The 144,179-nt window shown below is 43.0% G+C and overlaps 2 protein-coding genes across 5 annotated transcripts in view; both read left to right on the forward strand.

The window, feature by feature from the left end:
* Positions 1-10,598: 10,598 nt before the first annotated feature.
* Positions 10,599-69,117, forward strand: FAM107B (family with sequence similarity 107 member B). 4 transcript variants are annotated; one of them, XR_015743727.1, is made up of 5 exons: positions 25,816-25,991; positions 60,541-60,715; positions 64,500-64,650; positions 65,384-66,541; positions 66,818-69,117. XR_015743727.1 is itself a non-coding variant. In XM_087933923.1 (4 exons), the coding sequence occupies exons 2-4, from the start codon at positions 60,588-60,590 to the stop codon at positions 65,498-65,500; spliced, it is 396 nt and encodes a 131-aa protein (XP_087790049.1). In that variant the 5' UTR covers positions 10,599-10,681; positions 60,541-60,587; the 3' UTR covers positions 65,501-69,117. The 4 variants fall into 4 exon arrangements, 3 of the variants coding, with proteins under 3 accessions (XP_087790049.1, XP_026568889.1, XP_026568888.1); XM_087933923.1 differs by lacking the exon at positions 25,816-25,991 and adding an exon at positions 10,599-10,681 and having other exon boundaries at positions 65,384-69,117; XM_026713104.2 differs by having other exon boundaries at positions 25,805-25,991; positions 65,384-69,117.
* Positions 69,118-100,750: 31,633 nt separating this feature from the next.
* Positions 100,751-144,179, forward strand: part of FRMD4A (FERM domain containing 4A) — a 346,975-nt gene continuing 303,546 nt past the window's right edge. Inside the window, exon 1 of the mRNA XM_087933907.1 lies at positions 100,751-100,980. Within this exon, the coding sequence (XP_087790033.1) occupies positions 100,927-100,980 (54 nt within the window). The 5' untranslated portion in view covers positions 100,751-100,926. The remainder of the gene's footprint in view (positions 100,981-144,179) is intronic.

Genomic DNA, 144,179 nt, shown 5'->3' on the forward strand with positions numbered 1-144,179 from the left:
CGCCGCTGGAGTGCCTCAAGCTGGCTGGTTTCAGGGCTAAGCCACCCCGTAGAGGTGGTGAAGAGGGGGGAGACTGCCAGCAGGGTTGAGGAGAGCCGCATCTCTCCTCATCAGCTGGCCATTACTCCCTTTCCCGAAGGCGGTTGCAGTGGTGGTCAGAAATGGCCACCACAAAGAAGAACTCGACTGGAAAAGAATGTGCAGGAGGAAGATAAGAAGTGAAAGTTTTGGCTGACTGGGTTAAATTGTAAAAGCAATAACCAAGGTACCCTGGAATTTAAACTTACAAAAAATAACATCGCTCCCAAAGAAGAGTCGGAAGCAGCGAAGGAAAGTGAAAAGGGAAAGGTTTGCCTTTTTTCTTCTTCTCTCTCCTTCCCTATACTGACAACTAAGAGACTTAAATCAGAAATCAGAAAAATCCGCTTTGATATCAATAGGCAATTAAGCTGAAAATAAAACAAAATGCCAAAGGGATAATAAATATTTCTGGACATTAAAAAAAATTTTTTTTCCTAAGCAGGAAGGGAGAGAAAAAGAATAAGGGCAGGATCTGGAAGAGGGAGGAGACTGCCAGGAATTAAAAAGAATCTACAGTAAAACTTCAACAAGACTTCTAAAAGATACATTTTAAGTGAAACTTTGCAACTAAATAGTAACCCCAGGAAGAGAAAGTGAAAAAAAGAGCAAAAAAGAAACGGCTTGCGTGCATTTGGATTATTTGGTGATCTTTGGATTCTTGGTTATTATATTTGAATGACTAAAATCAATTGCACCACTTCTGGATGAATTGAAAATGGAACTTAAAAAGTACAAAGAAGATGCACAAGAAGGGAAGGGTTCTTTTGGCTTCGTCTTTCAATTCTTAGAAATGGAGATTTGGAACTATCAGAAACAACAAGACTGCAAAACAAGAAGACTGGGACAAAGAAGAAGCCATCTTTAATGAACAAGCAATTTTATGTGGGGAAGAAAAAGGAAAGAGGGGAAAGAGAATGGAGAATTTAAGACTTAAAAAAACAACCAAAGAAAAGAAAAATAATTCAAAAAATAAGTATAATACTGGAAAGCAACAGAAGAGGGGAATACAGAAGAGAGAAATAGAGGTAGAGAGACAAGGGGGTAAAAGGGAGAGAGAGAAGAAGAGAGGGAAGAAGGAAAGGAAAAGAAGTTACAAAGGACTGGAGCAAGATATAGAGAAACATGACCTATTTAGAGATAATGGGTGAAAATCTAACTGAAAAGGGGATTCTGTAAAGGTACATAAGATTGTATTGTTATATTAGTAATAGAAATAACTTTAGAAAATTGGAAACAACGTATGATTAAAATGAGGGATAAAATAGTTAGTGTAATTTAGTGAAATGTTTGTGAATAAGTGAAATAAAATAAATGAGAAAATTGAATTAGGAAGGAACGGGAACATTTTAATTAGTTAACGTTTTATAAAATATAAGTGAAGGGGGGGAATTAACTATGGAAAGCTTATAATTGTTTCCATAGAAGTATGATATTTAATTGAAAAGTAATGTTAAAGATGTTAAGACTTTAATGAATATTAATATTAATGATAGAATTGAATTGGAATGGAATGTTGTTTTAATTATATACATTTATAAAAAAAATTTTTAAGAATACAGTGTGTATTTTAAGAATGTACCAAGCAGAATCCGAATGGAAGTTATGTATTATATTGAATGTTACAACTTTAGGGAAAAGGTATAAAGACGTCATACTCCAATCAGTAACTACAGGAGAAATTTTGTTTAATGAGAAAAGATAATAGATAATTGAAACAGGACAGACAAAAAATATAAATACAATGATTTGAATCGGTAGTACATTTTTTTGACTCCCACCACTGGACGGGTCTCCCAGGGTCACATCATCCCCTTTTGCGTCCTTCTGACAAGCGAAATCAATGGGGGAAACCAGGTTCACTTAACAAAACCATGTGACTAACTTAACCACTGCAGGGACTCGCTGGCTACTCCCATTCCAAACAGCAGGTGGGATAGAATTCACCCCCATTCCAGCACTACAATGCAACGTACATGAGCCTGCCAGCCTGCAAACTGTATGGCAAGAGTGGGGTTCTGACCCAGCTCCCCCAAAACACGACAAACCCTCTGATGTGAACTCAGATCATTCCTTTATTAGGAATCCCGGCAACCCCGGCAAAAAACTTCTCTCTCACCGCAGGCTAACAAGTCCGTCCGGCCAGAAGATGAATAGTTGTCTGCCACATCTATTCATCTCCACCCCCTGCCTTTTATCCCCAGAGCTAGGGTGGGGCTCCTATAGCAGCAGTGGCTCTTCCGTCCCAAGGACCGACCCATAGATCTCCACTGCTCTCCTCTCCTCTGCCTTCTGTGCATCCGTGCATCAGGAACTGGACATGGCTGTTCCTCCTCTTCCTCATCAGCCACCTCCAGACCTGGGGGCTGTTGACTCTTCATCTGAGGGCTGACAGACGGCTCAGGCTCCGCCCCCCCTCTCTTTGCCAGTTCCATACCCTCTTCCCCCTTGGAGCTCCCAGGTTGCCCTGATGCTGGCCCTGACTCCCACGCCTTCCTCCTCCTCCTCCTCCTCCTCCTCCTCCTCCTCCTCCTCCTCCTCCTCCTCCTCCTCTGATTCACTGCTAAAGGTGCCAGAGGCCAACAGGCCACAACAAGAGGTTGCAAAATGGGACCAAGCTCATTGAACAAACGTGTCACTTAGCAACAGATATTTGGGGCTTAATTGTGGTTGTAAGTCAAGGACCGTCTGATTTCACCTCCAAGGAAAACCTGGAAGAAAGGGAGCTCAGGAACTGGGACACATTTCAGGAGGAGGAGACAACCTCTGGTTTGCATTTTCCAAAGTAGCTCTCCACTGGGATCTGGTTCTCTTAGTGAATTCCAGGCCTCCCTGTCTATAACCAGCCCCAGGCTGGAGGAATCTTCCATTTGTGGAGGTTCAAAATCAGAAAAACCTGGGTTTGGGTTTCAATTGTGTTGGGAATACTTTGCAGATGGGGCAGGAGCAGAGGCCGGCTCGTTCCTTCTTGACAAAGAGTTGAACAAAAGAATGGTCTCCCAGCAGAAAAAATATATAGAGGGGAGACGGGCTCGGCATATTGTTAGTGGGGAAACTATAACGCAAAACCCAGAGAAAATGTTTTTTGAAAAAGGAAAAAAAAAGTCCTCACAAACCACTCACAGATGGTAACAATAAGTAAGGAATATGGTAATCTCAGTGCGTTAAACAAACAAGATGAGTTTGTGTCACGTCCGTGTTGATCCAATATTTCCTTCTTTCTTTATTTGATTTGTCAATCGCTTACAAAATAATAGGTATAAGCATAAACATGAGTAAGAATACGGGAAATAGGTACGAATAAATGGGGACAATAGGACAGGGATGGTAGGCACGATGGTGCACTTATGCACGCCCCTTACAGACCTCTTAGGAATGGGGTGAGGTCCATAGTGGATAATTTAAGGTTAAAGGAGTGGGGGGGTTAGAGGATGTGACAACAGAGTCAGGGAGTGCATTCCAGGCCTTGACCACTCTGTGGCTGAAGTCGTACTTTCTGCAATCGAGTTTGGAGTGATTAACATTGAGTTTGTGTCTGTTGTGTGCTCTTGTATTGTTATGGTTGAAGCTGAAGTATTCGTTGACTGGTAGGACATTGTAGCAGATAATTTTGTGTACTATGCTTAAGTCCAACTGTAGGATAATAATTACCGCTGAGTCTTTTAGAAGCCATTTTGATGGGCAAATAGGTAGCGACAACTCCTTAAATCTCATCTTCCTCTTTCTTTCTCCTTCTTTATGCAATGCGATTGGCTAAAACATCAATATTTGGGGGCTACCACTCCAGGAGAAGACAACGCAACCTACCTGTTGAATTAATTTAGTTGACTAGTTAATTCAACAGGCCTGTAACTTCCAGCTGCTTAGTTTAGTTTGTACTTTGTTTTCCATGCAGAGGTATTATCTGGAGAGTTTGGAAGAGTAGATATCCTGGAAAAGAATTGTGTGAACTGAGACAGGAACAAACTTACGAACTCATTTCAGGACAGATTTATTTGTATATTTTGACAAGTATAAAAGATGTTCACAGCATTGTACAACTCCCGAAGTCAGAACTCAGTAAGTATCTTTCTAGTTACTGACAAGTTGGGAGATTAATTACAGCTGCATCCAACTTGAAAAACACTCCACGCGCATCCTGATGAAGAATCCAGGCAGATGTGCCCCTTATGGAAATTGTCATGCGCCTGTCGGAGTCTGAATCCGAGGAGGAAGATGAACAGCTGACAGGGGGTGGAAGTGTGACTCTCTTGGCTGTGGAGGAAACTAGGGAAGGGCAAAGTCCAGCTGGGCAGAGCGGGGGAGAGGTAGAACAAGGAGAGGGAATTCAGAGGGAAACCCAGGCCCACCCACTCTTCATCCTAGGGCATGCAGGGAAGAACAGAGAAGGGAGCAATGTGGCTTGCATAGCTTATGGAGGAGGAAAGGGCCCTGATTCCCTTCATTAGCCACACTTGAAAAGAGAGTTTAAAAGAGTTGCAAGTTGAGTGCTGCATCTGCTGGGATCAAACATGAATTTATCTTGTGTTGACTGTGGTTATCTGTGTTCCTGGCGTCTTTCTAACTGTGTTGAGTTACTACAATTCCTTCACGTCTGGAATTCTTGCTCCTGCCCTGCCAAACTAATCACCTCAGCTTGCCTTGATTGGACTTTTAGTTACAGTTTTTGTTGACCATGTTTTGGACTTGATTCTCTGCAGCCCAAGGCTGTTCCTGGGAGAGTTTTTCTCCGGCCAGAAGGTAACCAGGGCATTGGGGGCAAAGTGGAAGATAATAAAGGGACTTCTACTGATTATCTGATTGTGTTGCCTTTGTGCCACGCCCATCATCACAGGAAATGCTGTACTATATTTTCTAGAGCAGTTTTGTGAGTTCGTGTTTGTTTTTCCCAGACCAAGAACCATAAAAAGACAACAGTCTCTGGGTAGAGTATCCAAATATCAAAAGAAAATACCCTCTCTGTATCGTATGCGGCCCTGAAGCAATATTCCAAGGAGCAGGAATTTCCATTCCACAATCTGTTCTAATTTAATCCATCCCAAGTTTATTTCTGTTCCAGGCAGAAAAAAAATCATTGATAAAAGTCTGATTAAATGTCACTATTTTCTGAGGCTTTTCTGGGAATCCGATCTGCTGGGATTCCTTTTGAATAAATGGAAAAGGGAAGCATGTTGAATCTGTCAAGGGTGGTGTGACTTCAAATGATACTTGGGAGGAAATTAAGTGGACACCCAGTTGTGTTGTGAGAGTGCATTCGTTGGAGGACAAGTAGTCCTCCACTTACAACCACAACTGACTCCAAAATTTGTACTGCTAAGCGAGAAATTCATTACGTACCAGCCAAACTTCCCTGCACTACGCATGCGTGCACCTCCCAGCTGATTTTTGGCCCGTTTGAGGCCTTTGTCAGCCTCCCGGAGGCTCGAGGGAAGCCTCTGCAGCCTTTGGAGGACAAAAAATGGGTTTTGTCACATCCGGTATTTTCGGAAGGCCCGTTTTTCAGCCTCCTGAGTTTGCAGAGGCTTCCCCTGAGCCTCTGGGAGGCTGAAAAAGGCCTCAAATGGGCTGAAAATCAGCTGGGAGGCTCACACATGCACAAGGCAGGTCAGAGGGCAGGGGGTGTTGCACAGGTATGCATGGGGGTGGCTGGGCGCATTGCATTGTGGGTGCTGGCATGTGCGTGCACGCTTTTAGCCCATCACAACAACAGGGTTCGCCCTCACTGGTGCAATGCTTGGAGCACGGCTACCCTGAAGTGACCCGGCTGTCTCCCTTCCAAGGTGGCCATCCTGACTCGGATCCAGAGCAGGCCCGTCGATTGGCTGCAATCCAGTCCGAAGCGCTGCTTTGATGCAGATCATCCAAGCAGACCTTGGGAAGAAGATCCCGTCCCGCCTCTTCCATTTAGACAGCTGTTTTGTACATTTGTGCTTTTTCTTTTTTTTTTCTTTTTTAACTCATCAAGCGTTAACGAGCTCTTTGCATTTCCGGAACCGAATGCGAGGCTTCAATCTCCACTTTCTACTGATTCAGCAGTTTCTTTTCAACCTAAACTCCGAGCAAAGCTTTGTGAGATGAAAGGCCTCTCTGAAATACTGCACAACCCTCACAGTGTGAGGTGTTGTTTTGTTTGTCCAGAACTGTTGCCCTGATGACACTGAACGGACTGGATTTTAAAAGTTGTTTTGCTCAGGAAATAATTTTGCAAGCTAGTGTAGGTACAGAATTATACATGGACTCTCTTGCACTCTCTCTCTCTCTCTCTCTTTAGCATGGCTGGCTGTGGGATTCTGGGAGCTGAAGTCCACAAGTCTTAAAGTTGCCAAGTTTGGATACCCCTGGCTTGGAACATTCTCCAGTTAAAAAGAAAAAAAGAAATAGGAATCCAGCAAGCTTTTAAAAATTCTATCCGACTTCAGTTTGATATTTCTTTTCTTCAGCCATATCAAGATTTCCACTGACGTCACATTTCCCGTGAAGGCAGGAAATGAATGACATGGGAAAAAGACTTGAAAAATGCTAAATATACAAAGATGTTGCCTTGTGCTGGAAGATGGAGTTCTTTCTTTCTTTTCCTGTACTGGTGACTTGAACTAAAAACAGCAGTGCTAGCTCCGTTTCTCTTTTTGTCAATCTCTGGTATTAATTTTGCTTCACTACTGAACTGTTGCAAGGGAATTTAAATGGTTAGGGATATACAAGAATGCTATTTGGTTACTCTTCAAGCTGTAGAATAATTTTTTTCACCCCTTTTGGGCCAATTTTCTGCAGTTGCCTGCAACTTCCAGCTGGTTTGGGATGCTAACAATGTTTATGCAGATATCTAGAGACTAGCCGGCTAAAAAATGGCTCCAGGGATTAAGGTTTAGTCATCAGGCTAAATATTTCATGATATGTTTGTCCCTAGTTGACAATGAACAACTGTAGACCAGAATGTACTACAAATAAAATGCAATGTGTAGGAGAAGAGCAGGAGAGCTGGGGTGAGTGGAGTTAAGCATGCCATCAGTTTGGAATCCTTACATTGCCATAAACGATCTAAATCCAACCCATCTGGAATTCCGTTGCCCCTTATCTGGCATCAATGTAATTGTCATGCCCCTGTTAGAATCTGACTCCGAGGGAGAGGAGGAACAGCTGACAGGGAGTGGGAGTGTGGCTCCAGAGGTTGTGGAGGATACTGGGGAAGGGCACAGGCCACCGGGGCATTCAGAGGAAGACCCAGGCCCACACCCTCTTCATCCTAGGGCATGCAGGGAGGAGCAGATAAGGGAGAAATGTGAGTGGCATGGTCTATGGGGGAGGAAAGGGCCCTGATCCCCTTTATGGACTGCAGCTGTGAGGACTGTTTGAAAGGACAAACTGCGCATGGCCCAGTGCTGGAAGCAAAGCATGAATATTCTAGTCTGTCCGCTCTTATCTGAGCTCTGGCGTCCTTCCCAGTGTGTGTATTTTGATATCTGTGGATGTCTTCAAGCCCTTATCATGACTTGTCTCATTAATTGCTTCAGTGTGGTTTGTGTTGTTTTTTTTCTATTTATAATTTATATGTATTTTGAGTTTGAACGGAAATTCTTCCTTTTTGCAGCTGTGTGTGTGGGAGCGTTTTTTCTCCAGTCAATGATAATTGGACCTTGGAGGCCAAGGAAAATAAAGGGACTTTGCCTATTTTTGTGACTTTGCTGCTTTTGTATCCCACCCGGGGTCATCACATTAATATTGAATTTTACTTGACTAGATTCTTGTGTATAGGCTCGATCGATAAATCTTTTGAATTGCAACTTAATACCTGGCCTTGATCCTTGGCTCCGGACACATGGGATGGCTTTTCACAGAACACCGAAAACTAAAATAAATGAACCCTCGTACGTGGCTTGTTGCAAGTCAGAATGGAGCTTTGGTCCTGTAGTGACAGCTGCCATCTTGGCCAGCATCAGTAGTGGGATTCCAAATTTTTTTCCCACCAGTTCTACGATAGAGCGCTTCGCTTTGCACATGCGCCCAGCAATGAAAAAAACGCCCTTTGCCGGCGCTGGTGAGGTAAGCTGCTTTTTAGCTCAGCTGAGGCGCGGCCACCCGAATCAGCTGATCTAAAAAACAGGGGAATATAGGACAGGATAAGGCAGGGGTGGGTGGGTGGGCAGGGCCAGTCAGAAGTGGTATTTGCCGGTTCTCCAAACTACTCAAACTTGCCGCTACAGGAATGCGAGAACCGGTCTGAACCGGCTGAATACTACTTCTGATCAGCCTGTGGATGGATATCTATCCTCGGAGCCCTGATCAAACTTGAAATAATTTTTAGAAGTGGTTAGCATTTTCCCAATAGTACCGCTGGGAATAACACTATGTAATTGTGATGAAGCATCATTCCAATATCAGGAGTTGATTAGGAGATCCCACCTCCATCCTATTTTCGTATCTAGTCCCTTTTTGTTCTAGTTCTTGGTTAATTTTAAGGCTGGAGGTTTTTCAGGTTTTTAATATTTATCATTCAGAAGGTATATAACAAGCAGATATCAATCCAGAAGGTAAATAATGACACATTGAGGTCTGAAAGTCTGAATGAACTCAAGTCAGAGTTCACAGAATTCTACTTTATTTTATTATTGGTATTTTATTTACTGTTCAAGACCCAGTCGGTGTTCATGTTAAATTTGCCACCAATAAAGTGATTCCCCAAGGGAAGGGGGCGAACCGACCCAGATCCGAGAGGGAGCAGGTCAAACTCCCGTGTCACAGTATCCACATTATAATCTTACTCATAAATATAAATGGCATGGTAAAATAGATCATTCTGGACAGCAAACCCATGCTTAATCACATCCAAAATGTCTTATTGATTCCGTGGGCTCTTGCCTATGGGACTTCACATAGAATTTACTAGCTCTGTACCCATGCTTCGCTACAAAACTATGTGATCAGGCTTAGTTTTTAGGGAGGAAAATAAGAAAAAGAAAATTCCTGCCTCTGCCTACCAGCATCCACCTGGATGTATTCACCTGGCTAGCATCCTGTCAGTGTGTGAGAGAGTTGAGGGCTGTTTGGAAACTGAAATAGTATTTGCTGTGTGAGCAAGAAGGAGACAGCAAGGAGCCTGGGCATGGCTTAGCTCAACTATTCTGTAGTAAAGCTGCTTGGTGCTGCTGTGAAACTAAAACTGAACCTCCTCTCCTCTGCTTGTGTTTTGCCTTTGGAAGAGATTTCTTTTCAGGTGGGGAGGGGGAGTCGAACTCCTTAGCATCAGAGTGTGTTAATAATAATAATAATAATAATAATAATAATAATAATAATAATAATAATAATAATAATAATAATATAGGAAATACTCTAAATGCTCTGATGGTCATTTAGAAAAACCCTTTCTTAGTGAGCCCCTAGAAGCCAAGAGGAACCTATGGGCCAAATTTCAAGTTTGCAGGCTTGATGGTTCTGGAGATTTTGTGATGATGCCTGAGTGGTCTTTCGCTTTTATTTATATACATTCCTTGTATTGGCTCTTGTGATTTTTATACACTTGTGCAAAACAAGAGCCTGGCATATAAGCAGATATTCTGGTATTGGGCAGGTGGCAAAACTAAGCGAAACCTTTGTACAGGAGCAAGATATGTCACAATTCTTTTAAGGACAAGGAACAATTAAATGATGCAAGCTAAATTTTCCATTTTCCTATTGAAACAAAATAAATTGTTTTGTCCATTTTCCCCTGTTACGTTCATGGAACATTAAGGTAGTTCCTGACTTATGACCATTTGTTTATAGCAACCCTTTGTAGTTGCAATGACTATAAAATGACTTACAGTCTGTCCTCACACTTAAAGACCATCAGAGCTGGGGGGTGTCACATGATCAAATTTTGGATGCAACTCATGTGTATTTACAATGGCTGCAGCATCCTGAGGTCAATGATGGTTTTTTGCGATCTCCCCACCGCAAAGCTTTCCCATAACCAAAGTCAATTGGGGAGGCCAGATTCGCTTAATGACCTCGGGATTCACTTAAGAACAACAGGGATTTGCTCGACCAGCATGGCAAAAAAGAAAAGGTCATAAAATCAGGTGTGTCTCACTGAGCAACCGCCTTGCTTAGCAACGGAAATCCTGATTCCGTTTCCAGGTGAAAGTTGAAGGCTGCCTGTATCAAGTTGTCTTCTAAATTGGAATTGTAAAATTATAGAAGTGGGTTTTCCCCAGTTATTCTCTTCACGTTGAACTCGGAGCATTCCTGCCCTCTGTAGATTGCTGTTGAAGATATTCAGCTCAGAGACACAAGGGGGGGGAAAGGATACACGCCCCCTGGTTCTAAAACTTTAAAAAGTTCAATACTTTTATTATCTTCTACCAGCTTAAAAGGAGAAAAGGCGTTAAAAGGCCATCTTGAAAGTATATTAATTCCTGAATAATATTGATTCTTAATTGATCAACAATTTTATTAATATGTTGCTTTTATTTTCTCTCTCTCTCTCTCTCTCTCTCTCTCTCTCTCTCTCTCTCCTTTTTTCCCTTGTTACCATTGGTAACTACACGAGAGGAGAAGCAAGACAGAAAACAAGTGGAATTATTCAAGCTTTCAGGTTTCCCACCCTCCGACGATGATCAGTTTGCAGGTATGATCCATTAAATATTTATTGCTTGGCAATTATATCATGCACAAAAACGGATCTCTGGCAAGGAAGAAGGCCTGTTTGTCAGGCCTCAAAATCCTTGCCAAGGCGGCTGGCTAAGATCAGCCAGGGAATTGCACTGCATTAAGAGCGGGTCCGGATGCAAAGGGAGAAAGCTATATATCGCCCCACCTAAGTTTTCTTTAACATCACACAACATATTGTTTTCTGTATGTGAAGCTTCAGGGGAACAAACGACTCTTAGGGAGCATTTTCATTAAAGAAATCAGCGGCATCAGGTCCCCAAATAATCAAATTACAAACATCCTCTGTGTGTGCATGTGTGTGTGCGTGTGAGAGAGAGACAGAGACACAGAGAGACAGACAGAGAGGCAGACAGAGAGTGACAGAGAGACACAGAGAGACAGGGGGACACAGAGAGAGAGAGAGAGAGAGAGACAGACAGACAGACAGAGACAGGGGGACACAGAGACCCAGAGACAGAGAGAGACAGAGACACACAGAGAGTGACAGAGAGAGAGAGAGATAGAGACACAGAGAGAGAGACAGAGACCGAAAGACAGAGAGACAGACACAAAAAGATAGACGGGGACAGAGAGACAGGGACAGAGAGAGCCCTTTTGATTTTTAACTCCCTAACTGAGCAAAGGGACACTTTGATGATCGACATCAGTCTTTTTTCAAATCTGGCAACTTTAAGACGGTGAACTTCAACTCCCACAGATTCCCCAACCAGGGGGATTTCTGAGAGTTGAAGTCCACACATCTTAAAGCGTGGATTGGCTGACAACACCGTGTTAGTGAATTCTAGCTACTAACTACTTAGGAGTTTCCCATTTCTTTAAAACAAACCCCCACGGCCATGGATGTAACTTTCTCAGTCCAGGTTGTTTTTCTCTGTAAAAACAAACTTAAAAAAAAAAGTTTAGACCACTAGATGGAATCTTCCTGGCACAAATAATTCTGGGCATAGTTCACTACTCCTCAAATACTACAATTCTGATGGGTTGTTGTTCTGCTGAGTTGCTGTTTTTTCCAGAAGTAAAATAGAGCTGTGACATTTTGTCGATTTGGGTTCCCTAGTTCAACAAAACACAAAGTGGCTTAACATATACGGTAGTTTTCCAGAAATGAATTCAGGGCCCAGCAAAGATGAGCCTGCAATTTACTTGGTCACACGGAAAAGTCCACTCTGTTATTTTAAGAGAAGGGAAATGATTTATGGAGGTGCTCAACGAATGAGAATAACGGTTGATTTCCTTTATCCAAAAAATTCCACAGCGTGTCAAAGCCAAGGGCACCCTCTGTGGAATAATTTAAGATCCCGGAGTTTGCTTTTCACAACATTCTGCTGTAGCTTCCAAACCATAATCACATCAAATGGGAGTACAAGTATTTTCTCTAAGATAGTGAAGAGTCCCTGGATTTTTTACATAAGTCTGCGCATTTCCAAATCTTGCCTCAATGCCCAGCCTTCTCCCTCAAAAAGAGGGGATTTTCTCAGGCATCAATCCTGCTGTTGTGTGGTCTTTCTGTAGAACATTCTCTCTAGGATTCTTCAATGTCATCTTTTAGGCATCTGGTTATAATAGATTACTTATTAAAAGGTATGCTGGGGTAGTTTTTTTAACTACTTCCTGTAATAGCTAATTGTCCCTTCCTTCCTTCACTTCCCTCCCTCTCTTCTTCCTTTCCTTTCTTCCTTCCTTCCCACCATCCCATCTCCTCCTTACCCCTTCCTTCCTTTCATTTTTCCTTCCTTCCATCCTTCCTTCCTCTACTTCCCTCCCTCTCTTTCTTTCCTTCCTTCTTTTCCTTCCTCCATCCTTCCTTCCTTCTTGCCCTCTCTTTTTACCTTCTTTCCTTCCCTCTCTTCCTTCTCATCCTCTCCTCCCCTTTCTTCCTCTGATGTCTTTGGAATAAGCACTTGTAAGAAATGTGGACTTGGGCATTTGTATAAATAAAAAGAGAGATCTAAATATTTTACATAAAATAACCCCCATAATATTCCACAGAAACTGGAAAAGTTTATCTTCCAGATGTTGCTAAGCTACAGATCTTAGCACCTTGCACAGCGGTGGGCAGTGCTGGCAGCTTTTGTGCACGAAAACGGTGCACAAAATGGGTGGTATGTTCCCTACGCCCCTTTGGAAGAAAGGTGCACTGGTTGTGTGTATCTGATGGAAGTTGGGTCAAAGCTGAAGGACACAGGAGTTGGAGTCTTCCTCTGCACCCCATTCAAGCTGCTGCCACCAAAACCACAAGTGTCCCTTTTGCAGGTGTGGTTGCTGAGCACCTTCTGGACTTTTTGAGGTCATGTTATGGGCACACTCTCCCACAGGCGATTGCCAGGCTCACAAAATACCGGTTTACCGCCCAAATATCCTGCAAATCCTCATTTGTATTTCACGTTGTGTTTCCTGGGCAAGTAGAAACAACTCGCAGGGAAAACGCCGCCCTGCCCTGCAGCCCTCTTGCCTTCATCCAGGGGAAAGAGAGCGCTCGGAGCAGTTCTGGCAATACATTTCTATTCATTTAGTTTTAATGAAAGAAATTAAATGCTGATGGGTGCCAAGGAAAACGGTTGAGGAAGAATCCGTGCCCAGAAGGACCCATCACCTGCCAGTAGCTCTCACCTTGGAGTCCGGCCTCTTCCTGTACAATGACACCCACGGTCCCTGGTTAGAACAGAACGGAACAGAACACTTCATTTGGCCACGTGTGATCGGACACACAAGGAATTTGTCTCAGTGTTGACAGGGACTGCCAGAAGCCCCATGCTGCGGTTACATGATGTTCAATTCCATTCGGAATAAAACTGGAAGGGACCCTGAAGGTCTCCTAGTCCAGCCCCCTGCTCAAGCAGGAGACCAGATACCATTCCAGACAAATGGCTGCCCAGTCTCTTCTTAAAAAGCTCCTACAACTTCTGCAGGCAAGTCCTTCCACTGGTTAATTGTCCTCACTGTTATGAAGTTTCTTCTTAATTCCGAGTTGCTTCTCTCCTTGGTGAGTTTCTATCTGTTGCTTCTTGTCTCGCTTTTTGGTGTTTTAGAAAATAGGTTGATCTCCTCTTCTTTGTGGCAGCCCCACCAAATATTTGAAGTCTCTCTTATCAAGTCACCGTAGTCCTTCTTTTCACTAAACTACCCATACCCAATTCCTGCAACCCTTCTTCGTATGTTTTAGCCTCCGAGCCTTCAATCATCTCAGTTGCTCTTCTCAGCACTTTCCCCCAAATCTTAACCTCCTTTTTGTAATGTGGTAGCCAAAACTGGTTGCAGGATTCCAGGTACGGCCTTACTAAGGCTTCAGGCCACGTTTTATAACTGCACCGCTTGGCATCAGAAATTCCAGTAAGCTGAGATGATTACTGGTAATGGGTGCTAATGACAGGCTGAGCAGCAAATGGCAAGATTTTCAAAACAATGCCATTATTTTTCTGTCATTGATCCTATGTAAAGCATCTCTCCATGTAGTAAGAATTCAACTCACTTCTCTTTCATCTTCTTACTTTTCTTTTTCATTTGAATCCAAATGACTTGTTTGTTTTCTGTGGTCAGTGAACCTTTGCGGAAAACAGATCTTCAGAATTGACGGAGAGCCGGTTTGGTTATTTTAACCACATCTCCTCCACAGCCCCCAATAAACCCAAAACATGTAAGGGAAGAGGGAAATGACAAAAACAACACTTTGGCACTAAGTGAAAACTCTGCCCCCACTTTTTAAAAAAATCATGTTTTATTTGCAGTTTTCCTTTCACACCATGCATATTTTATGGACAATGTATTGACTGGATCAATGTCCCTTTTAAACAATGCTAACAATAATAATACAAATAAGTATACACAATCCTAATCTTCCAACTACAACAATACTATTCTCTCTTTATGATTATTTATGATTTTTCTCCATTAATTCATTTAAACATAAGCATTTCTTTGCGCCATGTATTTGCTATCCCCCAAGTCACTAATATTTTAATATTTTAAAAATTACTCATTATTCCACCACAATTTCAATACCCCAAATATCTAGGACTACTAATAAGGCCAAATATTAACTAAATTTAATTAAACTCTGCCCCCTCTTGTGTATGTGGGTGCAACATTACAACGAGCACCATGTCATGATGGCATCTCTCTGCTTTGGACGTTGGACCTCAGGAGGGATAACTCTTTAAATCGATCTGCCTCGTGCCTGTGGGATCCAGCGATCCTGAATCTGGCAGGCGCAGCCGATTTTTAATCCGTTGCAGCCACCAGCTCTGAAAAATTTGCAGCCTTTTCTATTCCTCCCACCTTCATCCGTGGGAGGGTTGTTTTTTTTTTTGCACATAATGAGCAGCTCCAGCCAGATGTGGCAGGATGTTCTCTCTCTTTTTTTTTTAATCTTGATTGCTCTCTGGATCTGGGAAAGCAAAATCTACAAGCTTCTCTGTGAGGTCCTTTCCAGTAGGAGGTATTGTGTTGGAAAAAAGAGGCGTTGCTGGATGGTTCCTCTTAAACGGTTTAAATAATGTGGAGTTTACAAGAGGCATCGAGCTCCCTTTCCTGTAATTGCAAAGAATTCTGTGCAATCAGAGCCTTTTTAATTATTTGGCACATGCCTGTGGGAGACCACTTCGAATTTTATTGCAAGGGGAGTTTTTCCCCCCCAGATGTTTTTTATTTCAGTTTCCAGCAATATTTATCTCTCTTTTTCCCCTACCTCCCACATGCTGGAAGTTCTCTCTCTCTCTCTCTCTCTCTCTCTCTGGGAAGGGAAGGATTTACACTCCTTGCAGACAGCTGGTCATTTGCATCCTTTTTCGAGGGTCGTTGGGGCCGCTTGGAGATTTATCCCTTCAGGCTCAGGCTGTTGGGGATGAGTCTGTGTTCACACACGTGTGTCCCTTCAAAGGGTGTTCAGAGCTTAATGGCCATGGAGATTTTCAGTCATCCACGTGTGATGGTGGTCCCAAAGGTGCTTTCTCAAGAGGCACCTCGACTTTCCGGTTTTTTCAAAAAGCAGACAAAGCGGCCTCAACGTCTCTCTAAAAGGAAGCAAATGACTAGTTTTCTGCAATGAGTATAAATCCTTCCATTTCCCATCATCCAGTCAGAGCTGAAGAAGCTCCTTGGGTGAGAAGCAAAACGTCTTCAAAAATAACCAAGGAAGTCCACTACAAATCTCGTGTCCAGTTTTCTTACACTGAATCTGTAAGAACCTGCACATAAACAGCCACAATAGATGCAAATACAGTGATGCTCTGATTAAGGAAAAGAGAAAACAAGTTATTTCCTCTAATTCCTGTATCTAGGAATTGCTGAGTTGAAGAGGCTGTCTTCGTCCATTTGCAGAGATTTGTATAATCTTTTCTTTCATGTATACTGAGGGTATTTACACCAAGACAGATTCCTTGTGTGTCCAACCACACTTGGCCAATAAAGAATTCTATTCCTGTCCTGTTCTATTCTAATCATTGATCTAGGATGAACTTATGGTGTAAATATTTCAAAGAATACGTATCCCTCTTATTCCAGGCCATGGTCTACGTTTAGTTTGGAAGTCCCCAAATGGGAAGAAAGTCAAGTGATCCCCACCCCCAAAAATGTAAATCTAGCTTTATATACATTTATACAGTTGATACTTCAACAAACTTGTGTTTAATTGTGTCTGAGGACTGAGAAATATATCAGTGGTTATTTCCCAAATCTTTGTATTTGACTTTCCTCTGCTTGTCCAATATTTATTTATTTGTTAGAGTTTCTCTGAGTGAATCTATGCCAGCCTGGCCTTTGAACAAGGAAGGACAATATTTTCAGAATGGTGAATAAGCTTGAGGGATACTGGACTAAAACATAGAATGATAGGGCTAAAAGGGACCAGGGAGGTTATCTAGTCTAACCACCTGATGAAGTAGGAGATTATTCTTTAAGAGATATGTACTTTGTTAGGACAGAACTGGAACATTTTATGGCACGAGATATTGTGGAAGACTGTGGAATTCTCTCTCTGTCATGACCCTGTCGGAGTCTGAATCCAAGGAGGAAGACGAACAGCTGACAGGGAGTGGGAGTGTGGCTCCGTTGGCTGTGGAGAGAACTGGAGGAGGGCAAAGTCTGGCTGGGCAGAGCAGGGGAGAGGTAGAACAAGGAAGAGGGAGTTCAGAGGAAGACCCAGGCCCACACCCTTGTCATCCTAGGGCACACAGGGAATGGATAAGAGAGCAATGCGGAATGCATGGCCTACGGGGGAGCAAAGGGCCCTGATTCCCTTCATTAGCTGGGAAGAAACTTTAAAAGAAATGCATGCCGAGTGCAGCAGCTGCTGGGAGCAAACTTGAGTTTATCTTATGTTGACTTTGCCTATCTTTGCTCTTAGTGTCTTCCCAACTGTGTTGAGTTATTGCCATGCCTTCATGTCTAGAATTCCTTCTCATTCCGTGCCAGACTAATGACCTCATTTTGCCTTAATTGGACTTATAGTTACAGTTTTTGTTGACCATGTTTTGGACTTGATTCTCTGCAGCCCAAGGCTGTTCCTGGGAGAGTTTTTCTCCAGCCCAGAAGGCAACCAGGACATTGGGGGCAAAGTTGGAGCTAATAAAGGGACTCCTACTGATTATCTGACTGGGTTGTCTTTGTGCCACGCCCCTTTGGGTCAACTCACTCTCCTTGGACTGGATTCAAATCTTTTTTTGAAGCCCATCAAAAAAAACCTTGAGTAAGACCTTGTCTTTCGAGGCAGGGGGTTCGACTAGAAGACCTCCAAGGTCCCTTCCAACTCTGTTATTCTCGATTCTGACCCAAACCACTTTGTGGAGAAGCTTAAATGCTGTGCTAACTCTCCAGAGAACAGAAGCTAAAAGCTTCACCAAACCCAATCTCATTGCAATGAGGTATAAGTGAGGGTGATCATATTGGCCTCCAGTGTTATCCATACCCTTTCCCATGCGCACATTTGCTCTGCAACATCTCAAGAACATCAGTAGACCCGGTACTTCAACCCCCAGGAAGCATTCCTCGCGGCTGTTTTCCTTGCTAGCAATTCCTGGAAAATATAAAATCTCTTTGCAGAATGTTGTTTCTAGTGTAAGCGCATATAGAGAATATTAAGCCATAAAAGAGTAATAAAAGGGTGTGGTCCTGATTTATTTTTGTCTGTTGAGGCAATTGGTCCTCCACCTCCTCCTCTGAAAGGGAAAAATAGGGCATAAACCCAAGAAAGGGATTTTTAGTTAAATAGGTGAAGGCTTTTTTTTTTATTTACAAGAGGTTGCTGATTATTGGCGGATGCAAAACTGCTTTTGAAATTTTGTTTTGATTTATAGAGAGATATCTAGCCCTGCAAAATGATAGTTCCCCCCCTCCTTCATTTGAGAGATTGAGAGACAGGTGCATCCAATGGTTCTTCCTCTTCAGCTAACACAGGTAGTCCTCGACTTACGACTACAGTCGAGCCCAACATTTCTGTTGCTAAGTGAGGCATCCGTTAAGCGGGTTTTGCCCCATTTTACTATCTTTCCTGCCACAGTTGTTAAGCGAATCCTTGCAATTGTTAAGTTAGTAACACGGCCATTAAGTGAGTTACGGCTTCCCCATTGACTTTGCTTGTCAGGAGGTCGCAAAAGGGGATCACGTGACCCCGGGATGCTGCCACCGTCATAAGTACGAGTCACTTGCCAAGCGTCTGAATGTTGATCACGTGACCACAGGGATCCTGTAACGGTCGCAAGTGTGAAAAACGGTCATAAGTCCCTGTTTTCGGTTGTGTTCTAGAGTCAGTAAACGAACTGTTATTAAGTTGAATATAGAATCGCTTCCTAACACCAACATAATCCATCAATTCCAAAGCTTGAAGTAGGATGATGCTAAGAAGAATAACAGAGTTGGAAGGGACCTTGGAGGTCATCTAGTCCAGCCCCTGCTCAGGCAGGAAACCCCATACCAGTTCAGACAAATCCTTCCCCAGTGTCTTCTTAAAACGTCCACTGTTGGAGTGTGACGGCCCGGAGTGTAACACAAATGTAATAAAATCCAAAACGTAACTAAATGTCCTTTAACGCCTCCAACTTGGCCCCAATGTTTTAATAATTCTCAGTTGGAGATGAAACGTATTCAAAAATGGTCTTCAAAAGAAAGCAATACAGTCCGAACTCAATGAGCAGATTAGAGGTGAAATAAAAAACCAAAACAAACTACAATGAAGGAATTTCCACAATGGACCAGGATAAATAATTACCAACTTCAAGGAGATAACAAAGTATAGTCTGTTGGAAGATTGCCAACTAAGATAACTTCAGCCCAGAATAAAACACGCTTTGCTTCTGGCAACGCTGTGTTGTAACCATCTCTCTTATATACTATTCTCCCCAGCTGCAACCAATGAGGGGGATCATGGCCGCTTCCTCTCTCATAGGCCAAGTTGTTTCCTTCTCCGTTCCTCCCTGCGTGTCCTAGGATGGATAGGGGAAGGGCCTGGGTCCTCCTCTGACTGCCCAGCCGGCCTCTGCCCTTCCCCAGCCTCCTCCACAACCTCAGGAGCCACACCTCCACTCCCTGTTGGCTGTTCCTCCTTTCCCTCAGAGTCCGACTCTAACAGGGGCATGACGTGGAGCTTCCACAACTTCCGGAAGTGATTCAACCACCTGCAAATATTCCTTCTACGCACACGACACACACGTGACCATTTCCACTGCATCTGCCAACCCTTCATGCTTGATTGAGTGACTCTGATGGTCTCCCTTTGAATCCCGAGGGAGGGGAACGTCCTTCATGGACTTCCCTTGGCTTAAATCCACCCATTGATCTATTTTGGGGACACTTGTTCCTTGGCACGGAGAACTCTTTGTGATGTGCTGAGCTTGTAGTAGATTTACAACAAAAAATGAAAGTTAGGTAATCGTGGTTGCAGAGATGAATCATATCTACCAGCAGCGCATGGGTGGCCTCCTGGGCTCGGAGGGGGCTTTTGTGCTGGACCCCCTGAGTGTTTCTCTTTCTTACACTTATAGGAATCTTCCCCAGGCCACTCAGGAGCTGTAGGGGATAATTGCACCAGGCACGAAGGATTAAGTCAGGTTTCAAATGAGGCTACAGCAGCAGCTACTTTCCACTGATGGCTTTCATGCAGGCTGCCAGCTATCTCCACCGAGGCAGGCGAGAACATTTGGTGGGATGCTAAGATTTGAAGGGCTGTCAGAAGAGACACCTAAAGTTCCAGGAAGGCCTTTTTCCTCTGTCAGCAAAGAACATGAACAAAGACAGACAGACAGACAGAGTTAGATAGATAATGTTAAACAGTTGGATGGACGGGTAGGTAGACAGATAGAGGAATATGATATAGTAATAGCGATAGCAGACTTATATACTGTAATGCTTCACAGCTTTTTCTGGGTGGTTTACAAAGTCAACCTATTGCCCCCAATAATTTGGGTCCTCATTTTACCCACCTCGGAAGGACAGGAGGCTGAGTCAACCTGGAGCCTGGTGGGATCTGAACTGCCAAATTGTGGGCAGCTGGCAGTCAGCAGAAGTAGCCTGCAGTACTGCACTCTAACCACTGTGCCACAGAAGCTCCTAATGTACATTAATGATAGAGATGATATAGATGAGAGAGAGAGATACATTGGATAGGTGATAGACAGATAGATATATATAGAGAGAAATAGACAGAGATAGATAAAGTTAGATGGTCGGATGGATGGATAGGTAGACAGATAGATAAAATATAATAGAGACTGATGATAGAGGTAATATAAATAATGATAGATGATGGAGATATATGATAGATAGATAGATAGATAGATAGATAGATAGATAGATAGATAGATAGATAGATAGATAGATAGATAGATAGATAGATAGATAGATAGATAGATAGATAGATAGATAGATAGATAGATAGATAATTTATATTACATCTTAGCTGACAGATTTTACAATTAAAAGATAACTGTGGAGTCCTGGTGCTTTCTGAACTTGGCCATGTGCTTGCAGAAATTCCTTAACATTTTGAAAACATAAAGAAGAAAATCAAGGGATAGACTTTAAAAATAAGGAAGATCAAAATGGTGCATCCCATACATTTATGAATTAAATCTGCGAGATGGTTTGGATTCCATTCCATTTTATGGGCTTTCAGTCCTTGTAAACTTCCCAGAATCGCCTCGAGGCAAGATGGATGGTACCCAAGTCTAGTAAGTAAGTAAGTAAGTAAGTAAGTAAGTAAGTAAGTAAGTAAACCAACCAGCTGGCCAGCCAACCAGCCAGCCAGCCAACCAACCAACCAACCAACCAACCTAGACAGAGACAGTGATCTTTGGTGGGTTGCCCTATGATAGGAGTCTGGACAACCTCTGGGATCTAAGCCTTTGCTTGTTAGTCTGTTAAGACCCTTGTGTGTGTATCTATTTATAGCTGTCCTTCTCTCCTTATTTCAGTTGTGCTAATCAAATGTTTTACAGCTTAATAGAAACATCTCTTGAATAGAAATTAGGTTATGAAGCGCCATATGATATTCTATTAACAGAGTAGAATAAATTGGCCATGTGATATTTTACATCTGCGGGTTGTTGAGGAATTTGTTGGGTATCCACTTGGATTCTATTGGTTCTAGATTTTCTCCTTTCGTACTATATTTTGTAGGGTTTTAAATTGGGATTTAAACACCTGTACTGTTTCTTCCCCCTTTTAAAATGTCATCATAATGAATATAAAAAAAATTAGAAACTGTGTGTGTGTGTGTGTGTGGTCTAATTAGAGGCTTTTGAGTTGCTTTGGAAGTTTAAGGGCCAAATTTGTGGATTTTATCTGAATACTATGGACTGCGAATAGTCTAAAGTCACAAGGGAGGATATAAATTGGGAAGAAAATAAATATAGTCAGATATTTACCCATAAAATGCTCTTGGGCAATCGGCAAGTAAAAAGCAACAACCAACAACTCGGGAATTGCACAATAGCATCTTATGGGTAAATTCTTCTCCAAATAAAAAATAAAATAAATCAACATCTGCTACAGTTGTACTAATAATTTATCTAATGGGATCTTCCAATTCTCCTCTCTTTATTGCTTTATTTACAATGCACCCAAGAAAGAAATCGTCATGCGACTGCAACCACAATAAAGTCTAAAACAACAAGAGCAGAAACCAGTAATTAGATGGGAGAAGTCTTTATCAGTCTGCCTCTGAAATGGGAGAAATGGGCTTCGCGGAGCTCACTCCATAGACCTCCAATGCCACCTGTCATTGTACCTGTGTGCCTGCATGATGATATCACTGCACCCATCAAATAGTTTGCGGACTTTGATATGATACCAGAGGGTGACCGGGTGTTGTTGGTTAAGGCACCGAGTTAGAAACCAGGAGGCTGTGAGTTCTAGTCCCACTTTAGGCCTGGAGGCAGCCGGGTGACCTTAGGCCAGTCAGGCTCTCAGAGCCCTAAGGAGGAGGCAATGGCAAAGCCCTTGGGAAGAACCTTTCCAAGAAAACTGCAGGGACTTTCAAAGGAGTCCAAACCTGGCTCAAAGACATGCACACGCATGCTGCACCGTGCTCATCCTGACTCCTTGCCTCTGCTTACTTGTATCTCACCTTTTATTGTTTTTACAAATAACTCAAGGCGGCGAACATGTCCAACGCATCTTCCGTCTCCTATTTTCCCCACAACCTGTGAGGTGGGTTGGGATGAGAGAGAGAGAGAGAGGAAGAGAGAGGGGGACGGTCCCAAAGTCGTCCAGACAACTTTCAAGCCTAAGGCCGGACTAGAACTCACTGTCCTCTGGTGATTGGTCCAAGCCACCTAGTGGTATTTACGCTTAAAGTGGAACTAGAACTCACTGTCTCCTGGTGACTGGCCCAAAGTCACCCAGTCGCCTTTCATGGCTAAGGAGGGACTAGAACTCACCATTTCTCGCTTTCTCGTCTGGTGCCTTAACCACTCGACTGAGCTAGCAGTTTCTCCCTACCAATGACACCCTCCAAACTGAGCCACTAAGCCTGGGTGCCATCGGAGAAAACGCCCTTACTCCCTGTAGCAGCCAACTCATCTTAATTAAAAAGTCAGCCTATTTTTTTCCCCCTCTGCCCCCATAGATCTGCTAGCTTAAAAAGGACCCTTTTCCACCATCAATCTCACCATCTCAAAGGAAACGTTTACTGATTAGAGAAATCAATATTCTCTCGTGCCCCAAGACCAAACTTCAATTATAAAAGTAGGACTCTCTACTAAAGAGAACGGGGGAAATCAAGCCCTCCAAATAGGGGGCAAAATAGAAGGGGGAAACCTCTCCCCCCCAGAAAGCTAATCATGGTTGTCCCAAAAGTGGAGAAACACAGGTTAAACACTAAGCCTTTCTCCCTGGCAAATCCCAGTGGTTGCCCATCAAAATACAAGCCACCCCTATTCCCTACTTAGCTTTCAAAGGTGCTTTCTGAACAGGCAACTGGACTTTTGTTTTTGTTTTTCCTTGAAGACATTTCCCTTCTTGTCTAAGAAGCTTCTTCCGTTCTGCAGTGAAGAATGGAAGAAGCTCCTTGAACGAGAAGCGAAACGTCTTCAAGGGAAAACCAAAAGTCCATCTGCCTTTTCAAGAAAGCACCTTTGAAAGCTAAGTAGGGAATAGGGGTGGCTTGTATTTTGATGGGCAACGACCGGGATTTGCTAGGGAGAAAGGCTCAGCATTTAATCTATGTTTCTCCACTTTGGCCACTTTAAGGTGGGTAGACTCCAACTCCCAGAATCCTCCAGCCATCTGGATTCTGGGAATTGAAGTCCACCCATCTTAAAAGTGGCCAAAGTGGCGAAACACAGAGCTGTTACTATTCTTTTAGTCCAGGGGTGTCCAACCTTGGCAATTTTAAGACTTGTGGACTTCAACTCCCAGAATTCCTCAGCCAGGGAGTTGAAGTCCACAAGTCTTAAAGTTGCCAAGGTTGGACACCCCTGTTTTAGTCAATAGGAATAAATCGAACCCGAAATGGGGATAAGTTACCCATTGCTAGCCAACCGATCACAGGTAGCCCTTGACTTACTATAGTTCATTTAGTGGCCATTCAAAGTTGCAACAACACTGAAAAAAGGGACTTACGACCCTTGCAGTATCCCAATGGTCCTGTGATTTACATTTGGATGACAACTGACTCACATTTATGGCGGTTGCAGAGTCCTGGGGTGTCTGTCTGTGTGTGTGTGTGTGTGTCACACAATCCTGTTTTGCAAACTTCTGCCCAGCATAGCTCAAGTGTGGTGAGGAAAGGCTAGCTCGCTTAACGAATTTCTCCCTTAGCTACATACATTTGGGGCATCATTACGGTTGCAAGTTGAGGACCACCTGGATTTCAAACCAGTCACCAATGTCCTTCTCATAACCTCATTATCTGATGGGGAAGAAAACAACAGATTAGATCATCAGGATGACTTTGTTTCATGTCACTTGTTTGGAAATAAAATCATCCGGTCATGAGATCATCCAAACCCTCTTTCTTAACGATGGAATAATTTAATAACTTCCCAATAGCCTCTCTGGACTCTTCGACCCAAGATCTCCTCTGATCCATCCTGACTCACATTTGGGGGTGCAAAGCCAACTTCAGGGACTAGGCTGACTTCACCCACCCTGCTAAACCAGGACTAAACCACGGCTTGATTGAACCACCACGCAGAATAGAATAGAATAGCTTTATTATCGCACTGAATTGTTGGAAGAAAAATCCTTCTGGGTTCAGTTCCAAGTGGAGGGAAGAAAGACACTGGAAACATGGAGGCTGTTTGGAAAGATGGTTTAATGGTGGCTTGGAGCTCCAAAGTGAAAGGGACGATCCCAGGCTTCAAGATGTTGGGTGAAAGAAAAAAAACGGGCAAGATGCTGAGAGACCCTTAGTTATATACCCTCTGTTGGGCCCCACCTTACTGTTTCCTGTTCCTGTGCAAGAAATGCATCCCATTGGCTGCCAGACTCCCAGGGGCGGGGATCTTAGCTAACCATGTAGGCTTTGTCTGGACCACATGGCTTCACCTGAGTGCTGGCTGATGCAATTTTCCCAGGCCAGGTGGTGAGATCGGTAGAGGCCTTTGCTATGTAGAATACTGTCTCCCAGGCCTTAATGCCCCCCCCCATTCACAAAGGTGTGGGGTGTGGGGGGGTGAGTTTCTGCTTCTGAGTTTCTACTTCTCTTTTTAGGGAAAATATTCTGCCCTTTTAATATTTCCTAGGATATTTCATTTTCCTAGGAGAGGGGCGGGTGCTAACTTCCAACAGAATGCACGCTAATTGGCATACATTAAAAATGAAATTACCATGCATCCAGCTCTCTGAGGGCCTCCAACTCTAATATAAACATAAACACCTCAAGACAAATAAATAAGGACAAAATTATGCCCGTGCCCACATACACGCAGCCATGTTGCATTAAAGAAGAAAAAAAAAAGAACTCTTTCCAGGTGCTTGCAAGGCAGGAATCCAGCTGCGTTGACTGACATTGAAGTGGGGGGGAAGAGAGATAAAATTGGCTCTTCTCCAGCCCCAATAATTTAAGGGCCCTTATGAATCCACGGGCAAGTGGTTGCCCAAGAAACACGGAGGGTGCGTGGGTGGGAAGAGAAGAAAGCTGGTTTCCTCGGGAGTAAGACAGGCTCCAGCAGAGGCTGGGGAGGGTCCGAATCCCCGGGGTCTGGACGGGGGGGGGGGCGTCTGCCAAGCCTGCCCCCACCGATATAAGCCGGCCTTTGTTTTCCCCGCAAGGTCCCGCTTGCCCGGTTCCGTGCGTTGCACTCAGGTGAGCAGCCCCTCCCTCGGTCGGTGCCCCCGCGTGGGCTTCCCACGCGTTCACCCGGGGGCCGCAGCTAACCGCCCGCCCCCCATTCCCTCCCCCCGCCCGGGAATGAGTCCCCCCCCGGGAGCCCCTCTGCCTCCCCAGCGCCCGCAGAAACAAAGGCGGCCCCCGGCTGAGCCGCAAAGCTCCGGAGCCGCACAAACGAGCGTCGGCGGGCCAGGAGTGGGAGGGAGGGGGGAGACTGCCCGCTTGGGGGAGGTGGGGAGGGGATGGGGGAGAAAAGGGGGAGGTCCCTGCCCCGTGACTCAGCAGGCGGGCGGGGCTGATCCGCCCCGTAGCCCTTACAAGGCGCGTCTCGGCCGGCCAGGAGGAGGAAGGCTTGGCTGGCTGACGGCGCCCGAGAGGAGAGACCCATCCACTCACTCGCCAGGGAGACCCCAGCCGGGCCGCGGAGCAGGAGCAGCGTCTGGCTTCGGGGAGCGGGGGGGCTCCAAGTTTTGCCCTCCCTGCCTCGTCTTCCTTCTGCTTCCCGGTAATTCATGGAGGAGGGGGCTGGAGGGAGGGAGGGAGGGGGCGGCGGCGGCCGGGGGTCTTTCTCCCCCACTTTGCGCACAAAGGCTGGAGCTCGGCTGGAACCGACAGGAGGAGGAGGAGGAGGAGGCGCGTCGCGGGAGGGTCTCCAGCCTGGCCAGCGTTGGGAACGGCCAAGCCTGGACTTGGGGTGGGTGGGTGGGCACCTGGGGGGTTCCCTGCCTTTGCGGCCCCCCTCTCCCTCCGTCTCCCCACCAGGCGTGGGCCGAGCGCACCGGCCGCTCCCCGGCTTTGTGGGCGGCGTGGCTCTGGGCGCGGCGGGCAGGGAGGTTGGGGACGCCTCTTATGGGGGCGGGGGTGGGGTCCCCCTCGATCTATGGCCGGTGGAGACAAAGGGGAGGGGGAGGGTCCCGGCCCGCCAAACCAGGCGACTTTCCGAGCTGGCTTCGGGGCGCCTTTTTGCAAAGCGCTCGGCTTCCTCCATCTCTTTTGGCCAGCCCTCCGCGGCGAAGTTCGCTTCCCACCCCGCCTTTGGCGGCTCCGGCTCCGTCGCCAGTTGAAAGAGCCTTTGGGAGCTCGGATACTTCCCCCCCCCCCCTGCTCCCCAGCCCCAACCCGGTTGCCCCCTTCCTCCTCCCCCACTCTTTTAAAAAACTTTCAAGACAGGAGCTGCGCGTTGGAAAGACCCCAGAACCCTCGGGGGAGATCCAAAGGTGAGGAGCGGATCCTCTGAGGCTCTGGGGTGGGTGAGAGGCTGCTCTCCCCCCTCCCCCCCTCAATGCCCAATTCTCCCAGTCCCTCCCCCAACACACACACACACACACACCCGCGCGCTTTTGTCCGCCAGAAGCTAGCGTTTGTCAAAGACCACCTGTGAGCAGGCTCTTCCCTTTCCCTGGCCGCCCCTCCAGATATTGTCTCACTTCTGGACCTTACATGTTTTTCTGGGGTTTGGGGTCCTTAAGTGAGTGGCTTGGAAGGGGTGTGTGTGTGTGTGTGTGTGTGTGTGTGTGTGTGTGTGTGTGGTGGTGGTTCTGTGATTCAACATAGAAATGAGGAATTTTCGGACAGGGAGGACAATCAACCCATGGAAACAGAAGTTGCCTTCAGAAGTTGTGGGAGCTTCATCCCTGGAAGCTTTCAAGAAGAGACTGGACTCCCGTCTGTCAGAATTGATGTAGGGTCTCCTGCTTGGGCAGGGGGTTGGACTAGATGACCTACAAGGTCCCTTCCAACTCTGTTCATCTGTACCCAAAACATAAATCTTAAACAAACCTGTCTTCCAGACCCGAATCTTAAATTGTCTTCCAAACATAAATCTTAAAGCAGGTATTTCCCGCCCCTTCTCTCCCCTCCTTCCTTTAATCAAAGCCATCCGGACTCCATTTGGACTTTGGATGTGATGAGTTGTGGGTATGGATGGACGGGCTTCAAATATGAAGGGAGGAATTGCTGCTACATGTGTTGAGCATACAGACAGCAGGAGCCAAGCGCAGAGGAACCATCCAGTCGCTTCCTTCCCATCCTGTCGTTTGTTTTCCTCCTTGGTCTCTGGATCGGTTGAGGGTGGGATCGTGCGAATATACTCGTGGTGGCCGTGTCAACTCATCAAACAATCCTCGGCCTGTTTTAGGAGTTGCTGTAAAAAAAAAAAGGGGCGGACGGATGGAAATCTTGAAGAGCAATGCAGCAGTTTGAAAGGAAAAGTACATTCCAACTCTTATCTTTAAAAGATTGTAACTAAAATACCAGAGTTTTTGCCCGAGAATATACTTAATTGGAGAACGTGATTGTTGACAGCCAGCCCGTGAATGGGCTCAGTTGGAGAATCTGATTTATGACACAGCCAGGGGGGGAAACAAGGTCCCAGGGGACTGTAAATGACGTATGCCAGAGTTGGCTTCATCCAGGGCAGGGCCGGCATGTCACTCCTAATAAATCCTTTGAAGTTTTTTGAAGTTTGGCTCGAGAATCACGATTTAATTAGGGTGATTGCTGGAATCCTGACAGGCAGGTTTTTTACCCGTTGGTTCCTCTTTGCAGCCCCAGAAGAGGACTGTGCTTTGAAGGGTCTCCAATGACAGGGAGTCCTCGACTTACAACAGTTCATTTAGTGCCCATTCAAAGTTATGAAAAAAAGGGACTTACGACCGTTTTCCACGCTTATGGCCATTGCTACATCTCCATGGTCACATGTTTAAAATTCAGACGCTTGGCAAATGACTCGTATTTATGACGGTTGCAACCCTCTGACCAGCAAAGTCAAGGGGGAAGCCAGATTCACTTAACGACCATGTTCCTCACATAACAACCGTGGCCAGACAGGTCATAAAATGGGGCAAAACTCACTTCACAAACTCCTCTCTCTCTTAGCAACATATATTTGGGGCTCAATTGTGGCCATAACTTGAGGACTGCCTGTCTTTTGTAACCCCTGGTTTGAAATAACGTGGTTATCTAGAATTTTCAACCTCGTGTCATCAACACCCAAACTCTTGCTGGCTCCGTTTCTGTTCCGGCTGTTTCCCTCTCTCGGTTTGTCCTGCGATGGGTCCCCTCGCTTAAATGGTCCCCGAACTTCTCATCACAGTTTCCTGGGCTGTGGCTCATGGTTATTGTGGTTGCCCAACAGGAGTAGTGGCAATCTAGCCCTAATCTAGGTTTGTTTCCCACCCTGTGGAAGATGTTCTACCTGACTGAAATGTCATTGGCTGGTGGTCAGAAAGCAGGGACAGGCCCAGCTTGATTTTGGAAAGGAGACCACCAGGAAATGCTAGACCAGAGCTCTCCAAACTTGGCAACTTTAAGACTTGTGGACTTCAACTCCCAGAATTCTCCAGCCAGCTATGCTTAAAGTCTTAAAGTTGCCAAGTTTGGGGAGCCCTGTGCTAGATTGTCAGTAAGCTACAATAGAGGTACTCCTCATCTTACAACTACAGGTTTCCATTGATTGCTAAGCAAGGTGTGGGTTAAAGGACTCTTGCCCCAATTTCATGACCCCCTTTTCCCACCGTCATTAGGTGAATCACTGCAGCCACTGAGCAAAGTTGGCTTCCTCCATTGACTTCGTCGTAAACCAGCTGGGAAGGGCCCAGAAGGTGATCACGTGACTCCTGGATGCCACAACAGTCCTATTTACATGCCAGTTGCCAAGCAACCCAAATTTTGATCACGTGACCATGGGGATGCTGCCCCAGTTGGAATTTGCAAGGATGGGCTTGCAAGTTGTTTTTTCCCCAGTGCTCTCACAACGGTGGCCACTAAGCCAAGGCTCTTTAAACTTGGCAAGTTTAAGACTTCCGGACCTTTAACTCCCAGAATTCCTCAGCTAACTTGACTGGAGGAGGAATTCTGGGAGTTGAAGTCCACCAGTCTTTAAAGCTGTCAAGTTTGGAGACTCCTGCACTATGGCTGTAAGTTGAGGATTACCTGCCGTTATAATAAACACCTTTGAGGAAGGAAAAAGGCTGTTTGCATATCACCTAATAGGAGGCCCCAGTTGGTCAAGGTGTGAAGTAGCATTTTGCCATTTTTATCAGGAGCTGGTACAGATTAATCCGAGAAAAACAATTTCTCTTTTTCTCTTTTTCGCTTCTAAACAAGCCCCTTTCACGTTTTTTATCCCTACTCATCTTCCCTTTTTTTCCTCTGCCCAAAGCAAAACAAGCTTAAATTAGCCCAAAGTCAAAAATGACAGTTTGTCCTGACTCCTAAAGCAAGAGCTATAAATTATTCCTCCTCCTTCAGGACAACTTTTTTTTTTTTTATTAATAGTTACAATCATTTTGTTCCAGGCTGTGCCTGTTCCAAGTTTAAAAATTAAAGAAAAAAATGTGGTGGAGGAATATATATTTTTAACCGCTGGAGTTGATTGGAGAGAATGGTTGGAAGTGGGGGCCCCTTTGATTCCATCCAGATACACCCCTCAGTTGGTCTCGATGGGAGAGGACCCGCACTGCAGTTGGAGTAGACCCACAAGAGCCACAGGGAAGGAACGTCTTCGCATTCATACACAGAATACTTCCGCGTGTATTAAAGCCACCCCTGGTTATTATTACCTGTGAAAGAATCAGGACTGTCAGGCGTTGGGTTGCTCATCATTGGGGCCGCTTAAATTGCAAAGGATATTTTAAAGCTGCAAGCATGATTACTTAGAGGAAGCAGATGTGCAGACAGGAAGTGAATTTATATATATATATATATATGTATGTGTGTGTGTGTATGTGTGTGTGTATATTCTTAAGTTTTCATGGGAATTTATATATATAGTATTCAGCTTTGTTCGGGTATTTTCCCACATCATTATAGTTGTGCTTTTAAAGTTGTAGCAACATTTCAGCAGAATCTCATCTGCCACCATCAGGCTTCTGTATTGTGTTCGTCTGTGAATCATTATAGCACAACTATAATGATGTGGGAAAATACCTGAACAAAGCTGAATACTATATCTATATCTATATCTATATCTATATCTATATATGTGTGTGTGTGTGTGTGTGTATGTATGTCTAGGTGTGTTGTGTTCGAGTCTTTTCCTGTGTAAGATTGAGTATCTTAATCTTACATGGGAAAAGACCCAAACACACCGAGACCTACATACCTGTACCCGTGAAAATCTGCGAAAACATACACACACACACACACACACGCACGCACGCACACACACACACAATACATAATACATGCATACATATATATATATACATGCACACACACTAACACAATACCCGTGCTTCACTACAAAACTACGTGGTCGGGCTTAGTTTATGGGGAGGAAAATAAGGAGGGGAAAAATTCTGCCTCCGCCTACCAGCATCCATCGGTATTCACCTGGCTAGCGTCCTGTCAGTGTGTGAGAGAGTAGAGGGCTGTTTGGAAACTGAAAGAATATTTTGCTGGGTGAGCAAGAAGGAGACAGCAAGGAGCCTGGGCATGGCTGCTTGGTGCTGTGAAAGTGAAACTTCTCTCCTTTGCTTGTGTTTTGCATTTGGAAGAGATATCTTTTCAGGTGGGGAGGGGGAGTCGAACTCCTTAGCATCAGAGCATGTTAATAAGAATAATACATGAAATACTAATGCTCTGATGGTCAATTCAAAACATCCTTCCTTAGTGAACATCTAGAAGCCAAGAGGGACATACGTGCCAAATGTCAAGTTTGTAGGCTTGACGGTTCTGGAGATTTTGTGATGATGCGTGAGGGGCATTTCGCTTTTATAGAGAGATCTATGTGTGGTATACAGTGCAAACAGAGAACCAGCCATAACTTCTGAAGCCATAGAGGCTAAACCATCGGATTATACTATGAGCTCCTTTGAATATCTACTTCTTCAATTTGCTGGCAAATTTTCCTTTGTAACAGCTTAAATGTGTTTGGCTAAACTGGGAGCCTTTTGACTGGAGTTCACTCTGGCCGGTTTCATATCATGGCAGCTTCAAGAACTTCTCATTTCTTTTTCAGAGAGAGAGAGAGAGAGAACTGAACTTGCAGAAAAGGTACAGGTGCTTTCCCCACCCCCCCAAGAAAAAATATATTTAAAAAAAAAATCAACCCCACCTGTTGAGAGGTGCAGGGTGGATTGTTTTGGTTATGCCGAGAACTCTGTAAGGAAATTTGGACTGGTTGCCTAATATGGTGTACATGAATTAGATTTTTAATCTAATCCAGTTGTCCCAGCGTAGCAGGCTTGCTTGATGTAAACTTCAGCAAAGTTTTTTATTTTTAGTATCATGCAAATAAGGTATCTGATGTTGGTGAGAGCTGGCATTGCCTTAGAGCTGAGGTTTCTATGGAGAGGATGTTCAAAGGTAGAATGGAGGAAGCATAAAACCCATGGTAGAAAAATCAACAAACGTCTGAGTTTGAATTCAATAGGAGCAGCTTTGGACCTGATGATGAACGGACCTGCTACGCCAGTGGCCTCCAACCCTTTTGGGTACCAGGGACTGGTTTTGTGGAAAGAGGTTCTTCCGTGAGGTTCCACGTGCTGCCTGCATCCCACGGACAGGGCTTCTGTTGTTTGTGTGGCCCAGTTTCTGACATGCCGTGGACCAGGGCATTGGGCACCCCTGATCTAGGCAGAAGGAATGTGCTTCAAGGTTCAGGGCAGGTCTATTGAGCCAGCAGAAGGTCTGCATGGATGGATAACTGGAGCGCACTCTTGCCCGGAGTTGTGTTCTCCAGATGTTCTGGAATTCCAGTTGGGAGGATGGAAACGATTACCACGGTGGGCCAGGAATTATGGAATCTCAGTTGTGGTAAATTTGTGCTGCAGCCCCCTGGGAAGACTCTGCTGGATGGTAGGAAGAAGCTGAGGCTTATGTGAGGGCCTTCGTGGGAAAAAAAAATGAAGATAAACATACCACGCATCCCTAAATGAGAACATGCTACGTGTGTGTGCATCTGTTTTCACGCTGGATCCCTTTGCTCCCACCTCCTTGGTAATGGCTCTCTCCGAGACGTGTTGCACCCATGGCAGGAGCAATATTTAAGTACTGCGGCATTATCCTGCGGACGAGGGTGAGAAGATTAATTATGGTGGGCTCATTAAAGCAGACACACCGTTGTTTCAGGCTCATGGGGAAACATGAAAGGAGGACACAGCTGCTTTTATGAGTAGGAAAGAGAGCGAGACAGAAACAGACGGACAGAGACACACATACACACAGAGAGAGAGACAGAGACAGACAGAGACAAAGAGAGACAGAGACAGACACACAGAGAGAGGTGCTTGTTCATGCAAATACCAAAAAAACTCATTTAAAAGCATTTGCAGCCCCGTTACAATGATACGAAGGTGGAGTAGCAAAGGGCAAGAAATGTACAAAGTCTTTGAAAAGAGGTGAGGAGCCGGGGACTTTTATTCCTCTTCTGAATTCCTAGCCCAAATATTCTTCCCTTAGCCCTTCTCCCTCCTCTCTTAGCTCATCGTGAGCTCCACTCTTTTCAAAACATCTGAGATATTTATTTGGTTTCCTTTATTAAATTTATTTGCCGCTCATTTCACCGCAAAATATTCAGCCTCCTTATTACAACCTAATATGTAGTTGAGGCTCCCTTAAGCAACTAAGAGTCAGAAACTTGCTGATCTTCTCTCTTTGATTTACCTTAACGAGGAGACCCACAACATCTTACTTATTTACAGATTAAGAGTTGGAAGGGACCTTGCAGGTCATCTAGTCCAGCCCCCTGCAGCTTCCTTGGCTCATTTTTTCCTTAGGAAATATTTGACTTTTATGCTAACGCCAAAACTGTACAAATCTAAACAGGATCTTCAAGCCATCTTCTTTTATTTAGTCATCCAGCTCAGGAAAGGGCTCCACATTAAAGCAGACGGTTTTCTACTTTCTGGGGCAAGGTTTAAATAAGAGGAACTCACAATTTCTTTTGGTTTTGGTGCAAAGTGTATTATTTTCCCATGCAAAATGTGTGCAGGCTACATCTAAGCAGCAGCTTCTGGCAGTGTTCGCTGCAAAGGCTGCGTACACAAAAGCAGTGTCACTCCGGATTGTACCAGGAAGGAAAACTAACCCGACTAACATGTTGCAAACAATTTCATGCAATTGCAAATTGCAGCCCAAACGTATCTACGAGAAGATAAATTGTAGAAGCATGGGTGTCCAACAGAGAAGCGGGTAGAAGGAAGAAAAAAAAAATTCAGGATTGCAGTTGGAGATGCCTCTTGTCTTTTTTTGTTGTTTCTTCAGAGGTTTCTGCTAGAGTTGGCATTTTCACAGAGATTTCCTGAAGGCCTCCTTTCCCTAAACTCTCCTAGAAAGAAACGGGATGGGGTCAAAATGAGTTAATTTCCTTAAATCCTTGTAACAATGTAAACAAGAACAAAGCTAGTTTGTAACAGAAGTTAAAAGACAAAAAGACTTTTCAGAAATAATCTGTGCCAGAAGTTACAAATGTGATACAAATGTTCCCAGAGTTCTTGAACTGGGAATCATTTGTTTATTTACAAATAAAACAAAAATGGGATTTCCTTTTTTAAAGTTACCATTCCAGGCTGCTACAAACTTTTTTTTTTTATGCTTTGTAGTTTCACTTTTTGGTTTTCCGAATCAATCTTGGAACAGAACTCGGACGTGAAGTATTACAGTCTAGAAATAAGATACTGTTGGCTTCTAACCTGGTTTATGGTATTAACTGTATTTATTGCAAGTAGCCCACAATCACTCATTTAGTGACCATTGAAAAAAGTCACTTATGACCATTGCAGCATTCCCTGATCAAAATCCAAATGTTTGGCCATTTCCATCTAATTACAGTTGACTGCAGTCTTCTTGGTCACGTGATCGCATTTGCAACCCTCCTGACAGGCAGAGTCCATGGAGAAAACTGGACCTGCACAATAACCACACGATTTACTTAACACTGCAGTGGTTCGCTTAACAACAGTGGGGCAAAACAGTGATAACACTGGGCGCCTAGGGACCTGCTTCCTTGCTTAGCAATGGAAGAAATTCTGCTCCCAGCTGTAGTTGTAAATCGAGGCCTGCTTGTAATGTAGCTGTAAGTCAAGAAAAGTAGAGAGTCCAATTCACTTAGTAGATATTCTGGAAGTCATTCATGAAAACAAGCATTGACTGGCCCAGCTCAATGGGGCATAAAACTATGCGCATGACACAATGTTTTACAATGCTTTTTATATAACAGTACTATCGTGTTTGCTTGCAGTATTGTTTTCATCCTGAAAACAGGACCAGATAGGAGAAGTCTGCACTGTATATGTTGAACAATATCCATCTGTAACCCCAAGCTGGCATGACACTTAAACATTTACCGAAGGCTTTGGGATAAATACACTGATTAAAGTACATGGTGAATAGAATTAGGCAATCAAGCAATGGTTGTCTTACATTAGAAAATTGCATATATATATTTTTTTATCACCACTCAGAATTTCTATGGAGATTCTCAATCCACCAAATCATGGTTGTCCCAAAAGTGCTTTTCAAAAGACAGCTGGATTTTCTTGGGGTTTTTTTCCCCTTGAAGAGGTTTTGCTTTTCATCCAAGAGGCTTCTTCAGTTCTTGAAGAAGAACTGGAAGAACCAAAGAAGCTTCTTGGATGAGAAGCGAAACCTCTTCAAGGAAAAACCCAAGAAAGTCTCGTTGCCTTTTGAAAAAGCAGCTTTGGGACACTCAGAATTTTAAAGGTAGTTTTCCTTTGCCATGGAAGTTCGTTCAGCTTCACCCTTTTTGCCACAGACAAATATCCTTTGGTGCCTACAATGCAGTTTTTAAATTGCATTGCCGTTTTCCAAACATCCTGTTCGGCCAAAACAATGGAATGTTGGCCCAAAGAAGGGGGTTACTTTACGTGCTTGCTAAGTGGCACCTCAGCCGTTAATAGGCCTATTAATTTTGCAAAAGCACTTTTTAAATTTGCTTGTCAGCAGTGCGTAGAGCATTTAATAAGCATACGTAAACAGACTTGCACGAAGTAAAGTACTGTTGTGCTTTAATAGACGACGAGGCTAATAATGGCAGTTTGACCAGAAACCACTGAGATTTCAAAGACAGTTGATTTGGGGAAGGAAATGATGAGATACAGGATGGTAAAAACAATAATCTCTGCTGTGAAAATGAGCAAGAACAGAGAGATTGGCGGATGCCTGAGGAGTTACTCAGAGGCAAGGCAATGTAAATATACGTGGACTATTTTGTGTGTGTGTAAAGTAGGATGGAACTTGGCTATTATGTGTTCTATATAATTAAAGCTTAAATATAATTTTTAGATGCTTTCTGAGAACTTACAAAGTTTTACAGAGAGCTGTAGTCCTCAAACCTGGTTAGATGGGCTTGGTTCCATCTAACCAACTTTGCTTGATTTTGAAAAACTAAGCAGGAATAAACCAGGCTTAGAAAGGACAACATCAACAATAGAAAAAAGAAAATTTGGAAAAAAAAACTCATCAAAGAAGACAGCGTCTAACCAATTCTGCATTTCTGCCCGGCCTATTGTGTGACCATGTCCTTGCCGTCCTTGCACAACCATCTCAAATCAAAAGAGACTTTGCCGTATCTTTTAAAATATGCTCCGTCTCACTTTTTAAAGAACTCATTCAACTTTCAGATATGCAGAGTTATTTATTGCTGGGAGATGAAAAGTGGATTTCTTTTTAGTAGAAGCATGTAGTAGTCTGTCCTTTCCTGACGGATAGCGTTGTTTAAGGATTGCATCCCAAAAGAGAAAGAAACAGGGTACAAAGAATCCCAGATCCCAGCCTAATAAACCCTGGGAACTTGATAACCTCAGATTAGACATCAGTTGTTCCCTATGGGGTGGCGTCTGCCCGTCAAGAAGTCTCATGCCAGCTTCTATTTGGCCAACAGTCTGGGAAAAATGCTTCAGTATGTGATTTTCTATGGGAACTCCCACCCACCCACCCTGTGTGTGTGTGTGTGTGTGTGTGTGTGTGTGTGTGTGTGTGTGTGTGTGGTCTATGGCATGGATCTATATGGATATATTTATAGAGGGGAAGACCAATAAAGGGGATTATTTGTAGCTTAGGGTTGAAATGTGAGGTCCTTGGTGCTTTCTGAGTTTGATTGTTTACTTGCAGACGTTTCATGGCCAAACTAGGGAACAGCATCAGTGCTACGAGGGAGTGGGGCTTGCAGGAGGAGAAGGTAGAGGGTTGAATGTTGAATCCTTGGTGCTCTCTGAGCTTGATAGTTTTCTTGCAGATATTTCATAACTCAAACTAGTCTAGCATTGATGATGTTATCTAGTTCGGGTAATGAAATGTGTGCAAGAAAGCCACCAAGCTCAGAGAGCACCAAGACCCCATAATCTTCCTCCTCTTCCTCCTCCTCCTCCTCCTCCTCCTCCTCCTCCTCCTCCTCCTCCTCCTCCTCCTCCTCCCCCCCCCCCTTCTAGCACTGATGATGGTTAACCTAGTTTGGGTAATGAAACATCTGCAGGAAAACCACCCAGGTCAGAGAGAAATTTCTCTGTGGGGCAACTAAAATGAAACTTTGGCCCGATCTTCCTCATTGTTGATAAGCTTGGCAAGGATATCTTGGCCTGTCTTTCTTAGGTCCCTTTCATCTGTTTTCCGATTCACTGATACTCCTGCCTTCCGTCCCCTCAATCTTTTCTAGCCCTGATAAGAGGAGGACATGGAGACGCCAAGTCACTTTCTCATCTCAGACTTACTTACTGGTTACCTTTATTGTGTTTTGCTACCGGTAGAAGGGCCGCTTGGTCTGAGTAAGATCAGGATTCCTAAAATCTCTTGTTTCTTTTACTCTGAGCAATAGCTGAAAGTGTAGGGGCTTTTCGGAGGGGAAAAACCCCCCAATATTTGTGGGAAATTCTTTAAAAAGCCCCAAATAATTAAATAGTTTTAGTTCTTTGAAATAGAACAAAATCAATCAATCAACACAACTTTTATTATCTAACAAATGTTTCTGTTTTTCTTTTATATGTACTTCTTGCAAAGCTATTATATCTACATTTAGACATCGTAAGTTACTAAAAGTTTTATTTCTTTTCACAAGAAATTTAGTCCATTAATATTAATCGATACCAAACTCAAACTAAAATGAGATAAGGATGTTAAGATAACAGACTAGGAGTATAAAGAACTGTTGATATAGATCTATAAACTATGTAAATATGTATTATTTGCCATCCAAAATAGCTATGTATGACCGCTAGGTGTGTCAGGATGATTACACCACGTTCACTGTTTTTAAATGTTTTCTTTTCGTTCAATAAAAATTTAAAATAAATAAATACATCTTAAAATTAAGTTCAAGTATGCCTTGAAATGAGGAGTCTTTCATCTTTCCCATCCTGTTGGATATAGGAGTATGTTGTGGTAACAGCTTTCCTTTTTGGGCTATCCAGATGGGAAATCAACATCTGCCAGAAACCAGGTCTGGTCTTTCAATGGAAGCCCCACCTCTTCATATATAGGTAGTCCTCAACTTATGACCATAATGGCGTCTGCTCATTATGCCCATTAAACAGGTCACCTATGTGACCAACCTGGTTTTGGGGTGCTCAGCACCCAAAATACATTCACGTGACAGTAGGAGAAGAGCGCAACCATTGGAAGTTAGGACCTGGGTCATAAGTACCTTTATATCTGTCAGAATAGAATGGAATGGAATGGAATAAGGAATGGAATGGAGTGGAATAAGGAATAGATTAGAATAAGGAATAGAAAATAAGAGAAGATGATACAGAACAGAACAGAATCTCTTTATTGGCCAAGTGTGGTTGGACACACAAGGAATTTGTCTTTGGTGCAAATGCTCTCAGTGTACATACAATAAAAGATACATTCATTCATCAAGAGTCAAGAATCATCGGGTACAACACTTTATGATAGTCACAGGGTACAATAAAGCAATCGAATCATACCAGGAAACAGTCAATATAGATCGTACAGATACAAGCAACAAAGTTACAGTCATACAGTCACAAGTGGGAGGAGGTGGGTGATAAGGAGTGATGAGAAGATTAACAGTAATAGTAGTGCAGACTTATTAAATAGTTGGACAGTGTTGAGGGAATTAGTTGTTTAGCAGAGCGATGGCATTGGGAAGAAAACTCGCCTTGTGTCTAGTTGTTCTGGTGTGCAGGGCTCTACAGCATCGTTTTGAGGGTAGGTGTTGAAACAGTTTATGTCCAGGATGTGAGGGGTCTGTAGATATTTTCACAGCCCTCTTTTTGATTTGTGCAGTATACAGGTCGTCCGTGGAAGGCAGGTTGGTAGCAATGGTTTTAATTAAGTAATTGGTAGTAATGGTCATAAGTCAAGGACCTACCTGTTTCCACCAGGCAGTTATGATCTTACATCTCCCCCCCCCACCTTGGAGATTGTGACAATTCTTTGTGGGCGTCCTATCCATGCCCGGATATATGATCATCTGAACTTAACTTTTCCACTATTTTGTTTTTTAAGCTCAAGAGTTTCGTCTGCTTCTGTCATCCATTCTCAGTGGATGAGTTAATTTTTAGATGGTGTCAATTACAGAAATAGTACCACCCAAGCAATCTCAAGCAGAGGAGAAAGTTTCCATAGTGATGTTCTGTAGTATATTGAAGATACAGTAGAGTAAATTTTCCAAGCGGTAGTAAGTTTTTTTTATTTTTTTAATCCAAAATCATTTTCAAGACGAGTGGATCTTTGTCTTTCTTTCCAAATCCAGAGAATGGTGATTCTAGATCTCAGGGATGCTTCACGAGTTGGCACAATTTCATGTTTGTGTTAATATCGTGTCATCAATAAATTATATGAATATTATATGCACAATATTGGAAAAATGAAATTATACCTCCAGATACAGAAATAATAAGAAAAACTATGGCATGTGCGGAATCTGATAGGTCAACTTTAGAAATAAAAGACAAAGGAGAGTCTAAATATTATAAAACATGGAATAAATTTCATAAATGGTGATATAGTAGAAGACAAGGTCAAAATACTAGTAGTTATGATTAGATTAACTAGTAATATATTAAATGAGATTATAAATGAAGTAAAATATATATATGTATAACAAGGATAAGTGGAATGTATTGTGTTGTATTTGCATAATTAAAATTAAAAAGAAATTACAAAAGAAATTCCACAGCCTAGAGAATGAGGATTAGGTGAGCTAGCTGGAAGCTGCTCACATGTTAACTTTCTGCTATCAGTAATATTGTTTAAACAGGAACGTTTCTTCGTGCTATGTCATGGAACATGAAGTGAAATACACCCACGTATTTTTATTTTAAGAGTGATTGTTCCATATATATATATTTTTGGCTGGGCTGCAAAGGTGAACCAGCAGTCCAGAAAAGGAACGAGATTGGACCAACTACTGGTAGAGGCCATGCAAGAGACGGAGCGTGCTTTCATCTGGAAAAGGTTTCTAAAGAAATGTGATTTGTCATTAAATATTTAGTGCCGTACAGCGAGTATCCAAAGAGTATCCAAAGTTGATCTAAGCCTGTGTTGTCTCAAGCGACAACATAGCTTTTGTGATTCCTTGACAATTGTAGCTAGCAGCTGCTCTGGACAGCTGGAATTGTGTGTGTGTGTATGTATGTATGTATGTATATGCACTCTCAAACAAAAAAATCTCCACACCACAAGCCAGGCAAACACCTGGGCACAGACAGATTCCCCCTGATACCTCCAGCTCAAACACACCCCAACCAGGCATCCAGATGAAACCTAGCTTCCTAACAAATGATAGCTGTCCTTTTACTTGGAACCAAGCTGCACTAAAAGCCTCCAATACAGCAAACACAATGTTGCCAGCCAATCAAGACAAAAAAAAAGCCACAAAACAGACAGAAGATATTAGAAACACCAATCAAGCAGAACACAGCAAACTCCAAGACCAATAAACACAGACCAAGACTCCCAACCAATCAGGATGAAGAAAAAGGCATTCTGGCACAGCAGTAGGCTAGCCCCAAATTTAAAACAGAAAGAGCTATGAAAGTCTGACTCACAAACACAATACAGAAGCCTGATGATGGCAGATGAGATATATATATATATAAAATTCAGCTTTGTTCGGGTATTTTCCCATGTCATTATAGTTGTGCTTTTAAAGTGGTAGCAACGTTTTGGCAGAATCTCATCTGCCATCATTAGGCTTCTGTATTGTGTTTGTCTGTGAATCAGAAACGGCTGTGAATGTCTGACTCACAGACGAACCCAATACAGAAGCCTGATGATGGCAGATGAGATTCTGCCGAAACGTTGCTAGAACTTTAAAAGCGCAACTATAATGATGTGGGAAAATACCCAAACAAAGCTGAATACCATCCATCCATCCATCCATCCATCCATCCATATATCCATCCATCCATCCATCCATGCATACAAACATACAAACATACAAACATACATACAAACAAACATACAAACATACATACATACATACATACATACATACATAGATATATTTGGCAAACTGCTGCACTGAGGTGGTTGTTTTCCTCAGTAGGGAAATGTTTTCTCCCGTCTAGAAAAGGAAATGTTGGAAGAAGTCAACCAGCGAGGCAGATAAGTGAGAATTGCCACACCTTGGAGAAATATGTACAGAGGCCTGATCTTTCCTCACATTTCCGGATTGTAATGGCTAAAGTTCAGAGGAACCACTATTTTTTACTGAGCTCGAATAAGTAGATTGGAGGGAGGAAGATCTCTTCAGAGGAGGCCGGCCACATTCCCCACCCCTTCTTGGATTAGTGACAACTATGAAGGTGTGTGTAAAATAACAACAGGTCATTGCGCAAAGAGTGGTTGGCAGCCCACATTCAAAAGTCACCACAATACTTTTAAGGTATTCAGGAGAAGCAAGTTTCACCTCTCTGTGCCTTGAATCCATCCAGGTATGGGTTCCACTTATGGGTGTGTTTATTTTTATAATAATACATTTGTGAATATAACCCAACTCTGTGTTTCTTACACAGGTAGTCCTCGATTTACGTCAACAATTGAGCCCCAAAATTTCAGTTGCTAAGCAAGCCAGTTGTTAGCTGAATTGTGCCTCATTTTATGACTTTGCTTCCCACGATTGTTAAGGGAATAATTGCAGTTGTTGAGTTAGTAACACAGTTGTGAAGTTCCCCGTTAATTTTGCTTATCAGAGGGTCATAAAATCTGATCACGTGACCCCGGGGGGGCACTGCAACCGTCATAAATATGAGTCAGTTGCCAAGCATCTGTGTCAACTCATAAAATATTTCCAGGGTCTTTTGAGAGTTGACAACAAAAAGGGAAGCGGGGAAAGGGATTAGAAAGAGCAGTGCGGCAGCTTGGAAATTGATACTGCATTCCATAAATGTTTTCAAAGATAGTAACTAGGTGACCGAAGTTTCTGCCCTGCAAAATTCTAACTGGAGAGCCTGATTGATGACTCTGGGCTATGGAGGTGTCCCGTTGGAGAATATGAATTAGGATACTCCCAGGGGGTGGAGGGAAACCAGGGTCAAGGATGACAAGGAATGATGTGTCTCAGAGTCGGCTACATCCAGGCAGTGCCGGCATGTTAACGCCCAATAAATCCTTTGAAGTTTTGGAAGTTTGGCTCAAGACTCATGATTTAAATGGGGTAACTGCCGGAATCCTGACAGCCTGGATATAAATCATGTGACCATGGGGATGCGGCAACGGTCATAAGCTTGAAAGGTGGTCATAAGTCACCTTTTTTCAGTGCCGCTGTAACTTCAAATGGTCACGAAATGGACTGTTATAGGCTGAGGACTGCCTGTAATGAGGGAGGCCAGGAATTTGTGTTGCTGTTGGGTTCAGCAACTGATGTTTTCAGCTTGTTACCATTCTTGGCAATCTTCCATCCATCTTTCGAAGCGTTTGCTGTGATAGGAGCAAAATCCTTTTGGAGAGGATTCTGTTGTGGTTCACTGGCGGCCAGTGCAGACGGCAGCGGAATCGGACAAACGGGGGACAAACAGGGACCAGGAGATCTGGAAGAACGAGTGCAGCAGTGTGAAAGCGAAAGTACATTCCAACTCTTATCTTTAAAAGACTGTAACTAAACTACCAGAGCTTTTGCTCAGGAATATATTTAATTGGAGAACGTGATTGATGACACCCAGAACATAATTGGAGAATGTGATTGATGACACCCAGCCTGTGAAGGTGCTCAATTGGAGAATCTGATTTATGACACACCCAGGGGGGAGGGGGGAAACGGGGTCACAGGGTCCTGAGAATGACGTACACCGGAGTTGGCTTCATACAGGGCAGTGCCAGTATGTCGCCTTTAATAAATCCTTTGAAGTTTTTTGAAGTTTGGCTCGAGGATCATGATTTAATTAAGGCGATTGCTGGGATCCTGATACATCTCTCTAATAATGTTGTGGTTGGTTTGTTGGTTGGTTTTCTGAGCTTGTTGTTTAATTTACGAACGTTTCATCGCCAGCCTAGGTAACGTCATCAGCTGAGCTTGGGTTGAAGCATCGTCATTTCAGTTTTCTTCTGCTTTTAGAGGTCTTATGTGTAATTTGATCACATCACCAATTGGTCACGCCGTGTGAGGGTCTCCTGGTGGTGAGGTCACCTTGGATGGTTGATCACAACCGTGTGGGGGTCATCTCATCATTTCTGTATATTTCTGTACATGTTCCACCATTTCTAAACTCGGTGAAAAGTTTGAGGCTTTGCCCTAAGATAAATTGCAGGCCTCCCACCCCACTGCAAAAGTTAGCTTCGTTATTTCATCTCTGCTTTTGAAAACATTTTGACATTTTCCTTGAAGGTCTGGTACCTCGAACTTGGTCTATGCCTTCTATTTAGAGACATTTTTGTTCTATATTGTGATAGATATGGAAATATTTCCCACGTATGGTCATAATTTTGGACACTCTCGGCCTCTAATGATAGGGCAGAGATTCCCTACCAAATATGTAATAGGCTTGAAATAGCTGCCTGGTATAGCTAAAGCAGAACTGTTTTGCAAAGCTAAGCTTTTACTATATTTTGGGTGCTGGATTTGCATCTGATTTGTCAAAAGTCCTACTTTCTGTGGAGTTACGTTTGATAACCATTTTCTGGAATGAATTTATCCCATATTATGGGACAGATAGTCTCAGAAATATCTTGAAGGTAACTTCAATACTGTTCGGTAGAGTTTTCTTTGCCTGTGGTTTTGTAACTTTTTTAGCCTGCTTCCTGCAAAAAAATAAAAAAATAAAACTGAAAGTAGATTTTAACTGGAGAAGAGGAATCCAAAAATGCTAAACTTGTAAAGGGAAATTCTGTTCGTTGCATTTGCACTAGTTTGCTCTGGATGCTTTAGTTCCCTGTCAGCGGAAAAGCAACAGTTAGAAAGAATGTCCTTTTTTTCATAAAGCCCCCGAAGGCCAGAGAAGGAATAATGGATGGAAACTGAACCAGGAGAGATTCAACCTGGAAATAAGGAGAAATTTACTTGACAGTGAGAACAATCAACCCATGGAACAGAAGCTGCCTTCAGAAGTTGTGGGAGCTTCATCCCTGGAGGCTTTTGAGAAGAGGCTGGACTGCCACCTGTCAGAAATGGTGTAGGGTCTCCTGCTTGGGCAGGGGTTGGGCTAGATGACCTACAAGGTCCCTTCCAACTCTGATTATCTGACTCCAAGTAGCCTTGCATGGGCTCACGCCTATCTTTCAGGTTTGTTTTTATTCTGTTTTGAACAAAGCATAAAAGATCCACTGATAAATCTCCGGGTCTAAAGGTTGTTCCGGAGTTGTCTTGTTTTGAAGAAATATGATTTTGTTGTTTCTGAAGGGGCCACTTCCTGGCTCAGAACCTTCTGCTCTGTGTGGGATTAACCTCTAAATCACAATTTGGGTGGAACTGGGAAAAGTTCAGTCTGATTATTTTCTTTACTGGAACTCAGAGCTTTTTTTTTTTTTAAAGGTTTAACTAATTACAAGTACATATACAGTGTGAAGGAAAAGAGCACGATGTGTGAGATAGTAGGACATAGCCTGCCAATAAATAACAACAACAACAACAATAATAACAACAACAACAAATACAGAGACTTACAAATAGAAATAGAATGACTATGGCAAAGGCAAGCAAGAGTAGTACCAATAGTAAGAGGCGCCATGGGAAGCACCACTTGAACACCTTCCGTGGAATTGGCACATTTGCCATCAGTCAATTACAGAAGGCAGCTTCACTTGGAACAGCTTCCATCCTGCGGCGATCCCTGTAACACTATCAAACATCCAGATGTGCCTATCCCAGGTCCTTGGGGATTTTTGTAGCTTGGTGTGGTATCCTCACACCAGGTTTGCTGATAAAACTCAAACCAGCTTAATGGGACAAGGGTTAGGATGAGAAAGATCTTTTTTTTCTGCCATTTTAAGCTCATGAAGATGGACAGATCCGCTCTTTCACGACTGTGGACAGTCCTTAAGGAATGTAGTCCTTAATCTATTAATCACACTCAACCATAGATTAATTCTGGGGGACCTTAATAGGATCTACACTTTCCACATATTTAAACAGTGTCTCCAATGTCACCTTTAGAAATTAAGAAAGGCCGACTTACTGCAGTGTCCTATCTGAAAAGATACACCTCCACCTAACTGAGAAAGGTGGTTTGATCTGCTTTTGAAGTCAGCTAAATGCAGGAAGGAAGGAAGGAATATATTTTGCAACTTTCACCAACTTGGTTCCTCATTTAAGTACCTATGTATAGCATTGCACCAGTCAAAAGTCTTGTAGCACTTCAGTTTTGCTCAGATCTGCTTTTTCCCTTCCTGGGAGAAAGAACGTTCCTTCTTAATTCTTCTTAGAATAGAATAACAGAGTGGGAAGGGACCCTGGAGGTCTTCTAGTCCAACCCCCTGCTTAGGCAGGAAACCCTGCACCAACTTCAGACAAATGGTTATCCAATTTCTTCTTAAAGACTTCCAGTGTTGGAGCATTTACAACTTCTGGAGGCAGGTTGTTCCACCGATTAACTGTTCTAACTGTCAGGAAATTTCTCCTTAGTTTTAGGTTGCTTCTCTCCTTGATGAGTTTCCACCCGTTGCTTCTTGTCCTGCCCTCGGGTGCTTTGGAGAATAGCTTGACTCCCTCTTCTCTGGGGCAGCCCTTGAGATACTGGAAAATCCACTCTCCTTTTCTTATTCAGCTATTGGTATGCTATGGGTTCAATAACTTACGTTAATGACTTAGTTACTAAAATAACTGAAATATAACTCCCAAGTAGATGTCTGGAGATGCAGAGGTTATGAACCAGCGCCTTCCACGCCAAGGTTTCATTGAACACGGTGGAGGTGTGAACCGGCTCTGACGTCTTGCACGGTTTTCTCGTTTGGTACAGTGAGGAGGCAGCTGGAACTTGAGTTTCTGGAATGCGTGTGACCTTGTCTTTGGCAGTCTGTGCAGCTGGCAGAGAAGTCATAGTGTCTTAGCTGTAAATGACTTTTTTTTAGTTTTAATCATAATGTAACGTGTGCAGACCGCTGCTTGAAATGTAATGTTGGATTGTAAAAAAAAGTTGTATTTTTGTAACGGAATTGTCAAAGTCTGGAATGTGCTTATTGCTCCTGTCATGTTTTAGTTTACGCATTTTGTTGGTTCGGATTGGAAATTTTTGTTTGACGAAATGACTGAGTGTATGACTGAGTGAGTGAATGAATGAATGGCTCTGGGGTAGAGGAACATGGTCAGAGGCATCACTGCCAGTCATGCTGTGGCCTGCTTCTTCACTGACTTTCTCCTGAGATGCTGCTTTCTACTTAACAAGGCCAAACATGGGTGATCCATTGGCCCGAGAAATGCGAGCTGGCTTCGTAATTCTTTTGTGCGTTTTCTTTCTTCCCGACTGCTTCTCTGGGTAACAGCACATCCATAAATACTAACCACACAGTTTCCTCTATGTATTATTGAAGGGATTGTCTGCCTCCCTCGCCAGACCAACCTGGGCGATTTGCCTTGAGCGTTGCAATATTGTACATCTTCCAAACCATATGAAATCTGGAGAGCGGATATCTGGCTCTGCTTTTAGACCCCACTTTGAAGTAATGCTCATGCATAATTCAGATTTCTTTGACCAGATACTTGGCTTAAGGGCAGTAGCTGCAAGAGGGATCTTGGAAGTAGACAATTGTAGTGGTAGTTGTAGTAGACAATCCCTTAAATACGACCAGCCCTGTGCGGCACCTGCCCCCAAAAGCCAATGCAATCCTGGGCTGCATTAACAGAGGGATGGAATCAAGACCACGAGAAGTATTAGTACCACCTTATAAAACTTTAGTAAGGCTACACCTGGAATACCGCGTCCAATTTTGGTCACCACATTACCGAAAAAAAGATATTGAGACTTTGGAAAAAATGCAGAGAAGAGCAAAGACCTGGAGACTGAAACATACAAAGAACGGTTGCAGGAACTGAGCATGGCCAGTCTAGGGGAAGGCCGACTCACTTAACGACCATAGGACTAAGTTAACAACTGCAGAGATTCAGTGAACAATTGACCTGCTCAGCGATGGGAAATTCTAGATTCAATTGAGGTCGAAAATCAAGGTGTACGTGAAGATTCCTTCCACACAGTTATTCCCACGGATGCTTCCTCCTTCCTTCTCTTTTACTTCGAGGCATGTTATATTTTCCTGGCCAAGCCAGGAGGGATCTGGCATAACAAGGAATGGATACTTAAATCGGAGTATAAATATTTAAACTTGGAATGTCGATCTTGAAGATCATTCCAAGGCTTTATGCTGGCAAAAAGTCAACGGGATAAAACCCACTTTATGTAACGAAGGGAGCTGTGTAGCTGGTGAAGATTTCTGCCCTTGGGTAGAAGGTGTTGCCTGGAAAAAGGTGCTACTGGATTCCTGCTGGCTTTTTGCCCCGATAGGCTCACCTGGTCTCCTGCTAGGTGCTAACGAGAGTGACCTGGCTTGGGGGATCTATCAGAGCCTGCTTACTTTTGGGTGTTGGGTCAAGCCACAAAGACACCTCTGTTCCAAGTAAGCTCTTAATCATCCTGGGTTATATTGAGATGGATTGCCCTGATCTGCTAGGCATGAGTGTGATTTATTTATAATCCAGCTTGCCTTTGGGGTAAAAAGGTTTCGCAAACCAGACTGGAAAATTGAAAAGCAAAACAACAACAAAAGGACACCTAAGAAGGCAGTAAAAAGGAAGCCATCATAACCCGGGGTTGAAAAGACAAAATAAACACATCTGTGCACTCAGCAAAACTTGAGGAAATTTTAAACTCCACAGGAAGTCCTCAACTTACAACAGTTGGCTCAGTAATGGTTCAGAGTTACAATGGCTCTGAAAAAAGCAATTGATGACCGTTTTTCACACTTATGACATGTTGCAGCATGGGCACAAATGTGAATCCAGTTTCCTCCTGGCTGATGTTTGATTGAAGGTTTAATCAGCGATAGGAACACTTCCTTCTTGAGTGTTGCTCTTTTTTTTAAACCAAAATTAATTTCTTTGAGGAGAAAGCTGGCTTTTCCAAAATCTCCCTTGATGAATTTCTAAATGAAATCCATACCTCCCAGCGATTCCCCTCTTTGCAGAGGTTCACTTTCAGGGTATTCCAGATGTTGAAAGAGTTGGCTTTCAAACCTCTGGAATCCCCCTTGGCCAAGAAATTCTGGCTAAATGTGTTTTTTTTAATCATCCCTGCTTTAATCTCTCTGCAGCCATTTCTTTCTGGAGTTTATAACAAATCCCCAAAACGTATTATTAGTGTGGCAGGATCCATTTTCCAGAATTAATAAGGCTGTGCTTCAAATGTTGCTCCCAGAAATAGTTTTTCAAGCTGTCAACAGCAGTGGGTTCAACCTCTTTTGTTTCCGAAGCCTCACCAATTCCTCTGTTAATATATATATATATATCCTGGAATCTGTAAAGACAGAATGAAAAATCTGATGTTGATCCACAAGGATATTGGGAAATAAAGAGCGCTCAGAAGTTTACGAGCTTTCTGATAAATGTTTTCCTTGCTGCTAGCTTTAGGGATCTGAAAGATACTGTTGGCAGTAGTTTTACTGACTATAAAACCCAAAGCTACAGAATGTTTTCAAGGAAAGAGGTGAAAGTAATCCAAGCTTCATAGGGAGAAGTTTGGGGTTGTCTTTCACCACGTAGAATCTCAGCAAAATAAAAAGGTAATTTTTTGACTATTTTAGAGCAGCTCAGTGCCCTGAAGTGTTTTTCTCAAAAAGAAAATCTCGCTGTACCAGAAGAACATAATTCAGGAAATGTGATTTTTTTTTAAAAAAGTCAAAACTAAATCCTTATAGAGTTCTTACCTAACCACCAGGAATGTGCAGAGTAGGGTATCCTCACTCTTTTAAGATGCACGGAATATTCAACCCAGTTACAAACAGAACAAGTAATTCCCCCGGGATAAATCATTGCAGGGCCCTTTTCATTATTTTGCACGCTCTGCCAACGGCTTCAAAATTGATTCTTGATTTCTCCTTACGTTTTGGTTCTCCTCTTGACCCCCATAATCTCCACGCAAGACCAAGCTGAGCTGAGACAGAGTTTCCTTCCCAATCCAGTGATACTGGTAAAAAGTAATCCACTAATATGGGAGAGAAATAATTTTGTTATGAGTTTATCTCTTATCTTAAGGGACACCGCATGAGTTCTTTATTGAGAGTTCTTACAATAATCTCTACAGTGCAGTTGCTGGTTTTTAATAGAATAACAGAGTTGGAAGGGACCTTGGAGGTCTTCTAGTCCAACCCCCTGCTTAGGCAGGAAACCCTACACCACTTCAGACAAATGGCTGTCTAATCTCTTCTTGAAGACCTCCAGTGCTGGAGCTCCCATAATTTCTGGTGGCAAGCAGTTCCCCTGGTTACTTGTCCTCGCTGTTAGAAAGTTTCTCCTTAATTCCAGGTTGCTTCTCTCCTTGATTAGTTTCCAACTGTTGCTTCTTGTCCTGCCCTCAGGGGCTTTGGAGAATAAGTTGACCCCCCCATCTTTGTGGCAGCCCCTCCAATATTGCAAGACTGATAGCTACACTTAGATTATGCCTCCCATACTTCTCATTGGGCCATTATATTCCCCCCACCAACATCTCCAGATTTTTATTAGAAGGAGAATATGCTGCTAGAAATATAACTAACTTCCCAGCATGAATTTGAATTCCTTCGTTTATAGCAGACTATTTATACCTTCAAGTACCAGCTGGGAAGATACTCATGGAAAATATTGAGGATTTTTCTGGAAAGTTAATCTGTAAACAGATTGCTGGGTCTGGTGTTTTAGCAGGATTTTATCGGGAGTTTTTTCCTTCTTTCTTTCTTTCCCTTCGCCTGCTGGCATTTTTGTGTAAGCCTGGCCATTTATGTAACTCCTGTTGTAAGCTACTTCTTTAAAAGCTCTGTTGACGGGGACACAGAAAAATTGCAAGCGTGCAGGAGGAGACGGACATCAGCTGGTAGTGTGGCTGTTGCATGTAAAATAAAAGACGGGCTGAAAAGGAGAAATATTAAGTCCTTTATGCCCTCGGCCTCGTGGCTCTCATTGTACTTAGCTTGGACGGCCATGGTGGAACAAGTGAGCGATGAAGAGGCTTTCTTATTCAGATGGAAGGGCTCATTATTTCCTCATCATGCTTTGGACTGCATTGTGGTGATACAGAGGACCTTCTGAGGTCTCCTTTGTATGAATCAAGAACTTGACATTCCTCCAGAATGTACAATGTTGGCATGGACTGTGTCTGTCTGTCTTCATTTCTATCTCTCCATCTCTCCATCTGTCTCTCCCTCCCTCTTTTTCTTAATATCTCATCTACCTCTCCCTCTCTCTCCATCTTTCCATCTCTTATCTCTCTCTCTCTATATATCTATATATCTATCTATATATCTTTATATCTGTCTATCTCTTAACAATCTGTTATCTCTCTGTCTATCCATCTCTATTTCTATCTCTGTCTCTAAACAATCTCTCTGGCTATCTCTGTCTCTGTCTGTCTGTCTCTCTCTGCCTCTTGTCTCTCTCTGTCTCTCTGTGTCTCTTATTATCAGAGAAGCCATAGAGATTGAAAAAAGACCTGAAAGCATGAATAGAAGAGATGATTCCATCAGACTGTCAATCATTTGGAAGCCTGCACTCACAAACAAAAAAATCTCCACACCACAAGCCAGGCAAACACCTGGGCACAGACAGATCCCCCCTGATACCTCCAGCTCAAACACACCCCAACCAGGCACCCAGATGAAACCTAGCTTCCTAGCAAATGATAGCCGTCCATTTACTCAGAGCCAAGCCGCACTAAAAGCCTCCAATACAGGAACACAATGTTGCCAGCCAATCAAGACACAAAAAGAGCCACAAAACAGACAGAAGATATTAAAAACACCAATCAAGCAGAACACAGCAAACTCCAAGACCAATAAACACAGACCAAGACTCCCAACCAATCAGGATGAAGAAAAAGGCATTCTGACACAGCAGTAGGCTAGCCCCAAATTTAAAACAGAAACGGCTGTGAAAAGCCTAGTTGTAGCAACGTTTTGGCAGAATCTCATCTGCCATCGTCAGGCTTCTGTATTGTGTTCGTCTGTGAATCAGACTTTCACAGCCATTTCTGTTTTACATTTACATACATATACATACATACATCTATATCTGTCTCTCCCTTAACTATCTCTTCTCTCTCTCTCTCTCTCTCATTATATCTCTTAACTATTTATCTCTGTCTCCGTTTTTGTCTATTTGTCTTTCCCTCTGACTCTGTCTGTCTGTCTGTCCTCTCCCGTGTCTTTGTGCACATGGATAAGCACACACAGTGCTATGAAACCCTTCTGAATTTCAGTCCAAAAGGTGGCCAAAGCCGAGTGGGACCTCTTGGTGCCCAAAAAGTCCTCTGGGTGGCTGTTGCCATGGAATCGAAGCCTCCTGACACATTTTTGGGACACTATGCAATGTCCCAAATGAGGAAGATGAAATATGGAAATCTTTGGGGCCGTTTCCCACAGCTGGGTAGGGTAACAGCATCCCAGCCTGAAGAAAATGTGAGGGGCATAACTATGACCTAAACCCGAATGCTTCTAAATTGGAAGAGATTTCCAAGCCTTGTTGGCTTCGGCTTCGGCCTGCTTTGGACCCGTCTGCACATTAAGGAGGATTACAGTGGTGATTTATTCCCTGGAGTAGGATGAGAATGACAGGGACACCCACTGGGCTATTCAGAGAGCAGCAATAAGGGTTGGCACCGTCGCTCGGGAAGGGACAAGCCTGGACTCTGAGACACACAGGACACAGTGGTGGGAAACTCTTTTGCAGCGCGCTTTAGTCGTGGATGTTGGAAAGCTGCCAACCTATAAAACCTCTTCCCATAATCAGCTGAGTATCCTCTGATTATGGTCCAGGGGAAAAATTCTTCCTAATAAGCGGAGTAAAGAAATTTTTACAAGCAAGTGGTTCATAAAAGTCTGAGGGAATTAGAAATACTCTCTCTCTTGCTCATTATACTTGTCCCCCTTCCGTTGATAAGGCCGTTAAGGATTGTAACCCAGAAGCAAATATGTTCCTATACAAATCAGATTTTGGTCCATCAATAAAGATTATAGAGCGTCTGGATTATTTGAACCTGGTGTTTAGAATGGTCAAGTTACAGGGAGGTTGCAAAAATACAATTTACTTGTTGGGTCCAAAGGAATCCACTGGGATTCCTTTGGACCCAACAATAACGAGCTCATGGCATGCTTAAAACGGAATAAGAAGACAATGGAGTTTCTGATCAAGCATTTATCTGTGGGACAGAAATGTGTTTAAAACATGAAATGGAAACAGAACAAGAGGATGCAAAATCATTTGTAATGCAACGTATGAGCCAAGAAGTGAGGAAACCTAGGGCTTACGAACCATTCTGTGTGTACAAACCACAAAGTTTAAGAAATCCCCAGTGAGCCGTTCCCCCCCCCACCCACACACACACCCTGTATTTACAGGCAAAAGGGGAACTTGGTCCTTTGCCAAGAGACTTATCTTGCTAGTAAGGTCAACCCCACCCTGTCCTTGGACTTCTACATCCAGAACGGGATACACTTCATCCCTCTTTGGCCACGCTTTTCACTAGTCTTTGGACGATGGCATCCTGATTCCCAGACTGTTCTTTCGTACTTCAAGTGCTAGGGAAGGGTTGCAGAATTTTACATCTGGATCAAGCACCATTTATCTCGAGAGAGAGAGAGAGAGAGAGAGAGAAACCAGCCACGTCTAACTCTGAAGACGGCTTCCTCGGGACCTCGGAAAAAGCAGACAGGTTTGTAGCATCCGAGCTTGCAAGATCAAACCAGGTTTTAAGACCTCAGGCTGCGATCCCTGAATTCTCTTGTAGTTTTTATAATAGCAGTGGAGATGATTCGAGCTGTTTGATCCGGTACTGCATACTGCATTTACAGATGTATTTACTTGGGTTGATCTTATGTTTTGGAAACAGGATGGTGCTACGAAGAAAAAAATCAAGATGATAAATGTTTGATGTGGTTATTACACTTTAAAAGGAAATAACGTTTGCTTTTTGAAAATATGTTAGAGAAAACAATTTTTAGCGTGGAAACATATGTGCTCTACTGAATGTTTGAGTTTCAGAACTATAACTTCAGAACTTCAGAGATTAGGTCATGGTGCTTCATATTTGTTTCCATTTGAATTTTCTATTTCCTGTACTACTTCTAGCTACTAAATCCTATCAGGGTTTGGACACCATAATTTAATCTGAGATGCTCACCAGAAGTTTACTGTTCCCTAGCTAGTTCCTCCTGGGCTGATTTTACTTACGCAACCAAGCAAAACCCACCCGCTTCTCTGCCAGCCAGCTTTGATGTTCATAATACATATTATGAATCCCGCTATTAATGAGCTCACGGGGGGCAAAATGTATCTGGTTTCCTTTCATTTGGAGTTTTGGGAAGGAAACTGCGGGCAGGTTTTTAAAGAGGAGCCGGCGAAGCTACGTGTTTTCCAAATGATAGGAGCAAATTCAGTGAAATAATAATAATAATAATAATAATAATAATAATAACGACGACACATTTAATGACTTATTTTTGATTTTAAGAAAATAAACCATGACTTATAGTAAGTACTTTGATAAAAATCTATAAAGCAGGCTGTTTGTTCAGGGTGGGATTTAAAAAGCAAAGACAATTTGGTGTTGGATATAAAAGTTTTGTCCAAACTGGTGTCTTCTGATTCTTAATGAATGTATTTTATTTTTTCTTTATGTACACCAAGAGCATTTGCACCAAAGACAAATTCCTTGGGTGTCCAATCACACTTGGCCAATGAAGAGTTCTACTCTATTCCATTCTATTCCGTTCTGTTCTAGGTGTGCTGGACTTCTACTTCAAGGAAAATTCAGTCAATTTCTCATTTCCAGGTTGCTTCTCTCCTTGATTAGTTTCCATCTATTGCTTCTTGTCCTGCCTTCAGGTACTTTGGAGAATAGCCTGACCCCCTCTCTTCTTTGTGGCAGCCCCTCAAATATTGGAAGATTGCTATCATGTCACCCATAATCCTTTTCATTAAACTAGACATACCCAATTCCAGCAGCCATCCTTTATATGTTTCACCCTCCAGTCCCCCTAATCCTCTTTATTGCTCTTCTCTGCACTCTTTCCAGAGTCTCAACATCTTTTTTACATCATGGCGACCATAACTGGATGCAATGTTCCAAGTGTGGCCTCACCAAGGCCTTATAAATTGGTATTAACACTTCCTGTGGTCTTATTTCTATCCCTCTGTTGATGCTGCCCAGGATTGCGTTGGCTGTTTTGGCAGCTGTAGCACATGGCAGGCTCAGGCTTAAATGATTGTGATGGTGGTTGATGTTGTGTTGCAGAAATTCAGCCTCCAACTCATTAAATCCATATAGAATTCTAATCCTGTTTTGCTTTTGCTTTTCCCTGGCCCCAAGTCCTCCTCCACTGAATGACAGCATGTGACTAAAATATCCTTATGACTGGCAGAAGGGGAGCTAAAACCATAGCCTCTTTATTATCATAATTGTTGTCATAATTGGATTGGGTGTTATAATGTGTTGAGGGCTACTTGGTAGAGTTTTATAACTTTCGGGAACCATCCCCTAGCTAGATTTCTGCAATTTTCAGTCTTTGAAATGCTGAAGTCGTCTGTCACCCACAGATAATTTGGACTCTGTTTGTAACAGATTAAATTTTCAATGGTATATTAATGAACTTTTGTTTTTTTGAGCAGCATTCGTGTAAATTAACTTGTCAAGTTTATTTCCAAATTATAGTAATTTGAGGTTGTGCGTTTCTCATTTTCCACGCCGAAGCCTTCTCTCATTCATGTATGCTGTAGGCTATTTGGTTTGGGGTATATTTTACAATTTATCTATAGCCCAACCTGGTGATTTTAAGAGATGCTGAAATTATTGACTTCTAATAGGAGATCAGCCAATTAGTCTTCCAGCAGTCTTAGAAGGAGTTCTGGTTTCGACTCTCATTGCAACTGGTATGATATGTTGGTTTAATTCTGATTCTTGAGGGCCAAAACATTTTCAAGCTTTTATGAGCTTTAAATCTCATTAAAAGAGCAAAACCGTTTATATGGAGATGATTATTATCTTAATTTTTAGTTGCTGCTGGGACCAGTTGAAATTATCAAAGCTAGGATTGCTTCTCCCTACGATAGATGATTTGGCAAACGTTATAAAACATTTTATGGCGTAAACATGATCATAATAAACATTTTATCACATACTACAAAATGTCATAAAACATTTCCTGTTCAGCTGTGAAATACGGTTCAGTGTGGGTTACTTTGAAGGCAGATACTTCTCTGAATATCTCCTGGAATGTTTAAGAATTTTTTCCAGTACATTAGAAGCTCGATCTTTGTCAAAAGTGTTGAGGGATCTGGTAAGGAAATTACAGGTGGCTCTCCACTGACAACTGTTTAGAGACCAAAGTAACAACAGCACCGAAAAAAGTTTTTCACACTTACAACAATGGTAGCATCCATCCCCCCGGTCACGTGATCTAAATTCGGACACTTGGCAATGGACTCAAATTTACGACTGCTGCAGTGTCCAGGGATCACGTGATCTCCTTTTGTGAGCTTCTGGGAAGCCAAATCAATGGGGAAGAAATGAGAGAGATAGAGATGGAGAGATAGAGGGGATAGGCAGAAAGATAAGAGATAGTTAAGAGATCGACCTGAAGAGCTGTCAGAGCTGAAGAAGCTTCTTGGAGAAGAAGCGAAACGTCTTCAAAGAATAGAACAGTTCAGAATAGAATAGAATAGAAAATTAGAATAGAGTAGAATAGAATAGAATAGAATAGAATAGAATAGAATAGAAAATTGGAATAGAGTAGAGTAGAGTAGAGTAGAACAGAACAGAACAGAACAGAACAGAACAGAATAGAATAGAATAGAATAGAATAGAATAGAAATCAGAGCAGAATAGAGTAGAGTAGAATAGAATGAGAAAGAATAGAGTAGAGTAGAGTAGAGTAGAGTAGAGTAGAGTAGAGTAGAGTAGAATAGAAATCAGAGTAGAATAGAAATCAGAGTAGAATAGAGTAGGGTAGAATAGAATAAGAAAAAATAGAATAGAATTGAATTGAATTCTTTCTTAGCCAAGTGTGATTGGACACTCAAGGAATTTGTCTTTGGTGCAAATGCTCTCAGTGTACGTAAAGGAAAATTAAATACATTCACGAAGAACCATAAGATGCAACACTTAGTGATAGACGTAGGTTACTAATAAGCAATCAAATCATACTAGAAAACCAATAAAACACTATAAATTGTAAAGATGCAAGCAGTACGTTTATAGTCATAAGTGGGAAGAAATGGGTACTAGGAAGTATCATCATAATCTAGCAGTGGAAGAATGATAGCAATACTGCCTTAGTAAATAAGAAAAACTTATTAAATAGGTTTGTCTTATTTATTAATATAATAACTTATTTAAAAACCTAGTAAATAAGAAAAACCAGGAACCCAGTTGCCCCCTGACAAAGCACCCTTGGGACAACCTGTTTCTTAATTCTAACAGGAGGGTCTCCCTTATGGGTTTGCCCCAGTTGGGTTAAGAAGGCCTTCCGAGATATTCCTCGGGGTTTTATGACTTTAGCGTAGCTTGTGCTCTTCCTGGAAAGGATTCTCTTAAGCTTTTGCACAGAGGCTACACCAGAGGGCAGCACCAAACTTAACTTTGGTGCTTTCAAAGGTTTTTGTTTGGAAAAACATAAAATAGATAGACAGATGTCGTTTTTTAAATGGACAGCAGCCCTAAAATCCTGCCTAACTGCGAACCTTAAAAAAAATAAAAATGCCCCGAACACAGTGACAAAATATTGTGTCTCTGGAATCACCACCAACCAAGGAAAGGATTTGCCTTATATGTGTGCTGAGACTTTCAAACGTTTTTAATTTTAAACATTTGGGCTTTTCACCTCTATAATGCCTTGACTCACCTGTTACAGGTACAGCCTCGACCACAGTTGAGCTCCAAATTTATGGCACTAAGTGAAACATTTGTTGAGTGAGCTTTGCTCCGTTTTACGATCTTTCTTGCCACTGTTGTTTAAGTGAGTAACCCGGTCATTAAGTGAATCTAGCTTCCCCATCGACCTTGTTTGTCAGAAGGTCGCAAAAGGTGACCCCGAGACACTGCAACCATCGTAAATAGGAGTCGGTTGCCAAGCAAACTTTGATTATATGGCCATGGGTATACTGCAACAGTCGTAAGCATGAAGCGTAGTCGTAAGTTACTTTTTCCCGTGTCCTTGTAACTTTGAACCATCAGGAAATGAACTTTTGTACATCAAAGACTACCTATATTGATCTTAATGAGTCTTAAGTATCTGGTGGTTAAGCTTAAGACGCCGTGTTTCTCCTGGTTCCTAAATTGATCCATGTTCAAAATTCACTGACTCGTAAGCAAGCTGAGATGCCCCAGTATCCTAGCCTGTCATAGTAGTCCCACCAAAGCTGACTTTAACCGAGTTTGGGATCGCATAATCGATGCGTATCTGGCATGCTTGGATTTCTCGGTGGGGTCAAAAATTTCACGTGTTTTCCTCAAAGCTGGAGGAGGCATCTTCTCCTAATTTCACGAAGGCCAAAGAGAGATCCTTTGGTCCAGAGCTCTTTCCCAGCACCGCTGAATTAACTCAGATTAACAGATTGGGAAGGGACCTTGTAGGTCATCTAGTCCAACCCCCTGCCCAAGCAGGAGACCCTACACCATTTCTGACAAGAGTCCAGTCTCTTCTTGAAAGTCTCAAGTGTTGAAGCTCCCACAACTTTCAAGGGCAACTTCTGTTCCATGGGTTGATTACTCTCCCTATCGGGAAATTCCTCCTTATTTCCAGGTTGAATCTCTTCCTGTTCAGTTTCCATCCATTATTCCTTGTCTGGCCTTTGGGTGCCTTGGAAAATAGCTGGACCCCTTCCTCCCCCTCTGTGGGGCAGCCCCTTAAACTCCAAATTGTTTAGCCAAATCTTGATTATTTGGAAACACCACAGAGCTCCTGTATTTATTTATTTATTCTTTCATTCTTTGTTCTAACAAATGGATGAATAAAGTTGTTGGAAAGTTCCCGGAAGAGGAACCTGTGGAAAACCAAAGCCACTGCTCCATTCTTTAAACAGAACAAAGACTATTAACATCAACCGATGATACTGAATTTTTAAAAAAATATATATTAAAGGGAAGAAGGAAATGATTTATCAGCCATTCAAAAAGAATTCGCTATTTGCTGTGTGATAACGGAATCATAACTTCCGCATTCTTTCATTTCTTTGATGGTAGGCCGTGTGTGTGTGTGTGTGTGTGTGTGTAGAGAGAGAGAGGCAATCTAGCAGCAACGTTTCAGCATAGTAGCACCTGCAGATTGAGAAGATCAAATTCAGAATAAAATATTTGTCTCCGCACCAAGTTTAAATGAGGAAGACTTTTTAAAATGTTTGTAACCGAGGTTCTTGTTGCTACATTGCTTTACTTGGGATATTCTCCTTTATGTTTTAATAAACCAATAAGATCTCCAAGCTACTTTTCATGGGGGGAAAAAATCTCTATTTCCAATGTAATTATTGCAGTGGAGTGATACTTGTCTTCGTGTTCTCTAAATAGCCATAAATGAGATCCCACCTTGGTTTAAAATGTGCGTAGAATCCCTTTGCTCAGAAGAGTAAATTGTTCTGAGTGCTACAACCCTGAATTGTCTGCCAAAATGAAATGTTCTTGTATAGGAAGTAGAAACAAATTTAAGCAAATTTTTACATTTGCATACATCTCGATGCTTAGTTAACTTCCTTTCGGCTGCCTCTCTACCTGGGGAAGACAGGTAACGTTCTCTGTTTGTGACATTTTGACTGAGGCAAGAAATGGAGAGGCAGGAAAAGAGGGGTTTATGGGACCAACTCTACACCCCTCAGCCATGGGTGGGGTCTTCAGAGAGAGCCCAGAGCAACACGACAGAGAAGCGGCACATGAAAAGGATTAAAAGCGACGTATTTCCTATGGTTATTGATTGAAAATGGCAGCTTGATGGAACGTTTCCCTTCAGAGAAGCTGCTCTTAGTTCCTTGTAAACAATAGCCCTGGGAGGAATTTGGGAGTTGCAATTCCCTCTGGGTTGATTCTGTGCAGAAAATTTGAGAGGCGGATTCCGAATGAGTTGGTACAACGGCTACTGAATTGCTCACTGCTCCCCTTCTGTGAGCATTCCCCGCTCCCAAAGTCGTGAGTGCTTCACTTGTAGGGTTAACAATAATTCCCCCAAGGCAGTGTTCTAGGACCAACTCTCTTCATACTCTATATAAATGACCTCTGTGATCATATTAAGAGCAACTGCGTTCTCTTCGCTGATGATGTAAAGCTGTTCAACACCACAGACAATACTGCTACCCTCCAAAAAGACCTTGACTATGTATCAGAATGGTCAAACAAATGGCAACTTCAAATCTCAACAAATAAATGCTCTGGCTTACATATTGGCAAAAAAAATCAGAATACAAAACAGACTTAGAAAACCTTGAATTACACCCTCTTCTGTCTGATCTAAGTATAGTATATAAAATCATATATTGCAATGTCCTACCTGTCAATGAATACTTCAGCTTCAACCATAACAACACAAGAGCAAACAATAGATACAAACTCAAGGTAAACCGCATCAAACTTGATTGCAGGAAATACGACTTCAGCCACAGAGGGGTCAATGTCTGGAATCCTCTACCTGACTCTGTAGTTTCTTCCCCAAACCCCCAAAACTTTAACCTTAGACTGTCTACTACTGAACTCACCCCTTTCCTAAGAGGTCTGTAGGGGGCGTGCATAAGCGCACCAACGTGCCTACCGTCCCTGTCCTATTGTTTCTTTTGTTTTTCTTATATGTACCCATTTCATGTATTCATAACTATGTATATACTTATACCTATTATCTTGTCAAGCGATTGACAAATAAATAAATAAATGTACGGAGAGAGAGAAAACAGTCTTTAGAAGAGAATATTTGTAGCTCAGGTTTGAATTGGGGGAGGGCTCCTTGTTGCTCTCTGGCCTTGGTGGTTTTCTTACAGATGTTTCATGACCCAACTGGGGAACGTCATCAGTGCTAGAAGGGTGTTGGGTTTGCGGAGAGGAGGAAGAGGAGGAGGAGGAGGAAAAAGAGGAGGACTGTGGGGTCCTTGGGGCATTCAGAATTTGGTAGTTTTCTTGCAGGCATTTCATGACCCAACTAGGGAACGTCATCAGTGCTAGAAGGGAAGGGGAGTTTGACACTTTCAAGGTATTAGCACTGAGGATGTTACTTAGTTGGGTAATGAAATGTCTGCATTAAAATCCCCAAGCTCAGAAAGCACCAAAGACCTCAATCTGTGGAAATAACTTTGCCCGCCTTTTCTCAGGGCGAATGATCGGCTCATGGGGTGAAGGGATTACAAATCTAAAAGGCCACCTGATTTTATTTTTGCTCAAGATTTTACTTATGCGAAGGCAATCCTTCTGCCCTTTCCTTTGCTTAACAAAACAGGTTGGCCATAATTTCCTTAATTTATTAAAAGCCAGAACCCTTTCTGTGTCTTCTAGATCCCGTAAGTGAGACCTGGGAGTCACCTCAGCTACCAAGGACTATCATGGCTGAACCAGATTACATAGACGAAGACAATCCTGAACTAATTAAGCCTCAGAAACTCATTAATCCTGTAAAATCATCCCGGAACCATCAAGATCTTCATCGAGAACTCCGCATGAATCAGAAAAGGTAAGAGGCAAAGACCTAAATCCTTTTTCTTTTTAGTTAATAAGGAATAAGGAGTCTGCTTATTAGACTCGCTCCCTTAATCCAACTATCCAATGGCTGGGCTGCAATCCACGGTTAAGTAGATTTTTGCTTACAGTTAGTCCTTGACTTATGACCATTCATTCAGTGTCCATTGGAAGTTACGACGCATTGAAAGAAGTGACTTACAACTGGTCGGTACACTTATGATCAAAATTCAGGTGCTTGGCATGTATTTACAGTGGTTGCACTGTCCCCGAATCATGTGGTCGCCATTTGAAATCTTCTCAGCCACTTCCCACAAGCATGAGCCGCGGTGGCGCAGTGGTTAGAGTGCAGTAATTGCAGGCTACTTCTGCTGCCTGCCGGCTGCCTGCAATTTGTCCGTTCAAATCCCACCAGACTCAAGGTTGACTCAGCCTTCCATCCTTCAGAGGTGGGTAAAATGAGGACCCAAATTGTTGGGGGCAACAGGCTGACTCTGTAAACCACTTAGAGAGGGGCTGCAAAGCCATGTGAAGTGGTATATAAGTCTAAGGGCTATGGCTTTGCTCTTCCTTTCCTTTCCTTTCCTTTCCTTTCCTTTCCTTTCCTTTCCTTTCCTTTCCTTTCCTTTCCTTCCTTTCCTTTCCTTCCTTCCTTTCCTTTCCTTTCCTTCCCTTCCTTCCTTCCTTCCCTTCCTTCCTTCTCAGATTGCTGGGGACAAGAGGCTGACTCTGTAAATCACTTTAGAGAGGGCTGTAAAGCACCATGAAGAGGTATATAAGTCTAAGGTTATTGCTGTGGCTATTGCTAAAATGCATGGGGGAAAGCTGGACTTGCTTACTTAATGGTTGATTTAAATGATTCACTTAATGACCATAGGAAAAAGGTCTCGTGCTGAATGCCTTATTCAGTGGTAAAAGTTCCAGTCGAAATTTTGATCATAAGTCAAGGACTAACTGTATTATTTTCCACAGAGAAAATAATGTCACTTGACTATCTAAGGCTGTTAAAACTCTTACTACAATCCCAGAGTCGAGCAAACCTTAAACCCACAATATTAATCATCTTCACCAAAATCTAATTGTAACCTTCATCTTATGGGATAATTAATTACATCCCAAAGCTGTAAGAAGCTCATTAGTTTTTAAGGCGCCAGTGAATCTTTATTTTCTTAAAAATCTGTCAGACGGCTTCTTCTTCTTCTTCTTCTGCTTAATGTGAGGATTTTATCATTTATGTTAAGAAAGGCAATCTTGGAATAAAAATAGAATATAGGTTTTCCAAGGGGAGGAAGAAAAGAATAGAAATTTGCATCATTTCCCTCTTGTCTTTTTATAACTTAGTCCCACAAGGAGGGGATAGTGTGAACTTGGGTTAGGTGAAGCTCATCTTCAATAAAGTTTTCATCTGTGGAAGCATCCAAAATATCTGACTACCCTTTTCCATGGAGAGAATAACCCTGTAAATAAGACCACCGTGATAAGGAAAACCATGACATAGTGAGAAAAATCAATAACATGATCTTTTGAAGAACTCTCCTTGGTTTATAAAATATCTAATTGTGGATATTACAACATTTTTACTGTGGATTAGAGACCGAACATTATTTTTCTCTTGTTCTTGTGAAGGGAGCAAATCAAAGGCAAACCTTTCTGTACTTGGATCAGGACAAAATTTAATTTTTCTTAGAAGCAACTCGATGTATTTATTCAGTGCAGAGAATTTATAGCTTTTAGCTTGGTTGCTGGTTCTCATTGCTGGAAATGGCAAGACTTTTTTTTTTTTAAAAAAAAAAACCCATCTGCTTGCTTGAAAGCTTCCAATGTCAAGCTGTGAATATTTAATTTCTGTGCAATCAAGTCCCACTTTTTATTCTGCATTTGAATTCTGCCCTCCAGGGTGACAGCTTCCTCTAGTGCCTGCCAAAAATATCTTATCATAGCTGCGTATCAACCCCAGCAATTCATCTTTTTAAAAAATAAACGATAGTGCGGTGTGAGCTGAACGCTAATTTAAACCAGGGTTTCTCAACTTCAGCGAATTTAAACCCCAGGAGCGTCCTCCTTGTCACCGTGGCCACCAATTGAGTCATCTTCTGAGTTGTCCTTCAGCCTTTCCTGCCCTTGAAAATGGATTGATCCCTGCCTTGCACAGAACAAGCTTCCAACTAGGAGAGCTCGAAAAGTCGTGTCTTCCTCTCCTCTACCTGTCCTACCTGCTGGAATGTTTAAGAAGATAATCCTGGGACCTTTTATCCCCTATTTGCAATGATGGGCAACCTTCATTGGCTGGTCCTGTTGCTAACATCTGGATGGTTCATCCTAGACTGCACAACCACTTCATATTTTGTGGGGTGACAGTTCATTAGCATGGGTCAAAATAATCAGTGATACGTGTAGATTGGAGGTCTGGCTAGAGTGTTAAAATTGTATGGTTTTATTTGTTTTAATCACCGCTAAGGAATGCTGAGAGGGCCAAGAATGGTCCCCTATTCAGGAAAAGCATTTGCTGATATTCCATCGCTGTATGTTGCACTCCCGCGCCATCTAGCGAGCTAATCCTGGAGCTACTCCAGTAAGATACACGGTCCTGACCTAAGGGGACTTTTCAAACTTTGGGATCTTATGAAAGTTGCTTTCCGGCTTGCTGTTGTTGTTTTTTGCCTCTCTCTCTGTGCTCAGGGAGAATTTCAGACTAGAAACCATTTGTCATTTGGTAGCCAGGTTATGCCTGGGCAATATTGGCTTTCCAGCAACTGCGTTTAACTTGAAGCTCTCAGCCTCAAAAAAGGCAAAGTCAATGAAATGCATAAGCTGCACACACAGAGGTGACTTTGCAAGGCCTCGTATTTCCTCCAGTTGGAACCAAAAGATGACCCAACACCAAATCCAGAAAGTGAGCTGGCTCTCAGGTTGCTTCCCCTTTGGTTTCACTCTACGGTTTCATCTTTAAAAAAAACAAAAACCCTTTACTCGTCTAATTCCTATTGCATTTCTCTAAATGGGCCTGAAAAGTGGCAGGTCGATTCCTTTCTGTTGTAGCAATGGTATTTCCCCCCGATTTCTTGTCCCCCCAAGCCTCACTGGTGATCCTATTTTATTACGTCTTAAATCCTAATTTAGAAGTAGATTTTTTAGGAGCAGGAGGAGAAAGTGAGCCTTGGTGGGGGAAGGTTTTTCTAAATAATAATCTCTAGAAGACCACAGTCTTGGGATTCGGATACTAGGCTTTGAGATGCTAGAAAACTTCATCTAGTTGAAAACCTTATATCCTAAATTATGAAAGTCATATAGGCTGAAGTAGGAGGGAAAATGTACAAGATAGGTTTAGGAAAAAAACTATATATTGGAAATAAATTTTAATACAATATTGATTTTTTAAAAAAACCTCCATTTTCCTATGGCCATCATCTTTGAAGAACTTTCCCCCTTCTAATATGAAACGTGGAGAAGACTTTCCAAGATCAATGGTAACGGACTGTCATTTGTCAGAAATGATGGAAGGTCTCCTGCTTAGGCAGTGGGTTGGACTAGATGACCTACAAGGTCCCTTCCAACTTTGAGTATCTGAAGATAGGTGCATGAACTAAAAAACTAGAAATCGTTTTTCTTCCCGGAAAACTCTGGTTGGTTTGGTTTTTTAAACTAAATGTCGGAGCCGTTGCATTTGCACCGCTGACTTTTCTTTTGGGTGCATGGCTGTTCTCTGGCAACGTGGGGGCGACTGCCTGGTGTCCATTTTAGCTCACCTTCTCGCCTGTTCCTCTTCTTCTCTTGCCAAGGGGCCTCGCTCCCCAGAACAAGCCAGAGCTTCAGAAAGTGATGGAGAGACGGAAAAGGGACCAGGTTTTCAAGCAGAAGGAAGAGGAGGCCCAGAAGAAGAAGTCAGACTTGGAAATCGAGCTTCTCAAGCGACAACAGAAATTGGAACAAGTAAGAGGGGAGAGAAGGGGTATCATCGGTCAGTGGTGGGATTCAGATTGTTTTACTATCAGTCCTGTGGGCGTAGTTTTGTGGGCGTGGCTTGGTGGGCGTGGCAGGGGAAGGATATACTGCAAAATCCCCCTTCCCTCCTCACCCCACTAACCTGCTTTCCAGCTCCGTTCTCCTGTGCAGGGCAACCAAAGGAGGCCCAGCCGATCAGCTGGGACTCGATGGGAGGCAGAGAAGAGATGGGGTTGGCGGGGCCAGTCAGAGGCGGGATTGGCTGGTTCTCCAAACTACTTAAAATTTCCGCTACCGGTTCTCCAGAACCGGCTCAGTACCACCTCTTTGTAGCTCTTCTCTGCACTCTTTCTAGAGTCTCAACATCTTCCTTACATTGTGACAACCAAAACCGGATGCAGGATTCCAAGGGTGGCCTTATCAAGTGGTATCAACACTTCACGTGATCTTGATCCTATCCCCTCTGTTTATGCAGCCTAGAACTGTGTTGGCTTTTTTGGCAGCCGCTGCACGCAGCTGCCTCCTATTTCAATGGTTGTTCAGTAGGACTCCGAGATCCTTATCGCCGTTACTACTATGTCTTCCCTTTGGGTTTTGAAAGAATTTTGAGCTATTTTGAGGTCTCCGATTCCTCCCTTCCTTATGGGCCCGACTCCTGGAGAGACAGAAAAGATCATCCCTTCCTTTTCTTAAAATCTACCCGTCCGTCTTTTCTTTCTAGCTTGAACTTGAGAAGCAGAAGATCCAGGAGGAACAAGAAAACGCGCCTGAATTTGTCAAGGTCAAAGGCAACTTGAGAAGAACGGCCCAGGAATCCTCAGAGGCTCCCAACTCCTAGAGGACGAAACTTCTTCTAAGACTTGAAGCTGCAGCTCCGGTGGGCCTTGGGGTGGGGGTGGGGGTGGGGTAAAGACTTCTGCAAGGCACCTGTGCCCCGGAGTGGACGCAAAACATGGTCAATACAAGGTCAATTTCTAGATCCTGTTTTGAAAGGACGACTGCTTAGAAGTCCAAACTTGCCAGTAATAATACGAAGATCAGAGGGCAAACAAGCAACATGCTTTTTCCTACCCAAGCTAAGACGGGAAACCTATTTTGAGGGGCTGGGTTGCTTGTTTACTCCTGATCGTGCTTACGTGAGCATCTCAGGCTAGTATGTCTGCATTTTGTTTCCCTTCTCCTTATTCCTACTTTGTGGAATTCTGCTATGCAGAAGAAAAACAAGAACAAAGTGCTTTGAGACCACTTTTTGAGTTCTATTCTGGGTGGGAACTTGGCTTCAGGAATGGAGCTGGCCACTCAGATATTTTGTGTAAATAGAAAGTCCTTTAGACTTGAAGCTGGATTTCCCCCCATCTATCTCTAAGTAGGCAGGACAGACCGCCACAGCTCTGAGGAAGGAAGAAAGAGAGACAAATGCAATATTCCCGGTCATTAGATGGCTAAAATATATTCTCAACCACTTCTGGGGCTGTAAGGAAATGGATATTTTTGCAATTCAACCAATAGTGTGACTAAACTCTCTTTTTTTTGCCCTCTCTCTCCAATCCAACCTTGGTAACAACGCTGTATTCTTTATCATTGATTCCTCTGACAAATGCTGTGGTTGCTAGGTCTACATTGCAGCGGATGTTTACTTGCAACAGGATTTCCAAACTATATATTTGGATTTCTGAGTCTCACCTGTTTTGCTTCTGACCCCGAGTTTGCGAACATTTTATGGGTCAGCCTGAGAACTTAAAAGTCAAAGAAGAAGCAACAAACCCTAAAAATGCATTCTGGTGCATCGTTTCTCATGTAGATTTATTACTTTCTTTTAAGATTAACAAACCCAGGCAAGTTTGGAATAATATTGTCAGAGCTTGACCAGGGAGTAGAAGTTTTTTTTTTTAAATGAAATTTTCTTTATTTTCTTTCTTCTCCATGAAATCCGGTTGCATTTCCACCTGGAGGGAAGCCCATTAATGCCAGAGAAATTTACTTCTCGACAAATGGAAATCAGACTGTAGATTAATTTATCTCGATATATATATATATATACATATCATTTTTAATTGTCCACATCCAATTCTTATCTCATTCCTGTTTTCAACTAGTAAGAATTCCAGTGAGCGGCCGGGACAAAAAAATATGGATTTCCAGGAAAAAATCTCAGGCTGGGACTTTTCTCCAACAGTCCTGAGCTCCAATTTGTCCAGTGGCATCTCTAGTAGAGGAGTCCAAAAAAATTCAAGATGGCAGCCGTGACCGAAGCCCCTCCCTCCTTTTTTGCATGGGACCAAAGGAGCACAGCGCTGATCACATCGTTTCAGCCGCCATTTTGAATTTTTAAAAACTCTTCCCCCCCCGCCCCACCAAACAATCCTGAATTGGCTCCAAGATTTTGTCCAATGTTCCTAATGGATTCAACCATCTTTTAAAATGACCTCTTGATCGTTGATCCTTTGTAAGAATTCAGAGAGCAAGCCATAGTTTCCTATAGATTTTTTTAGTGGGGGGGGGGGGAAACTTCAGGCAATCCAGCTCTTTGCTGGCTGAGTTTTGTGGGGTGTTGATGAGATTTTAATACAGTCCATCAGGAAAACATAATTTGGGAATGCTAAGCCTCTTAGGTCATCCGTGACACTTGATACCAAGGTGGTATTTTATTTTATTTTATTTTTTTAAAAAACCTTCGTTTCAGAAAACCCCTGAACCTTGGACCCAGGCATTGCAGAAACAAAGCGAACCTGGATAGGGAGAACTTCTAACAAGGGTGACCAGGGTAGCCTAACCTTGATTTTAGTTGTCACACGTGTGTGTTGCTTCTTGCACTTGTTCATTGGGGTATATGGATGGCTGGGAACCCTCTACGCTAGCTCTCTTTCGTGATCACAATAGGTAGGTAGAAAATTAGCAGTACAAAAATAACTCCTTTATATAGGACCAGGTCTATTTCATGTTCCTGTTACAGCCAAGCAAAATCCTTTACATCAGTTGATGACGTATTTCATCTTTGCTGAAGGCATTAGAAATATGCAAAACCCTTTCAGCCCCATTTCTTGCAACTGACAGCAAACAATCTTTGGGGTGAAGTTTCCCAAGCTTCCTGCATTCCGGATTTTGCAAATAAAAAAATCACATTATCCATCCCAGCCCATGAGAAAAAAAGGGTTTCTGGGAGATATCACTTACTTCTAATTTAAACCTTGACACAAGTTACTTTTATCACTGACTTGGATTTATAGGGTTGTGTCTTTTTTAGAATGACACATTTAAAGGGCTTGAGAGAATGTGTGTGTGTGTGCGTGCCCTGGTGGATGGCTTTGCCACATGAAGGGGGAATGGGAGAGGTTGACTTTTGAGAAGGTGGGTTTTTCTTGCCACACCGACAGGTGACCAATTCTAGCTTTAATTTCTTCTTTTGGGACCAGAAGGGATGAGATTGTATGCCATTAACCACTAACTTTCCCCTTCTCTACATGAACTTGGGTCACTGCAGCAAGAGTTTGGAGGTGGTGGTAATTCTGCTAGCACTGTGGATTTTCTTCCGGGAAAGGATTACTTGCCTTAATGGATCCACCCACTCCTGTGTCTTTCTCAAGCTGTGCCATTTAATCCACCCCTTCAAGTTCTAGAGATTCCACTTCCATAGCCACCTTCTGGCTCAGTGGGCATCAAGGAATTCACAACATAACCCCCAAGGAGTGTTTGACCCCCCACAGTCCTTTGCATATTGTAGTCTTCTTCAACTTCCTTGAAACCGGACTGTCTGCTGAACGAACGTAAATTTGCTCCTGCTTTAGTGATGAATAAAATAGACTGAATTTTTAAAGAGGTTTCCTAAAACAACGGAAAAATTTGATTTGCAGAACACCAGTCGTAGGGAAAAGGGTAGCAAGCGGTGTTCCTCTAGCAGAATGTAATATTTTGGGGGTCATCGAAGGCCACTGCGAAAATTTATATTTCTGTTTTGCACAGGAATCCAGAATTTTGTTTTGAGTCGCTACGACAACACCCAAACCATCATTAAGCCAGTTTTTGACAAACACTTTTTGGCATTGTTCAGCACTCTTTATTATCCGTCAAGATTGTGATGACGGCTTTCCCATTTTTTTTTTTTCAGAAGCGTCCCTGGATATCTTCCGCTGAGCTATTTTAATTTAAAAGTGACATTGTCTCCTTTTAGAAATGTTGTCTTTCTGAATGTTTTTAAGAGGTGTTAGCTGGTTAACGTGGCAAATTAGCGTTGCCTCCCAATGCTCTAGGTTAGGCGATTATTTCATGTCTTTACTTGTTTCCCAGTGTACATATATAAATATGAAAAAGGGAGCCTTAAGGGGATTTGTTTTCATAATTTAATATTTTTTGTATTTTGCTCTTGCCTACTTGTTTTTAACAAAGTGTTACGAAAATGAGGGTGGAATTCTTAGAACCAAAGTTACTACTTAATAAAAATGTATTACCTGCTTGGAACATGCAGTGGTCTGATGGTGTGGCCTCCATCTCTGTGGTGTCTAATCTTTTGTCACTTTAAACTGTATTATTATTATTATTATTATTTGCTCTTCTAATGGGAAATGATTTCTGAATCTTGTGCACAAGCAAGGAGCCACCGCTAAGCAACGTATTGGTTTTTTTAAATAAAAATTATTTCATTACTTCCAAAACGGTTAAAGCATGGCAACTGGAACAAAGTGTGTTAATCTGAGGTTAACCAACAAGTCATTTCATCAGTCAAAATAAAAATTGCGGGGGGAAAATGCTTTTTGACTGATGAATTTAGACTGGAGAGCTACTTGTCTGAAATGATACAGGGCCGTGATGGCCAACCCAGCTCAGCTCCACTGTGCATGCGCGCACACCTCCTGCCAGCCATGCAACCCACGTTGCTCCCTTCTCCTTTCCTCCCTGCGTGCCCTAGGATGAAGAGGGGTGGGCCTGGGTCTTCCTCCGAATTCCCTCTCCCTTGTTCTACCTCTCCCCTGCTCTGCCCAGATGGATTTTGCCCTCCCCCAGTTTCTTCCACAGCCAACGGAGCCACACTCCCACTCCCTGTCAGCTGAGCGGCCTCCCCCTCCGTATCAGCTTCCAACAGGGGCATGACACCAGTGTTTCATGACCCAACTAGGTAACTTGGTGCTAGAAGGGAGGAGGGTTTGTGGGGTGAGGAGGGTGAGGAGGACTGTGAAGTCTTTAATACTCTCTCTGAGCTTGGTTGTTTTCTTGGAGATATTTCATGACCCAACCAGGTAACATCATCAGTGCTAAAAGGGAGTGGGATTTATTTCTAATTCTGGTCGTAGGTCATGGACTAGCTATATCTGCAACCACCAGGACTAGAAGCATGCATAACTATTAAAAATTAATTGCCGCATCCAAGTATATCTCCTCTGCAACCACGAAGCATGAAATGTTTGTCCTTAAAGCGGCTGAATATTAGTAAGATTTTAAAGGGCTTCGTGAAATTCATTTGAGGCTACAAGTTGTATCCCTTGCAATTTATCTGGCTACAATAGGATGATGATTAGAACATCTTCAAGAATCTGGTTTTGCCTGCCAATCTTGTAAAATTCCATGCTTCCATCCTGGATATTTTTCCTTGTACAGGATGTTGCATTTAATGCTGACCTAAACATTCCTTCAGGTGCTGATTTAAAATTGAACAAAAGGGTTTTGGATGGAGAGACCAATCTAAAAAAAAAAAGGTTGCACCAAGCTTTTTTAAAGTATGTGTGCGAGTATAAAATGTGCAAGACAATCAGAAATTGAAATATGGGACTTGTGTTCTCAGGTTGTCTTCTTAACACTCTCAAGGCTGTTTTCTGTTTCCCTGTTCAAATGACAAGACAGAATAATATGTTCAAAGAGGACAATATTTTGCTTCTGACAACTGTTCTATTAATATGGACAAGTTTTGCACCATGTTTTAAAAATTAGAACAGTTAGGTTCAGTATTCCTCAAATATAGGTCAACTCATGCCAGCATGTAATCCTGTTTTACAGATACAAAATAAAATTAATTCTTCCCCAAACCCCTCTCTCTCTCTCTTTCTCTCTCTCCCCCTCCCTCCCTCCTTCTCTAAAAAAATCTTATCTGACCCTAAATGGTTTTGCTTGTGATGTTGCTTGTACAAAGTCTTCAGATGGCACCCACCAATCTTATTAATATGAACAATTAAAAACACAATCTAAGACAGAATTTCGTGAAAGGGTGCCATTTTCTCAAGATGTCTTGTTCTTGAAGAACGATATGCAGTATGACAAATTGTAATTGTTTAAAAATGTGCAGCAGTAATACTGGGATTTGCTGAGATGCTGTCTGATCCTAGAGGAGATGAATTCAGATCCCACTGTAGGCACGAAAGCCATCTAGGTGACCTTGAGCCAATCACCAGGAAACAGCGACTTCTAGTCCTGCCTTAGGCATGAAAGCTGGCTGTGTGATTTAGGGCCTATCACCAGGAGTCCGTGAGCTCTAGTTCCACCTTGGACATAAAAGCCAGCTATGTGACTTTGGCCTCCTTCCTTTAAGCTCTGTTGTGGTCGTAACTCAGGGACTACCCTGAACAAGCCAGCCAACCAAGCAGAAGAAATAGGCGAACTTTTAGCTAACCAACATATGCAGGAAACACACCACAGTAGTAATGGGGGATTTTTAACTACCCTGACCTCAACTGGGAGACAAATTCTGGATCAAATGGGAGATCAAACAGATTCCTGATCAACCTAGCTAACTTCCATCACCCAAAAGGTAGAGGTGGCAACTAGGATAACTATACTGGACCTTATTCCTACCAACTGAGAAGAAGTGATCGAGGGAATTGAAGTCACAAGAACTTTAGGGGAGAGTGACCAGGTCATATTAGGATTCAGTATAACAAAACATAATCAAACCAGTGTTTTAGATTTTAAAAGAGCTGATTTTAACCAACTCAGAACTTGGGAAGGATCCCATGGATGAAAAATGTTCAAAGGGAAATCATTTCAAGAAGCTTGGCAAACTCTGAAAAAAATATGATGATAAAAGCCCAGCCTAGTTCAGTTTCACTTCTGGAGAAGAGGGGTCATTAACCTAAGTGTGAAGGCTATGGCTGAAAAGTGTAAGATGGCCTTTAAGGTTCTCCCGTAGCAAGAGAAAGGAAGAGGGAATGAGAAACCATTGTGGGATTAGTTTATTAACCATGCCTAGGAAGGTATTTCTCGTAATTCAGACTGAAAGGGCAGGAGAAGAGAGACCGCAAACATTTGCGCTGTGCAACGTAGCTGTATAAAGAGCAGGGATGGGCAAACCAAATTTTATTTCTAGCCCCCGAGGCTTAGATGGAATACAAATCTTTGTAATAAAATGTTTCATAAAGTGAATTGATTTGAATTATGAATGACTCGCATAAGTGTGGAGTTGAAGGTTGATTGCTGAAGGTGATAAGAGCAGAACATGATGAAATGGAAGCAGGCAGCCAAATTAATGGAATGTTTAATAAATGGTTCTACACCTACCAGGGAGAATGTGAAGAATGTTCTCGTGTTGTCTTGATTGAAAATGTTTCTTTCTGCAAAAAGAAATGTGAGAAGTTAGAATAACTAAACAAAAGAAATATATGAATTGGGGGGAAAAGCCAACACAGCCCTAACACTGCATTAATAGAAGGATAGAATCAAGATCATGTGAAATGTTAATACCACTTTATAATGCCTTGGTAAGACCACACTTGGAATATTACATCCAATTTTGGTCACCACACTATAAAAAAAGATGTTGAGACTCTGGAAAGAGGGCAGAGAAGAGCAACCAGGAGGATGAGGCGACTGGAAGCTAAAATATATGAAGAATGGTTGCAGGAATTGGGCCTGGCTAGTGTAGTGAAGAGAAGGACCAGGGGAGACGGGATGGCAGTCTTCCAATGTTTGAGGGGCTGCCACAGAGAGGAGGGGGTCCACTATTCTCCAAAGCCCCAGAAGGCAGGACAAGAAGCAACAGATGGAAACTAATCAAGGAGAGAACCAACCTAGAACTCAGGAGAAATTTCCTAACAGGGAGGACAATTAACCAATGGAACAGAAGTTGCCTTCAGAAGTTGTGTCTGCTCCATCACTGGAGGCTTTTAAGAAGAGTCTGGACAGCCACTTGTCTGAAATGGTATAGGGTCTCCTGTTTGAGCAGGGGGTTGGACTAGAAGACCTCAAATGGTCCCTTCCAACTCTGTTATTCTGATATTGAACACAATTGTAGTTTGCAAGGATCAAAAATATAGGGAGATATAGCGGAGTCTATTCATGTAAAGTCGGTTTGGCTAAATTCTCTTTATCTCACATCTTTAATTTTGTTGTCTGATGGCCTCTGATTTAATATCGGTGCTGTGTATAACATCGTTCGGCCCAAGGGTGAATGGGGTACAAAAACCACAATGAGCCGTTGCAAGGGAACGCTGTTAGCCTTCAGCCCATTTCTGTCGACCGTTTTAATTGCATGCAGTGTCCCAGTTGGGCCCACACTGCTCCAAGTGAGAGTTGCTACAAATTCAAAAGTTAGGAAATGAGGAGAAAGGAGATACCCGGCTTCAGGCAAACCATAGCCTTCGTGCATTTATGGCGCATGGAGTCCTTCGCATTGCTCCTGCCAGAGGAACAGAAGAAGATCGCATAAACCACAAATATTAGAATGTGCAGAAATTGAATAGATTAAACACTTGCAATTAAAGAGAAGGAGCAAACTGGATATCACCAGATATGGGAACTGTTTTATCGATGGCTAGAGAAAAAAATATGAAAGCTAGAAATAACTAATTGGCTAGTGAAATATAGAAAATATGTTAATAGAACCGAACGTGTTAAGAAGAGGAGTGTTATAGTAATAGAAATATGTATATCAACAAGATAAGAATAGAGAATTAATATTAAAACAATGAATACGGTTGTAAAATTTAACTGTTGTCGCACATAATATTTGTACCCATATGACACAACATTAAATGAAAGATAAATCGTATGTATTTTAAATAAACTTAATAAAAAAACCGAAACCATATCCAGAATATTGATTTGCAATCCTATTTCCCCGCAGTAAATTCTTTTGCTGGCAGTTTTGTTCGGGGTGAATCCTCTTAGCTGTTGTTTATCTGCTGAACTTTCCAAGCATGAAAATCTCATGGGATACTTTTGGAGAAATGGGATGGTTTGACATCCAAAGTGAAGACAACGAACGGGGTTAAGGTTGCCTTATTTTCCATAAGTGGCACCCACCAGGACCAAAACCTCACATCTTATATTTGTTTCTCAGACAAAGCTGATGGAAGAGTCCAATGTTTGCCTCCACCGTTGTTTTGGGCCTTGGGGGTTCATTGCTGTAATTATTTTGGTTACGGGTACGAGGCAGGGGTGGGATTCAACCAGTGCAACAACCGGTTCAGTGAGTGTGCACTTTGCGTGCGCACACAGCATTTGCAACTCACCTTCTGCTGCAACCCCTGTGTGTAAAACAGCTGATACGCGGCAATCCACTGTGCCACGCTTAGCAGCTGAGCTGGAAAACCTGGAAATAAAGCACAGATTAGAGGCGGGTCGATGGGCCCAACAGCTGATTGTTGGAGTGAACCAGTTCGCTCACAGCTGATCTTTGGAGCTATCGGTTCAGTCAAACTGACCCAAACTGGTAGTATCCCACCCCTGGTAAAAGGTCCCGCTATGTGGCGGTAGGGCTCTTAAGGGAATGGGGTACCTTGACAGCTGGTTCCATTTGTGGGGAGGGGGCTCGAGAGACTATTTTGTTAAAGAAATTCCCTCCCAGTTACAGCTGCCCATGTGGATATTGAGCAGATGCTAAATAAGGAGCACAATTTAAACACGTTAAAGATCCCTTTTCCCTCAACATCCAGCTGTTCGGGGACCTGTCTCCTCTTCAGAGCATTCTTGCAAATTTCAGTGCAAACAGATTTGATTTTAAATTTCCTGGGCTAATGGCAGATTAGGAAGGAGCTGCTAATCAGATACCAGACATCTCTGAATGGTGTAATGTGGTTCTTTGCTTCAGGAAAGTAACAGGAGAAACATTTTCTATCAAGGCAATAAACTGAATTTTGCATTCTGTTCAGCAAACTTTATTTACAACAAGCCATGTATAACGATCAATCTAACAATTTAGAGCGAGCCAGTGTGATCTAGCAGGGTATAACCAGGAGACTGGGAGTTCGAGTTCTGCCTTAGGAAAGAAAACAAGCAAACAACTGGATGACTTTAGGCCACTCCCTCTCTCAGTCCAACCTGCCTCACAAGGTTGTTGTGGAAAAAATATTGTTTTTCATTTTTATTGTTTTTTTTTTCTATACTGTGTTTTTTTAATTGTTTGCAAGCTGCCTAGAGTCGCTGTGAGCGAGTTGGCGCAGATGTAAAATTTCCAGATAAATAAATAAATAAATCCAATGGGGAGTTTTTTTAACTTTGTTATTTAATTCCGTTCAACAAAATTTAGGAAAAGGATAGGAAAAAAAAAACATTTCATAGTTGTGGCTCTGAAAAATAGCATTTGAGACAGCAGAATCTTGATTGAAAGTACTTCTATTTCTATTTGGAAACGGCTTCTGCACTTTGTGCTTGAGGTGGAAAAAAAAAAACCCAAAACTTTGATTTTAGTTTTTTACCGATGAGATAGATTTGTTGTTAGTTGGCTAGTTTAAACCATTAGGTAAGACTAAAAAGTTGAAAGTTTGATGTTGAGGCCTTAATTCTACCGCACCAAAGGGAGTCAGAAATCAATGCCTTTCCTTTCTTTCTTTTCCCCCTTTTCTTTCCTCCCCTTTTCTCTTCCCTTTTTCCTTCCCTGTTTTTCCTATCATTTACTTTGTTATTTTCTTTGTGTGCAACATTATAAGCTGATAAAATTGTAATATACAAAAGAGAGAGAGAGAGATAGCAGAATCCAGAACGCTCTTTGTCCCTCAGTGCCTTTTCCCCTGGAAAACCCCGTCAGCAGCTACAGAGAAATGATGATTTCTCAAGTGATGGATTGTGGGGGACAGTCCTCAATCTCCATAATCAGAAACATAATTCTGTTTAAATTACCTGACAAATTACCAGTTCACCCCATCCAACCTGCTGTGATAATCTGAAAAGATACGTGGGAGACAAGATGAAAGTTTTAATTGAAAGGAATGGGGGAAACCTAATTACAGAGATAAGAAGAATTTGAAAAGGCTGATTCCTCAGTTTTCATGTTATCAGCCCTGCCAGGACGCATTAAGTTTGAGGGGATCTCAACAATGGTGGAATTCAAAATATCTAAAGGCAGGGCTTGCCAACCTTTTGGACCTCAGGGACCACCAAATTCATAATTTTAAATCCCACAGAGCAGAGACACTGGGAAAATTCCCCACCCCATTTTCCTACTGATTGATAGCTCTTTATTTGGGATCGCAGGATACTGTCTCCATTCTCAGGGGGCAGAGAGAGAGAGAGAGAGAGAGAGAGAGAGAGAGACTTTTGGCTTTGTGCAAGGAAAGCAGCAGAAGCAGCAGAAGTCTTTCTTTCTCTCCCCCAAACTCCTCCAGAAATTTGTCTTTGTGAGACTTGTCATGCTAGCACAGCCTCTTGGAGCAGGAGGCCTTGCAGGGTCCCAAAGACTCATTTCTGGCAGAGTTTGGGGGAGAGAAAGAAAGACTTTCGCTGCTTTCCTTGTGTGCAGAAGAAGAAAGAAAGAAGCGGAAAGAAGCAGCCTGGTGGCCAGGCGAGGTGTATGGGGCGAGTGGGGCAAGTTCTCCCTCCACCCTTTCCCCCCTCCCCTCACTAGCTCATGTTGTTCGCAATGCAAGCGACACAAATCTTGTATTCCTGTGGAACATGTGGGTGGCACAGCCTTGTGTTCCTGTGCAGCCTGGATTAATTGCTTTGGGGGAGACATTTCTCTGTGGACCACCAAAATGTTCTCGTGGACCACCAGTGGTCCCCAGCCCATTGGTTGGGGACCACAGTTTTACGGCACTACCGGTGCTGCCGGTGCATGGAGCGTTCTAGAACGGGGAAATTTTAAGCATGGAAGCTTACCTTACCATCAGCACTGGTGAGTAAAAGACTGAGGCGGGGCAATCCACTCTGCCGCATGCATCAGCTGAGCTGCAAACAAAGGAAATATAGGACACGAACGGGAAGGGCTGGGTGGACGGGGCCAACTGCTGACTGGCACTACCGGATCACTACAACCAGTGCAAACCGGCAGCATCCCACCCCTGGATCTCAACTCCACAGTTTGTCTCTTGGCCAAAAGACATTTTGGGAGATTAATCTGATTGTCGGAATCATCCCTGCTGAACATACAAATTGCATGGTGTGCTGACCTGGAGTGTAACACAAATGTAAAAAAATCCAAAATGTAACTAAATGTCCTTTAATGCCTCCAACTTGGCTCCACTGTTCAATAATTCTTCAAAAGGAAGCAATACAGTCCGAACTCAATGAGCTGATAGAGGTGAAATCAAAAACCAAAATAAACTACAATGAAGGAATTTCCACAACGGACAAGGATAAGTAATTACCAAATTCAAGGAGATAACAAGGTACAGTCTGTTGGAAGAATGCCAACTAGGATAACTTCAGCCCAGAATAAAACACGCTTTGCTTCTGGCAATGCTGTGTTGTAACTCTCTTATATACTATTCTCCCCGGCTGCAACCAATGAGGGGGATTGTGGCCGCTTCCTCTCTCATAAGTCATGTTGTTTCCTTCTCCGTTCTGCCCTGCGTGTCCTAGGATGGATAGGGGATGGGCCTGGTTCTTCCTCTGACTGCCCAGCCGGCCTCTGCCCTTCCCCAGCCTCCTCCACAACCCTCGGAGACACACCTCCACTCCGTCAGCTGTTCCTCCTCTCCCTCAGAGTCCGACTCTACCAAGGGCATGACATGTGGGATCAGTGAGAGAGAATTGGTAGATAGTCCTGGATTCACAACAGTTCATTTAGTGAGTGTTTCCAAGTTACAACAGCACTGGAAAAAATGGATTTATGACTCTTTTCCACACTTGGGACCTTCACAGCAGCGTCCCAGGGTTATGTGATCAAAATTCAGATGTGACTGGTTCACATTTATGATGGCTGCGGCATCCCCCAGGGTCACATGATCCCCTTTTGTGACCTTCTGACCCACAAAGTTCCAATGGGGAACCCAGGCTCACTTAACAACTGAGCTACTAACTTAAGAATTGCAGTGATTCACTTAACAATGGTAGCAAGAAAAAATGGTTATACGTCACTTTTTTCAGTTTCCCTTGTTACTGCAAACTGTCATTAAATAGCTTAAAGTTGAGGAGTGCCTGCATTTTAAACAATTTCCTTGTACTTTTCATGCTTCTTGCAAGTATTTGTGTGTGTATTTTTTTTGGAGTGTTCACTCTGGATTAAGGGTTCATTGATTTTATAAGCCTCAAGAACTTCAGTTTAGTGCAAACCCTTGTTCTTCTAGGTCATTAATGGCGAATCTTTTTCTTGTAGTGTGCCGAAAGCACGCATGTATGTGCGCATGCTGGCACCCACAATGCAATGCTCCCTGCCCCCCTGCACATGTGTGTGCAACACCCCCCTTTACCTGCACTGTGCATGCGTGTGCCTCCCAGCTGATTTTCGGCCCATTTGAGGCCATTTTCGCCATCCCGGAAGTTCGAGGGAAGCCTCTGCAGCCTCAGGAGGCTGAAAAATGGGCCTTCGGGAAATACCGGGAGTGCCCATTTTCAGCCTCCAGAGAGCCTCTGGAGCCTAGGGGAGGCCATTTTTGAGGAAATACTGGAAGTGCTGAAACGGGCCCCATTTTTGGCCTCCTGAGGCTGCAGAGGCTTCCCTCAAGCCCCTGGAAGGCCAAAAACTGACTCAAATGGGCTGAAAATCAGCTGGGAGGTGCGTGCATGCCCAAGGCGGGTAAATTTGGTTGGGGCTCGCATGCCTGCAGAAATGGCTGTGCGTGCCACCTGTGGCGTGCATGCCATAGGTTCACCCTCATGGTTCTAGGTAATACATTTATTTAAATATCTGTTTATTCTTTCAAAAAATGACCTATTTCCTCAACTTTCTCAAAATCAAATGCCTTTACAGCTTGCTTGGAAAACGACAGGCCAGTTGAGAAAGTCCATTGCTTCCAATAGGATCTGGGGTCTTTGAATCTGAGTCGGGGGCCACTCTGGGCTTGTTGATCCCCAAGGAGAAATTCGACCGCTTGATGGATTTTTATTGAGATTTCCTTGATATAAATCACCATGGCAACCAAACAGGTGCCGCGTCTGGCAATCGGCAACAGTTGTCTGCCTTCATGTGACGCAAATAACAGAATCGAGGGCCGGGCAGCTTTGGAGAAATGCAGGCTTAATTACGGCTTATTTCAGCAGGGTAGAAGGAGAGAGAGAGAGAGAGAGACAGAGAGAGAATCTTTGATTTCTTTGTTCTTCTTGTAGTTGTTCTGGAAGATAATTGCTTCTTTCTTTGAGCCACTCAAGGGGAAAATGTTCTTTGTATGTATACAAGAATGGCTGTCCTCTTCAAAGGAGGAATGTGCTCATTTTAATCAAGGTTTCTTGCTTGGTTAAAGAAATCAGCCCTGCGAGACTTTGAAAGATTTGCTCGTCACACATTCGGGATTTTCAAAGCAAAATTAATTTTCAGACTACAAGCAATCCTGGACTTACACCCATATATTCCATTGCTGAGCAAGGCAGGTGTTAAGTCAGAGGTGGGTATTCAGCCAGTTCTGACCAGTTCCGGAGAACCAGTAGCGGAAATTTTGAGTAGTTCGGAGAACCGGCCAATCCCACCTCTGACTGGCCCCGCCAACCCCATCTCTTCTCCGCCTCCCATTGAGTCCCAGCTGATTGGCTGGGTCTCCTTTGGTTACCCTGCACAGGAGAAGGGAGCTGGAAAGCAGGTTAGTGGGGTGGGGAGGGAAGGGGGATTTTATAGTAATCTTCCCCTGCCACGCCCACCAAGCTATGCCACCAAGCCACACCCACAGAACCAGTTCAATTTTTTTGAATCCCACCCCTGTATTAACTTAATTTTGCCCCCTTTTACGACCTTTCTTGCCACCGTCATTAAGTGAATCACCATAGTTGATAAGTTTAGTAAGATGGCTGTTCAATGAATCCGGCTCCCCTGTTGATTTCGCTTGCCAGAAGATTGCAAAAGGGGAATCTCGTGATTCTCTTCAGGACGCTGCGACCGTCATAAATATGAGTCAGTTGCCAAATGCCTGAATTTTGATTGTATGACCATGGGAATTCTGCAATGGTGGTTAAGTGTCAAAACTGGTCCTAAGTCACTTTTGTTCAATGCTGTTGTAACTTTGAATAGTCACTAAATGAAAAAAAAAAAATTCCCCAATTGCACGTGAACAAAAATTCAGGCTGATCACATTGGAGGCTGCAATCCCGTCTGAATTATCAGGTCAGCCAGGAAAGAGGGACAGAAAAGTGATCCATCTCTTGTCCGTCCTCCCGTGTTTCACATTTCCCATCTTTCTTGGCTGCCCATCAACTAATAGCTTTGCTGGATCGAGGCCAAGTGACAGAAATCCAGCGATGTCCATCCAGATGTTTCTTGACAAGTACACCAGTCAGGCCAGATGGAAACGGCTCTGCTTACCTGCCTGCACGCCAGCTGCCAACCCTTCGTCATTTGGTTAGCAAATTTGCACCTTCCAGATTGAAGCCGCCTGTTTTATCTTTCAATTTTGTTCCCTGGTTGTTATCATTTCCACCTAGTGCTGCTGCCTGACTCCAATCAACTCTAAGTGTCAGGAGGCAAAAAAATATATTAATCCTAATCTAAATCTGGTCGTGAACAGATGGCAGAGTTGGTCAACACAATGTAGCCCATATCTATTAAGAGCAGGGTGGGATTCAAACATCCCAACAAATGGTTCTCTGCCCCGTTGCTGGGTGGGTGTGGCCTTGGTAGGCGTGGCCTACCAGAACTTCCGGGAGGGCCTCAGAGTCCGGAGGCTTCCCTCGGGCCTCTGGGAGGGTGAAAACGGCCTTCCCCAGCTCCGGAGGACCGAGGGAAGCTGGAAACAGGCCCATTTCTGGACTTTCAGAACTTCCAGTTCGGCCCATTTTTTGTCGTCCCAGAGCCTCCGCGTGGACCTTGCCCTTACTTACTTGCATCCAAAACAGGCCGTGTGGAGACTCCTGGGAGGGGAGGGGCAGGGTGGGCGGGGCCAGCCAGTCAGCTCAACTACCAGTTCAGCGTACCAGATGCAAATTTAATGTCTGGTTCACCCAAACCGGCCCAAACCGGCTGAATCCCACCCCTGACTAAGAGTCTGCAACCTTCGAAGCCCAAAGTCTGGGAAAGACCTCAGACTTTAAGACTCTCTGGGGTGCTATAAGTGTGAGAACCACCCCAATGTGAGTGGGAACTTCATGTTGGTCCAACATCATTTCCTAAGTCCTGATAATTGATGGTATTTGATCAAAGCAAGTTGGCCCATGCCAATCTTGAAAGAATGAACCATCTGGGCCAACCCTGTGAGAGATTGGTGACTATTTTGAGTAGCTTTTTCTCTGGTAATATTGTACTACTAACTAGACTAATTCTCAAATACAACTCATCTGCCTGAAATCTGTATATCGGACATTAACACAATTGAGAGAGTCCAGAGATATTTCATGAGAAGAGTCCGCCACTCTTCTACTCACAACAGAATAGCTTATGTTTCCAGACTTGAAATTTTAGGCTTAGACAACTTAGAACTACGCAGTCTTCTGTCTGACCTAAGCTTAATACATAAAATTATCCATTGCAATGTCCTACCCATCAATGACTACTTCAGCTTCAACTTCAACATTACACGAGTACACAATAGATACAAACTCAGGGTAAACCACACCAAACTTGATTGCAGGAAATACGACTTCAGCCACAGAGTGGTCAATGCCTGGAATGTCCTACCTGACTCTGTGGTTTCTTCCCCAAACCCCCAAGCACTTCTGTTGAGGTAATTCCCCATTAGGAGAATGAGCGCATACAGGGAGACGTATTTGAGAGAAGTGTTTGAATAATACACACACAGTACACAGATACACTGTACAGTAAATGTAGGTTTTTACTTCCAGAAAGGTTTAAGCCAAGTCCAAAATAAGCAATCTAAAGTCATTCACAAGTAAATCAGTCAGTTTTCAATCCGGGGATAATAAAAATATCAAATTCCAGTATCATAAACAGTTCAGTATCAGACTTATATGAAATCCAGTAGTATCAGTCAATTAGAAGAAATGGAGCAACGGCAATACTTTCCAACAGAAGGAAACAGAGATACACTCACACTCTCTTCTGAGACTCAGACTAAAACAATCTAGGTTTCTGGCTCCATCTTATGGCCCTTTGAAACACCACACCCAATTGCAGTTTTTGCAATCTCTTAAAGACATAGTACAAAAATGTTTATCCTGGTTTATATATTTCTAACCCAAATACCTGTTAGGTGACTTATATTCCTAACATTCTCCCCTTTTGGGTAAGATAATATATACAACCTTACATTCTAAGTCCATAATCTTCACAGCTAGCTTTATGCTTTATGGAGCCTTGGGCCTTTGTAAAATGACCTGCTATATTGTTTTCTGACATACAGTACTCTAGCTTAATCATCTTACTTTGCACACATTGTCTCACATTTAAATATCTTATATGGGTGTGTTTTGTTCTTGTTTTAACAGCAATATTTGAAGCCATTTGTATTGCTGATTGGTTGTCTTCATAAACAACAATAGGATCTTTTACATCAATTCCCATATCAATTAATAATTGATTATACAAAACTAAACCTGTACATAGTAAAGACAAACATGAGAATTCAGCCTCCATTGTTGACAAACTTAGATGTTTCTGTCTAATAGATCTCCATCCAATCAATGCTTTTCCCCATAATACAGCAGTACCCGATGTAGATTTTTGTGTACCAAAAATTGCATCAGCATATGCAGCCAAATTCAGTTCATCTTTTGGCTCCAAATACAATGCATAGTTTCAGATATCTTAACACACGTTTCACAGCTTGCCAGTGCCTTTCAGTTGGCTCAGCGTTAAATCTCGCTAATTGATTAACACAGTATGCGATATTCTGCCTTGTCCAATTACTGAGATAAGATAAACTACCAATCAAAGACTGATAAATGTTCTTATCAAAAATAGGACTTTGTACATCACTATGGCCAAACTCCTGGTTCATTGGTGTCTTAGCCAGCTTACAAAGTTCCATTTTAAAACTTTTTAGTAATTGGTTAATTTTATCTGCCTGTGAGATCTTGTATCCTCCCCTGGTTCTATCTATCTTTAAACCAAGATATTGTTTGATTTCTCCTAACTGTTTTATCTTAAATTTCTGTTCCAACAGTGAGATTATCTCAGTAGCTTCTTGTTCAGTTTTGGTGATTAATGCTATGTCATCAGTAAATAATAACAATAATGACATTACACTATTACTTTCTCTTTTAAACAAACATGGATCAGCCATGCCAGCTACAAAACCTATCTTAGTTAATTCTTTAACTATACATTGGTTCCACTCATATCCTGATTGCTTCAAACCACAAAGACTCTTTTTCAATTTCCAGCAATCATTATCAGTATTATCATTTTTAAGACTTAAAGGTTTCTTTAAATATATAGTGTGTTGCAACGGTGCATGCAGATAAGCTGTCTCTACATCCAAATGATTTACAATATATTTCTCCTTAGCTGCCCACACTAATGCTGCCCTTAATGTAGTAGCCTTCAGACTAGGAGCAAACACCTCATCATAATCATTTGCTGTCTGATTGAACCCTTGTGCTACTAACCTGGCTTTATGGGTAACGGTCCCATCTATACCTGTCTTCAGTTTATATATCCATTTGCATCCTCTGGCATGTTTACCTGGTGGCAACTTAACATGTTCATATACCTCCAGTCTTTTTAATGATTCCAGTTCCTTATCCATTGCTTTCTGCCAAGCAGCCTGATCCTTAGCAGGATACAGTTTTAGTTTACTATAATTAATTAGAACTGTATTCACTTGGCATACAACACTAGCCTGATATCTATCAGGTGGTCGTGTTACTCGGGTTGAACGTCTTGGTAATACAGGGCTTACTGGTGGACTTTCCTGTGCCACCTACTCCTGTTCTTCTACCTCCTCCTGTTCCTGTTCTCCTACTTCCTCCTGTTATTCCTCTTTAATGGCTCTTTGTTGTTTACTGATATCATCTTTAGGGACTATTTGGGTTTCAATAATAATATCATTGCTGGATTCCTGTTCCAGTTTATCCCACCCAACGTGCTTGAGAAATTTTGCACTAGCACTACAATAAACATGAGCTGTGCCTTGATCCCAAAATCTAAACCATCTATGGTTGGCCTCATAACCCACAAAAAACAACTTCCTAGGTCTATGTTGCCCTTTCAGTCTTACTTGTGAGGGAATATGCACCCATGCTGGAACTCCAAATGTGTATAGGTAACTTAAATTTGGTTTTCTGCCATGCCAACAAGTGAATGGCAATTCTCCAGTTGTTGTATTTACTACATTGTTCAAAACATGGTTACGACACATTATGGCCTCCCCCCACAGTGTTTCAGGTAAACCTGAATCAGAAAACATAATGCGAGCCATGGCTTGTAATGTTTGCCCTATTCGTTCTATAAACGAGTTATGTTGTGGTCTGTAAGGTGCAGAACGTTTATGCTCAACACCAGCCAATTTTAACATTGTTTGGAATCTTTTGTTAACAAATTCAGTCCCATTATCAGTAACTAAAGTAATTACTTTACTTTTCATTTTTCTCTCAGCAAACCTTAGCCAGTTAAAGAAATGTTGGAATGTTTCTGTTTTGTTTTTCATAAGATTACAGAAACCGTATCATGAGTAATGGTCCATAATACTCAAAGCATAGCAGGCACTTCCCAAACTGGGTTTCTTAGGATCAATTATGTCAGCAAACACAATCTCTAACCGTTCTTTGGTCTTAAACCCATTAAGTCTGTTTGCAGGAGTAACCTTGCTCTTTTCTTGACTACAAGCATTACAGTGTAAATACTTGCTACAGGGTTTCAATTTTACTCCCTCTGACAATTCAACAGTTTGCTTGAGCATTTTGAAATTAATGTGCCCTAGACGTCTATGTAGTAAATGTATACATTCATCATGTGGCTTAACATTGTTATAAACCGAGTTCACCATCTTCAGCTGATCGTCATGTATTACATATAAATCATTTTTTAAAGTAGCACTTTTACCCTCTTTCTCTATTATACAGTTATCTCCCCTAAAGGTTACTATATAACCAAGATTAATTTCATTTCATACTGTTGGTTGTGTGAAAGAAACATTGACCCTTAAGTCCAATGGATGAACTTGGGTCTTGAATGCAACTGAGTTTTCCCTAATTGGCAATACCTTGTTTTTATTTCTTTTCTCCCCTTCCCACTGGACCTTATATATCAATTGTGGAGTGGGAAAATGCAGGAATTACAATTCTACACTGGAGCAAAAGTGCATGACGCATCCACTAATTAAAAGGACTGTAGGGACAGTTGGAAATTGTATTATTCCGTGCCTGTCTCCATATGTAGGTCAAATGTAGTCATTGGACCATGAAATTTAACAGCTTGAAAGCATATTTCAATTAATAATGAAAACACGGTGGTGCTGGCTGATAATCAGTCATAGACAAACACATGTTAGGCAGGCTGCGGTTTTGATAAACACATATTATTGGTTAGATGGTGTCTTTTGATGCTGTGAATATGTTCGCGTGAATCTTTACATTAAAATTAAGCTCAGGCTTGTTTGGAACATTATCAGTTTTTACCAAGGAATTTCACAAAATACCAGGGAGGGAGGGAGGGAGGGAGGGAGAGGGAGAGGGAGAATAATAGAGTGGGAAGGGACCTTAGAGGTCTTTTAATCCAACCCCGCTGCTCAAGTGGGAGATTTCAGACAAATGGCCTTCCAATCCCTTCTGAAGAGCTTCTAGTGATGGAGCACTCACGACTTGTGGTGGCAAGCTGTTCCACTGGTTGATTGTTCTCATGGTCAGAAAATTCCTCCTTGATGGTTAGAACCCCATAAGACTCTTTTATTCCTTTAATCCTAGCTCATAAAATTTTGCTGAGCTGGTCAGTGAGGTCCAAGGTAACCCCTCTTAAGAACCAAAAAAGCGGTGGTAGTTTACAGCTATGGTTGGGTTTCTTTAGGAATAATTTTTTTTATTAAGACAAGATTTTAGCAAGACTTAAAAAAAAAACTACAAAAGCAAAGAAGGAGGGGGAGGAGGAGGGGGAGAAAGAAGAGGAGGGGGAGGAGGAGAAGCAAGAAGAAGAAGAAGAAGAAGAAGAAGAAGAAGAAGAAGAAGAAGAAGAAGAAGAAGAAGAAGAAGAAGAAGAAGAAGAAGAAGAAGAAGAAGAAGAAGAAGAAGAAGAAGAAATAAAAAATATATGAAAAGGAAAAAGTGAAGAACAACCCAAAAGGCAAGAAAAAAAGAGATATTAAAGAAGTGACTTCCGATCTTTGCAATATTACCAACAGAGCAATGACAATCTGCCTTCCCAGATTGTATATAGTAATTCCCTTTTCCTCATAAACAGACCTTTTTAATCAATAAATCCCCAAATCAGCAGTTCAATTTTCAAAATCAATTTTCAGCAAAAAGTCTGTAAAGGGTTGCCAAGGTTTTTTTTTCCTAATTTTAAAAGTAGCTTAGTTCCCTCCAAGTCAATTTAGCCATTTCTGCAAAGTCAGCCATCTTTGTAGCCCACTCCTCCATTTTTGGTGTCTCCATAGCCTTCTCTCTGTGTGCACAGAATAACCTTGTTGCACGTACCATATATAATATGAATCACTGGGAGCCTTTTTCTAGCTGAATATCCATCAGTCCTAATAAGAAAAGTTCCGTTTTCATCTGAATGCTAATTTTTAAAAACTTTCTGCACCACGTTCTATACTTCTGTCCAGTAGCTTATCGCTTTGACCCAGGTCCACCACGCATGATTAAAATGTCCCTGTTTTTTCATATTTCCAACAGTGATTAGAATACCTTTATACAGTATATCTTAGACAATTCCTCTGGCATCACATACCAACACTGCATTGGTTTTAAAAAGTTTTTTTTAAACTGTAAAGCAAAGTGGGTTCACACCCTTTAATCACATTCTCACTCGTTGATCCATTTGAATATTTTAACCAAAATTCTTGGGGCATAAATACTTTACCTTGTTCTTCCTCCGTTTCAATTAACAATACATCAGTGGAATGGCTCGCCTCCAGAGGTTTCGGATGCTCCAACACTGGAGGTTTTAAAGTAGAGATTAGACAGCCATTCGTCTGAAAAGGTATAGGGTCTCCTGCTTGAGCAAGGGGGTTGGAATGGATGACCTCCAGGGTCCCTTCCAACTCTGTTATTCTGTTATTTAAACCTCAACAAAGGTTTATACATTTTAGCAATCCCATGTTCATCTCAAGTCACTTTCAAATTACATTTTTTCACATTCTATTCCAGATATTTTTATCCAGATTAGATCTTTCTCTTAACTATGTATATGAGAAGCATTGAAAATTAAAACCTTCTGCAGTCAATTATTCTCTTAATTTCATTGTAAGTTCCCCAGTTTCTTACACTAGCAGGTCTTCATAATTTTAACAATTTGTTTCTTTTCAATAAAACACTCCTTGACCTGAGGCCATCAAAGGTTTTTCTGAGCATGTCTGAATTTGTACCTATTCCATATTCATACTGTATAATAAATTCATATTTAGATCCCCAAATATAATGATTTTTAAAAAAACTTGTGTTTATTATACCATACATAACCATGCCACCCAAAACTCCCTGTACTGTTTGTCAAGTCTGAAATTGACATATGCGTTTAACCTAATTTCAGTTTTGTGTGTATTTTATGTCGTTGCAGGGGTTTCTTTTCAAATGAGGGCGGGCAGCCTGTCAAGCCCAAAATTGACATATGTGCAGCCATTTTAGTTAGCCATAATATATATTCTTTTTCTTACTTTCTCTGTGGCGGTTATGGGGGAAGGATTTCAGGCTTGCCACATTCCTAAGGTGGGGAGGAGTGAAGATAGAGGAGAGTTGTTTAGGTGGTTCTTGAGGTGGAGATTTATGACATCAAGCAATGTTGAATTACTTCTATTGGAGAATGTGACTTTTGGGGGTTGTTTCTAACTTTTAATATTGTGGGGTAATTCTGGGTTGTGTCAGATCTGAAATTACCACAGACTTTGCCAATTTGATGCTTGCCTGACACTGTTTCAGACAAACGGTTGTCCAATCTCTTTGTGAAAACCTCTAGTGTTGGAGTATCCACAACTTCTGGAGGCAAATTTTCCACTGATTAATTGTTCTCAGGAAATTTCTCTTTAGTTCTACTTTGCTTCTCTCCTTGGTTAGTTTCTTGCCCTTGTTTCTTATGGTGCTTTCTCTTCCTGGATCTCTCCCTGTCTTCAGTTCAAACCTTCTGATATAAGTGTTGTCCCAATCCTATGAACATTGTCCCTGGGAGACAGTTGAGATAGCAGACAAGAGCCGTGGTGGAGCAGTGGTTAGAACGCTGTATATTGTAGGCTGATTCTGCCCACTGCCAGCAGTTCGATCCTGACAGGCTCAAGGTTGACTCGGCCTTCCATCCTTCCGAGATTGGTAAAATGAGGACCCAGATTGTTGGGGGGCCATAGGCTGACTCTGTTAGAGGGGGCTATAAAGGATTGTGAAGAGATATATAAATGCTATTGTTATTTCATATAGTCACCAGGAATCAGGGCTGACTGACAGCAAACTAATAAACTAACCAACGTTAACAAGGGGTGTACATCTAAGTTAAACGTCCACCATCAATAGAATCCCTCTCTTATTTAACAAAGCTTTTAAATTTATAACCCAGCTTAGGTATTTATGTTCTGAAAATGCTGACCAAGCTGTTAATTTTTAGATTTTCTAACCAAGCCAAGAGCCCAGGAAGAAGATAATGATAGCAAAAGATAATCGGTGTCTTGGGCTTAAGTTCTAAGGGGGTTTGGCTTCCTCTGACCCTTTCCTGCAGATTCTGCAGAAAGAAACCACAAAGAAAATGCTAAAAAAAAACCAACACCGAACATTGCATTCGACCCAAAAATGAATTTAAGATTGGTATATTTTTCTCATTATTTCTCCTTTGATGTGAGACATTATTGGAATTCATAGAGTTGGGGTTTTATTCATGCGTCTCTCCGTAGACCCATGTCCTCCTGTTGCTGCAAAAAAGCCTGTATAATAAACGGTGAAACAGATGCAGCCCAAACCTCAGAACTGCCTTCTGGAGCAGATTATCTTGAACTATAGAATAACTCAAGGCAAATGAAGGTGTGCTTTGTATTCTTAATTGAGTGGCATAGACAATAACATTTTGGCCATACTGATAATTTCTCTTTATAGTGGAATAGAATAGAACAGGACAAGACAGGACAGGACAGAACAGAACAGAACAGAACAGAACAGAATAGAATAGAATAGAATAGAATAGAATAGAATAGAATAGAATAGAATAGACAGAGTTAAAAGGGACATTGGAGGTTCTCCAGTCCAACCCTCTTCTCAAGTAGCAGACCTTATGGAAGGACAAGCAAATCTCCTTGCCCCAATTCATGAGACAGTAGAATATAGAATAACAGGGTTAGAAGGGGCCTTGGAGGTCTTCTAGTCCAACCCCCTGCTCAAGCAGGAAACCCCATATCCATTTCAGTCTTGGGTTTGAATTTTCATTCTTTTTTTTTCCCCTGTCCTGGAGATTCTCCCAGCCCTCGGTTTCCTGGAGGGTAACCATTTTTTTTGTTGGTCTTTTTAAAAATAAAAGTGGAAGCTGAGAACCACAATTAGGAAAAGAAGTGAAGTAACTCTTGAAGTTGGAATAGACAAGAAGCTGGGGGGAAAAATGAAGAAGTGTTTTATATTGGACATCTGTTTCTCTCTAAAGAATAGACAAACATGTCCAGGCACAAAACTAAGTTAGAATTTTAATTTCACTCTCTCTCTCTCTCTCTGTTACTAATTAAGCTTTATTGTCTCTAGTGCTTATTTCTCTATGCAAACTCAGTAACTTATTTGTCTGTTTCAAAGAAGCAGGCCAGGATTATTTGGGGGCTTCCTAAAGATTTATTTATTTGCTTACTTACTTACTTACTTACTTACTTACTTACTTATTTATTTTTCTGTTAGGTTTCTGAAGAGCTTCATATTTCGTCTCCCTTGCTTCTGAATGCTTCGGCCCCTGACCATTTAAACTTTAGACGGGATTGGATGCTGAACTCTGAACAAGAGAACCGCAATCCAGTGATAATTGCAATTTTCTTGAAGCAAGAAAACAATCTGGTGAAGACAATGAAACATCAGGGATTCTGGCAATTGCTTCGACAGGTACTCCCAAATCAAGATCGTCCCCCAGGGTTGCAAGTGAGAGTAATTCACATTTAATTTGGCCCTCTTGAGTAATTTAGCTCATGTAGGATGCTCTCGTGAGCCACGGGGCTAAACACTGACAAAGTAGGAGAGAAATAATGAAAGTACACAAAGAAGTTCATAAACAGCAGTGTTTTTCAAACTTGTGTATTGGGTGTCATACTGGGGGTTGCCACACAACGGACCTTAATGGAGCCAGAATGATGGAAATTATGTTTTAATGGCATCTGTTCACATATTTAGAGCAGATATGAAACAAACAACAGTAAACTTCTTGTAGGAATATTTATTGAGGAGACAGTCAAAAATCAAGATGGGGGCCACGACCAATGATTGAAACCTAGATAGATAGATAGATAGATAGATAGATAGATAGATAGATAGATAGATAGATAGATAGGCAGGCAGGCAGGCAGGCAGACAGACAGACAGACAGACAGACAGATAGATAGATAGATAGATAGATAGATAGATAGATAGATAGATAGATAGATAGATAGATAGATAGATAGATAGATGACAGAGATAGATAGGTAAGTAGGTAGATAGATAGCTATAGATAAATAGATAAATATGGATAGATAGATGATAGATGATAGAGAGATAGATAAATAGACAGAGACAGATAGATAGGTAGATAGATGATAGATATAGATAAATAGATAGATATGGATAGATAGATGATAGAGATAGATAAATAGATAGATATGGATAGATAGATGATGGATGATAGATGACAGAGATAGATAGATATGGATAAATAGATAGATATGGATACATAGATAGATAGATAGATAGATAGATATAGATAGATAGATAGATAGATAAATAGATCGATATGGATAGATAGATGATAGATAGATAAATAGATATGGATTGATAGATGACAGATAAATAGATATAAATATGCAATGCATATAAAAATTGGGGGGGTCAATCAGGCAGTTACAGCTGCCATATTAATTTTTTTAAATTCCTTCTATCGATGTCCTTGAATAGCTGTCACAAGCTATTAGTCCTTAGTTCTCGAATTTCCCTTATTAAAATTGCACCATTTTCTTCATTTGAGAAATTACTGCTACTGATTCAAGATGGCTAAAGAATTTATTGGAAATAATGACTAAATTCATTCAATATATTGGCCTAAAACACGACTTGATAACTAGCTGAATAAACCATAGTTGGTTATGTTCCTATTAAACAGTATATGTTTATGGATACTTTATTGTTGCTTGTTTCCTATCTGCTTTAAATACATGATTTTCCCCCTCAGTTTTAGATTTCTACTGCAGCTATTCATAAAGCTTTTTTTTTTTTAAGGAATAAATAAACCTTTTCTATGCGTGAAATTATGGTTATTCAACCACAACCCACATTTCTGAGACCCGTTATTCCTAAAACATGAGTTTGCTTCCATTGAAATATTTTTAATAAGCGCCATTGGCAATGTGACACCCTTGCTAAAATTACTTTGCTAAATCTATTTATAGCTTCTTCGAGATAGTTAGTCACAGGCACCTGTTTTCCAAAAGCACACCGGTGCACGGTTCTTATTGTTACTTTTTGTGGAAGCAATTTAGGAGTATAAAAATAAATTTTGTAGCAAAGTGGCCATTTTTTTTAGCAAAGCAGTCACAAAACTGCACCTCACTTCCTTTGGCTGTGTCATGCATGGGAATTCATTGGAGAAAGCAATTAGGTTTGTAAACGGTAGAAGGAAACGAGGCCACCAAAGAACAGGGTGGCTGGACACCATCGAAGGTGACACTATCCAGAGCATCAAACCACTCAAAGAAGACGTGCAAGATGGGAAGTTGGACATGACTGAATAGACATCATCATCGTGAAGAAGAGGGGGTCAAGCTATTCTCCAAAGCACCAGCGGGCAGGTCAAGAAGCAAAGGGTGAAAAGCTGTTGAATGATATTTACGATGTTATATATCATATCAACAGACTAATTGGGTGGAACTGTTACCATTCGCTGAAGTAACATACAGTAATACCGTACACAGTAGACAGCAGCAATGGGTACACTCCTTTTCAAAAAGCAGAATTTGTTCCTATGCCTGAGAGGCCCCCATATGTCCCACGAATCTACAACAGTCACCAAAGCCCCTGGAAGAAGGACAAGAAGCAACAGATGGGAACTAACCAAGGAGAGAAGCAACCCGGAATTAAGGAGAAACTTTCCGACAGTGAGAACAATTAATCAGTGGAACAGCTTGCCACCAGAAGTTGTGGTGCTCCATCACTGGAGGTTTTTAGGAAGAGACTGGACAGCCATTGGTCTGGAATAGTATAGGTCCTCCTGCTTGAGCAGGGGGCTGGACTAGAAGACCTCCCGGGTCCCTTCCAACTCTGTTATTCTGTTATTCTGTCATCATCATCATTTATCATCATCTAAAAATGTCTTTCACTGGCAGGATAAATCTACATTTTTTAAAAAAAATCCCTTCTTCTAATCCACCATCAGGACACCTGCAAAATTGTGCTGAATCTTGTTTGTGTCAATCAGCATCAAATGTGCCAAAGGGACCTGTGGCCCAGGTAAATGGAATCCCAATTCCAGTTTATAAACTGATTTAACAGACTTCGACATTTTAGTGGACATCATCATGATTTCCTTCAGAAAGAGCTATTTTAAAGCTGGCCTGAGTGCATGATGTCCATTTCCGTTTTCCTCTGGCAAGTTTTTAGAAAGGTCACGGGGGGCAGGGGATGTGAAAAAAATAGGCTTTTGAATGAGAAATGTATTCACATAAAATTTTGCCCAGTATTATTAGATTCCCTCTAAATTAGGAGAGATAGAATAGGTGTAATCTTGCCTGTTGCCTTTTAATTCTTTCTCTGATTTTGGTACACAACAGAGAAGGTTGTTGTCATGGGTAGGTTGCAATTGATTCATTGTTTCGAGCTGTGATTGTGCAAGGATGAACTCAGCACGAAGATATTTTCCTGGTATGTTACCTTTTGTAAGGATGAGTAATTAGAAAGTATTCATTTTTCTACATTGGGAAGAAACATTTGACCATCAGGTGTCCTGACAAAAAAAATTGGCCTACGTATATTAGTTTCCTCACTGAAACTGCAATTACTCAACAGTACAATGTAATAGGAACATGTGTACATGTGGGTGTAGGATTCAGGGTAGGCTGCTGGGGGCTGGCAGGGGCTCAGGAGAGCCCTTAGCTAAGACTCTGCGGGGTTCGAAGAGCCCCCAATAACCTCAGAAAGACAAGCAGCAAGGGAAAGCTCTTTATTGGCTTAATTGAACTTCTGGGCATTCAGCCAAGAGCATTTCACACCTCGTAACAGTATGGCAAGCTAGATAAACAATCCACTTAGTGCTTGTAAGGGAGAGCCCTTGAGAAAATCAGATAACATAGTCACTAGCCTCCAAGGGGATTAATTCTCAAATAATAAGAATCACGTAACTCACCAGAAACTCCACTAAGACTCCAAGATCCCTCTCACAGTCACTACTGTTAAGCCTGGTTTCACCCAGCCTTTTACTTAAGTATTAAGTGCACGAAATACTAAACAACTTTTTGGTATGTATCTTTTTTTAGGTAGTTAGGGCAAAGAAGGGACGTTGAGTTGGCCACGCTCACCAAGTCACATGACCACATAGCCATGCCCACCCAGCCCCTTGCTAAAAAATTTGAAGCCCACCCCTGGTAGGATTCCTTTTGATGTCTGCATGAGCACTTATTTAACATTTTATATTTTTAAAAAAATCTTTTTCCTTTCCCTTCCCTGTTTTCTTCTCTGCCTATAAAATCGTTCTAAATTAAGCAATCACATTTAGGTGGTTCTCGTTGAATTGGAAAGCACAGGTTATCCTCGACTTACAATGGTTCATTTTAGTGACCATTTGAAGTTACAACAGCACTGGAAAAAAGTGACTTATGACCGTTCTTCACACATATGAGCATTGCAGCATCTCCCGTGGTCACGTGATCAAAATTCGGATGCCTGGCAACTGACTCGTACTTGTGACAGTTGCTGTGTTCTGGGCCAGCTGAAGCCTCAGGATAGTCTTCAACTGCAGCCCCATAGTGAGGGCACTGCAGTAATCCAGCCAAACGGGGACTGAGTTTTATGTGACAGAACGGGACTACTATTAAATAGACAGCCAGAGATGAATGATACAATTTATAGATAATGTCAATTGGGTAAAAACAAAATGAAAAATAAAACAAAATTTTGATTTCACCTATTATTTTCCCAACTAAGTTTACCTCTTCCATCTCACGCGCTGTTTGTCTGTCCAGAAATTCTGCTCTTTTGGTTTCTCAGATTCTACAAAAATGAAAGGCAGCGTGGATAATTAAAAACCCAAAATGGCTCAAAGGATGATCACTGGTACTGTTTTTTTTTTTTTGCAGCAGCAGCAGCAGCAGTTCTGACATAAAATAAAATAAAATGAAGTGTCCCAAAGCTGCTTTCGACAGTGTGATTATTGTTAAAATGCCTTGTAGCCTGATTAAAACTTATCATTGCTTTCCAAATTGTCTGCCGCGCCGAGACAATCGTGGTTAACGTTGCTTCCTTCGTCAGCCTGCTTTTAATAAAGCAGTTTGCAAATTATTATTAACTGCATTTATTTTCTGAATACTAATGCACGCCTCCTGCCTTCTTGATAGGTTGCTATAAGCTTTTTTTTCCCTCTTTTTTTTTCTGCAGTGGATATAAATGGGTGTAAACGTTGCATGCTACTCACTCGCATGATGGCTTATGGTAATTCATTCCTGCCCCCTTCTGTATGGATGGCATCGTGCCCACAAACCACTTTTCCTGCTTTTGAACCAAATTATTACCATTCGACTATATTTAGAAAACAAGAACAGACTGATTGCCTGGTGTACGTTGTGAACTAGCAATGTTGTGCGTGAAAGGCTTGGTGTTTGGCAAACAGTAAGGAGTCTGTTAAAAATAAAAAAAAAATAAAACCCAGCCACCCCCACAATCCAAAAACAATCATTATATTCTTGGTCAGCAATAGCTTTCCGGGGAGCCATTCTGAAGGAGAAGGCGGAATACAGTAAGGCAGCTCTTTGACCGAAAGGACTCCTGTGTGCTCAGGAAGACAGTTTTAGGCTACACAACTTTGTGAAATCTTCTAGGCTAAAGCATCGTTGGATGTTTGGCTGTCCATGGCACACTTAACCGGGTTAGTGAGGGACTTTGCGTTTGTGTTTCGAAGACTCGAAATATGCTGACTCTGTAAACCACTTAGAAAGGGCTGTAAAAGCACTATTAAGTGGAATATAAGTCTTAGTGCTATTGCACCATGCAAAGCTCCAGGGCACAAACCAGAGGTGGTATTGAGCCGGTTCTGACCAGTTCCGGAGAACCAGTAGCGGAAATTTTGAGTAGTTCGGAGAACCAGCCAATCCCACCCTTGACTGGCCCTGCCAACCCCATCTCCTCTCTGCTTCCCATAGAGTCCCAGCTGATTGTCTGGGTCTCCCTTGGTTGCCCTGCACAGGAGAACGGAGCTGGAAAGCAGGTTAGTGGGTGGGGAGGGAAGGGAAGGGGGAATTTGCAGTATATCCTTCCCCTGCCACGCCCAACAATCATGCCCACCAAGCCACACCCACTGGTAGTAAAATAATTTGAATTCCACCACTGGCACAAACCCAATCAGACTGGTTAGTGTATGGCACAAGCAGTTATGCAATGGGAGTTATGCCCCCAACAATCTGGGTCCTCGTTTTACTGACTTCAGAAGGACGGAAGACTGAGTCAACCTTAAGCCAGTCAGGATCGAACTTCTGGCAGTGAGCAGAGTCAGCCTGTAATACTGCACTCTAACCACCAAAGCACCATGGAGAGAGAGAGGGTGGGGCGTGGGGGAGGGAGGGAGAGAGAGAGAGAGAGAGGGAGAGAGAGAGAGATGATAGATAGATAGATAGATAGATAGATAGATAGATAGATAGATAGATAAATAGATAGATAGTAGATAGATCAATATATATTAAAAAACAGATATTAGAAAGATAGACAGATATTAGATAGATAGATAGACAGACAGACAGACAGACAGACAGACAGACAGACAGGTGGTTAGAGGTAGATAGAGATAGATAGATAGATAGATAGATGATAGATAGATAGATAGATAGATAGATAGATAGATAGATAGATATTAGATAGATCGATAGATATTAGAAAGATAGATACTAGATAGATCAATATATATTAAAAAACAGATATTAGAAAGATAGAGATATTAGATAGATAGATAGATAGATAGATAGATAGATAGATAGATAGATAGATAGATAGATAGATAGACAGACAGACAGACAGACAGACAGACAGGTAGGCAGTGAGAGATGATAGATAGATAGATAGATAGATAGATAGATAGATAGATAGATAGATAGATAGATAGATAGATAGATAGATAGATAGACAGATTATAGTAATATCACTTAGATGTATATACAGCTTCATAGTGTTTTTACGTCCCTCTCTCACTGGTTCACAAACTCCAGCATTGGGTTCATTCAGCGCCCCACGGCTGAGAAGCAAGGGTTAATAAGCTGCGGGGACACAATTACTGCCATAAAGTAGATCCAATTTCTTGAGCTGAGCTTGCCTTCCTGGTCATGTTGTGAACCTGTGAGCATCATCGTCAGGAGGGCGGAAGCCGTTGGCCGTGGCTTTATTACGGGGTGCTTTCCCCCAGCCCCCAGTTTTGCTTTTTGTTCCTTGGAGCCGGCCTCTCAACGATGCCATTCCTAGCCAGGCCTGGTTCTTGCTTGGCTTCTGAAACCAGACAAGGCATCCAGATGTTGAGACCAGCTGAGACCTGGTGAACAGCAGCTTCCCCACCCCCACCCCCCCGTCTGGAGAATCTGACTGCTAATCTGCGTACAGAGCAAATCCTGCTTCTTGATTGATTCCCCACAAGGCGCGGAAACACACCGATTCTGTCAACCCCGTGGAGGGGCCATTCGCTGGTATATTGCTGCTCAGAAACCGCGCAGCTGTGATTGATACGGGTGGGTGGGAAACGATGAATAGAATAAAACCCCGGGAGCCCCCAATGCTTTCTACACCCTGTGCATTGTGGTGCATTAATAGGAATTTCCATACCGATGGCTGGGGGGGGGATAATCACCTGTTCTAGCAGCAGCACGACACCACCCCTAGAATCCTGCATCCAGTTTTGGTCACTACACTATAAAAAAGATGTTGAGACTCTAGAAAGAGGGCAGAGAAGAGCAACCAGGATGATGAGGGGACTAAAACAGACAAAGAACGGTTGCAGGACCTGGGCCTGGCCAGTCTGGTGAAGAGAAGGACCAGGGGAGACAGGAGAGCAGTGCTCCAATATTTGAGGAGGGGCTGCCACAGAGTGGAGGGGGCTCAGACTATTCTCCAAAGCGAAAGAAAAAAAGGAAGGAAGGAAGGAAGGAAGGAAGGAAGGAAGGAAGGAAGGAAGAAAGAAAGAAAGAAAGAAAGAAAGAAAGAAAGAAAGAAAGAAAGAAAGAAAGAAAGAAAGAAAGAAAGAAAGAAAGAAAGAACTAATCTGAGCTAATCATGGATGGACAGAAGACATGTCTAGTTTCAGGAAAAGAAGGTTAGTGGGGACACGATAGCAGCCACGATAGCTTGCAACAAAGAAGAGATGTAAAAAAGATGTTGAGACTCTGGAAAGAGTGCAGAGAAGAGCAACCAGGAGGATTAGGGGATGATTGGAGGCTAAAACATACAATGAACGGTTGCAGGACCTGGGCCTGGCTAGTCTAGGGAAAAGAAAGACCAGGGGAGGCAGGAGAACAGCCTTCCAATATTTGAGGGGCTTCCCCAGAGAGGAGGGGGTCAAGCTATTCTCCAAGGCACCTTTGAAGGCCAGACAAGGAATAATGGATGGAAACTGAACAAAGAGAGATTCAACCTGGAACTAAGGAGAAACTTTCTGACAGTGAGAACAATCAACCCATGGAACAGAAGTTGCCCTCGGGAGTTGTGGGAGCGCCATCACTTGAGACTTTCAAGACGAGATTGGACTGCCACCTGTCAGAAACGGTATAGGGTCTCCTGCTTGGTTAGGGGGTTGGACTAGATGAACCTATAAGGTCCCTTCAAACTCTGTTAATCTGTTCAAATGCCCGTGTTTGGAAACAGCCCATCTGATGGACAAGACAGAAGGAGATTGGCAGGGAGTCAAAGAAGGATTGGAGTTGATGGGCGGCATCCTGTGAGTTCTAGAGGGATTAAAACTGCATCTTTCCCATTGGAAGGGAAGTTCAGGGGACAATCTGGTGGATGCGATCAGAAATTCAACGGGTGGCCCAGAAAAATGCAGGACAGATCTTCCACTTGCAAGCAACTCTGGAGATGAGTTTGAAGAATCAGGACAGCTTTTCTTACAACACTTCATTTGGAGACTGTTGGGGTTACGATGGCACTGAAAAAAGTGACTTATGATCATTTTTGGCCCTCTTAGCAACGGTCTCATATTTATGATGGTCACAGCATCCCTGGGGTCATGCGTGATCCCCTGTTGCAAACTTCTGATCACAAGGAAGCCACATAACAACTGGGTGACTAACTTCATTGCAGGGATTCACTTAAGAATGGGGGCAAGAATGGCTGCAAAACGGAGCAAGACTTATTTAGCAAATTTCTCACTTTGCAACGATTGTGGTTGAAAGTCAAGGACTGCCTCTGTTTCCTTCCTAACCATGAAAAATAATAGAATCCGTCTCATGTATGTCATCGTCTGCATCCATATCCTGCAGAAACCTTTTATGCCATTTAAAGATCATACGGCAATTAATTAATGCTTTGAGTGATAAATAATTATGGTTTGTTTAGGACCTGGCTGTAAACCTTCCATAGTATTAATTTCTCCCTCCACCCCTCCGGTTCGCTGCCTTTATAATTCTCTGATTTTATGTTGCAAATTAGTGACTTTGCAGGGATTAAAATATTTTCTCCAGCATACTAATAAACCTTCCATTTTCCTACAGAGACGATATGATGATCTTTTGCAAAGTTGCATATGTATAAATAGATAGATAGATAGATAGATAGATAGATAGATAGATAGATAGATAGATAGATAGATAGACTGACTGACTGACTGACTGACTGACTGACTGACTGACTGACTGACAGGTATAGATAAATAGATAGATATGGATAGATAGATGATAGATAGATAGATAGAAGTTGTAAATGCTCCAACACTGAAAGTTTTTAAGAAGAGATTAGACAAACATTTGTCTGAAATGGTGTAGCGCAGAGGTCTCCAAACCTGGCAACTTTTAAGACTTGTAGACTTCAACTCCCAGAATTCTGGCTGGAGAATTCTGGGAGTTGAAGTCTACAAGTCTTAAAGTTGCCAAGTTTGGAGACTCTGATTTAGGGCTTCCTGCCTGAGCAGGGGGTTGGACTAGAAGACCTCCAAGGTCCCTTCCAACTCTGTTTTCTATTCTATTCTATTCTATTCTATTCTATTGAATTCCTAATTCTAATTCTATTCTTTTCTTATTCCTTATTTGATTCCTTTCCTTTCCTTTCCATTCTATTAATTCTTCTCTTCTCTTCTCTTCTCTTCTCTTCTCTTCTCTTCTCTTCTCTTCTCTTCTCTTCTCTTCTCTTCTCTTCTCTTCCTTCCCTTCCCTTCCCTTCCCTTCCTTCCTCTCCTCTCCTCTCCTCTCTCCACCCCTCCCATTCCATTCCATTCTATTCCTAATTCTAATTCTGTTCTTTCCTTATGCCTTATTCTATTCCTTTCCATTCCATTCTGTTAATTCTTATTCTATTCTATTCTATTCTATTCTATTCTATTCTCTCTGGTCCTCTCGCTTAGCCTTGGAAGATGAATTTTCTGTTTGGAAGCCCAAGCAGAGGACACAAATGCTGCAGCTGTTGTTGTGTGTGTGTTGCAGCCATTGTGATCTGAACGCTAACAAGGGCAGGCTGTGTAATTACATGTTGTCTCCTGAGCATGTTAGCTCCATGGGGAGCTGAATTTCATTTCAAGGAAGCAGAATACTTCTCTCTCTCTCTTCCCCCCCCCCTTCCTTTTTCTTTCTTCAGTTAAGGTCAAAGCAGGTCAACCTGAACCCCAGTTGTGTTATAAAGGGAATTGTTGTCGTTGTGGCTTCTGCGCTTTTTTGCTCTGTCATTGCTCATCCCAGAATTATGCAGATGCTTGCGTTCAAAATAGGGAGGCACCGGTATTTGGGGGTAAGGGGACAGAGGAGACCTTGGTTTTGCAAGCGGTAGGTTCTCATTTTTGGGAAGGGGGGTAGTGGAATCAGCGTCGTTGCACCTTTGCAAAGGAGAAGCCCAGGGGTGGTGCAAGCGTCATCCTCTGCTATTTTTCTGGCCGGGCACAGTGCTTAATTTCACATCCCACACTTGTACGACAACAGTGAAGCTCTGCAGCCTTCCTGTAATTTTCACCTGCTGTATGAGGTAGGTGCTAGGACACCTTGTCATCTCCTCCTTGGCTTGTGTGCAAACCATTTTTTTAAACATCCTGCAGTTGCTGGTCTGAGGTTTTTCTCTCTCGCCCCCCCTCTCTCTCTCTCTCTCTCTCTCTCTCTCTCTGCCTTCCTCTCTTCTGCCAGCCTCCTGTTTTCCTCCCTCCAATGGAAAAACCTGGCCTAGCTCAAAGCTCGCCTCTCTTCTGCAGGATGCCTTTTGGGGCTTTGGGGTTTTTAAAGGTCTCGTAGGCACCTGGCTCTCCTCACCAGACAAGCTTGATTTTCGGATTTTTGCGTTTCCAGACGGCGGAGTGTGTGCTGCTGGACACTTCATCCTTGAGCACCAAAGGCCCAGCGCTGGCTGCCTCTAGGAGAGACGATTTATATGAAAGAAATGGCTATGCAGAAAACATCGGAATCTGCTCTCAGCTTACTCATGGTGAGTGACTTTACAACATGGGGAGCTCTAGAGAGCATCAGGACGGTAGATGGACTGCGGTGGGGTGACATTGTTTTTATTTATCAAGTAAACAAGGATTTGATGATTTTCCCCCCTTCTATTAGAAGCCACTGGCAATAATTGGAAACATTAACCTTTTTTTGTAAATGCACAGGTGTTACATCTTTATTGTTGCTATTTTTTAATCTGTTGAGATCTTGTGTGTGCTGTGGGGAGGGTTTAACCGAGGAGGGGGCAAAACCCAAACAAGAATAACAACACGGGATCACAACAATGGGGTGTTCAATTGCTTATATTGGCTTACTTTCAGGCTCTGAATGTTTGTTATATTCAACAAATATGCACTTTTAAGAGGCTGCGTCCTGGCTTTGCCTACGGAATATAGGTGTCATAGCTACATAAGGGTTACGAGAGTTTTTAACTGCGGTTGGCTTTACGTGAGAGAAGGATTTGGAGGTTATACGCAGATCTTCTCCTGGAAAAAGACCCATGGTCGCACCGATTGCAGTTTCAATCTGCAGGACAAGCATATGTGGATTTCATACCTTTCCTACAAGACGTGGACTGTGCTGTCTCAGATTCCAAAGCTGCCATTTAGAAAGGAGTGACGTTTTGGGCTTTAATTGATGGGAAAACCCTTGAATTCGTCCTGGGATTGTATCCTAAATGATCTATTTCTTTGGCTTTTCTGGTCGGTCCACCTGGAACAGTTTGGGTAATTGGGTTTCCCCGAAGTGGAATCCATTTTCTTAAAAGGTTATAAAAGACAAAATGGCATGTGTGTGTGTGTGTGTGTGTGTGTGTGTGTGTGTGTGCAGTAAAAAAGCTGGAACACACTTCCTCACTAGTCCAACACATGAAAGCCACAGGTCATAGCGTCGACTTCAATGGCACCCAAACCCTAGCCACTATAGAAAACCCCAGCTACAGAATCATCAGAGAAGCCATAGAGATTGAAAAAAGACCTGAAAGCATGAATAGAAAAGATGATTCCACCAGACTGTCAATCATTTGGAAGCCTGCACTCACAAACAAACAAAATCTCCACACTACAAGCCAGGCAAACACGTGGGCACAAACAGATCCCCCCTGACACCTCCAGCTCAAACACACCCCAACCAGGCACCCAGATGAAACCTAGCTTCCTAACAAATGATAGCCGTCCATTTACCCGGAGCCAAGCTGCACTAAAAGCCTCCAATACAGGAACACAATGTTGCCAGCCAATCAAGACACAAAAAAACAGCCACAAAACAGACAGAAGATATTAGAAACACCAATCAAGCAGAACACAGCAAACTCCAAGACCAATAAACACAGACCAAGACTCCCAACCAATCAGGATGAAGAAAAAACCATTCTGGCACAGCAGTAGGCTAGCCCCAAATTTAAAACTGAAACAACTGTAAAAGTCTGACTCACAGACGAACACAATACAGAAGCCTGAGGATGGCAGATGAGATTCTGCCAAAACGTTGCTACAACTTTAAAAGCACAACTACAATGACATGGGAAAATACCCGAACAAAGCTGAATAACATATATATATGTATGTATGTATGTATGTATGTATGTATGTACGTAGGTCTAGGTGTGTTCAGGTCTTTTCCCGTGTAAGATTAAGAGTATCTTGGTGACGTTTCAGTGAGGTCCCACTCGCCATCCTCAGGCTGGTGCTTTCAGCTTCATGCCAGTGCAAGCAGCGTGTGATCGGAGCTGCCGTCTCTCTATAAATACTGGTGGTGGGGGCTGGTGTGCTGGGCTGGGTGGCTGCACTGCTGCCTCTTGATTGGTTGATGGAGTTGATGTTGGTATAATGGGCTGTGTGATGGCCTTGTGAGTTTTCTTGTGGAGATACCCTGGATCTTGTGCTATAATCTCCTGGGTCGTTTTGTAGTGATCTTTTTTCCATTAGCCTCTTGTGTTTTAATGGCTTGGGTAATGGGTTGTGTGATGGGCTTGCAAGTTCTTTTGTTGTGGTATCCTGGGTCCTGAGTTGTAATCTCCTGGGTCATTTGTGTTTTGATCTCTTTTCGATTAGCCTCCTGTGTAGTAATGGCTTGGGTAATGGGTTGTGTGATGACCTTGTGAGACTTATTGCTGTGGTATCCTTGGTCTTGTGCTGGAATATCCTGGGTCATTTGCTGTGTTGCAACTTCTTGAGTTCTTGTGGTGTAATTTCCTGAGTTTTCTGATGTGATATCCTGAGCGGGTGGCTGTGATGTAGCATTCTGGGTTTTAGTCTGGCTTCAAGTTTGGGGTCTGGGTCTGTGTTCTTGGCATGTGTCAGCTTGTTTGGTTTTGGGGACAGGGGGTGCGACAGCTGGCAAAGCAGCCATGGACTGTTTTCTGGATGGTGGTTGTCCTTCGTTTATAGGATGGGTTTGGGCCTGGGTCTGATGAGGGGGATCGGCGGTGGTGTCCCATGTTGTTTTGGGTCTGGTGTTGGTTTTTGTGGCTGGGACTCATTTGTTGGTGAGGGCTATCTTCCAGATGTCTGGTAGGCGGGAGGTATCGTCCCATCTATTCATGTTATGTGGGTCTTTCTCTATCTCGATGGCTTCCCTGATTATTCTCTTGCTGGAGTGTTCAGTGTTGGATATTAATTTGGTTCCTTCAAAATTAATTTCATGTCCTGTGGCTTTAAGGTGCTGGAAGAGGGAGGAAGTGTGTGTGTGTGTGTGTGTGTGTGTGTGTGTTTTCTCTTATGCTTTCGTGGGTATTTATATGCACGGTATTCAGCTTTGTTCGCGTATTTTCCCACGTCTTAACAGTTGTGTTTTTAAAGTTATATATAGAGAGAGCCTGTTTTCCGATCGCGTAAAGAAATGGTCCCTGGGAACATGGCATTTTCAGACCTTCTGAGACTCAATAGGTCATGTTCACGAGTGGGTAGAAAAAGGTCAGAGAAGAGCAGATTTTACATCTACCTCTTAAATGCTCGATTAAATGCACTGATGTATACATTGCAATTATATTTATCATGGGCTGTCACCACAACTGACTTGCAGCCATTTGTTTCTCCGCCCCCCTCAGATGCTTTTAAAGGTTATTTTTCTAGTTTCTACCAATTTTAACCTTATGACAGAAGGTCCCTGGTCTTCTGCTTGCTCCGTCAATATAGAGTATTGTTATGTCCAATAAAGTGAACATAATGCATTGAATTTTTGGTTTGAACAGTAGGTTCCTGGACGTTGGTTTGCATGGTTGTAGATCCTCCTGCATTCTTTCCCCTTCTGCTCACATGGGTGGGGCATTTCTTGGTCTAGGAACAGAAGGTTCTGGAGAACCTGGATCCCACATTATCTGGAATATCATGTCTGGAACTCCTTGACCTGCTTCTGGTTCGGAGGATTTACTTCTAGAAACTTCCAGGCTACTCACAGAATTTCAAGGTCCTGAAGGACATTTCGTAGAGTTCAGAGGAAAATGGAGGGTCGTAGAGTTTGCCAGAATGTTCAACCACAACAAATAACTAGCATTCTCATAGATTCAGAGGGTTGGAAGGAGGCCTCGGAGGCTGTCATGCCCCCATCAGAATCTGATTCAGAGGGGGAGGCCAAGCAGCTGACAGGGAGCAGGAGTGGGGCTCCGTTGGCTGTGGAAGAAACTGGGGAAGGGCAAAGGCCAGCTGAGCAGAGCAGGAGAGAGCTAGAGCAAGGGAGAGGGAATTCGGAGGAAGACCCCGGCCCACCCCTTCTTCATCCTAGGGCACTCAGGGAGGAACGGAGAAGGGAACAACGTGAGTTGCATGGCTTACAGGGGAGGAACGGGCCCTGATTCCCTTCATTAGCTGCAGCTGGGAACAGAGTGTTTAAAAAGGGAAGCTGAGCGCAGCAAGCTGTTGGGAGTAAATCATGAATTATCAGGTATCATCTAGGCTTATCTGGGTTCCTGGTGTCTTCCCAACTGTGTGTGTTTTGTTGGCCTTTCAAGTCTGCAGTTTCTTCTCCTGCCCTGTCAAGTTAATTGTTGCAGCGAGGTTTGTTTGGATTTTTAGTTATAGTTTGTATATACTTTGTTTTCAGACTGAATTTTGTCCACTTAAAGGCTGTCCTTGGGAGAGTTTTTTCTCCAGCAGAAAATAATCTGGACATTGGGGGCAAAGTTCGAGGTATTAAGGGGACTCTTCTTGCTTATTTGACTGTGTTACCCAAGGCAGATGCTCTGTTACTAGAGGGATGAATTTTGCACATCCCTGTTGATATGCTAATAACAAAGCATTGGTGTTTCCCTCTATTTGTCTGCCTTTCCCATATTCTGTTCTACCTATATAAAGAACTAGCTCCAAACCTGTGCTTTGCTATGAAACTATGTGGTGGGGCTTAGTTTTTGGGGAGGAAAATAGGGGGGGAAGGAATTTGTGCCTCTGCCTACCAACATCCGTCAGTATTCATTCAGCCAGGGTCCTGTCAGTGTATGAGAAAGTTGAGGGCTGTTTAGAAACTGAAGCAGTATTTGCTGTGTGAGCAAGGAGAGAGCAAGGAGCCTGGGTGTGGCTTAGCTCAACTGTTCTGTACTAAAGCTGCTTGGTGCTGCTGTGAAACTGAAACTGAAACTCCTCGGCTTGTGTTTTGCATTTGGAAGAGATTTCTTTTCAGGTGGGGAGGGGGAGTAGAACTCCTTAGCATCAGAGCGTGTTAATAATAATAATAATAATAATAATAATAATAATAATAATAATAATAATAATAGTAGTAGTAGTAATGGCAATGATAATAATATAGGAAATACTCTAAATGCTGCGATGGTCATTTTGAAGAATCCTTTCTTAGTGAGCACCTAGAAGCCAAGAGGGACATACATACCAAATTTCAAGTTTGTAGGCTTTATGGTTCTGGAGATTTTGTGATGATGTGTGAGTGGTATTTTGCTTTTATATAGAGAGATGAATTTGAGTTTGATATCAAAGCTGTTTGAATGTGTTAGAAAAAAGATGGAAGGAAGGCTGGCTAAATTTGCAAAGATAACCCAAAACTGGATGGGAATAGCAGAAGACAGAATGGAAAAGGGGTGTGAGATGCCCACAGAAGTTGGCCCAAAACTGATAGAAGGATGTTTATTTTTTTTTCATTTAAGACAAAGGAATCTTATACACATATAGGATGTCTTGGTTACATATGGAAAACAACAAACTGAGTAGGAATCAACATAGTAACCTGTCTTCCAAAAAGAAGCACAAGCTTGTATGAAAAGTATAAGTTCCAGGTCACAAAAGTGAGGTGTGGCTAATGAAGGGAATCAGGGCCCTTTCCTCCCCCGTAAGCCATCCAACTCATGTTGCTCCCTTCTCCGTTCCTCCCTACATGCCCTAGGATGAAGAAGGGGTGCGCCTGGGTCTTCCTCTGAACTCCCTCTTCCTTGTTCTACCTCTTCCCTGCTCTGTCCAGGCGGACTTTGCCCCTCCCCAGTTTCCTCCACAGCCAACGGAGCCACACTCCCACTCCCTGTCAGCTTCCTCCTCGGATTTGGACTCCAACAGGGGCATGACAGATCCCACTTCTATGGTTGCTTTCTTGACTTTTTGGACCAAACCGTGTAGGCCCCTCTGGAACCAGGACTGAGAGTTTGCCTCTATTTGATTAAAAAGCCGTTTCAATTCATACATATGTATTTCCTTCCTTTTGTGAGTATTTAGTCACAATATATGCTACTGGCACCTTTTAGCTAAAGCAGGAGGGAATTTTAATGTTAATACGCATAAAGAATGCATCTCTTGGGATGGTTAAATTGCCAGGACAAGAAATATCAACTGAATAATGTCTATGAATTCCAATGTGCGTGCCTTCAATTATTTCAATTCCACCAGATAGAAACGCATTAATGTAAATGTATACACATTGCTTGATCTCATAACTGTACTTCTTATCTCTCTGCCCAGAAAGTGGGAATAGCCTCTTCTGAGTCCATCTCTGTCCTTAAAAGTAAAAATGTCTTCAGTGACCGGGATTAATTTTGATCAGATTGTTGATAAATCTTCTACCACCTTTTCAGAGTATCAATGTAGATTAGGAAGTGGACACAACATGTGTAATTAATTCCACACAGACAATGTTGAATGTTGTTGAGAAATTCTGGATAGTCCACAAAGATACAAAGTAGGGTTGGCCAATAGACTCATGGGATCAGTTTGTCAAGTAATACCTAATCCACTAGAGGTCACCTTCATCCCAGACAAGGGCCTTCAAACTTGGCAAGTTTAAGACTTGTGGACTTCAACTCCCAGAATTCCTGAGCTAACGTAACTGGAGGAGGAATTCAGGGAGTTGAAGTCTACAAGCTGTCAAGTTTGAAGACCTCCAATCCAAGATCTTGTTGACATCTGAAGTCAAATTCTAGAGCATTCCTGAAGGAATTTCCTCATTTGGTAACCTTCTGAGTTGTATCACTGCCAACAAAGTGTAAGAAAGAGAATGGGACCCTACCTATGAGGCACCTTCTCGGGAAGATGTGCCTGGTGCTTACACAACTGTCCCTTTAGCTGTTGACCTATTTCTCTTCTCTCAGGTCCTTCTGTATCTGTGATGGCAAACCTATGGCACATGTACTACAGGTGGCACGCAGAGCCATTTGTGTGGGCACATGAGCCCGAGGGAAACTTACCTTCACTGCACATGCACACACCTCCCAGCTGTTTTTCAGGCCTTTTTCGGCCTCCCAGAGGCCCGAGGGAAGCCTCTGCAGCCTTTGGAGGTCGAAAAACAGGCCCGTTTCATCACTTCCTGTATTTTTGGAAATAATGGAAATGACAAAATGGGCCCATTTTTCGGCCTCCAAAGACTGCAGAGGCTTCCCTCGAGCCTCTGGGAGGCCAAAAAAGGCCTGAAAATCAGCGGGGAGGTGTGTGCATGTGCAGTGCAGGTAAGGGAGCAGGGGGATCACACGCGCATGCACAGGGGGTTTGTGGGGCCACGCGCATTGCCTTCTGGGTGCTGGCATGTGAGCGAAATGTTCGGCACCGGAGCCCACAACGGTTAGCCACGACTGTTCTATATTCATTTCAAGTTTAGTTGCTCACATCCTACCAGGATAGGACCTTGTATCTCTTTTGTAGTTATTAATTTCTTTTTATTTTCATCATTGGTACTTGTCTTTTAGCCTATAAGGGGTGGGTTCTGTCCTTTCCATATTATGCATAATTTGTCTTTTAATATTTTGGGGAGAACTTCATAATTTTCTTGGACATGCTCAGGATAACTAAGCGCTGTCTTTTCACTTCCGTATGTAAAATGATTCTGTTGAAAAGCATTACATTCTGCAAGGTGTGAAATCTCACAATGTCATGAACGGAGTCCTTGGCCTTCATTCACACATGCCGATTACCAGCAATCAGTGTACAGGTGTGAACCAGTTGCCCGCCTGCTGTACAACATATTTCTTTGGAGATAAAACTCATTAATTTCAGTGAGACATTGTTTTCTGCCAATGCTTTTAGGTGAAGCTGCAGCTGCTGAAATTAGTTGGTAGATGGACTGTATTTTTTATTAGGGTAATAGGAAAAGTGAACTTTTCATTTAAATGGAGATCCTGACTAAGCTGGCCTTGGTCCTAATGCATGAATACAGTCTGTCCATCTGTCTATCCATCCATCTGTCCATCTATCCATCCATCCATCTATCCTATTTCTCTGTCTCTTTCTGTGTCTCTCATCTATCTCATCTATCTCATCTATCTATCCATCCATCCATCTCTCTCTTTCTCTCTCGTCTATCTAATCTATCTATCTGTCCATCTATCCACCCATCCATCCATCCATCTCTCTGTGTCTCTTTCTCTCTCTCTCATCTATCTAATCTATCCCTATCCATTTATCCATCCATCCATATCTCTCTCTGTGTGTGTCTCTCACTCTCATCTATCTAATCTATCTATCTACCTGTCCATTTGTCCATCTATGCATTCTCTTTCTCTCTCATCTACCTACCCCTCTGTCCACTTGTTCATCCATCCCCCTCCCTCCCTCCATCCCTCTCTCTCATCTATTTATCTATATCTATCTTTATCCCAACTGACTATAAATGCTTTTTATATATTTTTCAAGATTCCATCTCATTCAAATTCATCTCTAAATAGTTTCCACTTTATGGTGTTTCTATCATTCATCTCACTGTGGAATCTGCTAATAGAACTTTTTTATCCTGTCACACTCTGGTAACATGAGTGTTGTACCCTGGGCTCAAGGGAGAAGTCTAGGATGGCAGTTTTTGAAATAGCTAAATGGGCTCTTTGTGTCATGGTATGGTAGGTGTTTCCTAGCAACTACCCACATGCTCACTATCATTGTCTGTTAAGTGGGAGAGGTCTGTCTGTCTCAAAGATCTCTGAGACCATCTCTGCAATTTGGGGTCCTTGGTGTTCTCTGAGCTTGGTTGTTTTATTGCGGGCGTTTCATTACCAAACTAGGTAACACCTTCAGTGATAGAAGGAAGGGGGAGTTGCTCTCTGTTTATATACTAGCAATTTGCCCTGTCTGTGATGGTGGAAGTCTTCTTGATTGGGATTTTGGTTAGATTATTGTTTAATATTAGCTTATTTTTCTGAGTTGGCAATTCCTGGATTGGAGTATTATTCATTTCTTGATTGTTGGTCTTGTATTAACCTTGGTGTTAATCTCTGTAAATCTGAGTGTTGATTGTTGTTGAGGAAGTGTTATATATATATTTTTGTTTTCATTTTAGTTTTTTAACAGAATAACAGTGTTGGAAGCGACCTTAGAGGTCTTCTAGTCCAACCCTCTGCTACAGCAGGAAGACCTCTATCATTCCTGTTCAAGCTCTTCTTGAAAACATCCAGTAATGGAGCACCTACTACTTCTGATGTTCCACTCAGTGGTGTGATTCACAACTTTTACTACTGATTCTGTGGGTGTGGCTTGGCGGGCATGGCTTCCTTTTGCTTTTTGCAGCCACTCCCACCTGTTTTGGGGGCCTTCTTTGCCTCAAGCAAGCATCTGGGGGGGGCGTTTTTGCTCCCAGAAGGCTCTCCTGGGGCCCAGGAAGAAAAATATGGAGGATGAAGGGGGCACGCAGCACCCCCTCACTCCATTTTGGGGCCTTCTGGGCCTCAGGGAGCCTCGGGGGCGTTCTTGCTCCCAGAAGGCTCCCTGGGGCTCAGGAAGGCAAAAAATGGAGAGGAGAGCTGCCCTCCCTCCATTTTTACCTTCCTGGGCCTCAGGGAATCCTCCTGGGCAAAGCAGTAAGGCAAGCTAGGGGAATCCCAGCACAGCTGGTTGTAAAAGAAACAAATCCCTTAAGGGGCCAGCATCAGGCGGGTGGAGTGAGTGAACATTGGGTGGGAGGGGCAAGCAAGCCAGTGGCAACCAGGTGACCGGGTCAGGAGCGTGGCCAGCCAGAACTTACGACGGTTCGGCGACTCACGCCGAATCCTTGCTACCAGTTCTCTTGAACCGGTGCGAACCGGCTGAATACCACCCCTGGTTCCACTGGTTAATTGTCCTCACTATTAGGACGCTTCTTCTTAATTCCAGGTTGCTTCTCTTCTTGATTAGTTTCCATCCGCTGCTTCTTGTTCTACCTTCAGGTGTTTTGGAGAATAGATTGATTCCCTCTTCTTTATGGCAGCCCCTCAAATATTGGAACGCTGCTATCATTTCCTAATCAAAGAACCAATCCAACGAGAACTGATAAGCTGTACCAATGTCAACCTTGCTCCTTTTATCCAGGCTACAAAGTTGTAGCTGCAAAGCTTCCATGCTGCCATTCTTCTTACAGGGCCTAAAATTTCCCAAGAGGCAAATGAGATCCCAACAGTGAAATGAAGCCACTGTCTGTCTGTCTGCCAGCTTACTCATGATCCAATGAATGTTGCAAACTTCTCAGTTCTCCAGCTCTGTATGGGAAGCACTATTTCAAAATGTCCTTGAAAAATTTAACATGTGTTTTTGAAAGACTCCTGGAGCCATTTCTGGTTGAATTAATTGGGTTCTGTGCACCGAGAGTACATTTATCTTGGGTATACTTTAATAGCACTTAAGTTTGTTATGACTCAATTACGCCCAACCGTCTTCTATGAATGTGTGCATAGATACCGATAGACACTCATGCATTTGGTTTCCTTTAAGAAAAAAGATTTGGACTTTTTTCACATCTGCCCAGAGTTCAAAGCCAACCAGCTGCTTGATACAAGAGTCTTTAAGTGTGCAGGGGGTACCTGTGATGTTTCGTATTATGATCCATACTGAAGTTTATCATAGGAAGCCTCAATTATGAATAGAATGTTCTTTGCTAAGCCATTAAATACATTTATTTAGGCTGTAAGCTGAGGGCATACACCAGTCCAGTATCTGGTATATTTTTTTTCACGTAAATGATGCTGCACTTCAGCTGGCCTAGATGTTGTTATCTGAATAGAGATCTTTTTAACATTCATATTTTACAGGCTTTTTAATGTAGGTCAAATGTTAGTATATATTGCAAGTCCATGGATGAAACGCCATATGCTTAATAAATAAATAGCCAGGGACCCTCATCAAATAGAGAAACACCAGGGGGGAAAAGAAGTGCCAGATTTATGTCCCAAAGATGCTTTTTTTCCAAGAGGCAACTGGACTTTCTGGGGTTTTTTTTTTTTCCTTGAAGAAGTTTCGCTTCCCATCCCAGAAGCTTCTTCAGCTCTGAATGTCAGAACTGAAGACTTCAGTCAGAAACTGAAGAAGCTTCTTGGATGAGAAGCAAAACGTCCTCAAGGGAAAAAACCCAAGAAAGTCCGATTTCCTCTTATAAAAAATGCCCCTTAGAGACAGCCATGACCCGGATGGTGGAGAACCTCCATAACATTTGCCAGATCTAGGAGAAAAATTGTACAGGAATTGCAAATGCCTCCTTTTTTTGTGAAATGTATTTATTGATGAAATTTTTATGGCCTCCTAACATACACATACACAGGTGACTCCAGGTGGCATACAACATTAAAAATCTACAATGTAAAAATCCATAAAACCTACTCTTTCTTCCAACTGAAATGTTGGAGGCAGACATTCGTGTTTTGAAAAAAACTCAGATACTTACCTAATTTTATTTTATTTATATTTATTTATTTTATTTGTTTGTCAAACATGTACAAGGTAACAAGTATGAACCTAAAAAAGAACAAAGGGAGTAAGTACAGGTAAATGGGGACAGTAAGACGGGGACAGTAGGCACGCTGGTGCGCTTATGCACACCCCCTTTAAGGACCTCTTAGGAATGGGTGAGGAGATCCATGGTAGACAGTTTGAGGTTGAAGCTGTGAGGGGTTGAGGTTGTAACCACGGAGCTGGGTAGGGTGTTCCAGGCGTTGACCACTCTGTGGCTGAAATCATATTTTCCGCCATTGAGTTTGGAGTGGTTTACCTTGAGTTTGTTTTGGTTGTTTGCCCGTGTATTGTTGTGCTTGAGGCTGAAAAAAATCATTGACAGGTCAGACATTATAGCAGACAATTTTGTGTACTACGCTTAGATCAGACCGCAGGCGGCACAGATCCAGATTGTCCAGGCCCAAAATTTAGAGCCTGGAGGCAGAAGGGATTCTATGGTGAGTGGAAAAGTGGAGAACTTTTCTCGAGAAATAGCTCTGGACCCACTCAGTTGTGTTAATGTCCGAGATCTAGTGCGGGTTCCAGGCGGACGAGCTGTATTCGAGAATTGGTCTGGCAAAGGATTTGTATGCCCTAGTTAAAATTTTGGTGTGAAGTTCCATCTATAAGTACACCTACACTTTCAGCCTTAGTTGACTCCCGATGCGGGGAGGGAGAGAGAATTGACAAAACAGTTCCTTTTACAGAATCGAGAACAGCTCAACCTGATTGCTAAATTTAGCAGAAGAGGGGATGACAGTTCCTAATAGCGCCTATCACCTTCCTCGTGCCTTCCGGAACTGTGAAATTATTCTGATTTGAATATTTGGTTTGAAGGCGACGCTATCAAATCAGCCCTCAAAACGGAACTGGGTTGATTTGATGCAAGACCTTCTGAATCGATCAAATGATGTGATGGGGTTTTGGGCATGTTCCCAAAAGCTTCCCCCCTTTTTTTAAAACAAATCAGCGCTTTGAAAGAAAGGCACTTCCATCTGAGTGGAATCGACAAATCAAATCTGATCTTGGCATGACTCATGTAGCTGTCTTCCCAACCACTAAGTCAAGGATGGGGGAAGGATGAAAGTGATCTCACGTGCTGGCATGTGCAAAATTCCTGAAATCTTTTGGGCTGGTTGCAAGAAATGAGTTTGCCTTCTAATTTTCTAAACACGTGCAGTCGACTCAAAAGCTTTCAGGGTAAATTGTTGTTCTGCTCACCACCCATAATTGGTGTGAAATTAGGCTGGTTTTTTTTTCCTCATTCAGGTCGTTTCCCCTGGCGGAAATGCTGTAATAATATTGAAGAACTTAATGCTCAACAAATAATGTTGCATTTTATATACGTAATTTTATTCTGGTCTGCACACAGTGAGTCAAAGAGGAAAGTGAATTGACCTTTTTTGCAAATGCTTTTCAACAAGACATTTAAATGCTGTTTTGGAAAGCTGGATGGTTTAGAATGATATGCATTCTAATAGCATCAGTGCATCAACATTTCAGAGTAAATAAAACAAAAATGAGGTACCCTAATAGGCTGATGGATTGCAAGGCTCAGGTCCATCTCATCTTTCCTCTGAGAAGTAGGATTAGCATGCTGCCCTAATTTTACCTTTCAAGCAATAGTCTTGAGGTGGGGTGGGGTGGAGGAAGAGTAACTGGCCAGGATTAGCAGTGGTTAAAGACGTTGAGCTGGAAAGCTGACGGTGTGTTTTGACCAAGGCTTCCTGAGACCATAATTAAGCACATACTTAGTTAAAACAACTCATGTTTTATTTCAACACTGGGAATTATGTTCATTCCCAGCCTGTAATGAGTCCCAAACAGTCCCTTGAGATAAGCACCCACCTTTCTCTCCTTTGAATTGCTGCCAACAGCTAAAGTGCCAAATTCACTGTAAAAAAAACCAACTGAAGTACAAAGTCCACACATAGTTTCAAGGTTTAATCTGAACAGAGTAAACAACGTTGCTTCCTGCAAAGGCTCCTGTCCCTTTGCTCCTCCTTTATGTCTTATGGGAGGGGCCAATCACCTCCAAGCCTTACTCCTGAGTTGCCCCTTTTGTCTTAGCTGCTCTTACCTTCTGGCAGCTCTGCGCATGCACGCACTGGGAACAGACTCCTGCCGTTCCTCTGCCTCACTGATGTCAGATTCTGGAGGGTCCGGAATCAACACATAATTTCCAGATGGTCCTGGCCCCATCTCTGCATCGGACACAAGACCCTCATCCAAGTCCTCTCCAGACTCCCAGACTGGTCCCCGTTCTTCCCCACTGTCCGATTCTATTGCCCTCTGCAAAGGCTGCTGGCAAACCAAAACCCTGTGCAGGTTTGAGACCTGAGCACCACACAATGGGGTGAGCTCCCAGCTCCTGCCCACATAGCAATTTGAAAGCATGCAAATGCTAGTGGATAAATAGGAACCACTTTGGTGAGGAAGGTAACGGTGTTTTGTGTGTCTTTGGTGTGTAGCCATGCTGGTCACATGATCACAGAAATTGTCTTCAGGCAAGGCTGGCTCCCTTGGCCAAGAAACAGAGATGAGCACCAGAGATGAGTCGGACAAGACTGGACAGGGAAACCTGGATATTTTTATTAGGCTAAGTAAGAATTTCAATCTGAGTGTTCCCTCATCCCAGCCCAATATTTTTGAAGGCATCACGATGTTCCTAGAGATGGTGATGAAGATGATGGTAGTGATGGTGGTGGTGATTTTTATCCATTGTTGTATTCAACTATTGGCGATTCTATGGGCCAGGTCCATGAACTTCTTTGAGTTCTTCTATGGTGAGGAGGAGGAGGAGGAGGAGGAAGAGGAGAAGGATGAAGAGGAGGAGGATGAGAATGAAGAGGAGGCGGTGGTGATGGTTATCCATTAAGTTGTATCCAACTCTTGGTGATTCTATGGACCAGGTCTCTCCACATCTTCTGACCTTGTGTTGCTCCTTCGAGTTGTTCTAAGCTCTGGCGTGTCAGCTTTGATGGTGTCCATCCACCATGTTCTTTGATGGCCTGGTTTCCTTTTACCTCTAACCCAACATAATTGCTTTACCCAGGGAATCCCCCCGCATGAGGTGGCCAAAGTAAGTGACACACAGTTTTGTGGTTTTGCCTCTCAGGGACATGTCTGGCGTTATGCGCTCCAGTGTTTCCTTGTTGGTCACCTTTGCTGTCCAAGGAACCATCTTCTCCAGCACGACAGCTCAAAACAAGTCGATTCTCTTCCTGTCTTGCTTGTTTTTAAAGGTCCCATTCTCACAACCAGGGGGAACACAACACAGCAGACTAACCTACATTGGTTTGCCAGGCGGATGTTTTTGCTTTTCTATATTTGGCTCATGTTTACCATCGATGTCATACATCAACCATTCCATCTTAAGAGTCTACTGGAGTCTTCTCTGCATTTAACTTTAGAGCCTTTTAATTAATGAAATTGAATGAGATGGGAAGTTGGTGTGCTGCAAAGCATCCGCATAACCCTTATTATTTGCATTACCATAATCGTTAGCGTTATTGTTTTCAAAAATGTCTCCAGGCTCCATTAGACTCCCAAGGGAATTTTGTTGGTACAAAAATAACAGAAAGCTTTATTAGGAACGGAGAGAAAAAATAGAGATGTAAAGGGCTGGGGAAGGAGAAAAAAACCCTTTAAAAATCAGAACTTTTTTTTTTTATTGGCAGTTTTTCCTAAGGCCCTTCACACACACACACCCAGCAAATAATAATTAAAATAAACCGGGGGGAAAAGGGAGAGTGACATGTTCCTATTTTTTTTTAAAAGTGCATAAAACGGGAGTTGTCCATCAGCAATGACAGGCATATATATTGTCTGTCACTCATGTCACTTCAGGGAAGAGAAGTTCCAATACAGACAAATGTAGATTTTTGTGAATGCAGGAAAGGATGATTTTTTAAAAAAAAAAAAAAGGATAAGAAGAAGCAGAGATTGTTGGGAGTAGCTGTTCTTCACATGCAGGAAAATGGATCACTTCACACCTTCTCTGCAGCCAAATAGGCATTGGGAGTTTATTTGTTTAGAAAATTTATATTTCTATCTCAGTGTATAACACTGGGCAGCAAATAATCCAAAAAAAAACCCCAATATTTTTGTGTTAACCAATTAAAAGATTCCAGTGCAAAAGGGAAAATATAATCACGGTTTTCATAAAAACAAACATTGGGTTCTAACAGAAAATCAAAGTGGAAGGGACCTTGGAGGTCTTCTAGTCCAGCCCCCTGCTCAAGCAGGAGACAAATGGTTCTCCGATCTCTTCTTAAAAACTTCCGGTGATGGAAGTTCTGGCCACAACTTCTGGAGCCAAGCCAGCTGTTCCACGGGTTAATGGTTCTCACCGATAGGAAATTTCTGCTCAGTTCCAGGTTGCTTTTCTCCTCGATTAGTTTCCATCCATTAGATGTTGCTCTTAACACATGACCCCTTCCAGAAAATTAGGTAGATTGGGGCCAGGTCAATCTTAGGGGTGAGGTTGCTACACGGGGCAGAGAAGACACACTTGCTTGGTCCATCAAGGTGGCATTGCTGGTTTGAGAGGGCTTGGAATATGCTTTGCATGTGGGACCTGGTGGAATGAAAGAAACCCTTGGAGATAAGCAGTCCCACAAGTAACCTGGCCTCATGCCTTGTAGGGATTCACAGGTCTTAAATTGTGCCTGGTACAAAGGTAGCTGGTTGCCACCTTTAAAGACTTTTCAGGTAGTGGTTGCAGCCACTAGGTGGACTTCAACTCCAGGTCTTCAACAGGGAATTCCAAGAGTTGAATTTCAGCACTTCATAAGGTTGCTTAAGATTGAGAAATGGTACCCCAGAGCTGGTGTGAATTGGCTGAAGGCCACCTCTGGTGTTTATGCAGGTTTGACACCTTGGTATCTAATGGTCTACCTTTCCCTGAAAAGATCGACTTGCCTAATCTAGACAACCAGCCAACCCCTAATTAGGTGCCCTACCTATGAGGAGGTCAACAGGAAGCAGCTTGAGGACTCCTTAAGGGTCTCCATCTGGAACTGTATCTCCTTTTGAGGGCAGGATAAATCCCATTTTATAGCTTTCCAGAAAGTTTTAAAGATACGTTTTTTTCTAGAATAGAATAGAATAGAATAGAATAGAATAGAATAGAATAGAATAGAATAGAATAGAATAGAATAGAATAGAATAGAAATTAGAATAGAAATTAAAATAGAATAGAAATTAGAATAGAATAGAATAGAAATTAGAATAGAATAGAAATTAGAATAGAATAGAATAGAATAGAATAGAATAGAATAGAATAGAATAGAATAGAATAGAATAGAATAGAATAGAATAGAATTCCTTATTGGCCAAGTATGATTGGACACACAAGGAATTTGCCTTGGTGCAAATGCTCTCAGTGCACATAAAAGAAAAGATAGAGAGATGGATTTAGGAACTGTGAGTGGAAATGTAGTTGTTATTACAGTTATTATTTATATATAAATATACAATGCTATGATTTGTGATGCCAGATGTTTGGGCTGGATTTGTCAGTTTATCCACCTATCAATTATTACTATTGCTATTATAGCTGTGAGCCCCTTAGAAACCACCTGGATTAATGTGGAGACAGGAGAGGAAGGTTTGAGGTGTCCTAGTCTTCATGAATGGGTTGGTAAAGTCAGTAGAAACCCAAACTGAACAACAACAATGGAATGGATGTGGCTTTTGCAAGTTCTACCCCTTCATTTTTATAATAGCCTTTTCTAACAATTAATCAATTACGAGATTAATCAAATTAAATTAATTAACTACATACTGCCTATAACTGCCCATTAATCTGCAGAACCCTCAGCAAGCATCCATAACACCTGATAGTTGAATAAAACAATAATTTTATATACACAGAGTGAGTGTGTTTGCATACTGTATATATTGCTGAAATCTACCATATCATAGCTTGCGAGAGCTCACATTAAATCGGAAGTCTAGGAAGGTGACTCAGAAAGGTGTCATTTGAGTTGATATTTCTGTGAGTGTTTTTAGCTGGCTCCTGAAATGTATTTTTTTAAATAAATACGATTCTTGCAATGCTTATTTGGGTGTATATTTTGACTTATTAAACTACCCCAACTGCATCTGATAGTCTAGAGAAATGCCAAATTTATCAATGATAAAATTCTAACTGTCCGATATCAATGGAGATTCTCAGTCATCCAGGTCATAGTGGTCTCCAAGGTGGCTTTTTACCACCACCACCCCAAAGACAACTGGATATTCTTTGTTTCTTTTTTCCCTTGAAGACGTTTCACTTCTCCTCCAAGAAGCTTCTTCAATTCCTGAAGAGGAAGCTTCTTGGATGAGAAGCGAAACGTCTCCAAGGAAAAACGAAGTAAATCCAGAAAAACCACTTTTGGGTCCAACTGTCACATTTGTGGAGGCTGAGGGCATTAGATGATTCTATCCAAGGGTTGGTAAAGGATAAGGATCAGTCACATGAAGACCGAGTTCCTCAATAAACAAATAGTACGGAGAGAGTTGTGTAGATTCGAAGTAAACGGCCTCTCCTTCCCCCCCAATGGTAGAACGACGTAAACACACAGGGTCTCCTTCCCCAGAAAAATGGGCGAACCAAACTGCTCACCATAAATCCAACCCTTGGCTTTCTGTGGTTAACAGTCTGAGCCCTTATTTGAGACATCATTTAGATTACAGGAGATAAGTGGTGCATATTTCACCTTTTAGGGTTGGAAAATTGGATTGCTCTGCCTCTTAAAGAACAGTTTGTGTCCTCAGCTGGTTGACACCTAGGTTACAGCTGCCTGTCCATACATTTAAACCGCCTCCTTCATTGCCAAGGGGCTATTGAATTCCTCGTCTGGTTCATAGGCAAAGAAGGATGAAGAATAGCTAGTCTTTTGCTTCGAGCCTTGAGTTTTTTTTCTTCTCCCCACTGGAAGATGCTGAGACCCTAGAAAGACTGTAGAGAAGAGCAACAAAGGTGATAAGTGGGTCTGAAGGCTAAATTGTACACTGAATGGCTAAGGGAAGGAGGCATGTTTAGGCTTAGGGGTGACAGGATAGCAGCCTTCCAACCTCTCAGGGGCTGCCCCAAAGCAGAGGGAGTCAAGCTATTCTCCAAAGCCCCTGAAGGCAGGACAAGAAACGATGGAGGGAAACTAATCAAGCAGAGAAGCAACCCAGAAGTAAGGAGGAATTTCCTGATGGAGAACAATTAATTGGTGAATTAATTTGCTGTCTCCTTCTGAACAATATAGAAATGTTAAGTACACTGGGCAGCAAATGATCAATCCAAAAACCAGTATTTTTTTGTACTAACCGATTAAAAGACTCCACTGCAAAAGGGAAAATGTAACCATGGCCTACATAACTTCACAAAAACCAACATACGTATTGGGCTCTAATAGAAACCCAGAGTTGGAAGGGACCTTGGAGTTCTTCTAGTCCAACCCCCAGCCGAGGCAGGAAACCCATGTCCAGCAGGCGTCCATAAACACACACACAAATTAAATTAGGGGTTACAATAGATTGTAATCACGAGGACACGATTTGTAGACGAGCGAGATGAGTTTGCTGAAAACAAACCCTCCAAGGTGAACCTATTCCTCCTGGGACTGTAGTGCAGCTAAAAGCCCAGCCCATAATAACCTTTCCTCCCCAAAGCTGCATTGTTTCTTCAGCACTTCAGGTTTTGCTTCCTATTAAAAGGCGGGGGGGAAAAAAACCTTAATTAGAAGCGGTTGTGCAACATATGTTTGGATTAGTAGCTGTTCGAAGTGTGTGTTTGCCATTGATAGATGAAAGTGGGTACAAGGACACAGGCCAATGAGGCATGAATCCCCTTCCCTGCTTCTGATTAAGGGGAACAAAATAAAGTCTAAAGGGTCAAAGCCCACCCTCTTTCCTAATGAATCAAACCCCCCACTCAAAATGATGCTGTGGCCCATTACTTCTCCAGCCATTAGTTCCAAAAGGAATCTCCTGTCAAGGATGCTGCCATTGGATGCGGTACGGAAGAGGTTGCCATGGGTACCTGATGTGTCTATTAACACTTCACTTGATTGTGGGGGATTTGTGTGTGTGCGTGTGTGCACGAGAGAGAGAAAGAGAGAGAGCAAGAGAAAATAAGAGAGGGCAAGAAAGAGAAAGAGTGGAAGAGAAAGCAAGAAAGAGAAAGAGAGAGAAAGAGAGTGAGAGAGGCACAGAGAGAGAGAGAGAGAGAGAGAGAGAGAGAAAGAGAGAGAGAGAGAGAGAGAGTGAAAGAGGCACGAGAAAAAGAAAGAGAAGGACAAAGACAGAGAAAAGAAAGAGAGAGAGAGAGAGAGTGAATGAGTGTGTATGTGTGAGAGAGAGATAGTGGGCAGAGATCAAAATGAAGCATTCTTATTTTTTGTTGGGGTCTGTTTTCGAATGGTGGTAGGGCGATTCTTTCCCATTCCTGCAAGGTTCCTACAATACCATCTTTGAAAAGGAGGCCACAGAGAGGTAGTGGGAGAGTGAGATGGGGAAGGAGGAGGAGAAGGAGAGAAAGGGAAGGAGAGGGAGAGAGAAAGAGAGGGAGAAAGAGAGTTAGACAGAGGGAGTGGGAGAGGGAGAAGCAGAAGGAGAAGAAGGAGAGAAGGAGAAGGAGAAAGAGGGAGAAAGAGAAAGGGAGAAAGAGAAAGAGAAAGAGAGGAAGAAAGAGAAGGCTGCAGGCAGTTCATGAAACCATGCCCCATCGGGTCCACACCCCTCCCCGCCCCCAAAAAATCACTCCCCATGGAACGGATCCCTGGTGCCCCTCCTCTGTAAGGGGCAGTCTATCAACATGATTGACACGGATCCTGCCTGGGGCTCAGAACCCAAGCAAAGACAGTCCCATTCAGGGCAGTGGGACGCCCGTCTGCTGCTAGGGGGCATTGAGGCACAGGGCTGCACATTGTGCCAGGGTGAATCTCCTCCTTGGTGGGATATGAAGGTTACCCTGAAGAAGCACATCCAAGCGCCTCATAAAAGAGATGCGAGGACGCCTTTATATATCTTTTCCGTCCAAAGTGCCAAAAGATTTGGAATAGACAATGCAGAATTCGGATCCCTACAGCATACAGCTGGAAGGGTCCGTCTACCAAAATTTCCTCCGACTAAGCGGTGGAATTTTGTACTCGAACGACAACTCTACTCTTTCTCACGCCTATCTAAAATTAGAATGGAGATACGGCAGAGTATTGACACCACATTAGGCCTTGAAAAAGGATGGAGCAGCCATGAATTGCAATCACGCTCTTTGCAGCAAGCACGTTTTATGAAGACAGCTTGCAATTAATTCCTAATCATTCAACTCCTGTGGAGAATCCTGAAAAATCAACATCCAGCAGAGCTCAGGAAGGCTGGTGGGAAGCTGCTTCTGCCGACCTGCAGGAGTGGAAAAAGTCAAGATGGCACCTTCTATGGTGACATCCAAGCTCTTGAATAATAATAACAACAACAATTCATCTCCTTTTTCATCTCCTCCTCCTCTTCATCATCTCCTTCTCCTCATCTTCTTCTTCATCATTTCCTCCTCCTCTTCTTCTTCTTCACCATTATCATCTTCTTCTTCATCATTTCCTCCTCCTCCTCTTCTTCTTCACCATCATCATCTCCTTCTTCTTCATCTCCTCCTCCTCTCCTCCTCCTCCTCCTCCTCTTCTCCCCTCTACAAAGATTACCATAAATGTGCAAGTAGATATTGACAGTAAAAATGTGGATTTCCTTGCGTCTTCTGCCAGGCTGGATCATTCACAGGAGCAAAATACTAAAAAGCTGCCAAATAATTATACGTGGCCCGTATTGGGTTGCTCCTTCTTGCAGTAGCCAAAAGACATAGAAGTCTTCGACGTGATCTGTAGTTCCGTCAACCGCGTGGGATTCCTAGATGATGAGCGTGAACATGCAATTCTGCAGTAATTGGTTTCTCGGTGCAAAGTAGGGACAATTAGCATGCAAAAGGATGCATAAATATACCCGCTTAAACAGATTTGTTTTGATCAAGCAGCTATACTTAACCCATATCATTAGGGCCTGGATTTTCATTTCCGGGAAGAGCACAAACATGATTAGGAAACTGGAGTCTAAGACACTTGAAGGATGGTTGCAGGAATCGAGTATGTCTAGTTTTACGAAAAGAAGGACTAGGAGAGACAGGATAGCAGTCTTCCAATATCTCAGGGGCTGCCCCAAAGAAGAGGGAGTCAAGCTATTCTCCAAAGCACCTGAAGGCAGGACAAGAAACGATGGATAAAAACCAATCAAGGAGAGAAGCAACCTACAACTAAGAGAAACTTCTTAACAGTGACGACAATCCACCATGGCTTGCCTTTAGAAGCTGTAAATGCTCCAACACTGGAGGTTTTTAAGAAGAGGCTGGACAGCCACTTGTCTGAAATGTTATAGGTTTCCTGCTCACGCCGGGGATCAGACTAGAAGACTTCCAAGGTCCTCTCCAGTGGTGGCATGCTACCAGTTTGGACCGGTTTGGCTGAATTGGTAGTAAAAAAAAGCCTCCGACAGTCAGCTGAGAGGAGGCAAAAAAGCCTTGCGCCCCTGCGCTTCTCTCTTCTTTATCCTCTCAGCGGAGAAAAACCTCTGCCGAGGAGTGAATACCGAGGAGGCTTATTGCTTAAATTACAGCCGATGTCAATGAAGCCAACTTGCAGGATGAGAGTTTGTGGGTGGACGGGGGACAAGGGAAGGGCCCAGGGCGATCTGAATTGCAAATTTGAAGTCTTCCCCCTGTGGTTGGCACCAGGGAGTCCAATATGGCCTCTCCCCAGGAACAGCTGTTGAAGCTTCACACCAAAGAGTAGGAGAAGGAGGGGGGAGAATGTCTTTTGGCAGGGAATAAAAGAACATCCACCACTGGGGTGCCATTTTTTTTTTTTGCCGAGCTGAAAAAGCCCCCCCGATTATGGGTCTCCTCCTGGCTCGTGCAATGGAGCGAACGTGTAACCATCTGGCCACGTTCCTTTTTAAGCCTTGGAAAGCCACGGCCTTCTGTTCCTGGGCCCCGTGACCTCTGCTTGTGGGGCCGGAGAGGGAGATCCAAACCGTGGTGAGCGAGAACCGTTAACGATGGAAGGGCCGTGCCGTCTCGTGGCTCCCATCTCTCACAGGCTCCCATTCTGCCAGCCTGAGATGAGAAGGGGGCCTTGGTGGTTCTTATGCTTCCCCGCTTCTTCTTCTTCTTCTTCTTCTTCTTCTTCTTCTTCTTCTTCTTCTTCTTCTTCTTCTTCTTCTTCTTCTTCTTCTTCTTCTTCTTCTTCTTCTTCTTCTCCTTCTCCTTCTCCTTCTCCTTCTCCTTCTCCTTCTCCTTCTCCTTCTTCTTGACAGAATTAGAGTCCAGGACGAGAGTCGATGCAGTTTAGAAGTCGGCTTCTCCATCTTCTGAGTCACCCAAGAAAGAAGGCATGGATGACCCAAATGTCACCTCTTCAAACCTCACCAAGTGACCGTGGGATGCAAATGAACAGTGCTGTCCCCTTCTCATTCTCCCCTCCTCCTCCTCCTCCCTCCCTCCTTCCTCCTCTTTTCTTCTTCCTCCTCCTCCTCTTTCCTTTTTCCTCCTCCCTTCCTCCTCCTCCCTTCCACATCCTCCCTTCCTCCTCCTCTTTCCTCCCTCTTCCTCCCTTCCTCCTCCTTCTCCTTCTGCTCCTCCTCTTTCTTTCCTCATTCTCCCTTTTTATCCTCCTTTCTCATTCATTCTCCCTTTCTCGTTCTCCCATTCTCCTTCCTTCCGTCTTCCCCCTCTCTTTCTCGTTCTCCTCTTTCCTTCCACTTTTCCCCTTTCTCCCTTTCCCTTTCTCATTCTCCCTTCCTTCTTCTCTTCTTAAAAAGGTGCCTAAAAAGGATATACACATATTATCCCCTCTAGTGGAATACTGATTAGTATATTACTACAACATCAGGCAGTTATTAAGTGAACACCACCATCACTAAGTGAAACGGTTGTAGAAATAGCGGCTTCTGACAAAAAGTGTAAAGAAGGACCAGGAGTGACATGATAGCAGTCTTCCAATATTTGAGGAGCTGCCCCAAAGAAATGGGGGATCAAGCTATTCTCCAAAGCACCCAATGGCAGGAGAAGAAGCCATGGGTGGAAACCAATCAAGGAGAGAAGCAACCTGGAATTAAGGAGGAATTTCCTAAAAATGAGAACAATTAACCAGTGGAAAAACTTGCCTCCAGAAGTTGTGGCTGCTCCATCACTGGAGGTTTTCAAGAAGAGAATGGACAGCCACCTGTCTGGAATGGCAGAGGGTCTCCTGCTTGAAGCAGGGGTTGGACTAGAAGACCTCCAAAGCCCCTTCCAACTCTGTTATTCTGACCAAAGCGAGAAAACGTTATGCTTGTTTCAGACTGCAGACTCTTCCTTGATTTTTTTTTTTAAAAAAATTCACGTTGTCTTTCCCTGGCTGGTCAATTGTTTGAATTCTGCGTGCGCAAGCGATTCATTTCAAACCCTAATGGAAATTGACAGGCAAAAGAGGAATACACCCGAGTCTTGATAAACAGCATAATATAAATAAGGTGTAACTAGATAAACTTGTTTAAAAATGTAATTCCACTCCAGGAAGCAATCTTCTTCTTCCACAAATCGGAGGCCCTTCTCTGCCAGAAAGGCCAGCTTCTGTAGAACGGCATGAAAATGTATTTCTGAAGTGAGAACATTGAAATATAGATATTATTTGTTCCATTGCCAGGGAAAAATAATATTTCTGTCACAATTGCATTTATGTTATGTGAGGCTGTCTGAGAGGTGATATCTGTATGGGGTTCAGCAGCTGAAAGAGGCAGAATTGATGGTAATAAAGAGGCCTAAAATACACCGTTTCATTCTTTCAGTTTTGAGATTCCAGACAGAGGGAGGCGTGCAGAATGAAACGGAAGGAAGGGGACAGGAACTATGTCTCCAAAATGCTTCCAATTCTCCACCCCGCCTTTTTTTTCATTTCTGAAAATAGCCATAGTGTCAACTCATAAAATATTTCTATGGTCTTTTTAGAGTTGCCAACAGAAAGGGAGGGGGCAGTGCGGCAGCTTGGAAGCCAAAAGTGCATTCCATAAATAGTTTTTCAAAGATAGTAACTAGGTGACTGAAGTTTCTGCCATGCAAAATTCTAACTGATTGGTGACTCTGGGCTATGGATGTGTCCCATTGGAGAATATGAATTACAATACACCCAGGGGATGGGGGGAAAACCAGGGTCAAAGATGATAATGAATTATGTGTCTCAGAGTCAGCTACACCCAGGTAGTGCCGGCATGTTAACTCCCAAGAAATCCTCAAGTTTGGCTTGAGACTCATGATTTAATTGGGGTAATTGCAGGAATCCTGACAGCTAGCTGACACATATCATTTAGACTTATATACCGCTTCACAGTGCTTCACGGCCCTCTCTTAAGCGGTTTACAGAGCCAGCCTCTTGCCCCCAACAATTTGGATCCTCATTTTACCCACCTCACGAAGACGGAAAGCTGAGACAACCTTGAGCCGGTCAGGATTGAACTGCTGACAGTGGGCCTGCAATGTGTCAGCTTTGAAATTCAGCTGCCACATTTTTTTTTTTTTAGAGAGTTAGAGGAGTTGAAAAGTTCAGTTATTCTGTGTGACGTATTAAGGATTTCCATTTGCAGTTAATTGGTTCTCGTGACTTATGAAGGGTAGAAGTGGGAGGAGCGAAGGTGGGTTCTGTGTAACACGCCAAAAAGCTTTCACTTGGGAAATTGCTTTTGAACATTCCAGATCTGTTCCTAATAAATCAATTGGAGAGATAATGTCTCGGAATGATTGATATCACAGATACTTTCTGGATGTTTGACACAATGCTGCATTCTAACCACTGTGCCATCACGCCTCAGTGGAGCCACCAACGCTCAATGGAAAAAGGTTAGGTGACGTAAACTCCAGATTTTTACCTGCCATCGATGACTTTTGCCATCCTCCCTGCATTGGATGCAGCAAAATTTGAACATACGCTGATTTACTCAAAACTCTGGGTGGGTTTTCTCAAAGGTGCTTTCTCAAAAGGCAACTGGACTTCGTTCCTTGAGGAAGATGTTTCGCTTCCCATCCAAGAACCTTCTGAAGTTTCCTCAAGGAAAACCAGCCAAGAAACCAACCAAAAATAAAGTCCAGTTGCCTTTTGAAAAAGCATCTTGGATTCCACCATGGCCTGGATCAGAGGTCCTCAAACTTGGCAACTTTAAGACTCGTGGACTTCAACTACCAGAATTCTGGGAGTTGAAGTCCACAAGTCTTAAAGTTGCCAAGTTTGGGGACCCCTGACCTGGATGAAGGAAAATCTCCGTAGACATCTGGATGGCCTGCCTCTCGTAACAACTGGAGACAGCAGAATGAAAGACAACGAGGTCCAGAAGAATCTCCACATTACATCCAAAGAAATCTAAGACCTTGACAATCATCTTAACCCCAAGGAACAGAACCAGGTTCTCAAGAGAGTTTTGGAACAGCTGCAAATCGGAAGTCCTATAGATCTCTGGGGAGACGTGACTCTACAAGGCAGGTGCCACAATACAGAAGATGCGCTCCCCAGGTCCTCATAGATGACAACATTTAATGGAAGGCATGTCAAGCACCAGCCACTCTTACTGGGCGAGAAGGTCTATTAGAAATAGAAGATTCCTCAAATAACCAGGCATGGTGATAACCGCCATAGGGGAAGCCGACTGTCAGCTGTTGAAGTTCATGAAGTAGCAGTGATGGCCGTGCCTAATTTGGTATGCCTAATTTGTGGGAAATGCTGCACTCTGGACCACCTGAACATGCCTCCTTCTTGTTTTTTCCCCACCTCACCTATCCTGCTCCAATTCTCTCACATCCCTGCATTTGTAGCAATTTAAACATCTTAGTGAAATGCGTCACATGATTTTAATTTGGGGGACAACAAGATGATGAAGGAGAAGGAGAAGGAGAAGGAGAAGGAGAAGGAGAAGAAGAAGAAGAAAGAAGAAGAAGAAGAAGAAGAAGAAGAAGAAGAAGAAGAAGAAGAAGAAGAAGAAGAAGAAGAAGAAGAAGAAGAAGAAGAAGAAGAAGAAGAAGAAGAAGAAGAAGAAGAAGAAGGCGGCAGGACAAGAAGCAACGGATGGAAACTAACTCAGGAGAGAAGCAACCCGGAACTAAGACAACCTGGAAGAATTTCCTGACATTGAGAACAATTAACCAGTGGAAGAACTTCCAGAAGTTGTGGGAGCCCCATCACTGGAGGCTTTTAAGAAGAGATTAGACAGCTGTTTGTCTGAAGTGGTGTAGGGTTTCCTGCCTAAGCAGGGGGTTGGACTAGAAGACCTCCAAGGTCCCTCCCAACTCTGCTATTCTGATCATCATCCTCATAATGATGCATCCTTCAGCTTTCCTTGTATGGGATCATGTGGCCAATGGCTCATGATCCAAACGTTGGAACCGGTAATGAAACTAGACATTTTATACATTTATAACAATTCTAAGTTTCATTGCCTGAAGCCCTGCTGATCTCACATGTTTCTTCTCAGAAGTAAATGAGTTCAGAAGTGAATAGAGCAGGAACCAAACTTAGTTAAAAAGAAGAAAATGACCACAATGGATTCTTTTTGTTTTTGCCTTAATGTCCATTTAAACATCAAAGAAAACGAAACTTGTTCTTCTGATGAATTTAGAAATTGTCCCCCTGTTTCATTTCAAGAGAACAATTCACCTGCAAGGATTCTCCCTTTGTGGGAAGACCTTTAGCACATGATAATAATGGTTTGGTTAACGGCTTTATTATTTAAAGCCTCTAATCCCAAAGGTGGAACTAATTTTTCAGCAGGTAATCAGCGGCTCTTTTGATTATCATGAAGGGAAAGGTTTGGGGCTCGCTGGTGTCTTCCCTTGCAATAGCATAAATCATCCTAACTATGCCGAAATTAAATTTTCAAACTTCTTAAGGCTGTTTCAGCAAAGAGTTGAATGTTAAATCATTCACCAATCTGTTTGTGTGTCAGGCCTGTCTCAGTTTAGGTATTCGGGAAAGAAAGACCCTCAACTCCATTTATAGTGCAAGGTATAGTTTTACTAAAGCCAAGTGGTTACAGCATAAGCAAAGCCAGATCTGAGGATTCCCACGCAAACCTAGTCAGCCCTCCCCCCCCGCTTGGTCTCAACCAGAACTACAACTGGAAGGGACTTTGGAGGTCTTCTAGTCCAACCTTTTGTGACACTATACCATTTCAGACAAATTACTATTCATTTAGTTGATGTCCAATAAGTTGTTTTGGTAACAGCTCTAAAGTTTAGCGCTTTTTTTGGCGGGGTTTGCATTCTATTCCCCTGCCGGAGTCCTTGGGTCATTCAACCATTGTCTCTGGTGGGCACTTCTGGTTCCTGTCATCCCCCTCCCCATATCCTCCCTCCCCTCCTCCCACACTTTATGGCAGGATGCCTTCAAAGCAAAGCAGGGTTGAAGCGCTGTGATGGCAGGTCTGATATCGTGCCCATTCCTGGCAAGGAGGATCGATTGCAATTTCTCACTATTTTTTATTTGGAAAAGTCGCTTCCATACCACCGAGCCCAGAGGGAGAAAGCAAATTAATTGCTTCCTTGCTCTTGTGATTAGCGCCTTGTATCCAAAGCAAGGAGGAAGGACACGGGGAAGAAGGAATCCGTCATGGCCCTGGTGAGACTGACTCTGAGGGAGAGGAGGAACAGCCGACAGGGAGTGGAGGTGTGGCTCCGGAGGTTATGGAGGAGGCTGAGGAAGGGCAGAGGCCGGCTGGGCAGTTAGAGGAGGACCCAGGCCCATCCCCTCTCCATCCTAGGGCACGCAGGGAGGAGAGGATAAGGGAGAGACGTGATCTACTCGGGAGGAGAGGGCCTTGATCCTCTTCATGGGCTGCAGCTGTGACAACTGGATAAGACGACGGACATGCGTACGGACGAACGCTGGAAACAAAGCATGGAAATATCTCTAGTTTATAGTTCCTCTCTGAGTTTGGCGTCCTTCCCAGTGTGTGTTATCTGTGGACGTCCTCCAGCCCTTATCCTTGCCTGGTTTGTGTTGCTTTTTCCTACTTCGTGTAACTGTTTGTGTGGGAGTGTTTTTGTCTTCCGTCAAAGATATTCGGAGCTTGGAAGCAAAGTGAAGGAATAAATGGGGCTTCACCTGTTTTCTGTGACTGTGTTTGTCTTGTATCCCACCCTGGGTCATCACAGAATCATTGCTGGCAGTGAACACGGAGTAGCAGAACCTTCTTCTCCACATGCCTTCAGTGAAATTCTTCTCCAACAGCTAGTTGACTAAGGGACCTATTCCTGCCTCATCGGCCTTATTTTTTTTTTTTTTAAGGGTAGGCCCCTGTCTTCACCCCACCCGGTTTTCAATTCTACAGGGCAGAGAAAGGCTCTCAATGAATTAATGTAGCGCAGGGCCGCCCCAGCATTGCTTGGGCGTGGGGTGGAGGCGCTACGGTAGTGACCTCCACAGCGGGAGTAAGGGGGTCTTTGGGTGGGGAGAGGTTTCTATTTTCATCTAGAGTATCGGGAGGATTTGCCTGGTGTTTTCGCCGGCAGTTCAGAAAAATAAATTAACATTCAGTATCTCGCTTCTGCTGACATAGCCTGGAGGCATTTCTCTGCCTTTGAATCGGGCCCAGGGTTTAGCTCTTTGCTGGCACTTAATTTTCTTCTTTTGCTTAAGGAAGGTGGGGGCTGCAGGAAAACCTTATGGAAGCCTGTTTTTGTTCCCTGCACTGACCAGCCCCCGCCAGCACCACCACTGCTGATGGAGCTACTACTAAACAAAGGCCTGGAATGAACCCCTTGGAGATCCAATGACTCCCCCGCCTCCGCCCTTGGCTTTGCCCTTGTAGGTCTGCGTCTCTGTGTTTTACCCTTGTGATTCCACAGGTAACGAATTGGGGTCATTTCAGAAGTAACCAGTCATCACTACGGATTGAAACCGTATTCTGTGTCCCCGTTGGAGGAGGGGATTGGTTTGCTTTGATTCCCCGGTCTTGAAGTCCAACTAGAGCTCGAATGCCAACCTCAGAGTAGGTCATGCCACCCAAGACAGGAAGGCAAGACTTTCCTCCCCCTTCCCTTCTTCCTTTCTCCTTCCCTTCCTTTCTTCCCTTCCCTTCTTTCCTTCCCTTCGTCCTTTCTTCTTTTCTTTTTCTCTTCTTCCCTTCTATTTCCTTCTTCCCTTCTTTTCTTCCCTTCTTCCCTTCCCTTCTTCCCTTCCTTCTTCTCTTTTTCTCTTCTTCCCTTCTATTTCCTTCTTCCCTTCTTCTTCCTTTCTTCCTTTCTTCCCTTCCCTTCTTCTTTTTCCTCCCTTCTATTTTCTTCTTTCCTTCTTCCCTTCTACTTCCCTTCCTTTCTTCTTCCCCTTTTCCTCTTCTTCCCTTCTATTTTCTTCTTTCCTTCTTCCCTCCTTCTTCCCTCCTTCCCTTCCCTTCTTCTTCTGTTCTTCTTCCCTTCTTCTTCCCTTCTTCCTTTCTTCCCATCCCTTCTTCTTTTCTTCTTCTTCCTTCTATTTTTTCTTCTTCTTCCCTTCTTCTTCCCTTCCTTTCTTCTTCCCCTTTCCTCTTCATCCCTTCTATTTTCTTCTTCCCTTCTTCCCTCCTTCTTTCCTCCTTCCTTCCCTTCTTCTTCTGTTCTTCTTCTGTTCTTCTTCCCTTCTTCTTTCCTTCTTCCTTTCTTCCCTTCCTTCTTCTTTTCTTCTTCTTCCTTCTATTTTCTTCTTCCCTTCCCTTCTTCTTCCCTTCCTTTCTTCTTCCCCTTTTCCTCTTCATCCTTTCTATTTTCTTCTTTCCTTCTTCCTCCTTCTTCCCTCCTTCCCTTCCCTTCTTCTTCTGTTCTTCTTCCCTTCTTCTTCCCTTCTTCCTTTCTTCCCATCCCTTCTTCTTTTCTTCTTTTTCCTTCTATTTTCTTCTTCCCTTCCCTTCTTCTTCCCTTCCTTTCTTCTTCCCCTTTTCCTCTTCATCCTTTCTATTTTCTTCTTCCCTTCTTCCCTCCTTCTTCCCTCCTTCCCTTCCCTTCTTCTTCCCTTCTTCTTCCCTTCCCTTCTTTTTCCCTTGGCCATGATTAGTTGTACGGTCCTAAATGCCTCCTCCATTTCTACTGGATGCTGCCATGCCTGCGATCAGGAAGAGCTGACACCTGAAGCTAGTCGCAGGAAGCGGTTGGGTCACAGAAATATCAGAAATAATGCCTCTTGAGCAGGTTTCCCCTCCCCCACCAGGTGTCCTCCAGGTGAGTTGGTGAAGATGTTTCCAGATGCCCAGCCTGCATTTCTCGTGATGGCTGGAAAATTGGAGGTGCATAATCTCAGCGTGTTGTGCTCTTCTCAGCCCCCTACGGAGCTGGGAATCCATTAAAGGCGTTTTCTTGGCAGGCAGCTAATAACAGGGGTGGCTCCAGACTGTGCCACCTAGGTCACACACACACACACACACACACACACACACACGCACACACCATTTCAACAACAGTGGCTTGAATTTTAAGCAGGCTGAGGGGAGAAGAGCACACTGTCATAGCAGTTTCAAAGACAAGCTAGACCAAGGAGGATGGAACCATCCATTATCTCCTCTGCGGAACAGCGATTTTTCACCACTCCCGGTTGTGAACTTTTCACAATTGCCGGTGGTTGTTACACGCGGCACTATCAGACAGACGGTTTTTATAGTGGAAGCAGGAGGTTGGAAGGGAGAGCTGGCATGCTCTCTGAGGTGCAAACGGTAGCCCTCCTCCGACATAGCCCAGGGAGGCACCCCGTTGGATGAAGTATGCTGGGGTTGCTCCTAACAACCGTTGCTAAGAGACATTGGCCAGTTTGCGAGAGGAAGAAGCCTGCTGCAGAATTATGCGCCCATAGTCTTGTTCAGGAAGAATAGGACACCTAAAACGGAAAGTAGAGACATCACCCAGAGGTTTCAAGATGAGAAGAGAAGTTTGCAAAGTAGAACAATAGAATAACAGAAAAGTCCTCCACTCCTGCACCGCCTCCAGGCTCAAAATTTTGGGCCTGGACAATCTGGAACTGCGCCGCCTGCGGTCGGTCCGATCTAAGCATCGTTCACACAGTTGTCTGCTACAACCTCTTGCCTGCCAACAGCTTCTTCAGCCTTAGCCACAACAATACACGGGCAAACAACTGATGCAAACTCCAGGCAAACCGCTCCAAACTCGACGGCAGAAAATACGACTTCAGCCACAAAGGGGTCAACGCCTGGAATGCCCTATGAGACTCCGTGGTCACAGCCTCAACCCCTCACAGCTTCAACATCAAACTGTCTACTGTGGACTTCACCTCATGCCTAAGAGGTCCTTAAAGGGGGCGTGCATAAGCGCACCAGCGTGCCTACTGTCCCTGTATTACTGTCCCCATTGATCTGTATTTACTCCCTTTGTCCTTGTTTAGGTTCATACTTATACTTGTTATCTTGTACGTGTTTGACAAATAAATAAATAGAAATAAATAAACAGTTGGGAGGGACCTTGGAGGTCTTTTAGTCCAGCCTCCTGCTCAGGCAGGAAACCCTATTCTATTCTAGACAAACGGTTGTCCAATCTCTTCTGAAAAACTCCCAGTGCTGGAGCACTCACAATTTCTGGAGGCAAGGAGTTCCACTGGTTAATTGTTCTCACTGTCAGGAAATTTCTCCTTAGTTCTAGGTTGCTTCTCTCCTTGATTAGTTTCCATCCATTGCTGTTCTGACCCAAGCCTTGCTCAAATCAAACAAACACAAATTATGTATGAAAGCAAACCTTTTTAATGCGGCGCTGTGAATTCTGTGCATTCACAGCCAAGAGTCATTCAAAACTAATTGTCCCAGATAAGAGCAAGTCCTTTCAAGGTTGCGAAAGGCTGCCAGGAACAAAACCCTAATTGCAGATAAATATCCAAAGCCAGAAGTTAATAAAACAAACTGGAGTAAGCAGGGCTTCAACGCGGACTCTAAATAGAAATAACTTCGTTGCTTCCTGCAAAGAAGACAACCCCGAAGGCTGGCTTTTATCCCTTATGGGAGGGGCCATTACCTTCCAGACTTACTCCTGAATCACCTGTGCTGCTGTAGCTGTGCTTTCCTTCGAGCAGTCCTGAGCGCACGCGCGTTGGGCACAGGCTCCCCGGGTTCCTCTTCGTCACTGCTGCCAGACTCCATGACCTCCGAAGGTAGCACCCCACTCTCCGATAGTCCTGGCTCCATCCCTGCATCACACGCAGGCCCCTCATTGGAGTCCTCACTCTCAGAGACCGCTGCTGTCTGCACCTGCTGCCAGCGAACCACAAGAATTGCTTCTTGTCCTGCCTTCAGGTGCCTTGGAAAATAGGTTGACCCCCTCTTCTTTGTGACAGCCCCTCAAATATTGGAAGACCACTGTCCTAAGAACCATGAACCAGTGGAACAAGTTGCCTCTAGAAGGTGTGGATGCTGCATCCCTGGAGGTTTTCAAGAAGACACCGGATAGATAGTTGTCTGAAATGGTATAGGATCTCTGGCTGGTGCAAGGGGTTGGACTAGAAGACCTCCAAGGTCCCTTCCAGCTGATTGAAATGGATTTTTAAAAAAGCTCCATAGGCGTAATCAAGCTCAGAGTCTCCACTCGGCCCTTTTAACCAGCCACTCATTTTTTTATTTTTTTTATACGGGGGATTCTTTTCATTATTGTATGATCTTCCGAGCAAATTGTCATCCTGGTTAGCCTGTAATTCCCATCACGGGGGAGAAAGGGTTTTGCCAATACTTGTGCTGAGTTGAACGGATTCATTAGGCCTTTCAACATATAATTCATCAGGGCTTAATTGGATGGATTAGCTCAGCACCGTTCGGATGGGAGGAAAAATGTGTCTCCTTCACTTCCGTGTCTTGTACTTTTCTTCTTTAGCAACGAATATAATCTGAATTTCCTCGACTGTGTTCTGCAATTTCTCAGTCCATACATGTGACCCTCTGTGATCCTTGGTGGCCCCGTCACTAAGAGAGGCATGGAGTTATTTCTGGGGTGATTTTTTTTTAATTTAATTGATTTCTCTCTTTACATTTTATTTATTTATCTTTAAATATTTTATTCAATTTTCAAAATTTAAAAACATAAAATAAAACTTTATCCATCATTATGCCAACATCAAGACATCTTTTACATTTCCTTATCATATATATATATATATATATATATATATATATATATATATATATATATATATATGGATCTTTGGTTGTTCGGGTTTTTCTCCCGCGCGTAAGATTCAAAGTATCTAGAACAGCGTTTGATGAAGTCTCATTCATCATCTTCAGGCTTCTGTCTCCGGCTCTGTGCTTCTCAGAGTGAAGCACAGAGCCGAAGACACAAGCCTGAAGATGATGAATATCTATATATTTTCTGAGGTTCATGGTATTTATGTGGATCTTTGGTTGTTCGGGTTTTCCACGAAGATTTGAAGTATCTAGGCAAGCGTTTGATGAAGTCTCATTCATCATCTTCAGGCTTCTGTCTTCGGCTCTGTGCTTCTCAGAGTGAAGCACAGAGCAAGACACAAGCCTGAAGATGATGAATGAGACTTCATCGAAACGTTGCCTAGATACTTCAAATCTTACGCAGGAGAAAACCGAACAATCAAAGATCCATATACTACTGTCATGCCCCTGTTAGAATCTGACTCCGAGGGAGAGGAGGAACAGCCGACAGGGAGCGGAGTGTGGCTCCGGAGGTTGTGGAAGAAACTGGGGAAGGGCAGAGGCTGGCTGGGCAGTCAGAGGAGGACCCAGGCCCATCCCCTCTCCATCCTAGGGCACACAGGGAGGAGAGGATAAGGGAGAGATGTGGTCTACTTGGGAGGAGAGGGCCTTGATCCTCTTCATGGGCTGCAGCTGTGACAATTGGATAAGAGTTTGGACCTGTGTATGGGCAAACGCTGGAAACAAAGCATGTAAATATCTCTAGTTTATGGTTCCTCTCTGAGTTTGGCGTCCTTCCCAGTGTGTGTTATCTGTGGATGTCCTCCAGCCCTTATACTTGCCTGGTTTGTGTTGCTTTTTCCTTCTTCTTGTGACTGTTTGTGTGGGAGCTTTTTGTCTTCCATCAAGAATATTCGGAGCTTGGGAGCAAAGTGAAGGAATAAACGGGGCTTCACCTATTTTCTGTGACAGTGTTTGTCTTGTATCCCACCCTGGGTCATCACATATAGTTTACAGTTCCATTACCGTTACATATTTCTTTCATTATTCAGTTTCAAATTAATATATAGATAAATATAAATAGATATGAATATAGATATAGGTATTAACATAGTTTCTTATTCTTTACCTAATTGCCATTTTGATTTCTTTTTATTCTTAAACCATTCATACCAGGCATCCCAGACATTTCTTTACATTTTAATTAGAATTTTTGAATCTAAGCAGGTGGATAGATAGGTACAGATAGTCCTCGTCTTATGATGATTCATTTTGTGACCGTTCAAAGTTACAATGGCACTGGAAAAAGTGACTTAGGACCATTTTTCACACTTATGACCGTTGCAGCATTCCCCTCTATGGTCCCATGATCAAAATTCAGACTTTTGGCAACCGAGTCCTATTTACAATGGTCGCAGTGTCCCGGGTGTGTGTGTCATGGGATCCCCTTTTGTGACGTTCTGACAAGCAAAGTCAATGGGGAAACTGGATTCGCTTAACGACCATGTGACTCACTTCATATCTGCAGTGATTCACTTAACAATGGCGGCAAGAATGGTCGTAAAATGGGGCAAAACTCCCTTAGCAACATAAATTTGAGGCTCAAATGTCATAAGTTGAGATGACCTGTAGTTAGGTATAGATAGGTAGACAATAGGTAGATCTAATAACCAGTCCTGAGACAAAACATCTCTGTTGAACCTTAATGTTATTCAGTTATAACAATTGAAATCGATAAGAGGAGGAAAAAAAAACCCCATAGATAATAAATACATTGGAAAAACACTGAAAACGATGTGTAGTTTACAACAGAAGAGAATCTTTGTAGCTCAGGGTGCAAATGAGGGGGTCCTTGATGCTCTCTGAGCTTGGTGGCTTCGTTGCAGATGTTTCATGACCCAACTAGGTAACTTCATCAGTGCTTGAAGGGAGTGACACTAGAAGGGAGGGAGGGAGGGAGGGAGGGAGGAGGGAGGAGGGAGGAAGGAAGGAAGGAAGGAAGGAAGGAAGGAAGGAAGGAAGGAAGGAAGGAAGGAAGGAAGGAAGGAAGGAAGGAAGGAAGAAAGAAAAGAGGAGCAGGACTGTGGGGTCCTTGGCGCTCTCTGAGCTTGGTTATGTTTCTTGCAGATGTTTCATGACCCAGCTAGCTAATGGGGGAGGAGGGGGAGGAGGAGGAGGAGGAGGAGGAGGGGGAAGACTGTGGGGTCCTTGTTGCTCTATGAGCCTGGTTGTTTTCTTACAGATGTTTCATGACCCAACTAGGTAACATCATCAGTTGCTAGAAGGGAATGCAGTTTGTGGAAAGGAGGAGGAGGAGGAGGAGGAGGAGGAGGAGGAGGAGGAGGAGGAGGAGGAGGAGGAGGGGAGGAGGAGGAGGAGGAGGGAGGAGGAGGGAGGAAGAAGAAGAAAGGAGGAAGACAGTGGGGTCCTCAGTTCTCTTGGAGCTGGGTTGTTTCCTTGCAGACGTTTCATGACCCAACTAGGTAACACCATCAGTGCTGAAAGGGGAAGGATTTCCTTCTCTTTATCTACAGTAGCTTACACTATCGGTGGTTTGCAGTTTTCTCCTCGAGGATTAAATTCCCCTGAAGAAAATCCCCCAGCGTAGAATGAAATTCTTGATAGAGTGAAGAATAGGAATTATGCGGTTGGGGAAACATTTCCAGACTAAACAAGACAAAGAGATGTTCAGCCAAAGAGCCAATGCAACCTTTTCAAAGGCAAGGGGTTGTTTTTTTTTTTTTAAAAAAATGCTTTTAATACTCTGAATGTCAAAATCGCAGCGAAAAATAGATTGAACCAACTCTGCACTTGAGTTGTTGTGTTGTTTTTTTTACCATCGGTATTATTAGATTTCTTCCTCAAGGCTTCAAGGAATGGAAAAACGGGGGCGTTAAACCCCCATCCGTGGTGCAGTTGTTAGATGAGCCGAGAGTTCAGACAATATTGGTATTCAATGAGAAATAACAGCGCTGCAGTTTACCTTATTCTGCTTGGAGGTTAAATGCCTTTATTGTGGTCACAAAAGAATGGAGGAATCTGGCATTTGGGAGATTAAAAGAATCGGCCAGGGAAGCTGTTAAAGGCCATAATTGGACTATAAGGAGACTTTTTAATTATTATTTTTTTTTCCTGACTTTTTAAGGCGTGTAGTCTTGATGCAATTCAGCCAAGAACTGTATTAATTAAAATTCTTACTGTCAAGTCAAGGATATACAATTCCTGTATCATATTCTTCTTAAGCCCGAAGAATCCGTTTATGCCCTAAATGTGTCCGTAGTGAATAGGGCTTGGAGAAGGGTGTGAAATTAATACATTTAGTCAGGGGGTCGATTTGCCTCCAGAAGTTGCGAATGCTCCATTGCTGGAGGTTTTGAAGAAGAGACGGGACATCCACCTGTCTTTCCATCGGTTGGTTCTGATCATTGGACCTTGTCCTGCTTCAGCAAAGAGGGGTTGGGCTAGACGACCTCCGAGGTGCCCTCCAATTCTGTTCTTCATGATTCCGTGGGAGAGGAAGTTAAACGTTTCTTTATTCTCAGATACATCAGCTGTGGGCAACTGCAGGAAACAGGTACTTAAAGAGTTGGAGTCCACAAAAGGGACCAAATTCATGATTTTTACATAAAGTTGTTACGGTTTAATGAACATGTTAGGCTATTGCCATTTGATTTAGCCCTAACTTCTTCCCTATTTGAAGATTAAGGTTACAAGGAAAAGGCATAACAGAATAACAGAGTTGAAGGGACCTTGGAGGTCTTCTAGTCCAACCCCCTGCTTAGGCAGGAAACCCTATTCCATTTCAGACAAAAGCTATCCAGTCTCTTCTTGAAAACCTCCAGTATTGGAGTCCCCACAACTTCTGGTGGCAAGCAGTTCCACTGATTCATTGTTCTCACTGGTAGAAAATTCCTCCTTAGTTCTAGGTTGCTTCTCTCCTGGATGAGTTTCCATCCAATGGGGGGATTCTACCAGTTGAGCCTGCTTTGAGCTAACCTGTAGCGAAAAATGCTACCGTTCGACCGAACCAGTAATTAAAAAACAGCTACCAGTTCGTCCGAACCGTCATTCGTTTTTCCTTTTCTTATGATCAGCTGTTCCGAAAATCAGCCGTTCTAGGATCCCCCTCGCTGTCTTACTGCTTCGCCCAGGAGGCCAAAAAACGGAGCACAGGGGATCTTGCTACACAAAAGAAGAAGGAGAAGCCATGCCCACCCAGTCACATGGCCATGCCCACCTAGCCACGCCCACAGAACCGGTAGTAAAAATATTTGCATCCCACCCCTCTTTCCATCGGTTGGTTCTGATCATTGGACCTTGTCTGGAGCATATTTCAGTTGAAAGGCAACATCTCAGCTGGCTGTCTCGTTGGGCACATTTGTCTTAAACTGGGTGGTTTCTTGCCTGACTTCAAAATGACACGACTCTTAATCCTCTCGTGTGCATTCTTAAAAAGATTGGATTTGGACAAGTGAATTTAATTGGATATTTGAAAAGGTTGGAGGCGCTTTGGAAGATGAGAGTTTTGAACTGTTTTATCAGAACTTGTCTTTGGATTCATCAGTATTACATTTTCATTTAGATCTTCCAGATGGCTCCGTAGTGTTTGATTTAGGTTATTTTAGCTTATTTGCTCTAAGTTACCCATATTTTGTCTAATAGGCAAAAAGGAAAGAAATGGGATTTTTTTTAAAAAAAGGATGTAACGGGAGACGGAAAGAATTCTATTTTTGTCAGCAATGATAATTATAATCTTTTTTAGATTGTGTGCAATGGTTTCATAAAAAAAAATTACTGAGCTTTTTTTGAGATTTGACTTTGAAGTGCCGAGCTGTGTTCCTATTTAATAATAAGATCTTTGAAAATCGAGGCCTTTTCTGATTATTGATAATTATCCTGCTCCAGTGATCAAGACTGCGAGCACATGAAAAATTTCAAAAGATTGCACAGCTTGCTAAAGGCACGATTAGCATAGGATGCAGCCTAACAGCTCCCTTTATATTATCCAGATTTCAGCTGTGTAGGTTTTTTTCCCCCTTCCTTGTTTGCCCTACAGTCTTTTGTGGCAATGTTCAACAATTTAATAAAGCAAGTTGAATATTTTCATAATGCCTGAGGGCCATGAAGGAGACCCTATATGCCATTTGTAGAGTAGAGTAGAGTAGAGTAGAGCAGAGTAGAGTAGAGTAGAAAATAGGAATGGAATGGAAAATAGAAAAGAAATAGAAATAGAGAGAGAGAGAGAGAATAGAAATAAAAATAGAATAGATGTTGGAATGAAGAATAGAATAGAATAGAATAGAATAGAACAGAACAGAACAGAACAGAACAGAACAGAACAGAACAGAACAGAACAGAACAGAATAGAATAGAGAACCGAATGGAATGGAATATAATAAATAATGGAATGGCATGGCATGGCATGGCATAGCATAGCATAGCATAGAATAGAGTAGAATAGAATAGAATAGAATAGAATAGAATAGAATAGAATAGAATAGAATAGAATAGAATAGAATAGAAAATGGAACCGAATGGAATGGAATATAATAAATAATGGAATGGAACGGAACGGAACAGAACAGAACAGAATTCTTTATTGGGCAAGTGTGAGGAATTTGTCTTGGTGCGAAGGCAATTTGCCTGGAATGCCAGAGGCCAGGGCTGGGCTGCTGGGGGTTCAGGAGAGCGAGATTCTGTGCAGTTAGGAGAACCCCAAATCCCACTCCTGGCCGGCCCTGCCCATCCTGCCCCACCCCTCCCAGGAGTCTCCATGCGGCCTGTTTCAGATGCAGGTAAGTGTAGGGTGTTCGTGAAGGCTCGGGGAGGGCCAAAAATGGGCCTCCTCCTAGAAGTTCGGGAAGGCTGGAAATGGGCCTGTTTCCGGCTTCGAGAAAGCCTCAGGAGCCCCGGAGGGCAAAAATGCCCACCGCTGTGGTGCAGGAGGCCGACTAGGCCACACCCACCATGGCCACGCTCACCCAGCCACCGCGCAGAGAACCCGTTGCTGACATTTTTGAAGCCCTCCCCCGGCATAGGGTCTCCTGCTTGAGCAGAGGCCTGGTCTAGAAGACCTCTGAGGTCTCTTCCAACGCCGTTGTTCTGTTATTCTCCTTTGCTGGCGACCCAACTGGTCCAAGGTTGTGTTCAGAGGCAGAGGGGAGTCTACAAAGGGTCAATCGCCAATCTCTTCTTAAAGACCTCCAGCATCCACAAGTTCGGAAGGCAAGCCGTTCTACCGATTAGTTGTTCTCACTGTCCGGAAACCCAACCGGTTCGGAATAATCCTCTTGCCATTTGCACACTAGAAGTGTGTGTGTGTGAGAGAGAGACAGAGACAGAGACAGAGACAGAGACAGACAGAGAGAGAGAGTTGAAGATATAAAAATAAACCTCCAATGTAGTGCGGAGTTGCATGTCCCCAGCGAGTCTGAGAAAAGTAGGTTAGCTCTTCAAAAATACTACACTGATGAAATTCCGCCAGCGCGTCAGGAACAAACTGAGAACAGTGCGAGCAGGGGAGAGAAAGTGAGCATGAAAGCACTGAAAAAGATAAGCCCAAGCGAGAAGAAATAATTGTGTCTCATTATAGACGGCACGAAGCCAGGCTGCTGTTTGTCTACGTCTACAGGCTCACAAAAGGGAACTTGGGGGGTCATTGTGTAACCACATTTGCGTGTCAGAAGGTGGGTGTGTTGAGAATGCAAAGGGTTAACAGAGTTAAAAGAATTGGAAGGGACCTTGGAGGTCTTCTAGTCCAACCCCCTGCTCAGGCAGGAAACCTTAAACCATTTCAGGCAAATAGTTGTCCAATCTCTTCTCGAAAACCTCCAGGGCAGTGGTGGTATGCTGCCAGTTCGGACCGGTTTGGCTAGTTAAAAAAGCCTCCGACAATCAGCTGAGAGGAGGGGAAAAGGCCTTCGATGACCAGCTGAGAGGAGAAAGGAGAGGATCCGCTCCCCCACCTGCCCCTGCGCTTTCCCCTTCTCTCTCCTCTCAGCTGATGGCTACTGCAGGTCTCGGCCGGAGTGGGGAAAGCCGCGTGCGTGCGTTTGGTGTGCGTGCGCAGGCACGATCTCCGAACTGGCAGTAGAACAGCTAGGATCTCACAGCTGCTCCAGGGTTGGAATGTTCACAACTTCTGCACCCAAATTGTTCCACCGATTAATTGTTCTCACTGTTGGGAAATTCCTCCTTAATCCTAGGTTGCTTCTCTCCTTGATTCGTTTCCATCTGTTGCTTCTTGTCCCGCCTTCAGGGGCTTTGGGAAATAGGTTCACAACCAACAACACAACCAACAACACAAAAGTTGGAACAGATAAATATTCAACAGAGACTGAAGATGAAATAATTGAACTGCTTCCTCTCTCTCTCTCTCTCTCTCTCTCTCTCTCTCTCTCTATATATATATATATATATATCATCTCTCTCTCTCTCTCTCTCTCTCTCTCTCTCTCTCTCTCTCTCTCTCTGTCGTATCTCTCTCTCTCTCTCTATTTTTATCATCTCTCTCTCTCTCTCTGTCATCTCTCTCTCTCTCTCTCTCTCTCTCTCTATCTATCTATCTTTATCATCTCTCTCTCTCTTTATCTTCTCTCCTTTCTCTCTCTCTCATTCTCTCTCTCTCATATCTCTCTCATCTCTCTCTCTCTCTTCTCTCTCTCTCTCTCTCTCTCTCTCATCTCTCTCTCTCTCTCTTTATCTCTATCTCTATCTCTCTGCGGTGTAAGCCATCCTTTCGTACTTATTAGCACATAAACCTCTCCATGAATCAAGGTCAGGATGATAAGAATTCATGGTCACCTCTGCGCAAGGCACAGATTTCGTTCCTTTCCCCATTTCCACCCAGCTTGCTTTGTGAGAAGGTGAAAAATGCCAGGAACGCTTCCACACAGCTGTTATTTCCATTCTCCAAACCCTCTGAGATAGTTTGGAGCCAACCCGCATTTGTCATCATCACTGCAGCAGACCTCAAAGCCTGGAGAACCACCTCGAATGACCACAGGAAACGGCGCCAAGCAAGGTCTTTGTCTCCTCTGTGTTATGTCCATGACATCATTCGCTCATTCGTGGTTTGTAAGAAACCGAATTGCAACCGGGGCTGTCACCTGTGCGTTGCAAGATCCCGATGCTCCAAAGTTCATGAAAACTGGCAGGTAGACCCAGTGGCTTAACCTGAAGACATTTCTGATGTGCTGAACCTGAAAGTCAGCCTTGAAAAGTGTGTGATCACAGCAGTGGTGTGGAAGTACCCATGTTTCCCCAAAAATAAGACCCTTGTTTTGCCACCCAAAAAAAGCACCAGGTCTTATTTTCGGGGGATGTTCTCCACTGATTAAGCTCACTTGTGTGCGTCGCCCCTGGCCTCCTTTTCGCTGTCAGAGGCCTTGAGGATCTTCGTCTTCTGTGGCCGGCAAGGCTTTCCTGAAGGCCTCTGCAGCCAGTAATGGAGCTCTGGATCGATCCAGAGCTTTGTTCTCAGCTCCAGAGGCCTTCAGGAGAGCCTTGCCAGCCTTGCCAGCTGCAGAAGAAATGGGCCAGCAAGGCAGGTGTCGGGGTGCGTGAGGCCTGGCTACACCTGTCCCAAGGTAAGTAGAAGGGCAGCTCCACCACCACCGCACCCTCACCCTGGCTTAATTTTTACTCATCCACTCTGGAGTGGGCAGGGTCTTAATTAGGGCTTATTTTGGGAGTAGGGCTTATATTGGGCGCACATGTAAAAATCAAGCTAGGACTTACTTTCAGGGTAGGTGTATTTTGGGGGAAACAGGGTATCTCAGGAGCATCTTTGGTGTTCTCTGAGCTTGGTTGTTTTCTTCCAGACATTTCATTACCGAAACTAGGTAACACCATCAGTTCCAGTAGTATTACCACTCATGATGTTACCTCATTTGGGAATTGAAATTGCAAGAAAACAGCCAGGCTCACAGGGCACCAAGGATCTACCATTTCAACCTTGAGCTACACATATTGTCCTTTATAAATATCTCAGGTCTTAACAGCTTGAGTGCATTGCAAAGTTTATGAAGATGGCATGACCGAACCATATTTGGCCAGGTGTCGGGTCCCCCATTGAGTTAGGAGCTCTGTCTGTGTGTCCATCCAACACCAATAGCCATGTAGTCTAGTTGATAATTTCTACAAGTAGGAATGGTTGCAGAATAACAGCATATTAGAGTTGGAAGGGACCTTGGAGGTCTTCTAGTCCAACCCACTGCTCAGGTAGGAGACCCTAGACCATTTCAGGCAAATGGTTGTCCAATCTCTTCTTAAAAACTTCCAGTGTTAGAATGCCCACAACTTCTGGAGGTAAGTTGATTGTTCTCACTGTTAGGAAATTCCTCCTTCATTCTAGGTTGCTTCTCTCCTTGGTGAGTTTTCGTTTGATGCTTTTTGACCCGCCTTCGGGGGCTTTGGAGAATAGCTTGACTCCCTCTTCTTTGGGGCAGCCCCTCAAATATTGGAAGGCTGCTATCATGTTACCCCTCGTCTTTCTTTTCATTAAATCAGAAAGACCCCATTTCTGTAGCTGTTCTTCATACGTGTTAGCCTCCAGTCCCTTAAGTAGTTTGGGTGTCAGAAATGTTAGCATGTCATTGCGATGTGAGGGGGAAAATTCTTTTCACGTTATGGTAATTCTTTGGCCCACATGGCCAGATAACCAGATTGAGTTTTCACTCCATTTACTGAATTTCTTTTCAAAATTACAATGATTGGAAAGAGCTTTTTTAAAAAAAGCTAGTAATGGCTCTATTATACTCCCGTAAAAACAGCTTCATCCATTTCAACTTTGGTCTTGAATCTAGGAAGAGATTAACAGAGTTGGAAGGGACCTTGTAAGTCATCTAGTCCAACCCCCTGCCCAAACAGGAGATCATACACCATTTCTGACAGAGGGCAGTCCAGTCTCCACTTGAAAACCTCCAGGGATGAGGCTCCCACA

This window comes from Pseudonaja textilis, chromosome 5 (assembly GCF_049901715.1).
Source record: "Pseudonaja textilis isolate UNSWEBS1 chromosome 5, rPseTex1.2, whole genome shotgun sequence".
Taxonomy (NCBI): Eukaryota; Metazoa; Chordata; class Lepidosauria; order Squamata; family Elapidae; genus Pseudonaja; species Pseudonaja textilis.

Coding starts and splice junctions, on each gene's coding strand:
- FAM107B (XM_087933923.1), top strand. CDS start 60,588: ATGGCTGAACCAGATTACATAGACGAAGACAATCCTGAACTAATTAAG. Junction 60,716..64,499: donor CTCCGCATGAATCAGAAAAG/GTAAGAGGCAAA, acceptor TCTCTTGCCAAG/GGGCCTCGCTCCCCAGAACA. Junction 64,651..65,383: donor GACAACAGAAATTGGAACAA/GTAAGAGGGGAG, acceptor TTTTCTTTCTAG/CTTGAACTTGAGAAGCAGAA.